We start from the raw sequence: 126,203 nt of genomic DNA on the forward strand, positions 1-126,203 counted from the left end.
ATACCCCAGTTGTCTTTCAAACTGTTGCTTCAATGCTGTATCTCAGCAGGGATGTTTGTTGTGCTGTCTCTTTAAGGATAGGGGCTCAGTTTCCTATAGACCTCTGGCTAAGCCTGCTGAATTTTAAAGTTCCAGATGTGAAGCTCCACTGATTATAAAAACTTGGGAAATTAAACCCTTGTGGTTTTCAAAACCAAATATTATGAGGATTTATCTTCCCTGTGTGGGTCCCCCATGCCTGGGGTGCCTACTGTAGGGCCTGCTTCTCTCCCTTCTCCTCACCCATGGTGTCCCTCCCTCCCATGGACAGTCTTGATGGTCAGTTTGGCTGCTGACCATGTCCCTGCCCTTTCCACCCTCTTCATTGTGGCCTCTTTTCTACATTTAAGCTGTGGAAAATCTCTTCACCCTTCAGGTTGTTTTCTGGGTTGTTCACCTTTATGTGGGTATTATCTAGGAGTTATCTATGTGACAAGGAGAACTTAGGATGCTCCTCCTCTACCATCTTCCCCAGAACTGACCTGGATGGAAAAATTCCTCTATGGACACGCATTTAGGACAGTTAGTATTTGATGGACAAGCTGGGAGACTATATAGGTTTATGTGTTTGAGTCTGTGTTTGAGCTTTATGAAGAAAGGAGCCATCAGGGATTTTTTTGTTGTTTTTCACAACTGTGCACCCAGCATCTTGCACAATGTCTGGCACACAGATTTTCAGAGAAGAGTCTGGAAAGAATGAATGATATGCAGCATGTGGAGTGGGACATTTATTAAAATAAAAACATTCTTAGCTGAAAAGTAAGAGCAAAAGTAAAATGCAGCAACACAGAGGCCTCCGCTACAGTGAGAATAAAAGTTGAGAGTGATGGAGGGACAGCAATGAGCTGAGCTAATACTGAGAAGGAGGAGCTTTCTGCTAAAGGTTCTTTTCTATCAGACAAGACTTAAGAAAATGAGCCTTCCTGCTGGCATTACTAATATTATTAGTAGTGTGTTGAAACTGAAAAGTCCTGGAATTGTGACAGATATTGTCATAGGTCTTGGAATTGTTATGAACCTTGGAAAGCACTTGGAAGTGCTGCACTGGCCTAACTCGTCTTCTCACTATGCCATCAGAGCTCTCCTGATGAGCTCCCACCTGAGGCATTTTAAATGTCAAGTTTAGGCAATAATCACTTCTCCCATGAAACAGGTTTGCTTGGGCAATTTTAGACAATCTGTCAAAATTGAGAAGACAGAGATTGTCCTATAATGAGAGATGCTATCCAAAATATCAAACAACTAGGGTGGCATGGATACCAACCAATTGGAAGGGACATAGCTCATAACAATCAGTACACCCAGTCAGGGTAGGCCAACTGAATTTCAACCTGCTGGGCTTGCTTCCCTAGGACACACATGCAGCCCATAACTATAACACATTCCTGTGAAGACATGGATATATTTTATGATTGGATCCTGTGAACCATCTTCACAATCTGCCTCACTTGAAGAGATCACAACCCGCTACTTGAAACAGATATTGTTTTTATATTTGAGTATGACCATGAATAGTCTTCATAAATTAGTTTTATTGTATTAATTTTCTACTGCTGCCTAGTAAATTACCACGAACCCAGAAACTTTAAACAACACAAGGTTGTTACCTCACAGTTTCCATGTGTCAGGAGTATAGCTACGGCTTATCTTTAGCTGGGTCTTCAGAACAGGGTCTCAAAAGGCAGCAGTCAATGCACCAGCTGAGTCTGGGATCTTCTCTGCAGCTTAGGGTCCTCTCCCAGGTTCTCGGAGTTGTTGGCAGATTCATTTCCTTCTAGCTGTAGAACTCATGATGGCTTGCTTGTTTAAGGTTAGCTGGGAAGCTTGTCTGATCTTAGGGAAGGCCTAAATCTTCTTTTAAAGATTAGGTCAGACCCACCCCTAAACAATCTCCTTTTGATGAGCTTATAGCAATTCTGATGAGGGATTTTAATTATATCTGCAAAATCTCTTCATCTTTGCCATAGAATGTAACCTAATCACAGGAGTGACATTCATCATATTCACAGTTGTGCCCACAATCAAGGGAAGGGGATTATACAGGGTATGTACACTAGTGGGGAGGAAATATGGAGGCTAATTTAGAATCTTTCTACTACACTTACCATCAGTACTTTTGTTATGCTCTGGTAATCACAAAGTACTATTTTCTGTGATTGCAGATACTTGTTGCAAATTTAGGGCTGACTCATGTGTTTCCTAAATTGACAGAACAAAGTATAGGGTAGGCAAGACACCAGATGAGATCAGTTTTTATTCTTGTATTATTTTAAATTAGCATTTTTGTTTTTCATAAATTATTTACATTACTATCTTATGTGTTAAGCAGACACTGGTGGCATTTTTATAGAAAATGCAAAATGAAGATAAAAATGAAAAGGTCCAAGAATTTCACAGCTCCAAGATGTGGCTACATTGCTTATATATGGAGAAAATGGACCTAACAGAGTGTTCTGCATATTCATACTTGTATTAATCTGCTAGGGCTGCCGTAACAGAATACTACAGATAGGGTGGCTTAAACAACAGAAATTCATTTTTTTTTCACAATTCTGGAGGCTAGAAGTCCAAGGTCAAGTTTCTAGCAAAGTTGGTTTCTGGTAAAGCCTCTCTTCCTGGCTAGTAGACAGACACCTCCTTGCTGTGTCCTAACATGGCCTTTCTTCTATGTGTGTATGGAGAGAAAGAGAATTCTGGTGTCTCTTCCTCTTGTTATAAAGACATCAGTCCTATCAGATTTGGACTCACACTTATGTCCTCATTTAGCCTTACTTACTTCCTTAAAGGTCCTATCTCCAAATATAGTCACATTGGGGTTAGGGCTTCAGCATATGAATTTAGGGGTACACAATTCAGTCCATAGCAATATTCAAAATGTCTGTGGACAATGAACAACCTGGGAGTTGCCTGCTTATGATTACCACAGAGAGTGTTTTGTTTTGTTTTGAAGATTTTGTTTTATTTATTCATTTGCTGAGGGGAGGGGCAGAGGGAGAGGGACAAGCAGACTCTGTACTGAGTGTGGAACCCAACATGGGGCTCAATCCGATGACCCTGAGATCAGGACTTGAGCCCAAATCAAGAGTTGGACACTTAACACACTGAGTCACCCAGGCACCCCAAACAGTGTTTTTAAAATAACTAATCACCATTCAAAAATTCATGCACATATTCCAAGAAATCTCTCCATCTATTTTCTATCTTTGCTGAAAATAATAGAGTATCTTAGACTGGTAGTCTGTCTGTTACCAAGGCAACAAAGATATATGTGTGCCCTGAGCAGGGCAGCAGAGCAACCTCTTGTCCCTTCGTTCTGACAGAATTACTGCAAATTGTGCCCAAACAAACCAGTTGTATCATTTTTTCCAGTAATGAGACAAGAAAGGTCCCAGTTCTTCATAAAGGGAATATAACAGGCCTATAGTTACGTAGCCAGGGGTATGTCTCCCTCTGATGGATCCTTGAACCTCTCTAATGAAAGGTGCCACCACACAAAATGTAGACACCTACATGAATGAAAGGGGTTAGGTATGAATGTAGGATCTGGTAGAGATTACAACCCAATATACTTTGTCTCCTTCTTTTGTTAGGAACTGAGTTCCTATCTTAGAAATCAGTGGCAATGTGTCCTGTGAAGAAGCTACATTTTCTATCTCCCCCTTATAGCTAGAAGTGATCAGTGCATCTAGATTATTGTCTGAGACTCATGAAAGGCTTTTATGGAGGAAGTACATCGCTATCATGTGTCCTTGTCTGCTCTTACCCACCTTTCTTTTTGTTTTGGCCTGAATTATGCATTTGATGTCTGGAAATACAGCAGCCATTTGGGTGACTGGAACTTCAGGAACCATCTTGGATAAGAGATAACATCAAGGAGGAGAAGCCACATGTTAAGGAAGATGAATCTAAAATGTGGAACAAGCCTAGGCCCATAATGATACCATAGAGCTTCCATACCAACCTTCGACTATTGGACTCTCATGTGAGGGAGAAATAAGTCTCTGTGACTAGTTGTGTAAAGCAAATGCCTAACTGATACAAAGTGTAGAATGAAAATCTCAGAATGTCAAAATTGCCTTAGAAAATCCTTTAAATCCTCCATAAAATACAGTAAAATAGCATGGCATAAGTCCTGAACGTGTTATAGGCATGAGGAGATGTTTAGCTTTTAATTTTTGGAGCCAATCAAGAAAACAGACTAAATTAATCTCTATCCTTGCATTGCTTCAAATTAGTATTTGCCCTTTAGAAACCGTCTACATTGATTTCAGAGACTGTGATTCAGAAATTAAAAATCACATTTGGTCTTAAAAGAAAAATATTAGGAAGTCCCAGGATATCTAATCCTGATAGTTGGAAGCAACATGTATGTAATGTGTATGTGTGTGTGTGTGTACATGCACATATATGGAATTGCTATGTATGATTCCACCTTCCCTTTTCACAGGAAATTTTATGACTTTTACTGTATTACCTAATGTCTTTTTATGGCTTTTAATTAACATTTCAATTTTTTTTCAAGGCTATTGAATACGCATCACCATGGACATCCTGACCACCGAGCAGGATGACTGGGTTATCTCTAAAATCATCCACACTCAGTGGTCATCCCATCAAGTGCCCCCCTCGGTGCCTGTCACCAAATCGAACTCCAATAAAAAAAATACATAAAATAAAATAAAATAAAATAAAATAAAATAAAATAAAATAAAATAAAATAAAATAAAATCATCCACACTTTCTTCCCATAGGCTTCGAGTGAGCTCAGTTTGATTACACTTGATTACATCTGCATGGTATGTGTTCTTCAAACAGAATTATGGGGAAAAGTATGAGTATGACTAAAATTGTTCTTTCTTTTCTCTTTCTCCTCTTTCTCTCACATTCGGTTCAACACTTTTATATGTCTGACACTGAGAGGAGTCACTGCTGCCATGAAGTTTTGTCAAGCTGGGAGTTAAGTGAAGTTCTGAGAAGAATGGCAGGTGGAGAGGTTCTGGAACTCAGATTTCCCTAAGGAATGTTACCACGTTGCTAAGCTATGTAGTGTAGCTTAACAACCAGGGAGCCCCGTGGGCTCCTTGGAGCAACAGTGGGAGAAATTAGAGGGAGGTAGTGATATTCTTTTGGAAGCATTAGACATTAGGCTGTCTCTGCCAATTGAAAATTCCCAGCTCCAGTGCAAAGAATTAAGGAAATCAATGACACATCAGTATAGCCCCAATATGAGGCTTGGAGGGTATCAGCAACTTTGAGTTCCTGTCAACCAGATTACCTTCTTTGAAAACTGTCCTCAGGTATAATTTTAAATGCATCAATAAAATAATTTTCAATAAGTTTAGATATGATTTAGTTAATGGACCACGGTTCATCTTCTTTTCAAGATGTGATTATGTGAAGGCCAAATAAATCTGTTTTGAGGTGATGGTGTATTATCTTTTATTTTATTTTTTTTGTATTATCTTTTAAAGTAAACTACCTATCTTTGAGGAGATCATACAAATAAAGTAAGCTAATTAGTGGAATAAAGACGTTTATTCTGTCAAAAACATTTAACTTCACGTAACAAATACTGAGCATACACTATGGGACAGGTACTGGGAATACAGAGGGAACCAGACCATTGTTTGCTTGATTATGATATCCTATGGAGAACACAAAATAAACACAGAAATGTAAAAAAAATGACGGGGAATGACACATGCTATGGAGACAGTGTACGGAGGGTAAGGGATAGAGAGTGATGGAGCCTGAGAGGATGGTTAGGAGCTACTTTCGAGAAGGGTAAGGAAGCCTTTTGGAGAAAGCCTCAATTAGGCAGAGCCATGAATGACAATCTGAGTGGGATGCATTTTAGGTTAGGTGATCTTCAAATGTAAAATGGTTCAGCATTCATCACCTAAGTGGTAATCTTTACATCTCTAGTAATTCATAGTAACTTTCAGCTGTTTGTTGATCAGATACTGTGTTCTCCTGTTTTAAACATTAAGTGTTGTTTTGGACTAAGATTATTAATATTTAATACAGATTTGCATATTTCAAAAGTAATAATGACCAGAGTCAGGACTAGATGATTAATAATGCTTCTAAAACACAGATTTTGAGGATTTTGTGTCATGCAGTCTAAATAGAATTTAGTGATTTGCTAATATATAGTTCAATTCAGTGGGCTGTAGGAAAGGAAATTCTGCTCTCAGAAGCACTTTCACAATTCTCTGGATGGCAATGGTAATTTTAATTAGATTTTCCCTCAGTTACCACTATACAGGCTTTTCTCTTCTTCATAGCGAAAGTAGAATGCTGGCATCACAAGCAAAATAGAATTATAAATAGAACCTGGCTACTTTCACTTGGCTACTTTCAGCAGATCTTTTGGGCATAACTTCTAAGTCAGGAGGGCTCCACCAAGATTTTTGAAACACAGGCAGTGAGGCAAGACCAAACATATTTACTAATAATAGCCAAAATATTCATGTTTGCAAGTTGTTTAGCTTTTAAAAGGAATTAAATATAAAGAATGGTAGGTTTTCTAATACTGTCTCTAGGCATTAGCTGCAATGCCATGTGCCTGCCTGGCATCTTTGGAAAGATTGGAGTTAAAACCTGTTTATAAAGCTCTTCTGAGCATCAGTTATTGACACACCATAGTTGCAGTGATTGAAAATGTATTTAGAACTTTGCTTCTCCACAAGTGTGGAATGCATTCTTTAAAATCTGAATGTGCATTGGGGACATGTCTTTTCTTGTGAACATCGCCTGTCATGTGCACCATGGTGGGGAAAATAGGTTGAGAACTACTGCTCCATATTATACTGCTCCAGCAAATACCTAGTAAGCTAAAATAGTGAAAACAAGTGTGTGTGTATTTTGTTTTCTTTCGTATCTTTTGTTTGTTTGGTTTTTTTTTTAAATATACATATTATTTTACAAAACTGTATCTGGGCTCTAGTAAATAACCACAGCACATTTGTAGAAGTTATTATAACTGATTTAGTTTACAGAATCCATCTGTGATATACATTGGCCAGTTTTGCATTGATGGGTTTCTCTAATATTGGTTTAAGAAAATCTTTAGTCATTTCATTATAAAGTAAATGAGATTTCTGATTATCTAATAAAGATAATATTTGTTTAAACAAATTCTTTTCTGGCCTCCTGTGAATTCTTTATTTAAATAATATGTTCTCTTCATATTTTTATTGTCTATGGGGAAACAAATCTTTCATAAGAATGATTCATTTCTTTTGAGTTTATAAGTCTTAAAAAGTCATAATCCAAAATCAATACTTATAATAAAGAGAAATCTTAATAGAAAAATATTATTCTAAGCTAATTCATGAACTGTGGAATGATATCCATTAAAATAAATGAGAAATGAATTATCAGTCAAAGAATGTTAAAATCAATATAGGCACTAGGTGTAAGAGAAAGATGTGGGCCATTATTAATAGTAACTAAAATAGTTTTACTTTTCTTTAGATTTGAGGTAGTTCCTTCTTTTTCAATTAATAGGCTTTATATTTTAGCATAGTTCTTAAGTTTACAGAGAAATTGAGCAGAAAGCATAGGGAGTTCCTTATATCCTACCTACCCAGTCTCCCATATTATTCACATCTTGCATTAGTGTGGTTACTTGTTATGATTGATACACCAATATCATACATTACTATCAACTGAAGTCCATAGTTTACATCAGCATCCACTGTGTGTTGTACAGTTCTGTATCAACAAATGCATAATGTCATGTATCTGCAATTAGTTTAGAGCAGTATACTATAGGCTAGAGTCACTGCCCTGAAAATCCCCTGTGCTCCACCTATCCATGACTCCCCTATTTCCCCTCTGGAACTCCTGGCAACCACTGATGTTTTTACTATCTTCATAGTTTTGCTTCTTCCAAAATGTCATATAGTTGGAATCATACAGGATGTAGGCTTTTCATATTGGCTACTTAGCAATATACACTTAATGTTCCTCCATGTTTTTTCATTACCAGTGGGAAATGGTGGCAAAACAGTACAGCCACTTTTGAATGCAGGTTGGAAGTTTCTTATAAAGCTACACTTTGTATACTTTTATCATATGATCCAGCAATTGCACTCCTAGGTGTTTACCCAAAGGAGTTGAAATCATGTCTGCACAGAAACCTACACATGAGTGTTTATTCATAATTGCTTACAAATGGAAGCAATCAAGGTGTTCCTAGTTATTCTGTACAACTTTGTCCTGAGTTATTCATTTATCTTATTTCCAAAAGCCTAAGTTTAAATCAGACTTTCAATATGTTTATGTATCATATCATAATATGAAAGGTGCATTAATGTAAATCATATTTGTGGGTATTATATTTTAAAGCTCTCATCTTCATTTACTGTATCAAAATTAATAACCATGTTATGTATTTTTTTTACCATGTTATGCATTTTTATGTTGGTAAGTTAAGAAAGTGACCTTAGATATTTTAATGTTTTGAACTTTCTGGGGAAAAATTCTTCTGTTCCACGTATGCCTGTATTTATTTCAATGGTTACAAAAATTTGGTCTGAAAGTAAAATAGCCTTATATTGCTTTGACAGGAGAAACAATTTAGAGCAAACAAAGAAGAAGAAATGTTTGACATATAAGGAAATGTCAAGAATGATTGTTGCTCTGTGATTTCAGGGTCTAAGCACCTCTGGAAGTGAGGTTAACAGGGTAGAACCTGAAGACCTTTTGCAGCAACAGTGGAGAGGGGCAAACCAGCACCCCAGGAACATGAGCCTCAAATCCCCCATGTCTGCTGTCCCATTTGAGAGCAAAGGCAGCCATATTATGGCTAGAAATGGAGGCTGTTTTCTAGTCCGGCACACCCCTCATCCCAGGAGGGTCTGCCACATAAAAGGTAAGGTGACTTAAGGTCCTAGAATGTCTCTCTTTCCCTACATTTGGGCTACTTGATAATTCTGGTGAGTAAAGACAGGGATGCTGTTCAAAATATGTAACTAATGGTGAAGCATAGGTATTGACCATTGAGACCTGATACCAGCCTTGGAATTAGAGCAGAGCCTGCAGGCATCCTCTATGCCAGGCATTAACCCTGAGATTTCTTGACTGTTAGAAAACGGGCCTGGAGAGGTGCCAGAGAGCTCACAGCAACTGACCAATTGGTATAAAAATATTTCAATATTTTAACAAATTGCATGGCCGCTAAATATTAGCCCTGGAGAAGCATGTATTTTACCCTCTAGCCTTTTTTCCCCTTCCCCCCCTTTCTTTCTCTTCTTTCTCCCTTTCCTTTTTCCTTCTTTCCCTTCCTCCCTCCCTCCATCTCTCCTTTCCTCCATGTTTCCCTCATGTCTTCCCTCCCTTTCATTCTTTCACATTTTAAAATTTAGTTTCTGTAGCATCATATACTCCTAATTCCCCCCCTCTTTCTCTGACTTCTTCCCAGACATTTTTTTTTCCTGAATACTCTGTAGTAAATGTTGGAGTCCCTCAAGCCCAGTCCTTGGCCATTTTCTCTTTAATTTATCCCATGACCCTAGTCCAATTGGCTCATTCACATGTTTCAAATACTGTCTATAGGCCAAGTACTTTCAAATGTGTATCTTAGACTCAGACTTCTCTTCTAAGATTGAGACCTCCATAATCAACTGCCTACTTGACCTATATGTGAGGTGCTGGATGCTTCATGGGCACCTTGAATGTTGCTCTTTGAAACTGAACTCTTGATCTCTCTTCAAAAGTGTGTTTCTCCAACTAGTCTACCTTAATTAGTAAATGGTAATTATACATTTTGGGCCCTTCTTGAGCTCCTTCCTTTCCTTGCTTTCCTCTTGCAATACTTCCCTTGATCTTGTCACCTTTTCTCCTAAATATTTTTCAAATTAAGTCACTTCTCTCCATGGCCACCATTACAGCTCCATTCTAGGCCATTATTATCTCTTGGTCTGACTACTACATTTGCAATTTGTAGCCTCCTAACTGCTCTATTTCCACCCCTGCCCTCATCCAATCCACTCTCCACAGAACAAGAAAGATTATATTAAAATGCAAATTAACTGCTTAAATGTCGTACTCAAAACCCTTCAAAACCTTCCCATGCACTTAGGATAACATCTATCTTGACCAGACTAAAATGCTCCCTATGATGTGGCCTCTGCTTCCTATGATTCATCTACTATCATTACCCACCCACCTACCCATCTTCATTATACATATGCCACACTGGACTTGCCTAAGTTCTTTGAACACATAATAAGACCTTTTCCAGCTCTGGATTTTCACTCATACTATTTCCTCTTGCTACAAAACTCTCTCATTATTTGCTGTTTCTCATTTTTCAGGTTTTGGTTAAGTGTAACTTAAAGGAGACATTCTAGGCTCCACATGCTCAATCTAAATTAAATTTCCTTATGGCATATTCTCATAGTACTTTATCAGAGGAATTGTCTTAGATCAGGTTCTCTGTAAATAGACTCTGGATTGGAGTTTTGTGTGAAAGATGTTTACTGGAGAATGCTCTTAGGAACAACATGTATAGGAAGCCAGGGAAGCAGGATTGGGCAGAGGTTAAACTGTGATACAGACAAAAGAGGTCTCAATCAGCTCTATAAAGGGCCATGGACAGCTCTGTAGAAGGGTCTCAGCTTGAAGCAAGGGGGTCAGGCCTTTATAATCCCCATCAATCACTCATTGGTCAAGTTTCCATCGTGTATGAGAGCTGTCTTCAGCTGAGAGCAGTTCCTAGAGAGAGAAGGACTCAGCATGAGCTGTCAGTAGCTGACACAGCTGTCAAGTGGGCAGATGGAACGTGTTGGGCCTGAAGGCATGGTTTGGGTAGATGCATCTCCACATCTACTACAGCAGTTATTGCAGTTTATGACCAAATATTTTTATTTGATTATTATCAAATATCTTCCACTAATTTGTGAACTCCTTGAAAACACATGTGAAAAAAAAAAGAAAGAAAGAAAACACATGTGTCTGTTTTGCTCACCACTTACTTCTGTTTCCTCGAGTGGCTGCCACATGGGAGGTACTAGATAATTCTTGTGGAAGGAAAGAAGGAAGCTTAAATTATATCCCGATAAAATTTAGATCTTCTGATAGATTTTAAAGAGAGTTCATATTCTACTTCAGCTATCTAGTTGTGAGTCCTTGAGTAAGTGATTTCATTTAAAAAAAATTCATTCTAGCTATATTGTAGAAAGTGGAAGAGAAACAGGGACCTAAGTAGAGCTTGGGAGATAAGTTAAAAGGCTGAATCAGTCATCCATGTGAGAGGGATGAAGGATGGGCCAGGGAAGACAGCAGAGCAGAGAAGTGAAGATTAAACTTTGGGGTTTAGAGCAAGAGAAAAGCCCAGATGAGCAGCACAGAGAAAGCCATCAGAGCGTTATGAGATAAAACAAGATTCAGTGAGAATGGCTGGGTGGCTATCAAAGACAAATTTCTAAAGAAGATCAGGAAAAAAAAAAAAGGCCAAGAGAAAGCAAATAGATATTACAACAAAGAAGTCATAGATGACTTAGAACCTATTGTCTTGGCAAAATCTGATGACGGGATTTTTCAAAATCCACATGAGAAAAACATTGCATTTAATTAGAACGTTTTTCTCTATGAAGGCAAATACTACCAAAATGAGTGTAATTTTTCTGACTTTCAAATACTTGGAAGTACTTGATATATAACTCTTGTATATGTTAATTCACATTCTGCCTTGAATTATCTTGTACCTATAATACAATAAAACTATTGGCAGGCAAGGGACTGTTATGTCTTCAAATCCCCTATAATGCCTACCACAAAGTCTTGCTTATAGTAATGTGTCCACATATAAATATATGTTCAATTAAATAGAAAATTTTCTTTAGAAATCTTTCAAGGTTATCCCTGCTAATTCTAGAAAGCCTAGTAACTGGAATTATAGGAGGAAGAGAAGAGCAGCAAACTGCTTTGAGTTAACAGCTATGTGCTTTGAACCCACACTCAGCACAAGGACACTACAACTAGTTTCCTTAGTTTTACCCCAGAGATAATTCTTACGGTCCATTTTACCAACATCAAATGTTTTAGTCTGTGAGACATAATGTTATTTTCATAGATAAATCCTTAAAAAATTAAGTCATCAGTAAGTTTATTCAGTCTAAGAAATGTCAAAAATCTGTTTGTGATACATATGTGCACTTTGCCAGCAATACAACATAAGCCAGTTTCTGCTCACAATGTAGTTGAAGGAGATAGTAATACCAGAAAAAAATTATGATGCACTGTGTTATGTGCAATGATAGAAGTATGCTGAAAGTTCAGATGCAATACAGAGCTAGGGAAGCCACTGGAGGAATGTCAAGAATGCATTTCACAGAGGTTTTGACAGAGAGATACATGATAAACATTAAGAAGAAACAATTAGCAGGACTTGAGGATTTCTTGGACTTAAGGATGGAATAAGAAGTCTAGAATCGCTACTAATTTTTTTGTTGGTTTGGTTCGTTGACTGGGTGGATAGTCGACCAACTATTAGTCTTGAGCATATTAGCAGAAGAGCATTTGTAGGAGGTAAGACTAAAACCTTCATTTCAGACAAACACATCAAACATTGATGTGCCAATGGAACATTCAGGAGTAACTGACCAAGTAGAGAAATGGCTATAAGGACTTGGAGCCTAAGGACTGATTGAGGCTGTAAAGTAGATTTGAAAAGTAAGAGCATATTCGTTAAAACAGTAATGTTATTGCCCAAGAAAGCAAAGAAATCCCAACAGAACTCTGAAAAACACAGGATTAACTCTGACACGGTCTGAAAAGAAAGAGTAGAGATGTTGGGATAGAAAACATCATCTCTGAAAATGGAGAAAGATGATTTTTTAAAAAGAAGGAATAGTGCATATATAGAAGATAAAAATTTTCCATTTAATTCTTTTTTTTAAGGATTTTATCTATTTATTCATGAGAGACAGAGAGAGAGAGAGAGACAGAGGCAGAGACACAAGCAGGCTCCATGCAGGGAGCCTGACATGGGACTTGATCCCCGGTCTCCAGGATCAGGCCCTGGGATGAAGGCGGTGCTAAACCGTTGAGCCCCCCAGGCTGCCCACCATTTAATTCACAAACTAGTGATCTCTACAACCTCTTCTATTACATAGAATAGGGAAAGTTTAAATTTATAGACATAAAATCTTACATTTGCTTGGCAGAAGTTTTTAGGCTGTATTCTGAGGGGTCCTAGAGATCTGGGCAAGAGGTAAAGATAGAGTAAAATGTGTTTGAACAAAGGGCACAGTAGCCAAAGAAAGTTGAATATCACTACTGCATGGCAAAAAGATTATATTTTGTCATGGGATTAACTAAGGCTTTTCAGAACTTTAGCTAAAGCCAAATTTTGAGATCATCTACACATGACTTGCTAAGAGGAAACTTAAAAACTAGTCTTGCAATGTTAGCCTATCTCTAGGCTCTTTTGCTTTAGAGAGGAGTAAAAAAGTTCATAGAAAGGAAACAGAGTGAAGATTTCTTTGAAGAGTCATTGGGGTGCTGTGTCCTTCCCTCTCCTCCATGAGGGGCAGTACAGCCTTCACCTGTACCTGCAGAGCTTTGCTGGGAATCCTTTGTGGAGAATGTCCTAGAGAGGAGACAGATCTCACTAAATAGCTAGCTCCGTGCCTGTGCTGTTCGTGGTCTGCCCCACACTCTTTCTGCAGTGGATTATGGGGAGACTATTCCTGGAGTGAACTTGTTCTATATTTTCTATGTTTATGGAGGACACAGAGAATGGTGTCTGATTGTCTTCTAAAATATCAAGACAGGGGATGCCTGGGTGGCTCAGGGCGTGATCCCGCAGTCCTGGGATCGAGTCCCATATTGGGCTCCCTACATGGAGCCTGCTTCTCCCTCTGCCTGTGTCTCTGCCTCTCATGAATAAATAAATAAAATCTTTTAAAAATGAAATGAAATAAAATCTCAGGACAAGAGCTGACTAGAGCTGGCTAAAGCTTGCTGGGTCAGCAGCACAGACCGGGATTGAGCTGCTCTCACATGGATGACCAGGCAAAGGATCTTGTTCCCTGGGGGTTAGAGTGGAAACTCAGGAGCAAGCAGGTTGAGAACTGTCTTGCAAGGACCCAGCCCAAGAGGACTAACTGCTATAATAGGACAACTCCAGGCAAAAGGCTGGGGACATTTTGCCTGGGGTGAAGGTGGGATGGAAGAGATGTTAGTAATTATCTGGTAGGTACCTTTTCCACGACAGTGAACAGTGTCAGAGTTCTCCTCAGCCAGGAGTCTCCAAAGAACCCACAAAAATACTTCATGAGAGAAAGAGCCAGCATTTCTTCTCTGCCTAACAGATCTGCTTTCACAGATCCCTCAATGGTTAATTAAAACCATTAACGCAAGTAAGATTGTATGTATCCCTTTCAGCATTTCTTTATCCTCCACCCCAAATCCAGAGGAGCTGAAAGCAGTGAATGGCGAAGGAAGAGTGGAAGAGCAAGGTAGTGGAAAAACAGACTACACCTCCACTCCCCTTTGGTCTGCAGAGGCTGGATCATCCTTGGCCTGTAGAGGAGAGTGTGAAATGGAATACTAATACTTTAATAACACTAGCTATCCTGACAGTAAAAATCCGGTATTCTTGATGGGAAGTTTTGTGCACAATCAAAATTATTGCAGTTACTTGTTATTTTTAAAGTCAATTTTAAAATAACCATCCCAAACGTTTTTGTTTTAACATTTAAAATTCAACTTATAAAAAAAAAAAAAATTAAAAAAAATTAAAAAAAAATAAAATAAAATAAAATAAAATTCAACTTATACATTTTATTATTTTACTTATAAATTAGAAAATTTTAACAATCACTTCAAGGAGGTCTTTGATTAATATTTAGTCCCATTTACACACTTATTAAAAAATACCTTTAAAAGTTTAAATGTAAATTACTCATTAAATAGACTTGGTTCTTTTATTTTTTTTATTTTTTTAAATTTTTATTTATGATAGTCACACACACACACAGAGAGAGAGAGAGGCAGAGACACAGGCAGAGGGAGAAGCAGGCTCCATGCACCGGGAGCCCGACGTGGGATTTGATCCCGGGTCTCCAGGATCGCGCCCTGGGCCAAAGGCAGCCGCTAAACCGCTGCGCCACCCAGGGATCCCTAGACTTGGTTCTTTTAAAATATTTCACATCCTTATCACGTGAATTCTCATCAAGGTACAAATAACTCCTGTAAATTAAATAAGTTAAACTTATAAATATAGAAAAATACATTATTTAAAACATTTCTTTACTGTTTACCAACTTAATTATATTCTTATATTTTCCTGCTTAAATATAATATACACATATGCAATGGTTTTTACTAAACTTAACTCATGAATAAGAATAGTGTGTATTTTTCTTCTTTTCTTTTTATTTTTTTAAAGATTTTATTTATTTATTCATGAGAGAGACACACACACACACACAGAGGCAGAGACACAGGCAGAGGGAGAAGCAGGTTCCACACGGGGAGCCCAATGTGGGACTCGATCCCGGGACTCCAGGATCACACCCTGGGCCAAAGGCAGGCACTAAACCACTGAGCCATCCAGGTGTCCCTTTTTATTATTTTGTCATGTCTATCTTTTATTTGGAACCTTCCCGATGTTAAAGCACACCATCAACAAAACAATCATCTCAGGAAAAAAGTCGTTACTTTCTCATTAAACTGGGTTTGTATATCAATCAGAATATTAGGCAGGAATGTGAGATTTGAACCTTCACCTGGCACTCTCTGAAAGGTGAGTCCTTCCAAATCATAACCTCAACAGATGGTCATGCCCCATAAGAGGAGCCAGTCCTTCCTGAGCCCAAGACACCATTACCTAATTTTCCTGTATATTCAAGGAAGTTGATGAAATTCCTACTGATATTGTCCTCAATCTCCTTCACTGCTGGGCTGGTTTTTACATTTCCCTGACTAGCTTTAAATCATTTAATATTGTCCCATTTGACTCTGAAGCCACTTTAATGCCATTGCACTTTATACATTTCTTATGGAGTTCTAGAATCTAAATTCTTTCATATTACTTATTACCATTTTTAATTAAAGAAGGTAGAGAAAATAGGAATTTCTCTATTGATTTGTTTCTATGTTAATATTTTATTTCATTTGGTAGGCAATTTTTCACTATGCACCTGGGTCATTCATTATCTCAAGTGTTTAAGATAAAATGGTAAGACGTGATGCTACCTTCAAAAATTTTATTCTCATTCTATTGGGAATCAGTTACTATCAGTAAAGTTCTAAGTATCAGACTAAATAAAAGCTTTATATTTGGCTGTGTCATTCATTCATTTGATAAATAATCGTAGAACATCTACTTTGTGTCTAGGCACTATTCTAGACTCTGGCGATAGACTGGCAAACAAAACAGATGAAATACATGCTTTCATGAAGATTACATTCTAGGGCAGCTCAGCCCAGCCATGTGCAAACAGATATAATAGGTGATAAATGCTACTGGAAGAATTAAAAAAACATAAAGGGACAGAGTGTGATGGGATACATTTCAGACAGGGTTTTAAGCAAAGACCTTTTTGGTATAATTTGAGCAGATAGATAAGAAGGGGTAGACTGATGGGCCTAGAAGGAAATTTAGAAGAATGGGCAAGCATGAAAAATGCTATTCGGAAGCTTCCTATGCAATTTCTTGGAAACAAAGCAACCACTTATTCCTCTCTCTCATAATTTATTGTTTAACATTGAGCAAAGCCCCTTACACCTTCATTTCCTAAGCTGTCCAATATGTCATGACATGGCATTGACACCAAAAAGAGGATCTAAAAAACAAACAAACAAAAAAACCAAAAACAAACAAACAAACAAAAAAAAGAGGATCTGCCTATAATTCAATATATGAGCCAAAAGCAAATAACCGTTACAGGAGAGTGAAGGACCTAGAAGGCTTGGACATGAGGAAGGTGGTTCCTTTGTACCGTATTTTCCTTCCTTTCCTTCCTCACATTCTACTTCATCCTGCCTCCCATTCCTAGCTCCTGTGGCTGTTTATAACTTCTGCCAGGACAAAAACAGAGCCAGGGTATGTCTTTTCAGAAGCCTTGTTGTACTGAGACACTTTGGATGTTTTCAAACACCTGAATGTGATATTCGTGGGGAGGGCTAACAATTCCTTGACCATCAAGACTTGGGAAATGAGAAGTCCATCTGGGATAGAGACAGATCTATTGCACTTGACTCTCACACCAAGATCAAAGATGTGAGCCTGGTTCTCAAGGCCAACCAGATGGCAGAACATTTTGAGGGAACATGTATTGCGGGGCCAAAAATAACTTGCTACACTGACCTTCAAAGAATATCCACCCAGCACTGGTCCATACAATTTGTAGTCTGACATCTTAGGGACACTTAATGATATCTGGTTGGGAACTGGCTGATCATTCAAAGAAAATCTGCCGAAAACCTAATGTGGTTGTTCTGTTATCCTTACCTAGGTTTGAATAACATTCCCATCTGTACCGTGAATGATGATGAGAATGCACTGGGAACATTGTGGGGTGTTGGCCAGTTCAACCACTTAGAGAAGGATGAGACACCATTTGCCAAATGCAGTAACCCACCCAGCACTGCAGCCCCGGAGAGCCCTGCCAGAGGAGTCTCAGCAGCCCTAAACAATGTCAAGGTGCCCCCACGGCCTCATTCTGGTGAGTCCCTTGCAACTAATGACATCTTTCCTGAGGCTTCCTGCGAACTATCAGGGGTGACGGGGGAGAGGAGGATAGTCTCTATGATTGTTAATACAGCTGCAGTGATTTTATTTAAAAATCAGGAAATGTTCTCACTATGAAACAGGTTATTCATGATAAAAATTTTTCACTCATTTAATCTCATTTCAGTAGTTCAATAATGTTACTGAACATTATTATTGTCTTTATTATGTCCAAGACATATTTGGTGTGTCAGTCTCTAATCCTGACAAAAGTATCTGAGAGGTACTAAAAATGAATGTTTAGTCAACATTGAGAGGGAAACTACTGCGACAAAATGTGAGTCAGGGAAATGCAGTAGGGATGGACTTGTATGCTTCCCCCTTCTCCCACTGGCCGGCCAGGTCCTGAAGGTCATGGCCCAGTGTTACTGCCTTCTGTGTCTCTGGTATTCTTGGTGTCTCCCCAGGTCCCAGCACAGTGTTTGGTCTTTAGTTAACTATTAACTAATGTTTATTGAATTGACTCAAAAAAGGATTATTCAGCAGCAAAGCATGATGACTATAGTTAACAGTATTGTATATTTGGAAGTTACTAAAGTAGATTTAAAATTTTTCATCACAAGAAAAAAATTGGTGATTTTGTTGAGGGGCTGGTTAACTACGCTTAACTGTGATAATCATTTTGTAATATATGCATATATCAAATCATTATGTTGTATATCTTACATTAATATATCTTAAAAAGCGTAGTATGGCCACATCTAAAGGGCTTGGTAAAATAGAAGGAATTCTGGATGGCGGAAACTGTATCTTGTTCTCTTTCTCTTGTCCCATCACTGAAATTTTCAGGGCACATGAAAATTGTTTTGGTACAGTGTGGTAAGATATATTCTCTTTCAAAAGATAACAAGAGGGATCATTAGTAGAGAGAACTTACTATGTGATTACATTCTAAGGTCCTCACGCTTGTTAACTCATTTCATCCATTCAAGACTTCTTCCTCCTTACCCAGTAGCAATAAAGAATCAAAGCCCACATTTTCCACCTTCTTTCTGGTGTTCCTTCTTACACCATAAACCCCAGAAACTTAATGATTATATTTGCAAGAGCCACCTGATGGGAGTTAGGTGCTGCCATCTAGTAAGGTTTATATTTCAGAAGGGGGGCTAAGGTCATCTTTTTGGTTGCTGTCTGATCTCAAGCATGACTGAAGACATGGGGTTTTCCTGCTACAATATCCCAGTGTTCTGCAGTTTTATGGGAGTCAGATGGCAAATTCAGCAGATATGCTGGCTTTCAGATTGCAGCAGTAACCCAGTGCCTCATGTTTAGCCTCACAGATGGTTATGACAGCAACTGAGGTGTCAGTAGCATCCTGCCTCTCCTCCCCCCTGATTGTGATAAAGTCTGTGCTCCCCTGGATAGGTGAGGTGCAAGGTGCTGTTCTTGAAGTGATTTGTGAGGGTCAGCACCAGAGCTCACTGCTCCGGCCCTTGGAGTGATACTGCAAACACTCACTTCCCTGTCTAATTTACAGTTTTGCTTAAAATCGAGTGGCTTCTGTTTCCCACAACTGAACACTAGCTTAAAAGACTCACCATCCATAATTTTGTTTTCCCTATTTCCTTCCTGCTCTCTTCTGGAGAGAGATAACTTTACAATATTTTTCTTTTTTCATCTAGAACTAATGAATTCAGTTACTATTGGGAAATGCACAAACTCTTTTTATCTTTTAAGAAATTGTGTTAACTGTGGCTTCAGTAAAAAAAAAAAAAAAGATTGCACTGCTTATAGAGAATATATCTTTAAATTAATGCAAAGGGGAATTAAGCAAATATTTAAATTGTTTTAGGGTGATTTTGTTAGATGAGTTTATGAAATATGTAGAGTTGAGAGACTGATGAAATAAATAAAATAAAAAATGTAATTATAACTCAACATGCATCTCTTTCTGGACACAGGGAAAACAGCACACATATAATCTCTTTAATTAGGGAAAGTGACAGTTATATGGACAGGAAACAGAGAAAAATATGTCTTATACTGAAAAATGTACTTTAAAAAATTAGTTTATTCAGATCAGGAAAGCTCTTCCAGTCTTTCTTTATATCATCTTCCTGGGCATTGAATTCGTTTTATAAATGTAAATATATTTTTATTATGTTATTGTAGTATAAATCTACCTGCAAAATTTCCAATATTTGTAAACAGATCCCTGAGTTGACTTTATTTGAAATACAGATATACTTTCATTTATTTTAGCAACTGACATATGTGTCATGTGGTAGAAATTTTTTCAGTTTGATCTAAATATATTTTTCTGCAATATCATTTCAGAGCCCTGTAGAAAAATCAAGGAGTGCTTCAAAACTTCCAGTGAGAATCCCTTAGCAATTCAAAAGGTAAAGAAACAACTATTTACAGTTACCTATTTAGTTCAACCTCTGTTGTTTCTTCTCCTTTTCTTCACATACCTTTCTGAAAAGGCACACTTCACAATATTTTTTACAGCTTTTAAATGAAATTTTAAATTTATATTCAATTTAGATAGTTAATATATAACATATTAATTCCAGGGGTAGATTTCAGTGATTCATCAGTTGCATGTCACACCCAGTGCTCATTATATCAAGTGCCCTCTTTTATGCCCATCACCCAGTTACCTGATCCCCCACCCACTTTCCCTCCAACAACACTCAGCTTGTTTCCTAGAGCCAAGAGTCTCTTATGGTTTGCCTCCCTCTCTTTCACCTTATTTTATTTTTCCTTCCCTTCCCCTATGTTCAACTGTTTTGTTTCTTAAATTCCACATATGAGTGAAATCATATGATATTTCTCTTTCTCTGACTTATTTTGCTTAGCTTATTACCCTCTACTTCCACCCACATTATTCCAAATGGCAAGATTTCATTCTTTTTGATAGCTGAGTACTATTCTGTGTATGTTTGTGTGCCCATACTACATCTTTATCCATTCATTTGTCAATGGACATCTGAGCTCTTTCCATATTTTGACTATTGTGAACATTACAGTTTAATTCAGGTAAAATTAACATGATATAGAAGGCACATATTGAGATTATGCAGTTTGATGAATTTTAACAAATACATAATCTAGATAAAAATTATTTTGTCACATGTACATTTTGCAAATATTTTCTTCCAGTTTGAGGCTTACCTTTTGTTTTTATAACAATGACTTTTGAGGAACCAAAATTTATAACTTTCATGAAGCCCAAATTTAAAATTTTTCTATAGTTTCAAATCCACACATCTACTGTGACTTATTATAAAGGCTAACCCTCAAGTACAATGGTTAATAGAAGTAATGAAAAGCAGACATTCCTGCTTAGGTGCTCTCATCACTTCTATTATATGATTATATGGTCTATAGAGATGCTCTGCTTCTCATTCCTGACAATGGGAATTTGTATCTTCTTTTTTTCCCCCCCGATGAATCTAGCTAGAGGTTTGTTAATTTTATTGATCTTCTTAAAGAATAAGCTTTTCATTTCATTGGTGATATCTATTTTTCTGATTTTCTCTTTCTACTTTATTGATTTTGGCTCATATTTTTATATAAGATGAAAGCTTGGGTCATTGATTTGAGACATTTTTCCTTTCTAATATGAACATATATTATTATAATATTTTTATAAACACTACTTTGGTTGCATGCCCCAAATTTTATAATGATGAGTTTCATTTTCATTCTGTTCAAAATACTTCCTAATTTACTCTTTAATTTCTTCTCCATGGGATACTTAAAATTATGTAATTTAATTCTCAAATATTTGGAGACTTTAAAGATACTTTATGAGGTTGATTTCCAATTTAATTCCATTGTGGTCAGAGAAGATACTTTGTATACTTTGAAACTTTGTAAATTTATTGAAACTTGTTATATGGCCCAGAATATGGTCAACCTTGATAAATCTTTGTGCTCACAAAAAGAATGCTCACTCTGCTATTGTTGGGTAGAATATAATATAAATACCATTTAAATTGGTTGCTACTGTCATTCAGGTCTTCTGTAGCCTTATTGATTTTGCTCTCTACTTATTCTATCCGTTATTAGGTGTTAAAATCCCTGACTATTGTTGTAGTTTTCTATATTTCTCTTTTAATTTGTATCAGTTTTTCAAGGACTCCAGTAGCACAGTTGGTTAGTACATGGTACTTTTGTCAATTTTTAATCATATATTTTGAAGCTCTCTTATTAGGAGTATAACTATTTAGGTTTGTTATGTCCTTTTGATGAAATTACTCTTTTATCATTATAACATTATTCTCTTCAATCCTGATAGCATTCTTTGATTTGAAATCTGTTTCATTATAGAACTCTTCAGGTTTTCTAATTCTTCTTGAAATTATTTTCAGTATGAAATTATTCATTTAATCTAAACATTCAAATGTATTGATAATGTTATATATAATAACATCATATTATTTCTTAAATATATGCAGTATCTGTAAGATGCACCTTTTTACCCATCAGTTTTGTTAATTTATGTCTTTGTCTTTCTTGATCAGTTTCCACAGAAGGTTATCGATTAGTATATCAAAAAACTAAATTTTGTGGGTTTTTTTTTTTAATTTTTATTTATTTATGATAGTCACAGAGAGAGAGAGAGAGGGGCACAGAGACATAGGCAGAGGGAGAAGCAGGCTCCATGCACCGGAAGCCTGATGTGGGATTCGATCCCGGGTCTCCAGGATCGCGCCCTGGGCCAAAGGCAGGCGCCAAACCGCTGCGCCACCCAGGGATCCCTTGTGGGGTTTTTTATTCTCTATGTTGTCTTTTCCCTCTTTTCATGCACAGACTTTATTGCTCTTTACTTGACTCCTTTTATATTTCTAATATATATATTTAGCTATAAATTTCTCTTTGAGGGTTGCCTTAGGTGCTTTCATAACTTTTATTATCAGCATTAAGTTAAAACTTTTTCTAATTTGCACTATAATTTCTTTTTGCCTCATGACTTAGTTGCTGGACATTGTGTATGAAAAGTTATTTGTAGAAATCTGAAACTCATGATAAAAGTACTTTTTTCCAAAGAGAACTTTGTGCTTGCTTCTGTAGGAACCCAGAGACCCTACCAGCTTAGACTGACTTAAACCAAGTTGAAACCTTGATCTCAAGGTACATTTCTTCAAGGATCATTGCACTTCTAGGTCACCTTCGTATTCAGAGAGTAGCCCTTTGTTGGCCCTTATTTGGGTCCTGTGCTGTGAGTCCTATCTTTTAGGACCTTTTAAACTGCCACAAGAAAAGTTGCACTCCGGTGGCACAGAATCTTACAATGACTTTAGGCAAAAATGGCTACTATATTCCCTACAAGTGAGGCTTCTCACTTCTCTTTTACTTTGCTCTATTTATTCCTACTTTAGTCACTCCTTGACAGTTTTAATTTTTTTTATTTTAATCTGCCTTTTCAGTTGTGTCCAGTGGAAGGGTTGAACCAAAAAATATATATTGCTATTCCCTAAAACAAGACATCTTATTATATAATAAACTTTAACAGAAGAATGCATCTATATATAATATAGCTTTTTTTTCACTAAATGTCAGTAGTTCCATATTGTTCCAATATGATTGTTCCAATCATCACAGTCCCCATTTGTTGACAAATTCAGTTGACATATTCAGGCTTCCGTGTGTCTTAAATATCACTCACTTCTGAAGGTTAAAATACTTTCTTGAAATAAGCACATAGATCTAAGGCTTCTATAACTCTTCTTGAACTGAAAGCTCTTATAACCTTTTTAAATTTTAAATTACAAAGAGTATATTCACCTCTTGGAACAAGAAAATAGCCTTTCTCTTTCCTCTTCTAGTTAATCAAGGCAAGTAATTTAGTGACCTTTCTAATTACCCAGCTCTTAGCTGCCATTCAGCAGAGCAAGGAAGCAGCAGTTCACACCATGTAGTGTCTTCACAGACATTGCATAAAATAACTTTTGACTGTCTTCTTCCTGTCATAAGTCTTCCTAACTTAACAGAAAATCTCATGTGTTATAAGTTGGTTGTTATCTGGAACAGAAAGATAAGTAAAGGTTACACAATAAATATTAAAAGATTATTATCTTGGTGTTTAACCAAGGGTTTAAATGGCTTCACAAAAAAGTAAATAATATCTCACTATGTGTTCTGTCTCCAAACACAAATATTTGATAATTAGATTTTAAGGGAACTTTAAAACTAACCTCTCTTCACTTTTATGTGTATCTCTTATTTAGCTACAATATTTCTCTTCATCTTATATTCAATTTTCAAAGAAGTTATAAGTGGATGCAAATGCATATTGATTATATTATATCTTTGATTTAGGAAGAAATTAAGATAAGAAAGTCACCATCACCTCCCAAAGCATGCTCTACTGCTGGCTTTTGTTCTTCAGAGGTGACAAGTACCAAGACTGACGTCAAAGACAACACTGTTTGCATACCAAACTATCTGGATCAGGAAATCAAAGTAAGAGGCAGGTTTACTAAATCCATAATTTGGGAACAACTGAACGTACAAAAATCACATTACTAACATCATTAAAACTCTTTATTGGTGCTGCTTTAACAAGTGAATTGATTTAAAACCACTTACCCTGAAATCCAAGGCCTACTTCTATTATTTCCAGTCTTCTCCTTGGAACCCTGTCCCTGCTGTGGAAACACAACCTTTGGTTTAGACATAGTGAAGAACGTGGCATTTGCCAAACAAACTCAGCCCTTTTCCCCCCATGTTTTTCTTTATCATCTTCCTAATGCTTGAGAGGCACTACTTCATGCTGCTACCTATGCATTTCCTTCACATATATTAAGGCAGAGATTCACCTTTCCCTCTTATCTGTGGAATACCATTTCTTCAAACCTACTCTGTCTGGGATTATAAACTTAGTTATATTTATAGTAATATGTAATATCAGGCTACTGGAAGGTCCTCTCCAGCCACAGTTATATCTGAGAATGACATACAATGAAGAATAAATCAATCAGCCAATGTTTGTTATCTCCCTTTGTTTTCCTTCTTTAGATCCTTTTGGTAACCTCCACATTGCCTCACTGTAAGACCCACTGCAATGAATTAAGGGTGAAAATATTGTAATGATGACTTTGATAGCAGTTTTAAATTATCTGTAGTAGCAATTACAAACAGCAGAGCATATTATAAGGATTGTTACTGAATAGTCCTGATAAGGAACTATTTTAAAGGTAAATAGGGGCAGCTGGTTAGCTCAGTGGTTGAGCATCTGCTTTCAGCTCAGGGTGTGATCCAGGGTCCTGGGATCAAGTCCTGCATCAGGTTCTCCACAGGGAGCCTGCTTCTCCTTCTGCCTATGTCTCTGCCTCTCTCTCTATGTCTCTCATGAATAGATAAAACCTTTAAAAAAAAAAAGGTAAAGCATTACAGTGGCAGTGGGTATAATTATGCTGATAATTAAAATTGGGAAGGAAAATGAAAGGAGAAGAAAGGACAATATCTGCAGACAAGAGTTGTGGTTATACATGATTTCCTTACGATTCTGGCAAAAGACTATCTATAGTACAAGAGTCTTCAGAATCACTGTCCATCTTACCTAATATACTCCGGCACCACCGTTTCTCTATAATTTGCTCATTACCCACCTTTAGAAACTTTCCAACTAAGAAATCTCTTTGATTCTCTCAGTGGTCACCTTCTTCCCATTAAGGTCTCAATTTAAATGTCACTCAGATATACTTTCCCTGAGCACCCAATCTAAAGTATGCAGCTTCACATCCCTATCTCATATGTTCATGTTTATTTGTTTCAATAGTCTCTGCCTCTTTCACCCCACTCACACTAAAATTTAAGTCTTATAGGATCTCACACTCTTCTGTCTTGGTTACTGCTTTCCCTCCCATGCCTAGACAAATGCTAGGCATCTAGTAATTATTAAATAAGTATTTACTGAATGTTGATTACAAAAATTTAAAAGTTTTACCAAGATTAAAGTGGAACTGTACAAAATCAGCTAACTATATAGGCCCTCAACTCAACCAAACCATAAAAGTGCAGTTTTAGTAAGGCTGTCTTACTTCCTTAAGCACATCAATAATAGACAAGAAACATAATCCTATAGAACTGGACCTTTGGGCATCTATTGAATGGCCCTCCTCTCAAAAGCATCTTCTACCTCACAGATAATTGACTTAACTGGACATTAATACAGAATTCACAAAAAAAGTAAATTTGTTTTTTTTAAGATTTTATTTATTTATTCATGAGAGACACAGAGGAGAGAGAGACAGAGACAGAGAGAGAGAGAGAGAGGCAGAGACGCAGGCAGAGGGAGAAGCAGGCTCCATGCAGAGAGCCCAATGCAGGACTTGATCCTGGGACTCCAGGATCATGCCCTGGGCCAAAGGCAGATGCTAAACTGCTGAACCACCTAGCGATCCCCCCCAAAATGTAAACTCTTTGAAGGAAAAGATCCTATTTATCTTGTTTACAACTCATTAGTCAGCACTCATCACTTTGCTTGAAAACTATTAACTGACACACATAGCATGGCATTTTATCAAATAGTTGGTGGCTATTTGTGAAATAAATGAAAACAGAGAGGGTAAAGTGAGAAAATAGGTCATACCAAAAATTTCTGGCTTATATAAATGAGTCCTAAAAATAGATCTCGTTTTAGTGGTATTCCAACCTTCCATGCCTTCTACAAAAAAAAATCTGAAATATCTTCCAGTTTCCTGCTATCCAGGCAGGTAACCCTGAATGGCTATGAAGTAAAAAAATATTTGTGCAGGGGTGTGTATAAAAGAGTATACAGCTTCACAAGTATTACTTTAGAGGAAAAGAAAAACAGAATTCTGTGTCTCTTAGTATCTTGTCTTTAGACTTCCTCCCCCAAATCTTGAATTTATAGAAATAATAGTCTCTTTACTCTTGACATGAGAAGTCTGCCAAACACTTTATTTTATAAATATCTAATATCAGTGACAACATTCTAGAGTTTGGGAATACAGTTCATTACTTCATTCACATAGTTTATGAGAGGGATTGTACAGGCATCACAAGAACATGTATGAGGAGATTTTGGAGCTGAGAGTCTTCAAGGGCAAAGAAGGTTTAAGATAAAATTAAAAGGTGAAGAGAAGCATGGAAGAGATCATTCCCAGACAAGAGACCTTCATATGTAAAGGCTAATTGGTGAGAGCACTGTTTATTCAAGTGTTTATTCGTATTCAAAAACAATACGACTGATGCAGAGAGTGCAGGGAGAAGGCTGCAAGGGATGAGGCTGGAGACTTACACAGAAACCAGAAATAAAGGACTTTATAAGCCATACTGAAGTGTTCAGCTTCATCTAAAGTGCTGTGGGAAGCTACTAAAGACTTTTAAACACCAAGTTATACTGAAATTATTTTGTAAGTATAAGAATTATATAGATTTGTACTTTGGAAATATCACTCTAGATACAATATGCAGAATTAATTTGGAAGGTGGAGGCAAAGTTGCAGGGAAGGTACTCTGCTTCCACATGTTAGATTAGGTCCAAGACTTAGCTTCCTGCCATAAACAGCTATGTAACTGGGGAAAACACATGAAAAGACTGTTTTAAGGCATTAGGCAACAGACAATATAGATTTATGACAGTTGAGAGAAGGCAAACAAGTTGGGATGATTTCCACATTCAACCTAGACTTCAGCCTGGGGCACAGTACTAATCATGGGTCAGAGAAGTGGAGCCCAAATAGAGATGCACAGCTTCACTCGGTAGAAAAAACGGAGTCTAGAGTTGGGGATTCTGAAGTCGCTGGGATTTACAAATAAGATACTGAAAGAGAGGAATCTGCAGAGAGAATGAAGTCCAGCCATCTGGAGAGGGTTCTGTGAGTCTTTAGTTCAGCATCAGTTGCACACGCACAGGATGAGATTCTGACACCTGGCAGAAGAGAACTAATGGGAGGTAGCACATTGCTTAGAGATGCTGGTGTTCTGATGTGCCAGACTGGAGAGGCCTTGCTGAATTCACCAGGAATTCTACTGAAACCCTAGAGAGAGAATAGGGGGTGCTCTACCTACCGTAGGGGCTACACTAGATCCATAATCTCAAATCCTAAAATCAAGTTTTAATAGATCAAATTCACTTGCCAATATACTAAGTACCTTCCAGAAAAAAACTCAATGAAAAGAGAGTAGAAGAGTTCCTTAAAGGGCATATTGTACTTCCTCTCACTAAAGGAATAATTATATTCTCTTAGAGTTGACCACTGAGTGATCTGTAAATTAGAAGAAGCTAGGAGCAAGGTATAATCACCATATTGATGAGAAAACCACTAGAGTCAGAAGGGGCCTAGGGAATACCATAAGACTCTTTTTCTATTTTTGCTATGGCTATTGATTTATTGTGAAATTAGGAGAAAATTCAATTTACTGTCTTCTAGGATATGGCATTATTGAGGACAGAAATCTCAATAATATAACAAAGCTCAATATAAGGCAGTAGATTTTTCTGTCCTTTAATTTCAATTCTATATCTCTAGCTTCTAGATCAATGACAAACACAAATATTTATTGAACTAATAATATTTTAAGGAAATATTTAAGTAGATAAACCTTTAGCCAGATTCATCAAGAAAACAGAGAGGGGATTCAAATAAATAAAATCGGAAATCGAAGAGGACAAATAACAACCAACACCACAGAAATACAAAGAATTATATGAAACTTTATATGGCAACAAATTGAATAGCATGGAAGAAATGGAGAAGTTCCTAGAAACATACAATCTTTCAAAACTGAGCCAGGAAGAAATAGAAAGTTTGAATAGACTAGTTACTAGTAACAAAATTAAATCAGTAATAAAAAAAATTCCCCATAAACAAAAGCCCAAGACCAGATGGCTTCACAAGTGAACTTGACCAAACATTTAAAAAAGAGTTAATACCTATTCTTCTTAAACTATTCTGAAAAATAAAACAGGAAAAAAGCTTTCCAAATTAATTTTACAAGGCCAGTATTACCCTGATTCCAAAACCAGACAAGGGCACTACAAAAAAAGAACAGTATAGGCCAATATCCTTAATGAGCAAAAATGTAAAATTCCTTAACAAAATACTAGCGAACCAAATTCAGCAATACATTAAAAGGACCATTCACTATGATCAAGTGGGATTTATTCTAGGGATGCAAATGTAGCTCAATATTTGCAAATCAAACAATGCGATATATCACATTAACAAGAGGAAGAGGGATCCCTGGGTGGCGCAGCGGTTTGGCGCCTGCCTTTGGCCCAGGGCGCGATCCTGGAGACCTGGGATCAAGTCCCACATCGGGCTCCCGGTGCATGGAGGCTGCTTCTCCCTCTGCCTGTGTCTCTACCTCTCTCTCTCTGTGACTATCATAAATTAAAAAAAAAAAAAAAAAAAAAAAAGAATAAAATCTTTCTTAAAAAAAAAAAAAACAAGAGGAAGGATGGGGTGCCTGAGTGGCTCAGTTGGTTGAGCGTACTCTTAATTTTGGCTCAGGTCATGATCTCAGGGTCATGAGACTGAGCCCTGCTTTGGCTTCCATGCTGGGCGTGGAGTCTGCTTGAGATTCTCTCTCTCCTTGTCTCTCTTTCTCTCTCTCTCACTCTCCCCCCACCTCTCTAAAAAACAAAACAAAACAAAATAAAACAAAACAAGAGAAAGGATAAAAACCATATGATCATCTCAATAGATTCAGAAAAAATTTTGACATACCCCAATGCATAACCAAGGCAATCTTGAGAAAGAACAACAAATCTGGAGGTATCACAATCCCAGATTTCAGGATGTACTACAAAGCTATAATAAAGCAGTATGGTACTGGCACAAAAAAGGACACATAGGTCAATGGTTCAGGATAGAGAGCCCAGAAATAAACCCATGCTTATGCGGCCAATTAATCTATGACAACACATGAAAATATGTTCGACATCACTCATCATCAGGGAAATGTAAATCAAAACCACAATGAGATATCACCTCATACCTGTCAGAATGGCTGGTATAAAAAAAGGCAGTAAAAAGTTGGTGAGGAGTGGAAAACAGGGAGCCTTTCTGCACTGTTGATGGGAATGCAAATTGGTACAGCCTCTGTGAAAACCAGTATGGAGTTTCCTCAAAAAATTAAAAATTAGAAATACCATATGATCTAGTAATCCCACTATCCAAAGGAAATGAAAACAGTAACTCAAAAAGATATATGGCACCCCCATGTTTATTGCAGCATTATTCACAATAGCCAAGATACGGAAGCATCTCAAGTGTCCGTTGATAGATAAATGGATGAAGAAGATATGATACACACACACATACACACATACACACTGGGCTATTACTTTATCATAAAAAAGGATGAGATTGTGCCATTTGGGACAACATGGGTGGACCTAGAAGGTATTATACTAAGTGAAATAAATCAGACAAAGATAAATACCATATGATTTCACTTACATGTGGAATATAAAACACAAAACAAACAGACTCTTAAATACAGAGAACTGATGGCTGCCAGAGGGTAGGTGGGTGAGGAGATGAGTAAAACAGATGAAAGAGATTAAGAAATACAAACTCCCCATTATAAAAAATAAGACATGGAGATAAAAAGTACAGCATAGGGAATATAGTCAATAATATTGTAATAATGCTGCATAGTAACTACACTTACTGCGTGGAGCGTCAAGTAAAGTATAGAATTGGCAAACCACTGTGCCGTACACCTGAAACTAATGTAACCTTGTATTTCAGCTAGACTTCAATAAGAATTTTTTTAAAAACAGAAAAAATTTCAGGCAGACTAGGGAAAAGGATTTTGCAGAGTAGCTCAAGCAAGAATTGCTGATAATTTAGACTGAGTCAAGGCTGTGGGGATAAAAAAAAATGAAGAGATTTGAGAAATACAAGAAAGAATTTACCAAACTTGTCTGGCAGCATATTGTAGATGCAAGGGAGTTGTCCAAGATGAATCTCAGGGTCTGGCTTGGACATCTATTCAGTGTATGCTAATGCTGTCCACCGAGTAAGGGGAATGAGGAGGAGCCAAGTTTGGAGCAGGCTCTAGGAAGAGAAAGATGGGTTTAGTTTTAGGTAATCTGGGTTCAGAGTACCTATAGTATATCTGAGTGGATACATTTGGTAGGCAGATGCATATATATGGCCGAATTTCAGAAACGTTTAAATTCTAAGATTAGATACAATTTACAGTCAAACTGGAAACATCATTACTTGTGCTTAATGTTTTGTACTTTAATATTTATTATGGTCCAATTGTTTTACAATTATTTTATATATTTATCTCCTTTATCATCCACACTTACATCCTTAGCTCCAAATAAAAAAAAAGCCAAGGAAGGATTCTGTTTGACAAAAGGGAATTATATTCCTAACCCATTGGGCCAACCACTGTGTTCAGGGAACTGAGCTAAAATTGACTCCAGCTAGATTTATCCACCATAGAGAGGAGCAGTGCAGACTGGGACAGTTCTGTGACTGGAAAAGCTCAGTTAGAACCCCATGGTACAGAGGGGGAAGGATTCATCCCCCAAAAGAAGAAAAGCTAATCTCTCTTCTGGAAAATGTGGGTACTGAGCAGACAAAACAAGAAAAGCCCTATAATGCCTAACCCAAACTGTTACTTGTATTAGCCACGTTTTGCTTTGTTTTGAAGATTCCACTCTATACTATTTGAAATCCTGTTCCCAGGCTGAAATCCCAATTAACTTAACTGAGCTTCATGTACAGGGTGACATTAGGGAAGGTGAGATAGTGGAGAAAGTAAAGGAAATCTCATAATACTTGAACCATTTATTTGCTCACTATGTAACTCTAATATTCTCTGTCAGATTCTGGCAAAGCTCTGTAACATTTTACGGACAGATTCCCTGGCAGAAGTTCTCCAGTGGCTGCTTCATGCAAGCTCAAAAGGTGAGATTAAAATAAGCATTTGCAAACACTGAGCTTGGGTTATTGTCGGAAAGTAGGAATGCGCCAATATCTGAAGTTTTCTACCTTAGATTTGCAAAGATACTACTGCACTATTCCCTCCTTGGTGTGTCAGTATCCAGGTCTCTGCAGTCCTCTAGAACTGCCTGCGTGTACCCAGTCACTCGATGACCCGAAGTTTGGTATGCCCCAAATTAAACTTCTTCACGTGATGGGAAGCACTTGTGTCCAGGGCTGGTTTGTGCTTCTTCTGCAGGTGTGGCATATCTTCTGGCCTGCTCTGAACCTGAGCACAGAGCCCATTTCCTTTCTCTGGTACAGACAGCAGAGCACAGCCATCCAAGTTCTGGATTCTAATAGCTCTGCTCGTGCCCCATCAAGACCATCAGCTTCAGTCATCTCCCAGCCTCCTTTGGGGCCTTTGTGTTCTGTTCCATGAAAACATGCCAGTCTCAGGTGGGACAGCCATAAACAGCAGAGAGTAGCTGTGCTGAAACCCAGCTGGGCATCAGACTGCAGCAAAACTTCTGAGGGTTTGTAGTTCTAACAAGCTCCCAGATGATGCTCATAATGCTGATCTGGGTCTTTGAGAATCTGCACTAGTAAAGGTTAGGAAATACTAGTGTGTTAGGGATAGACTAACATTTTTAAATAGGGAACATTTTGGAAATAGTACTTTACCCAGGAATTCAAGACTACTTGGCAAGCAATCAAGAAGTATTTGGGGGTGGGGATCCCTGGGTGGCTCAGCAGGTTAGAGCCTGCCTTTGGCCCAGGGTGTGATCCTGAAGTCCCAGGATCGAGTCCTGCGTTGGGCTCCCTGCGTGGAGCCTGCTTCTCCCTCTGCCTGTGTATCTGCCTCTCTCTCTCTCTCTGTCTATTGTGAATAAATAAATATTTTTTTTTTTTTAAAAAAGAAGTATTTGGGGTTAAGGAGCCTTTAGTTCTTTTTTTTTTTTTTTCCTTTTTGAGGACGTAGCTTTTATTTTATTTTTATTTATTTATAAAGTGTTTCTTTAAAGATTTATTTATTTATTCATGATAAACAGAGAGAGAGAGAGAGAGGCAGAGACTTAGGCAGAGGGAGAAGCAGGCTCCATGCAGAGAGCCTGACGCGGGACCCGATCCCGGAACTCCAGGATCGCGCCTTGGGCCAAAGGCAGGCGCTAAACCGCTGAGCCACGCAGGGATCCCCGAGGATGTAGCTTTTAGAAATATACACAAGGGATCCCTGGGTGGCGCAGCGGTTTGGCGCCTGCCTTTGGCCCGGGGCGCGATCCTGGAGACCCGGGATCGAATCCCACGTTGGGCTCCTGGCATGGAGCCTGCTTCTCCCTCTGCCTGTGTCTCTGCCTCTCTCTCTCTCTCTCTCTGTGACTATCATAAAAAAAAAAAAAAAAAATATATATATATATATATATATATATATATATATATATACACACAAATAATAAATGCTTATTGTTGAGGGGGGAATCCTAGGTGAACCAGAAAAAAATACAAGAAAAATCAATAATCAAAACATTGCAGAAATCATTTCAGTGACTTCAGTATATATCTTTACAGATATGCTTCTATTATTAGTCTGTATTTTAATGAGATCATATGGTACTTCTTATTTTGTTCAGGTATACTTTCTTTTCTTATTTGGCAGCAGCCTGAAAGGCTGAGTTTTGTTCTCAATATTTAAAAATTATTTCCACGGTCATTCAGGGACAAGTCCCTCAACGAGTTAAGAACACGGGGCACTTTACAGTTACAGGCCAACAGAAATCAGGGTTATGTGAACCAACTTTTCTGCAGAAACTTTGACTCACAAATAAACGCCTACTCACTCAGAAAATAGGTTACCAGCCTTTCACACTAAACTGATGGATAAAAGAACTAATCCCATGTTTCTAGCCAACATGATAATGATAACCTTCATGCCCCCCCCAACCCCCCCCCCCCCTTGTTTTAAATCAGAAAAAGAGTGGATCTCAGCTTTGATTCATGCTGAACTGGCTGAAATAAACTTGTTGGCTCAACGAAGAAGCATCTCAGCAGAACTAGCAGCAGAGGCTAATAAGCCACCCAAAGTTAAATCTCCCCCATATTCACCTGCAAAATTGAAAGTGCTGACCAAATCGAGGGAAGGACATCAGCCAACCAGGTAATTAGATATAATGGCCACCTTGAGGGCATATGGTAGGGAAAGACTTTCAAGTTTCTTTTTGTTAGCTTACAAAACACTAAACATGCTGATGTTTTCAGTCTCTTCTTTATTCAGTAAATGACCAGAGTGTGTATTTGTTTTCTTTCATTTTCATAAATGTAATATGAGAATCATTCTAAATCCTATTGTAGCCACCCAGACATCTAAGAAAATGAAGTTTTTTTTATTTGACCTAAAAATGGAAGCAATAAAGGAAACCAAAATTGTATTATTATTGTATATTTTGTCAAATGCATATCACACAAGTATCACCTTTTTTTGTGAGTAGAACAATGCTAGATTAAAATAAATGGCTTCACTTAATTTTCACTGGCATGCTCCTGGAGGCTGCTAGAGGAAAAAAATAACTATTACAGGAATTGGAAATTATTTTAGTAGAAATTTTTCTTAAACCTTATCATTTCAGTGACAGAAGAATATATACATATATTTGTATGTATGTATGTATAATATGGTGAAAGAATGTGATGTTATTTATGTCAGGGGAGAAAATCTTGTTGCTTTAAAATTAAAAGTTGGGTAAAGCTTAAGTTGAGAGAAAAATGGCTATTCAAAACCCAAGTCACTTTAAAAATCAGTGAGACAGAGATTTTAGATTGCAATTTGTCTCCATCTTAAAGTTTCCATAAAATTGGACACTGGGAAATAGGGTCAGTCTTTCTATGTTAGTGAATAATATATGAGGCACTGTTCAGCTATTTACTCAAAGAAGAATTTTTCGTTGGAAAGTACACTTAATACTATCTGCATTGAAAAACAAAGAATTGGGATAGAATATTTAGGATACATATATACTTAGCTTGTTGATGATAGTGCAGTCTATAGAAAATACTTGTTTGTATCTGTGAATTTCATTTTCTCTTTCTCCAATTATTTAGAGTGTCAAGTCAAGGATCTGAAGGAAATAAGGAAGTACCAAAAGGTTAAGTACAGTTTGTGATCATTACTGAGTTGGTATAGGGAAACTGACAAATATTTAACTTTTTAGGGATACAGACTGTGGTTTTAAAGGCAGTAAAATACAATAATGATTTCTATTTATTCTTTTTTTTTTTCTCATTAAATATTTTATTTTGTGATATCAGACACATTGCTTATTTGCTGGAATGATTTCTATTTATTCTTAAGGGACAGTGTCTCCTGAATTTACCATTGAGATAAGTTTGACATAAACTTAACTTTGTTTTGAAAGGCAAAGTGCCTCATCAGAGACAGATACTCTTTAAGAAGTAAGATAGATAGCAGGATAGTAGGAATTGTAGGTTTGGTCATGCCAGTCCAGCAACAGGAGAAGCCCTGCACTGACCTAATAAAAGGACGATGACCTCAGAGTTTGGTTCTTCATAGCTTAACTGTCAAGCTAAATTATTTTAACTAGAAACTAAGTCAACCATAGAAAATATTAAAATGGCCAGCAGCCATAAGCAGACGCTCTTTGAGACAGGTGGAACACAAGAAAGAGGAGCAGTTTTGTGTCCCTACCAGAAGCCCAGCCACATCCTACAGTTTAGACCAAGAAGAATCAAGAACTATAGAATGTCCTACTTTGGTCCAGAATGGATCAACTGAAACATCCCTGTGGGTTTGGCAGCTCCTAATTTTAAAACAAGTGTAGCAACAATGACTACAGAGCAGCAGTTATGAAGTACATCCATAAGCCTCAAACAAAAGTCTATTCTCTTATTTCTACAAGTGTCTCTTATACCAGGAATAATATGGTAATCAGAATTCTTTGAGGCCACTCTGAACTCCAGCAGTTTTTGTTGGTATTAACTAAACCCAAAACAGGCTATATGCGCTAACAGGCAGTAAGAAGTATAGTTTAGAAGTTAGAAAATACTCCCTTACTCTGACACACCCAGGATAGTCTATCGTACCTGACTTCTACCAAACTCCTCACCCTAGGACTACAAAATAATGACAGTGATGGTTTCTATTACTCAACTTTATGTCTTACCTGTTGGCTCCTGAAGAAGTTTTGTTTAAGAACCCCCAGTCATACTTCTTCGTCTCCAGTGGTAATATTTGGCGCCTCTCCAAATCCTTATTCCTGCTTGGATCTGACCAAATAGGTCTTAGGAAGCTCTTATGAGTACAATTAACTTGTTTTAATCTGCTTGTCTATTTTCTTTTTGTCTATCAGGACCATAGATCCTTTTCCTTTTTCTCACTGGTCCCATCCTTCTCTATCACCTTTAGAGATCACCAGTTCTAATTCATTCCTTCCAAAATAATGTTTGACTTTAAAAGAATATGACATATCCTGCATGCCATAGAACAAATAACTCATTAAAAATGAGCAGGTGGGGAAAAAAAAGAAAAAAATGAGCAGGTGGTAAGAAAGATAAGAATAGATTCTTTTATGAATTTGGGGTATATTTGATTCACCTAAACTTCGTATAGTTGTTTTGCTTTGTATGTCATTTGCTACTACAACATGGCAGAAACTATATTTGATGTCTCAGTTTTGGTCTTATTTAGGTTTTTTCTATTTCAGAGGCTGAGAACAGGCCTCCATTGTTTATCAGAAGAAATAAGATGAAAATACCCGTTGCAGACTATTTCAGCAAACCAAAGTCTCCTCTCAGGCCTAAAACTCAGGAAAGCATATCAACAAAACCAATGTCAGCAAGGAGTATGCAACAAGGATACAATCCCTCTCCCCAGAGAGCATTTTATCCTTAAACATTCCAAAGGTAGAAATTATAGACTGAGCTATTTCTTTCACAAACATGAGCTTCACTCCATAAGAGTATCAAATTATTTTTTAAAAAATATTTTGGTATCAGAGAATCAATAGCTCCTCTTTATGGTGGCACATGTAAATCTCAAAGCACCTGTATATGCTACTAAATAAATATTAATGGAGATAGTATTTCTATTTGTAGTTAATTTTAGCACCATGTATAAAAGGAGTATGTTTATTTGTATGCTACATTTCTAGTCTTGCACTGACTGTATATGTATATAAGCATAGGGTCCTGATACCAGGGAAGTCATCCATAACAGAAAAAGGCAGCTGCAATTTGACACATCCCCCAAACTCTAGATAGAGAAAAAACAAAAACAAACACAGAATTTTAACATCTGAGCTATTTTTCCACAATCTATAGTGTTTCAGTGCTGTGGGAACACTGAATGGATTCCATAGTGATTATGGAAAAATACTAGCCTCCTCCCAAAAAAGATATAAAAATTATCACTAATTTATGAGCCAGAAAGGGACTAGTCTCTACTCATTGCTAATTGTGGATGATATCAACAAATTTCTTAATATTTAACTTTTTTGTATTTTAAAATAAACCACTCTTAGGCCATGGCTATTATTCTTTCAGTGTATTGCTGGATTCTATCTACCAACTAGCCAATCTTTTAGAATGTTTGAGACAATATTCAAGAGATACTATAAATTTTGTGTATGTGTGCATGCGTGTGTACAATTCTTTCTAGATAGGGAGTGGGGGGAAGGGCAGAGGAGAAGAGAGAGAATCTTTTTTTTTTTTTTTTAAGATTTTATTCATTTATTCATGAGAAACACACACAGAGAGGCAGAGACACAAGTAGAAGGAGAAGCAGGCTCCATACAGGGAGCCTGATGTGGGACTCAATTCCCAGACTCCAGGATCACGCCCTGAGCCAAAGGGAGATGCTCAACCGCTGAGCCACCTGGGCATCCCAAGAGAGAAAATATTTAAGTAGACTCTCTGCTGAGCATGGAGCCACAGGGTTCAACCTCACCACCCTGCAGGTCATGACCTGAGGCAAAATCAAGAGTTGGATGCTTAACCAACTGTGCCCCCCAGGGCACCCTGTATCTGTGCAGTTTTAATGACAACATTAGTATCATATTTATTGTGTGTCAGTAATAATTCTAAACACTTTAAATATAGTAACATTTAATTTTTACAATAACTATTCGAGATAGCTACTATTGCTATTCTCTTTTTGATAAGCAAGCTGAGGTGCCGAATGTTGTACTCATTGGGATAATATAAACAGTTGTAATAAATGTCATCTTTCAAACACAGTAGAGGATTATTTCTCATATATAAGTTCAAAATGTGTGTTTTTAGTCAGCAGGTGACTTTGCTTTACTTCGTGATTCAGGAGCCCAGGATCCTTCCATCTTGTGGCTTAACCATCACCCAGGGTTTCACTGTCAACTAGATCCTGCTGGCAGAAGAGGGAAAGGAAAGTGGAGGAAAGTCTTAATTTCATTTGGCTGCTGTAATAAATTACCATAAACTTAGTGGCTTTAATCAACACAAATTTAATCTCTTACAAATCTGGGGTCAGGGGATCAGGGGTCTGAAATGGGTCTCACTGGGCTAAAATCAAGGTGTTGGCGGGGCTATATTCCTTTTGGAGACTTTAATTGAGAATCTGTTTCTTTGCTTTTTCCAACTTTTAGGAGTTGCCCACACTCCTTGACTCATGGCTCTCTTCTGTCTTTGGAACCGGCAATGGCCAGTTGAGTCTTTCTCACAACACATCCCTCTGACATTGACTCGTCTGCTCTCTTCTTCTACTGTTAAGGACCCTATGATTACACTGGGCCTGCCTAGTATCCAGCTTATTCAAGATAATCTTAAGGTCACATGATTATCAATTTAATTTCCCCTTACTGTGAAACAGGTTCCAGTGACTAGGATGTTGATGGGACATTACTCTGCCCTCCACAAGGGGGCACATCTGCTTAAACTCTTGGCCTTGAAATGACAAGCATCACTCCTAATCACATTCCATGGTTGAAAAATGGTCTAGCTGAAAGGAGGCTGATAAAATTCTTAAATAGAAACCATATTCCAGTTATAATTGTATTCTATGGAAAGAAAAATTGAGTTTTGGTGGACAGTTAGCTCTCTCTGACACAAAGGTTTAGTGACTGACTCAAAGTGTGGCTGAAACCTATGTGCTTAACCACTAAGCACCACTGATATGTATCAAAACCATGCTGACTTCATAAAATTAATGTCAAAGCTTTTTCTCTTTTCCTCTTTTTTCTGTTACAGAGAGGTTACAATAACACTGCATATTCCTTTTCCTTGAAAACTTAGTAAAATTCACCTATTAAACCATGTAGTTTTGGTGTTTTGGGGGGTGGTGGTAGTCCTTTGACAGTTTTATTCCTTCTATGATAGCTGGCCTGTTTATATTTTCTGTATTTTGGAGGACTGATTTCGGAAAATTTAGTTTTCTTAGAAAATTAAGCATTTCATCCATGTTTCTAAACATAAAATTGAGACAGGTTTGTCATAATTCTAAATTCCTTGCTATCTTTATTCTGCAGTCTCATTTTTATGTATTTGTAATTTTTTTGATTCAGGTAACTAATGGCTTTTGACATTTTATTTTCACTTTCAAAAAAGTCATATGGATTTAATGCTATGTTCCACAATGTTCCTATACTGTATTTCACTAATATCTCCTTTCATTATTTATTTATTTTAGTTTTTTAGGTTCATTAGTATTCGAATGTCTTAAGTTAGATGTATTAATACAGTTATATTCATTCATTCTCATATATTAGCATAAGTTTTTAAGATGACAAAAATTCAAAATCCTTCATGATTAAAATACTCAACAAATACTCAACATAATAAAAGCTATATATATAAAAACTCACAGCTAACACTGTATTTGAAAGGGGAACCACTGAAAGATTTTTCTCCATGATCAGGAACAAGGCAAGGATGCCCACTCTCACCATGTTTCTAGTGAATACAGTACTGGAACTTCTAGCCAGAGCAATCAGACAAGAACAAGAAATAAAAGGCAAAAAAATTTTTTTAAAAAGAAGAAAATCAAAATTATGTCTGTTTGCATATGACATGCTATTATTTATAGAAAACTCAAATATATACATACATATCCCACACACAAACCTGTTAGAATTAATAAAATTCAACAAAGTTGATGATACAAAAATCAATTGCATTCCTATACACTAACAATGGCCAATTCAAAAAGGAAATTAAGAAAAAAATCCCATTTACTATATATATACTGTATCATAAAGGATAAGATACTTAGGAATACACTTACCCAAGGAGGTAAAAGACTTTTACACTAAAAACTACAAAACACTGCTAACTGAAATCAAAGAAGAAACAAAGAAATGGAAAGATATCCTATATGGATTGAAAAACAATATTGCTAAAATATCCACACTATCCAAGAAGATCTACAGATTCAATGCAATCTCTATCAAAATCTCAGTGACAATTTTTGCAGAAATAGAAAAAAAAAATCCTAAAATTCATATGGAATCTCAAGGGACCCCATATAACCAAAAAAAAAAAAAAAAAAAAATCTTGAAAAAGAACAAAGTTGGAAGCCTTACACTCCCTGATTTCAAAACATACTACAAAGCAACAGTAATTAAGATAGTGTGGTACTGGTGTAAAGACAGAAATCTAGGCCAAGGAAACAGAATAGAGAGCTCAGAAATAAACCCCTGCATTATGGTCAAGTGATTTCGAATACAGGTGTCAAGACTACACAGTGGGGAAACGACTATCTTCAACAAATGGTGTTAGGAAAACTGGATTCCACATGCAAAAGAATGAAGTTACCATATGCCATATACAAAATTAAATTTGATTAAAGACATAAATATAAGACATAAAACTTGGATATGACACCAAAAAAAAAAACAAGCAAAAAAAATTAATGGGACTCCATTAAATCGTTAAATTTTGTGTCAAAAGAAACAATCAATATAGTGAAAAGACAACCTATGGAATGGGGAAAATATTTATAAATCATATACTTGGTAAGGGCTTAATAGCTAGACTATATAAGGAACTTCTATAACACAATGACAGAAGACATCACTATTTAAAAATGGGCAAAGGACTTGAATAGATATCTCTCTAAAAAAAGATATGCCAATTGCCAAGAAGCACATGAAAACACACTAAACATCATTAATCATTAGGGAATGCAATCAAATCCATAATGAGATGTCACCTCACAGTCATCAGGATGGCCACTATCAAGAGAACAGATAATAAACGTTGTCAAGGATGTGAAGAAGTTGGACTCTTATGCATTGTTAGTGGGAATGTAAAATAGTACAGCCATTATGGAAAACACTAGAGACTACTCAAAAAATTAGAAATAGAATTACCATATGACTCAGCAATCCCACATCGGTTTATATATGGAAAAGAATTGAAAGCAGGATCTCAAAGAGGTATTTTCATACCACATTCATAGCATTATTCAAAATAGCCAAGATGTGGAAGCAGATGAATGGATAAAGAAAATATGGTACATACACACAGTGGAATATTATGCAGCCTTAAAGAGGAAATCCTGTCACATATTACAGCATAGATGAACCTGAGGACATTATGCTAAGAAAAAAGGACTTTAGTCACAAAAGGACAAAATACTGTATGATTCTACCATACGAAGTATCTAAAGTAGTCAAAATCACAAAGACGAAAGGTGGTTACCAAGGGTTGGTGGGAGGAGGCAGGTGGAACTGGTGTTTAGTGGATATAGAATTTCAGTGCTTCATGATGAATTTTCTACAGATCTGTTGCACAGCAATGTGAATATACTTTACTAAACTGTACACTTAAAAATTGTTGAGATGGTAAATTTAATGTGTTTTCCCACGATTAAAAAGTATATAAATAGGAAAATATGTAAGACTTGAAGAGCACAGTTAATAAGCTTCATAAAATGAGTGTTCCCTCATTCTCAATTATCTACAAAGAATCTGTGTAAGATGACATTTACTTTTATTATGTCTCACAGATATGCCCATAAAACATAATTAAACAGATATTAAAACACTATACCAGTTTACCCAAGTTAAAAAAGTCTTTGGGTTTTTAAATTTTCTTCTTTGGTAATTTTAATTTATAAATTAGTTATTTCATATAAATTTTCAAATGAACTGTTTATAGTATCCATGTTTCCAATATCTCCATTATTAATTTCTATATTTATGTGTCTTCACTCTCACTCTTAAATTTTTTAAATTTTGCCAGAGGTTAATCTATTTGTATTTTCAAAGAGTCAGAGGAATGGTCTCAGAACTATTTGTGTCAATTGGCCATTTAAGTTTAATAGTAAAAGACTGGTTAATGATAACAATGCATCATAAAATCTTCAGAAGGAAAGGAGAATGTTTTGTGGACCATTTTTTTTTTTTTTGTGCGTGTGTGGCACTTTTAAGTTATTGATTTTTAAAATCAGTACTTTTTAATGGAAACAACTTGACCAAAAATCTGTCACAGAATTCTGAGACCCACTAAAACAAGTTTAATGAGAAAAAAAAAAAAAAAGTCGGTGTTTGCCTTGAGCCTCTTTACTATGTTCAGTTATTACTGCTATCATTATTATTTCCCTCTTTCAACTTTGAATTTATTCTGCAGTCTTTCTTTTAATTTGTTAAATGCATAGCTCAATAATGATAGTCTTTCTCTAACTGAAGCAATTTAGGCTATAAATTTTTCCTTTAAATGTTGCATTAGCTATATTCCACAAGTTTTAATCCATGGTTTAATTAAATTTACTTTCAAATATTTTCTAATTTTCACTTTCTTCTGTGACCAAGTTATTTCGAATTTTTTTTTAAATTCCCAAACACAGTGTTTTTCAAACTTTAATTTTTAAACGATTTAATTGCATTATGGTCAGATAATGTGATCTGTAAAAATGACCAATCATTTAATTTTCTTGAGGGTAGTTTTGATGTTTTGTATATGGTTAATTTTATAAATGTCCCATAGACTTGAAAAGATTGAGAATTTTAAAATTGTTGGACACAAAGTTGCAGATCTATCCATTAGAACAAATGTGTTATTTGTGCTGTTCAATTTCATATATCCTATTTTTTCTTTGTGCTTGATTTATCAATTACAAAGACGTATAATAAAATTTTCCAACTATTAGGGTATCTGTTGTAGTTCTGTGGTTTTTGTAATTTTGCCCATTTTCATACATTTTGAAGTGATGTGTAAACACAGTTTAGAATTGTTTAATGAAGTCATGACCAACTTTATCTCTTACACTAGTTTTTACATCTAACGCTAAAGAAGGGTAAAGTATTCCTCCCTTCACAACTTTATTTCCTATGTTAACATATCATTAAAGAAGTTGTCTATTTATGATGTTTGAAACATTTTTTGTGGCCTAATATACAGATACTTTTATGAACATTGCATGGACACTGGAAAACTGCTTTCAGCTGATAGAACTTGGCATATATCAATTATTAATTATAGCATTTACATCTTCTATATATTTATCTTTTGTCCATTTGAACTATCATGGGTTAGGAAACATGAGTTAAAGTTTCCTTATACTAATGCATTTCTTAGTATTTCATGTAATTCCCAAAGTTTTTTCTCAATGAATTCAAATACTATGCTATTTGATATTTAGATATTTACAACTGTCAAATCTTCACTATCGATTGCATTTTTGAACGTTACAACATGACCTTCTGTTCCTTGTTTAAGTAATGTGTTGATCTTTACCCAATGTTAAAATTGTGACTTTTTTATTTTTAGCCCAATATGCTTTCACTATTCCTTTATTTTCAACACTGCTGAATAACATCATTTAAATAGAACATATATTTAGGTTCTGGGGTTTTTAAAATCCAATTTGGGTGATTTTAGACATTTATAGGAGAGATTTGGTTTTGTGTTTTATATTAGCATTCTGTTTTCGTTGCCTTTTAAAATATTTCATGAAATGATCTGTGATATCCATATTTTGTTTAATGACTGTTCATTTTGGTAATCTACAAAGGTCACATTTAAAAAATCTTATCTAGTCTGGATTCCTCAGAAAGCAGAGTCTGAAACAAAGGCTTATATATTTTGGGGGAGGGGGCAGACATAGTCAAAAAAGAATGAGAAACAAGGGAAACAAGAAGTGAAGAAATGTCAAGTGCTGTGAAATTAGCTGCTGATTGGTTTCAAATAGATTGATTGCTCAGCCCTAAGCGAGAGGATAAATGGGCTAACATTCCTATTTCACAAGTGAGACATGAAGACTGACAGAGGTTCATAAGTTCCCCAAAGTCCTAACAGCAGGTGGCAGTGCCAATATTAGCCTTCCTACTAACTTTATTGTCTCTTCATTCTGACACTGCTTTTCTCCTTCACATTTTTGAGATTCCTACTCTATGTGTCTGGCTAGGAGCTAGAAAAACACATTAAACATCTCTATGCCAATTGAGATCAAAGTTTAATGAGCACCATAGGCCACTACTGTCATTAATTCTGATCTCTGCCAGTCTCTTTTCTCTTTTTTTCTTTTTACTACTGTAGTCTGTACATGTTCTCGGTACTCTATGGACAATTCTTACCTTTTACCTATATCGTCTGTGAGCCTCTCTATCTATAAAGTGAAATGACCTATCACTTTACTTTGTAATGACAATAATTGATGGCTTTCATAATTGTTCATTCACCTTGACATCCTTCAGAATAGCTTCCCTTTTTTCTTTTTTGCTTTTCCAATCTCAATTATTTTCAAATGCTCCAAGATGACAACACATTGATTTCTGGAGAATCAATCCAAAGAATGCTCCTTCCTTTATGAATGAGCTTGATTTGTTAGGATATAGGTTTTTGAAGAAATGAACCGAGAAAATTTTATTTCAGGAGGCATATCGCCTTTTGATGCATTTATTTAAATACGAGCGGAATTCCCTACCTTTGTTATGTTCCAATACAGTGTTTTTTGTTTTTTGTTTTTTTAAGATTTTATTTATTTGTTCATGAGAGACACAGAGAGAAAAAGAGGCAGAGACACAGGCAGAGGGAGAAGCAGGCTCCATGCAGGGCGCCCGACACGGAACTCGATCCCGGAACCCCAGGACCACACCCTGGGCTGAAGGCAACACTAACCGCTGAGCCACCCAGGCTGCCCAATACAGTAGTTTTTAAAATAAGGCATCTCACTCAGTAAGCCAAAACAATGATGAGAGGAAATAATACATTAAAATATTACAAAAGATTACTATTATTTTTTAAGGATTTTATTCATGAGAGACAGAGAGAGAGAGAGGGAGAAGCAGAGACACAGGCAGAGGGAGAAGCAGGCTCCATGCAGGGAGCCCGACGTGGGACTTGATCCTGGGTCTCCAGGATTACTATTATTTAAAAAATATTTTTAAATACCTCAGCAATACTTACAATTGTGATTTTGCCCTTTCTGAGAGGGTTGTGAGGTTGTGACTCCTTCTTGTCAGCAACAGCCTAAGATACAGACTTGTAATGGATGGAATTGTGCCTACTCAAAAGATATGTTCAAGTCCTAATCTCATACCTTTAGATGTGACCTTATTTAGAAATAGGATCTTTGCAAAGGTAATCAGGTTAAGATGAGGTCATGCTGGATTATGATGGACACTAATCCAAAGATCTGTATGCTTATAAGAGGGACACAAACATAGGCAAGGAAGACTGAGGGCAGAAGCCATGTGATTACAAAGCAGATACTGGAGTGATGCAGCTGAATGCCAAGGAAGAGCAAGGATTGCTGGGAACCACCAAAAGCCAAGAGGCTACAAAGGATTCTTCTCTGTAGCCTTCAGAGTGAATATGATCCACTTTGATTTTAAGCTTTTCACCTCCAGAACTATAAGAGAAATAATGTCTATTGTTTTCAGCCACCTGGCTTGTGGTAATTAGTTATGACAGCCTTAGGAAACTAATACAGGGCTTTCAAAATTAGTGACAATTAAACTACACAGTGCCTGTAATGACTTTTCCCCCACATTTCAAAATTAACTTGTGCCTCATTCCATATCAAATAATTTAAGTAAAAGGCATAATATAGTTGACCTCTGAAAAAGAAAGGTTTGAAATGCAGAGTCCACTTACATGGGAAATTTTTTCAACATAGTGCAGTACTGTAAATTTATTTTCTTACAATTTTCTTAACATTTCCTCTAGTTTATTTTAAAAATATAGTATATAGTACATATAACATACAAATATGTGTTAATACACTGTTTATATTATCAGTAAGATTTCTGGTCAATAGTAGGCTATTAAGTTTGGGGACAAAGTTTCACATGTATTTTCAACTATGTGGGGGGTCGGTACCCCTAACCCCCACACTTTTCAAGGGTCAACTGGATTTCATACTACTGAACCATATTTACTCAGGAAAACCTGAACCTTTGAAAAATACAACTTAATACATAAACTTTGATCTTCTAGAATTGTAGGGGCTTTTCTTTATTTATATACCATGCTCTAAGACCTTATTTTAAATGAATAGCTATAATAGATTACTAAGAATAAAGCAACCAAAAGTAAGAGACAGTGAACATCAATACTAAATCTAATGAACTTTCTACCAAATGTGTACATTATCTGAGATGCCAATGAATGAAAAGAACAAAAACTTTATACAAACTCAGTGAAGGCTTCTGAAATCCTACTTTAGCTGTGACAAAGAACAATCACTACTTTAAATGTAAACTGCTCTACATTTACCAGTAGAAAATGAAAACATCTCCTTTTAGCCCCATCTTCCTTTGCCAATGTCCTCATACGAATGCTTAGTTATGGATTTTCGCACTTTCTGAAAATCAAATTCTTAGGGTTGTTCGACACAACCATTTATGCAGATAACACAGATATTTGGCAACTCAGTCCTGTTATTGATAACTGAGAATCATACATGATTGTGGACAGATACAGATATATAGATATATATATACACACACGCAATTATATATATTTTTTCATACATGCTTATTTACAGAAAGTTATATTAGCTTGCATATTATATGCTAGTAGACAGATGCACATATAATGAAGTTAACTTTATTCACTTTAAGAACAAATATTTTTTAATAAAAGTACATATAGAAGAAAATGATAGCTAAGAGCTATTTCCTTTTAAATTTAAGACAAAATTGGTTCTCAACAGCCTTTTAAAATAATCTATCCTGAAAAATTAAATTCTGTAATTTAAATAATTTACCATCATTACTGAAATTAAAATACATTAAGGAGATTCTTTACTCTCCAGTGACTGCTTTAGAACCATGAAAGGCATCATAGAGGAGGAACAGAGATGGGCTCCATAGTCCAAAAGAAATAATTTGTTGAGTTTATCAATCTAATACTTTCTAAAATTAACTATATTCCTTTGAAGTAACTGAGTTGAATTAAAAAAAAAAAAGCTGCAAATAGGAGGTAACCTCCCATACAGAACATTTTGGTAGACTTACAGGAGATTTATGAACATCTATCTCCACAACTAAGTAGGCAATAAATCAGAAAGATATTTGATATAAACATAAAAAAAAAAACCCTGAAAGGTCAGAAGGCACATTCTAAAGAATATAATCAAGTAAATAAAAGAGAATGAAAGTTTACCAATAAAGTAAAATTCTCAAGAAACCACTGAGACTTAGAAAGCTACTTTAAAAATTAAACATTTAAATTTTATGCAAAAACAAAAAATACTTCTTATAAGGGCTTTTTATCACTTAGCTGTAAAAAAAGTTTTAAAAATTCACTAACAGAAATGAGAGGAAATAAAATTTTCTTCCAATTAGAATATTCTATGAAGCACCTCATTTTCTCCTAAGTTTTCCTTAAACTAAAAAAACAAAAACTAAAATACAAAACAAAAAACAACAGATGACATTAGTGTGGTATTGAGTTCACTGTAGATTCACTGCTATTTTCTTTATCCTGCTTTTCTTCTTCGTGGGGTGACTCTAGTTCATTTCTGCTATTGTCCTCCTCACTGGAATCACTGTCCAACCCATCTTCAATCCTGGCAGATTTCAGATCATGCGAAGAACTTTCACAGGCTCTGTCTGTGGGTACAGCTCCTTTCCGTTGGGGTAAGATAGTAAAAAATGCTTCTTGCCAGTCTCTGGTTTCCAGATATTCCAGAATAATCTCAAACACTGCAACAAAGACAAATTCCATGCATTTCGTAGCCATGGTTCATTACCATGCTGCATTCTGTATTTTAAAATACATTGCTTTTGCATTTAAAGTGCTAATATGTCCTAATAACTACTCTGTTCATGTCACTTCCTTCTCCTGTGCCATTGTCAGAGTCAATCTGCCCCAAGGCCTTCTAGGCCTGCTATCCCTTCTCTAGCTTTTCCTCAATTCAGTTCAAGAGCACTCAAAGATTTACCATTATCTTTTGTCAATTAGAATCAACAGGCAGGGAGGGATGACCTTTTTCATGTTCTTCCTATTCTTCTTTATCCCTTTCACTTCTTTATCCTTTACATGCTAACATAAACTAGAAACAAACAGGGATCCCTGGGTGGCTCAGTGGTTGAGCATCTGCCTTTGGCTCAGGGCATGATCCCAGGATCCTGGATCAAGTCCAGCATTGGGCTCCCTGAAGGGAGCCTGCTTCTCCTTCTGCCTATGTTTCTACCTCTCTCTCTCTCGTGAATAAATAGACAAAATCTTAAAAAAAAAAAAAAAAAAAGAAAAAAGAAACAAACCAAAAAAGTTAGCATTTATCTCTATTTCTTCTATCTTTCCTACAAAGAGGCACTCACTTTGGGGAGCACACCTTGCCTGCTTTTTTTTTTTCTTACATTAGAGGTAAAGAATATAAATGCTGTCTTCAAGGTATTCTCAGTTTAATATATTGCTCAAGGGCCTAATTTGTATTACTTTATGGGAAAGTAATTTCTATTATCTATCAAAAGTCTTCGAAGAAGTTCATTCCTTGAATGAATAAGTTGATTTATATAATTCCCTAGAGCCTGCTGTAAAGAAAGTGGTTAGCACATAAAAAAAGCCCAATAAATAGTTGTATACTAACAAAAATCTCTACTAAAAAAAAATCTTAAAAAGCAAAACTCCAGGCAAAGACTCAGGTCCAAGAATATCTACTACAATGTTATCTAAAGTAGTAAAAAAGGAAAAAATTCAATGACAGAAGAATGGTTACATTATTGTATATTCAGATGATGGAGTATTATGTAGTCATTAATAATGATTCAATGATAGAAAAATATAATTATAAATGGGGAGGAAACACCCACATTTATAACATTTTATGCAACAGAGTAAAAATCCAATTATATAACAAATAATATTATATAGGCATAAGAAAAGAACTGGAAGGAAACATGTCAAAAAGTTTCTACCAAGTATCTCTAAGTAGTAAAATTATAGCTTATTTTTCTTTATATTTTTCTACATTTCCAATATTTCTAAAATATGCATGTATTATTTCTATATTCAAACAAATGATAAATGATTACATTTTATAATTTTGTCTCCAGCAAGATGCATATTTTCTACTTATCCAAAAGTAATGTTATTTTTCACATTGTTCACTCCAGTATATTTTCATAATCCCCTTATAGCTTACCATGATTAATTGCCAAAACTTTTCTACTATTCATCTTCACAAAATTTCCAAGGGGGAGCTGTGCATGATCAATTCCATGATCTGATGCTTGTTTATATGTGAGTCCCTAAAACAAAGATACTATAACTTGGACTAGAACATTGGTTTATTTTAACTTAAAGTCTATAACAGAATAATTACTTTGTAGAAACGACTTAATTCAGAGAACATTGTCTGACAAAGTGAAGTATGTGTGTATTTACCTGCTAATTTGGAAGCGTTCTTTTGACAATAAGTATCATCAGAATGTTTAGGGCATTTGCTTTAACAAGTTTACAAAGGAGGAAACAAAAGACATGTTTCCTGTCCCATCACAAAGCTCCTCAGTGGAAGAACCATCGGAAAAATCCAACTCATGCCTTTTGAGTCAGATAACTTTTCACCATACCACACTGCCTTTCTCTCAGTTTAAAATACTCAAACTGAATTCCTAGAGAAGCAACATTACCCTTCCCATGAATGTAAAAGACATAAAGATAAAACTATGTTTAATCACATAACATTAAGAGGCACAAATGACAAAGACAAATAAATGAAAACCTGAATTGAAAAAAATTTTAAATTGCTGACAAATTTTATTTTTCCTATCAATTAAAATACTGAATATAAATTTTCTCCTCAAAATTAAAATCCTTAAAGCCTATTCTAAACAGAACTAAAGTAGCCAAAAGACAAAGTACAGGAGAAAGAAGAGCTAGATTTCTTAACCAATAGTTTGCATATTTTAGGGACAAATAATAGACTGAGACAGGTGCTTTTGAAAACAAAATTAATGTAGTTCAGAAAAACATACATCAGAGAAAAAAATCTGATTCCATGCAAATAACAAAATAGAATTGTTCCACTAAGAAAAAAAATTTAAAAAGCTACAGATCATTCTGATAAAAACTCCCTATGATGCTACAGAGCTGCACTGACCAGTTATGGCCACAGGTGTGACTACTTAAGTTTGAACTGCCCAGCAGCCACATGACTACTATAATGGACAAGATGAATATAATGAATATAAATTATTCCACCGTTACAGACAATCTAATTTAGAGTGATGTTATTTAAGAATAATGGATTACTTGATATTCTGCTGACAGTATTTCCTCAGACAATTGGTAAACATGTTTTTACTTGAATTGGGTTGAATTTAGCAGGCTCCAAAGTAGCTGCAAAGTACGAAATAACATTTTCTTTTAGAAAGTTTATTTCTGCAATTTTTCATTCAAATGAGAGTAAGGAGGTGGTGGGAAGAGACAAAAATACATAATATAAGAGAAAAGAAAACACACCCCATGAAAATTGCATATTTAAAATCTTGTATAAATTTATCATTTTGGTATCAGTTTTGGTATAAATTTTACCAATGACCTAGAAATTGATCAGCAGCAGCATCTACCCTCAATATATCATTTAGGCATGTAGGCTCTGGAACAATCTGCTAGTTTCAAATATCTGCTTTCTCACCTACTATTTATTTTAGACTTAGTTTCTCTGTGCCTCCAGTTCATCTGTAAAACATAGAAAATAACAGCACTGACCTCACTGTGTTGTAGGGAGGACAAGCAAATTAGTAATATATGTGAAATGCTTCCTTAGCCAGAAAGCTGGACTGAAATACAGTAGGCACTCGATAAAGATCGACTATCGTTAATACTATTATTACTGTCAAGAAAATTGGCAAGTCCATTTTAAGATTGAGCAAAAGCAAAAATAAAAACTTAAGAGTACCTTGTGATGGTTGTGATCCACTAATCCTCCGATCACATAGGCCTTTGATTCATCTAATTCCTTCAGTACATTAGGTGAGTCTGATGTTAGATAAATCAGGTCTTCTTTCTTTATGAATTCACTATAATGCTCTGGTTTGATGTGGATATCCTTAAAGACACAAGGAGAAAGATGTTATTAATAGGATTTTGTGAAAATTGGCTAAACATGATTATTTTCTTTTCCATAGACAAAGCCACCCAACGCGTATGAAAGGAAGTATGGGGGAATATTTTACAATGTATTATTGAGAACCTACTACTTCAACTCCTCATCAGCTCACACCCCAATTACTTAAGTGGCCTCCTACTGTTATTTCCGTCTCAAGGCTCAGATCCCTCCAATTTGCCTCTAGACACCGATGGCAGACTCACTTTCTAAAAACTTTCAATGTTTTATCTTTACCTGTAGGATAAAACTTAAACCCCTTTACTTAGCAACTCTTTCCTGAATATGGCACTAACCTAGTTTTCTAACTTTATCTTTGTTCCAACAAAACAGATACATTTTTTGTCCACATATCTGCTCATACTATTCTCCGACTAAAGAATGCCTTTTCCAATTACTTCCTCTCCATTTGCATGAATCATCAAAAGGAAAAGACTTATAGATTTAATAAATTCCATGCATCTGTTTCTACAAAGATACACATTTGAAATCTACTCCACCAAAATTATCAGGTCAGAGGTACAAGACTGAATAACAGTTGGCAGTCAAAATTTTGCAAACTACATTGACAGAATAAAGGATGATGCATCGCCAGACTCAGAATGCATTTGCCTAATAATTTGTAAAGAATAAAAAATGAAGGAGACACCTCACCTAAAACGCATAACTTACTAGGTAATAAATAGCCACTTTCCTGGAAAATAGTATTAATGGTATTAATTTGATCAATACTTAATCAGAGCCCTAACAGGGACCTGGGTAGAGACTAGTGAACTCATGATTCTCTGGAAAACTGGTGGTATAAATAACAAATTCAACCAGACACAAAATAACTCAAAGTATGCCTATACTAACTAATTACATTCATTTCTTAGGAAAACAGGCATGAATATAAAACTTGGTAAATATATTGTACTTTAAAACTTAGGAAAGCTTTTGAAAATGTTTCACACTATAGGCTATTATTAAAAGAAAAGCAGGGGCGCCTGGGTGGCTCAGTCAGTTAGGCGTCTGACTCTTGATTTCAAATCAGTCATGATCTCAGGGTCATGAGATCAAGGCCCGCATCAGACTCCATGCTGGGCATGGAGCCACTTAGGATCCTCTCTCTCCCTCTGCCTCTCTAAAACAAATAAAAACAAAACAAAAAAATAGATGCAGTTATTATGGGATTAGTGAATGTAAGAGGGTAAGTTTGTCACAGTAAGAATCGGCTTTGAGAAAGGAAAAAAAAATAGGACTAACCCAGTACATCTCTGAATAGGGTAAGGTTCTTCAGGGATTAGTTCTAAAGCCAATCTATTAGTCATCTTTCCAAATGAGAATAGTTTAAGTCCAACAGAAAAAAAAATGTGAGCCACGTATGTAATTTTAAATCCTCCAGTAGACACATTAAAAAGTGAAAATAGGTGAAATTGATTTTAATACATTGTACCCAACACAATATACCTTACTGGGGTTTATGTTATTATTATAACATATAATTAATTTTTAAAAAAAATTTCAAGCAGGCATTTTACATTTACATTCTCTCTCTTTGAAATCCAATGTATATTTCACATTTATAGCAGATCTCAATTCAGACCAGTCACATTTCAAGAGTTCAATATTCACATGTGGATAGTGGACACCATATGGGATGGCACAGATTTAGAAAAAATAGAATTTCCAAATTTTAAAGTGATTTCACTCTTATAAATAATGTATCATCAGTTTGCTAGATAAAGATGATATACAGACCTTTAAAATTTTTCCTGTTTTAAAAAATTGTTTTAAAGTTGGTGGTAAAGAACAAACTAAGAGTTGCTGGAGAGGAGGTGGGTAGGGGATGGGCTAGATGGGTGATGGGCATTAAGAAGAGTACTTGTGGTGATGAGCACTAGGTGCTATATTTAGTGATGAATCAATAAAAATTACTGAATTCTACACCTGAAACCAATTTTACCATGTTATCTAACTAGAATTTAAATGAAAAATTTAAATAAAAAGATAAAGTTGGTGAAAAATAAGTGAGATTTAATGAGAGCAGCTATGAACAGGCATTTCACTTTATTTGGCTTCTTCTGCTAGTAACATTAGACTCAGTACAGTGATATACAGGGTTTAAAGGCTGTTGACTCTTATATTTATTGGCAGTATGTAGAACTTAGGTAAAAAATTTAAGCATAAAAATATTTGGAATTATGTGAGAATTAATCTATTTTAATTACCTTCCAGTTGACCCATCCTTTGTCATTTTCATCCATGTTCTTTTTCAACTGGCCTCCATGACTTGTCAAGTAAAACTGATAAAGAGATTGGTGGACATGGAAAGAGAGAGCAAATGACTATTAAAAATCCAACATTTTATTTCTCTTCTATACTCATCTGATCATCAATGAAACATAAAATATATTCATTCTAGAAAAAAAATTTGAGACATGCTTTAAACATACAAAAATAAATGTGTGGTAGAAGTGACATGTTTGGTGTATCTCATAATACAATACCTCAAGTATTCCATCATTTTTTTCCCAGTTTACAAGCAGCTACAATTTGACTTTCCCTTAATACCACTTTTCTACAAACTCCCTACTTTTGCCATCACTGTTTTTTATAAGTCCAAAGTCCTCTTCTTCTTTTTTTTTTTTTTTTTAAAGATTTTATTTATTTATTCATGAGAGAGAGAGAGAGAGAGGCAGAGACACAGGCAGAGGGAGAAGCAGGCTCCATGCAGGGAGCCTGACGTGGAACTCGATCCCGGGACTCCAGAATCACGCCCTGGGCCAAAGGCAGGCACTAAACCACTACAGGGATCCCCGTAGTCCAAAGTCTTCATAATTTTCCTTTCATTCTAAACCCTGACACCTATTTCAAGCCTAATCGAGGTTGAGAAGAATATAAAATGTAAAAATATAAAAATACTACCACTTAAAAAAAAAATACTACCACTTGATATAATGAATATAAATATCTACCCAGAATATATTAAGAGTTTCTGGTTTTTGTTTTTTTTTTTTAAAGATTTTATTTATTCATGAGAGACACACACAGAGAGAGAGGGAGGCAGAGACACAGGCAGAGGGAGAAGCAGACCCCAGGCTGGGAGCCCGACGTGGGACTCGATCCCGGGTCTCCAGGATCACACCCTGAGCTGAAGGCGGTGCTAAACCGCTGAGCCACCTGGGCTGCCCGAGTTTCTGGTTTTTAACATCAGGGAGCCAGTGTTAATTTTTAGGTCACTTAGAATTCAAACAAATTCAATAAGAAAAAAGACCCTATCTACTCTTAACAGCAGCCAATCAGTCTAAAGAAGTACCTTTCAAAATGATCACAGACTCAAAATCCTTTAGGTAGAAGTAACTAACCAACAGGTACAATGGCATGCATCAAGCTGGGGGCAGTTCCCTCATTTCCTGGGAGGGAAGGAATTGACAGCTGCGAAACTGGTATAAAAATACATATATATCCTTAAATGAAGATGTTCAACTACACAGGAATGAGGTCAGTGTGTAACAAAACACAATGAGTGTGCAGCATGTGACTAAGAATGACTTGGGAAAAAATGTTGAAAATATTTTTTTTTTGTAGCAAATTAAAATACTTTTCAATTAGGCATTTTGTTCTCTAAGGAAAAGCATCTGTAAAATTCTGGTATAGACAACTGGAATTATCTGTGCATTTTCCCCAGGACGTTTTAAAAGGAAACTGGAAACTGTTTTAAATTCCCCAAACATACCTGCACAGGATGCAGTGCCCGTCGATTTTCTGCATAACATCGCTGAATCTGCTTATGAAGTTTCTTAATGTCCTATAAAAGAGTGTAATTTTTAAAGCAGCATTTTGAAAATCATCTATGGCCATGTCATAGTCTTAGTAGAATAGAATAAGCAGAAGAGAGGGACTAGACAGGTACATTTTTTTTTTCCTCTGGCAATAACAGGTTCTTTCTGATATTTTCCATTCAATTTCTGTAAGTACTAACAATAATTACTTTAAGTAAAGTCAATACTCTGTAACTGATCAATAATTTCAATTTTGTATCCACTGAAAAGGCTAATTCATGAAAATACTCTCTTAAGAGAAAAAAGAAGAAAAACTCTTAGAGCCATACTATTGCTATTTTCATAATTTACTAATGGTTTGTAAAGTAAGTGAAGCATACTCCTTTCACTAAAATTGTTCAGACAACCAGTTTTCTCAAACTACTAAAATAAGAAATAATTCTATTAAACTAATTACATTTCTTACTTTCTTCTTCTGGTTAGGACAAATAGCAAAAACACTCCTGGATCTTTATGATTAATATGCTGTTACTGAGTCATATAATCTAATTATGGTATCTGTCTCTCTCTTCTATACATAAAAATAGAGCAATTTATTAGCTAGTTTAACTTAGGGAGCATGATCTTGAAAAATTTTAAGATGCATTTTAGTATATAAATTTACATCAAAGTGATATTACCTCTTAAAGCAAGAATTAGTCACCCTACTTTGCCTACAGGATTTTCCTGACAATGATTCATGATACCTTTAATACCATTAGGCTGTCAAAACTGCAGTCAATGATAAGGCGGAGTGTGCTGTGAACAACATCTCTTCGTATACGTTTTCTGTCATTTCCATCTAAGTTTGATTCCAGTTGACACTGTCGCTCTAATTGTTTTCTTTTGCGTTTTTCCTTTCGCTTTTGTCTAAAATCAGGAATTGAAACTTTTTGTTGTTATTTACATATTCAGATATTTACAACTCTTCTAAATAGACAAAAAATATATATTTTTTTAAATTAGCAGGCTGAACCACATCAAACTACCACTTTTGTGGGTCAAATATCAGTAATTTTATATGGTCCATCTAAAAGCTTTAGGTAGAAAGAAAATGATTTTGCAAAAACATAGTATTTTCTACACAAACCCTTATGACTATTAATTTCATTTATTATTGCTATTACCCTATACTAAGACTTTATGAAATACTGAATTTTAGACTTAAAGAATTATTTTTATCATTCTTCTCCTATATGATTTTCAAATCACATTAGAAAATAAAAAAAGCAAAGTAAAAGTGTTTTTTAAAAAAAACATACATTTTCTATAATCTACATCAACTATAGTTTATTTCTCTTCAATATGTTGGCATTATACAATAACACCTTCAGTTTAACTGCTCTCACCAAAACAATGGTTTTTCTAGCAAAATCAATGTTAGGCTCGAATTTGATCTGAGGTGGTTATTTTTGTTCTATATCTAGGACATGGATGCTAACTATATCCCTTATCTAAGTCAGTTATTTCAGAAACTGTGCTGCTACTCACAATAGGTTCTGGGTGAGAAAAAGTGTAGTGTAAATCCACCTAGACTGAATAAATACAGTTTTAACATCCAATTGACAGTGCTAGCTAACAACATACATAGCCCAAATTTTAATTAACACAATTACTTCTGATGTGGCTATACAAAGTTCAACACTCCTGAATGGGGTAGCATATACGTGTTTTGAAACATACTTGCGGAGTTCTCGTTGTTCTTCCCACTGTTTCTGTTTAATTAGCTTCTTCATCTGTCGTTTAGATATTGGTTCTAACTGTTCACCTAATCTTGGCTTCTGGCTCTTCTCTTGATCTTCACTTAAACTTTGCTTTCTTTCAACATTAGAAGACTCAATAAATGCTGGCAACATTTCAGAGGACATTATTTGATGCCTCTGAAAAAATTGAAAAGCAACTTTTAACATGAACAGGTAAGTTACACACACACACACACATACACATACACACGCATGCAAAAAGTAAAAAAAAAAAAGACCAATAGATGTGATTAAGATTAAAATTAAATCCTATCAATAACAAATAAAAATATAAATTTAGATAATTTAATGTCATTTACTGGAAAAAAAATCATTTGACTAAATAGGGTGTTTTTGCATATACTATTAGCAGTCATGGCACAATTTTTCCAGGTTACACAGAGCTTTAAAATGTCATGATACCCTTTGACCCAATAACTTATTTCCTCACAATAAATCCCTGTAAATGAATCAGAAATATATACAAAATTAATGCGAAAAGATATATGTACTGCAGTATAATTTTTAACAATGAAAAATTAGACTACTTGAATGTCAGCAGAAGGTAGGTGTAAATAAATTACACTTCATCTGTAACATGGGCTGGGAATACTAAGCATCCAGTAAAAATCATATTTCCTAAAATTATTTAGTGATAAAGGGAAATGGTTATGCTAACTAAAAAAAATAAAAACAGAAAACAATATATATTATGTCCAACTTTGTTTTAAAAAGAATATGTATGCATAAGCATATGTAATTCTTACTCATGACTCTTCTTGAACTTTCTGTATTTTATATAATTAAAATATATTGTTTTGTAAAAGAAAAAATACTTTTAAAAAAGTGATAGGAAGCATCTTTTTTTTTTGGAAGCATCTTTTTTTTTAAGCTGTCATTAATGCTACAGTACAAGAGAAATGTTACTTTTATTATCTGAGTGTATACTCAGAAATGATTTTTGACAAAAGATATGCTACAGATTTATATATTTTGGACAATGAAAAAAACAACAAATTTGGTTTCCTCTCAGTATATTTCACTGTAATATGTAATTATAAATATCTACATTATGATGGCTAGAAAATAAAATACATAAGCTGATCTTAAAATTAGTCATGAAATGTGTAGGACCATCTCAAACATATTTAATTGGATTAACTACCCACAACTTTATTGTCTAGAACTAAACTTACCTTTGGATTAGGAAAGGGCTAAAAATACTGATTTCTTTTGTCTTGAATAGATTAATAACACTACAACTTAAAAATTTACGGATTTATCCCTAGCAAAGTCTAAGCATGAAGCTTGCCAATATTCTATTGGTTTTAAAGAAAATTCTATGATTCTCCTTTCTTAAAGAGATAGCTAACAAGTCTGTGCAGAGAAGCTAACATCTAAGAGAAAAAAATCTCAACAATTCAGATAATGGAAAGGACAAAACCTTGCAGAACATAATTTAAGCAGTAGTTTTATTATATGATTCTTGCTTTCTTTAAAAGTGTAATGTAACAGGCAGGATACAGAAGGATAACTAAGCAAACACAAAGTTTACCAAATTTAACTGAAAGATGAATCTTACGGTGTGTATTTTGGTAGCTACACAAAAGTCCTGGCATTTTGCTAGGTCACATATTACTGAGGGGGAAAGAACCATCCAGCAATCTAAGAGTTCACAAGTTTTCCTTATATCATTAACCAAACAGTATTCTTAGTTTGGGGAAAATATCTCCTAGAAATGACAATTTGATTTTACACTGGAAACTGCCTATGGGCACAGATGATGTCTGCTTTTGCCTAACATTATATTGCCACATTACATTACTAACATAGTACCTGGCGCTTAGTAGATGCTTATTATATATTTGTGGAATAAATGAGTGATTACAACAGATTTTAGAAAGTAATGAAAGTGGTTATAGCAAACTTTTATTAATTCTTACTGGGCTAAAAAGTATTATCTAATTAAATCCTTAAAATAATCCTATGAGGTAGACAGCATCATGTCTACTTTACAAAGAAAGAAGGCACTGTGAGATAAAAGAACTTGCCCCAAATTACAAAAGTACTAATTAATCCCTAAAAACAGGCACCTAGAACAAATCTCGGACAAAGGAGGTCCTCAAAATACTTGCTGCGTGAAAAGACAAATGAAGTGATGGAGCTAAGATTCAAACCCAGATTCAACTCTACTCTCCCCTAGACATCCAAAATCTTATTTAGAATATGAGGGTTTCCAAAGAATGTAAAAGAGCTGTGTTGCTTTACCCCTGATGTTGGAGGATTCAGAGAACACTGTGTCACTCAAAGAGAAGAAAAAATAGCTCCGGTTCTATTCCTATGCTACTGAATACAAAAATGGGACAGACTTCCTAGAGATAGTTGCCAAAAGTTCATGTGTTGAGGCATCCTCTCAATTGTAAAATACATGACAACAGTAGATAAAATACAAAAGGCAACAAAAAAGGTATAGCCTCTCTCAAAACCAAAAACAAGAACTAAAATAGGTACTATTCCTGCTGAGTCGGCCATGTAAAGGCAGCGGGGTGGGGGTGGGGGTGGGGGGGTAGTTTCCTCCTAGCTTTAAAGAGGATGGAAGAGGGCTGTAGCCCAGGTGGCTCAGTGGTTTAGCGCCGCATTCGGCCTGGGGCCTGGAGACCCGGGATCGAGTCCCATGTTGGGCTCCCTGCATGGAGCCTGCTTCACCCTCTGCCTGTGTCTCTGCCTCTCTCTCTCTGTATCTCTCATGAATAAATAAATAAAAGCTTAAAAAAAAAAAAAAAGAGGATGGAAGATAGCAGACAGGTTAAAAAATATATTTCTTTATTTTATTATTTTTTTAAAATATATTTCTTTAAAGGTTTATTTGAGAGAGAGGGAGAGAGAGAAGCTACATGGGGGACAGGGTGGGGGGTGGGGGGGCAGGGCAGGGAGAGGGACAGAGGGAAAGGGAGAGAAGTAAGTTCCTGGCTAAGCGTGGAGCTTTATGCACAGCTCAATCTCACAACCTTGAGATCATGACCTGAGCCAAAATCAAGCGTCGGATACTGAACAGACTGAGCCCCTCCCATTCCAGGTGCCCTTAGCAGAGGGTTTAAGGTGAACCCTTAAACTAATGTTGGGGGGGAGGCTCCCCTTTCCATGAAGAAAGTCTGAAAACAGGTGAAATTGAGACTAGTGGCTTATACCACACTGGTCACCTGGGGAAACCTGAAGGAAGCAGACACAGCTTCTCAGTTACAAGGGCCAAACCAGAAGATGACATATGAACTTAGAACACTACAGGATTAGAATTCTGAATCATCTATGTAAGCTGTGTTGTGGAATGAAGCATGTAACAGGGCCATGGGTAGGAGCATTTACAAAATCAGCAGCAGATAGAGAGATGGTTTGGAGAGAAGAAGTGATAATTCCATCAGAGGACCATGCAAAGTTACAAAAAAGACAGAAATGAGAAAAACCCAACAAAATCAACAATCAGGAGATAAGTTCACTCTACACAAACTGAAAACAATAGGGACACTTGGATGGCTTAGCGGTTTTGCGCCTGCCTTCAGCCCAGGGTGTGATCCTGGAGTCCCGGGATCGAGTCCCACATCGGGCTCCCTGCATGGAGCCTACTTCTCCCTCTGCCTCTGTCTCTGCCTCTCTGTCTCTCCCGAATAAAATCTTAAAAAAAAAAAAAAATCACTTTTATTTTACTTCCTTTACATACATAGAACATTAAATAGAAGTCAGCAATGCATATATGCAAAACAGTACATGGGAGAGAAAACAAGTTAAGCCTATTTACCACGCTAAGTGTGTAAACTTAAAAGCACAATTAAAATTCACAGGAAACAAAAAACTGATGTCTTCATAAAACAATGCCTAATATTCCAAAAGGGAACACTTCCGTTCATCAGTGGCATCGTATTTTGCTAGTTCTTTATTCTGTTAAAAAAAACTTCCAGTGTTGATTGGCTCTATAATGCGAAAATTAAAAAAAAAAAAAAAAAAAAAAGCAATATAGAAATGTTTTACAACTCGTGTACACCAGGGGGAGCTTTGGCCTTTCCTATCTAAAAAGTCTAAGTCAAATTTAACTTGGCTTATCACTGCATAATGTTTTTAAACAGCCTATCAAATACAAGGAAAGGTCATGGGCTAGCTGACATTTTCATTATTTTAAAAGCTATTTCCAATTAAGAAAATGCCCTGCAGCAAGTGAATTTTTTAAGCTCTGATAAGCTAGATACTAGCTTGAGAGCCAATATATTACTGCTTACATCGCACTTTACATACAAAAGATATGTACCAACTCCCACTTGCTATACCATTCGACAAGCATTTCACTAGCTTGTTCAGACTACCTGAAGCAAAACGTGGCATTCTCTTTTACTAGGTATACCTTGCTTTTTAAAGTTTTTGCCACGGTGTAAACTCCGCTACGGTTTTGTGTTCCTCCCTCACATGCAGTGACACGGTCCATTCTCACTTATTCAACCATGTTCAACAAATACTTAAGAACAATATTTTGTAGCAATTATAGAAATATTTGTTATGAAATTTAACACAGAATTTTTTGCAAGGTTGGTCAATTTAGTCACAGAAACAGGCTATCAGGTGGCCTGATAAAACCAATACTGGATAAAGGCGACTAAGGTCATTTGGTGTGAGACAAAAAAAAAAAAAAAAAAGAGGCATCTCAATCTTCCCTGTATTTGCAGTTCTCAGCACAGCTTCCAGCAGGGAACACACACAAACATCAGTGAATAGCCAAAACAAAACAAGACAAAACAAAACAAAAAAACTCAACTTTTATGATTTGGGTTGGGCTAAACAAACAGTCTTCATAATTTATGACAGAGCCTCCCTTCCTGAAAGATGCAAACGAATGTTGGAATAACTGCAAAATGGCATTAAGTGACCTGACTTAATTAAGGGAAAGAAAGAAAACAACAACAACAAAAAAAAAACAAAAACAAAAAACAAAAACCTTTTTGAAAGGCGCCGGCCCCGTCCCCGCAGTATCGGAAGCGCCTGATTCAGCCGTCAGGCCCCGTGGGAGGATCAGGCTGGGACCCGGGGAGATGGGGAAGAATGAAAAACAACCAAAACGAAAAGGGAGAAAGTCGTCTGCTGCTATCCTCTGTATAGCTCCAGAAAAACTGCCGAATTTTAACACTTTAAACATTTCACTGAAATCAACGCCTCGGTCCTCCTTAAAAACTATCCTGGGCTCACCACCATGGGGCCTACAGCACCTGCAGCACCTTTCGGCGGGCCTCTAGGGCACACGGCGCCCAGCCAGCCCCTCCCTCGTCGGAGAAAGGAGAGGAGGCCGATGGCAAAACCTAAAGCGGCTGCTCACGGTCTCTCGCCACCAAGTGGCAGAACCACAGCTCGTCCTCCAGCCTCTCAGAGTCTAGATTTCCCTCTCCCTTCATTATTTGGAAACTCACACTCTTCATACACTAGGGACCGGATCCCGACCCCCAAACAAACGTCGACCGGAGGCGCCCCCACAGCGCGTGGGTAGGGCCTCGCCTCCTCTCGCCTCCAGGCACCCGCCTACGGACGCACTGGAGGAGGGATTAAACCGCAGCCAGCCAATCAGGGAGCTGCTTGGCGCCGGGGACGCGCTCTATCTGACATCACTTCCTCTGCGAACTGGGTCGCGCCGCTGTCCCCCGGAAGCCGTGTGGCTAGTGGAGGCTGGCACTTGCAAGAGCCTCTTTTGCGCCCAGAGAAGACCAGAGAGTAGGCAAACGCCATCGGCAGTGCCAGGTGACTTACCGAGCTGAGGAGTTGTCAGGGAACCGAGAGCACCAACACAGAGCCTTCTCCTAGTGGTCTTGCTACGGCTCACGAATCTTCCCGAGGAAACTTCAACTCCCAGAGGCAGGGACGGTTGCTACGCGTAGGAGACGGCGACGCTTACGCCTTTACGTCATCGAACTGCGCCACGTTTGGACCCGCAGTGGAAGAAAGGGGAGGGAGTTCATGTTGGGCGGAGTTGGAGTTTTTGGAGTGGGGGTGAGGGGTAGTTACGGTGATGTCTGTTTTTCCACCTCCAAGCAAGTGTGTATTTGCAGGCACGTGTTCATTTATATCTTCCTTTGGGGACGAGGGCGGTGTTAAGACACACTTACTCTTAAAAATGTTTAATTCGAGTCCACGGTGGAGGGCTCTTTAATTCTCTATGATGATGAGATGAAAGGAAAGCATAGCTGTGCCTAAACTATAATGTGTGCAGAAGAAAGTTGTCGGTATCACACGGTTGCACGCGACTCAAATGAAAAATCGAATTTTAAGAAGGAGTCAAACTCGCAGTAAGATGCACTTAAATCTAGACTGCTTAAACGTTTTTATTAAAACTATAGTCCTAAATCTTATTCGCCATTCATTCCTTGAACTGTTTTTCCTATGCTGTTTTGCAAAACATCATGTGACATTTCATTGTTCCTAATACATGACCTTATATGATCTTTTTTGCTATATATAGAGCAAGTCAACTGAGGGACAACTGAAACATAATCTAGTAGACTGTCGTTTTCTATTTAGCTTTTGTTTTGGCCTACTTCTAATAGGTAATTACTACGGAATTTGAAGATAAGAATGAGATTTGAGTGGATGAATTAGAAGACTGCCACATTGGTACGGGAAGAATTGTGAAGTAAATTACTCTTGATATTTGAAAACATATTTGAGCCTGTTTAAAGGTTTTAATAAACAGAAAATTAAATGCAGGATTTGAGTTCTCTAGTCAGAAAACTGAAATCATTTTTGCTTTAAACCCTCAAATTTTACTTGAAAAGCTGTGTCAGCTATAACATTGTTGTGGGTCACTCCCTATTTCTTCCTCGTCTTAAATCTAAAAGATCTCCTGGCTGAACATTGACAACAAAGTCTGGATCCATTTCTGATGTTAGTAGGGCATCTTTTTTTTCAGCTGCCTCTATATCAGGCTAAAGAGTAGCTGAGGGAGGATTAGTAATTGGATATGTAGCCCTTCACATGTAGGTCATTAAACTCAAGCTGGCATAGTGACATGCCATATTTTTCAGCAGCTGTTCAGTGCCTCTCAGGATTCTGATTATGAGTAATTACATATTTTTCAGTGTTAATATTTGGCATCCTTATATATTTAAAGCAGAATTTTTGAAGTTACCTTAAAAATTCATATTGTCATCGTGGAGCCAATAAGTTTTCTTTTGATACAGCCACTTTAACTTTACAGTCTAACTTTTACAGGTACAAATATTTAAGTGGTTCTACTATCAGTACAAAGCAAGCACCAAGAAAAGTGCCAGCAAGAAGAGGGGGGAGATTTAATCAGAAATTGAAGTATAATATAGACTGTACTTGAAAGTAAATTCATGATAGGAAATAATCTTATTTTCATTGAATTGTATAACTTCATGTATTTGTTCATGAGACACATTCATTGAGTTCATGTTTTTGTCTTAGTACTGTTGATGCAAAGATAACTAAATCATAATCTCTGTCCTTGTAAGAATCCATCAACTGGTGAGAGAGCCAGCTGTAAATAAATACCCTTACAATGTACAGTGTGCTTGAGATGCCTATACATGGAAAGGAGACACTAACTGCTCTTGGAGACAGGAGATTTAGTTTTAGAAATTAATTTTGCTTCATCTTGGAAAGCAAGTGGTTTTCGAGATATCAAGAAGAGAAAGGTATTCAAAATATTGAGAGCTGTAAAAGCAAAGACATGTCATAATTTGACACATGATTGAAAAGCTGTGGGTAGGATGAGAAAAAAAGGAAGAAAGAAGAACCCTAAGGGTATTTAAAAATTTGGACAACTGTAGGAATGTAATTATGTTAAACTGGGTCATTTAAAGAATAGTGGAAGAAAATTAGGTTTATTAAAAAATAATAATTTGATACTGAATACATGGGTCCTAGGGAGTATGCAGGATATTTAAGTAGAAATAGAGATTTAGAAATCATCAGCACTTATATGGTGGTTTAAGCCAAAATAAGAGTTTGAAATCAAAGACATACTAGTTCTAGGGTTGCAAACCTATAAGCCTATGAGGACTAGGAGGTAAGAAATGTGAGAAACTATCTGGGAGAAAAGTGCCACAAACCTGAGAGAGAGTATTCTCTGTTTAGTCAAGCACAAATACCAAGTAGGAATATGAGTTTCATTATACTAGATCTCAATTTTTAAAGAGCAGCCAGAAAAAAAAAAAAGAGCAGCCAGGAAACTGGATTTTTATGAAATCTTGTTTTTAAGTGTTGACAACTATTTTGTTTGTTTTTAAAGTAGTGAGCAGGCTAAACAAAACACATGGACCACAATTAGATAATTGGCAGCCAGTTTGTTAAGTTGGACTGTCATTTGTAGAGTGAGAAAGGGGCTCAGATAGAAGCAGAATTTTGCAGCAACAACAAAATAGTAATACAGTTATGAGATCCTCCAAATGTTTGGCTTGAAAACATTGGGTAGTCATCACAAATACCATTATTTTAAGCCTAGTTCTGTTATTTCATTAAGTCTAAAAGTATCCTTCAGCAACTTGGGAGTGGGAGGGTGTGGGAATGGAGTAACACTGTGTGTACGTTAATTTCAGGCTAAGAAAGCAAACAAATTAATTTTTATTTTAAATTACTTTAAAGTTATCTACAAGGCAAAATCAACCTATTATGACTATTTCAACTTGCATTTTGATTGATTTAAAAAATATAGGAAACATTTAAAACTTGAAAAACCATAACTTACCCCTGGCCCCTAAGTAAGACATGAATATTGAAGCTCTATGAAGATGACTATGGAGGCATTGTAGTCTGAATCTCCTCATAAAAACAGGTAGAACATCTTGGATAGCAAAGCAATAATAATAACAACAACAAATACAGATCATGACTATAACATAACTAAGCGAAAAAGAATCCACATAAAGCTCAAAATACAAGCAGATGAGAACAAACTCAACTTAGTATCAGTATCTGTGTAGGAGGAAATAGCAAGAAGACGAGAGAGCATCTGAAGGCCATGAGAATGAGAGGACCCCAAACTGCCAACAGGTGTTCCCTGAAAAGCAAGACCAATATGAGATCAGGAGCAAAACTGGATGATTGTAATTTCAGGGTAAGTACAAAGGGAATTGCAAGAAGGTCTGAAAGTGCTGGAGAGATATGGAGATTATGAACTCATAAAATTTAATAATTCTGAGCTCCCTTCTTGGACAAAGCCCATCATTAAGGAGAAATTTCTGGAAGTAGAATCCAAATTGAACAGGACAGGAACAAGAGAGGCAAAGAAAATGAAGGTCAAATAAAAGTGGGAGAGAAGACAGAGCTCAGAAATGATAAGGATACATAGGTGTCATTTTAAGAAAATATGAGAAAAGGAAGCTCTAGAACTATGAGGCTAAAAAGCTATTGTACCCACCCTTCCCTCTTGGAAGTTAACAATGACTTATTTAGCTTAAAACTTTACCACAAAAAGGATTATTGTTGAATATTTCTTAAGTTGTTATAAGAAAATATGAAATAGAAAAAAGCGTATAAAAACTATAATCCGGTATTTTAAACCAAGAGAAAATTTTTAATGATAGAAGACAGAACAACATAAAATAAGCAAAAACCCCTCAGGAATAAAGATTGGCAAAAAGAAAATTTGAAGAAGAGCAACAGAACTCAGAAAAGAATGCAAAATATAAAAAGTACACATATATATTTGATTATCTTACTGGGAGTCTTAGCTAGTGCAATAAGACAGGAAAAGGAAATAGTTTTCTTAGAGACTACTAGAACAATATATGCCATCAAGTTGAAAGACCTAGATTAAATTGATAAATTCATAGAAACAGCCTTCTAAGACTGAATCATGAAAATAGAAAATCTGAATAGACCAATTACAAGTAATGAAATTGAATCAGTAATTTTAAAAGCTCTTCAAAAAACAAAAGTCCAGGACCAGACAACTTCACAGGTGAATTCCATCAAACATTTAAAGAAGAGTTAGTACCTAACCTAAATTATTCCAAAAATATTGAAGAGGAAGGAACACTTACAAACTCATCCTATGAGGTCAGCATTGCTTTGGTACCAAAACCAAAGACCCATCAATATTCCTCATGAGTGCAGATGCAAAAATTCTCAACAAATTATTAGTAAAATGAATTCAACAATACATTTAAAGGATCATAAGTCAGGATCAAGTGGGATATATTCTAGGGATGCAAGGATAATTCAACATCTACAAATAAATTAATGTGATACACCACATTAACAAAACAAAAGATAAAATCATATAATCATCATAATAGATGCAGAGATTGACAAAATTCAACATTAATTTACGATAAAAACTACCAAAGCAGGAATAGAAGGAAATGCCTCAATATAAAAATGGCCACATATGACAAACTCACAGCTAACATCATACTTAATGTAAAAAAAACCCAAACAACTGAAAATTTTCCCTCTATGATCAGGAACAAGATAAGGATGACCACTCTCAAGACTTTTACTCAACATTGTACTGGAAGTCCTAGCCATGGCAATCAGACAAAAAGAAATAAAAGGCATCTTGAAAAAATAAAACTGTCACGACTTGCAGATATCATGATACTTTGTATAGAAACCCTAAAGGCTTTATTTACTGAAAAATCTATTAGAACTAATAAGTGACTTCAGTAATTTGCAGGATAATTTATAGAAACCTGTTGCATTTTGTACACCAATAACTATCTGAGAATTTAAGACAATCCCATGCATTATTGCATCAAAAAATAAGATATCTAGGAATAAATTTAACCAAGGAGGTGAAAGACCTGTATTCTGAGCCCTGTAAGACATTGATGAAAGGAATTGAAGTGATGCAGATAAATATATGTACCATGCTTATGGATTGGAAGAATTAATATCCTGAAAATTCCCTTGCTACCCAAAGCAACTTACAGATTCATTGTAATCCCAACAGGCATTTTGCATAGAACTAGAACAAATAATCCTTACATTTGTATGGAACCGCAAAAGATTCTGAATAGCTAAAGCAATCTTGAGAAGGAGAACAAAGCCAGAGGTATCACACTACCTGATACTTACTACGAACCTACAGTATTCAAAACAGTATGGTAGTGGCATGAAAACAGACACATAAATCAGTGGAACTGAATATATAGTCCAGAGATAAACTCATGCATTTAGAGTCAATTTATTTTATTTTTGTTTTATAGTCAATTAATTTATAACAAATATTTGATGGGGGAAAAGACAGTCTCTTGCATAAATGGTGTTGGGAAAACTGGACAGCTATATGCAAAAGAATGAAACTGGACACTGTCTTACACCATATACAAAATAAATTCAAAGTAGGTTAAAGTGTTGAATATAAGCCCCGGAACCATAAAACTCCTAAAAGAATACATAGGCAGTAAGCTTTTGTACATCAGTCTTAGCAATGTTTTTTTGGAATCAGTGTCCTGGTCCAAGGGCAACAAAAGAAAAAAAATAATTAAAAAATAAATCCCAAGGGGATCCCTGGGTGGCGCAGCAGTTTAGCGCCTGCCTTTGGCCCAGGGCGCGATCCTGGAGACCCGGGATCGAATCCCACGTCGGGCTCCCGGTGCATGGAGCCTGCTTCTCCCTCCGCCTATGTCTCTGCCTCTCTCTCTCTCTCTCTGTGTGACTATCATAAATAAATAAATTAATTAATTAAAAAAAAATCTCAAATGGGATTATAGTGAACTAAAAATCTTTTGCACAGTGAAGGAAACCATCAACAAAATAAAACAACAACAACAAAAAAACAACCATCCCAACCTACTGAATGGGAGAAGGTATTTGCAAGTCATATATCCAATAAGGGGTAAATATCCAAAATATGTAAAGTACATAGACAAATTCATATTTAAAAAAAACAACCTGATTAAAAAATGAGCAGAGATGTATACCTGGGTGGCTCAGTGTTTGAGCATCTGCCTTCAGCTCAGGGTGTTATTCCGGAGTCCTGGAATGGAGTCCCACATTGGACTTCTCGAGGGGAGCCTGCTTCTCCTTCTGCCTATGTCTTCTGCCTCTCTGTGTGTCTCTCATGAATAAATAAGTAAAATCTTTTAATAAATGGGCAGAGGACATGTGTAGACATTTTTTCCCAAGAAAACATTCAGATGGCCAGCAGACACATGAGAAGATGCTCAACATCACTAATCAGGAAAAGGAAAATCCAAACAAATGGATTGTTACTTTACACCTTATACGCAAAAGTGCTGTTTGATAGCATTTTTACCTTAGCTAGTACTTCTTTCAAAATTGGACTCAATCCTCTCAAACCCTGCTGTTGCTGCTGCTGCTGTTGCTGCTTCACCAGCTAAGCTTATGTAATATTATAAATCCTTTGTTGTCATTTCAACAATCTTCACAGAATCTTCACCAGTATTAGATTCCATCTCAAGAAACCACTTTCTTTGGTCATCCACAAGATGCAGCTTTTCACCTGTTAAAGTTTTTTCATGAGATTGCAACAATCCAGTCTCATCTTTAGGCTCCTCTTCTAATTCTAGTTTTCTTTCTATTTCCATCATATCTCTAGTTGCTTCCTCCACTGAAGTCTTAAGCCCCTTAGAGTACTTCATAAGGGTTGGAATTGACTTCTTCTGAACTCCTGTTAAAGTTGATGTATTGATCTTTTCCGATGAATCACAAATGTTCTTGTTGGCATCTAGATTGGTGAATTCTTTCCAGAAGGTTTTTTTTTTTCCAGAAGGTTTTTAATTGACTTTCCTCAGATTTATCATAGGAGGTGATTATCTATGGCAGCTATAGCCTTATGAAATGTATTTCTTAAATAATAAGACTTTAAAGTCAAAATTACTCCTTGATCCGTAGGCTGCAGAATGGATATTGTGTTAATGGGCATGAAAACAACATAAATCTCATTGCACACACCCATGAAAGCTCTTGGGTGATCAGGTGCACTGTCTGTAAGCAATAATATTTTGAAAGGAAGTCTTTTCTGAGCAGTAGGTCTCAGCAGTAGGCTTACAGTATTAGTAAACTGTTTATAAATAGATGTGTTATCATCCAGGCTTTATTGTTTCATTGATAGGACACAGGCAGAGTAGATTGAGTGTGATTCTTAGGGCCCTAGAATTTTCTGAATGGCAAATGAGCATTGGTTTCAACCTAAAGTCACAAGTCGGCTTGGCTCTGATGATTTGAAGCCAGGCATTGACTTCTCTCTAGCTATAAAAGTCCTAAGTGGCATCTTTTTCTGTTTCTTCTATATCGAAAATCTATTATTTAGTGTAGCCACCTTCATGAATCTTAGCTAGATCTTTGGGATAACTTGCTTCATCTTCTACATCAGCACATGCTGCTTCACCTTGCACTTTTATGTTATGGAGATGACTCCTTTCTTTAAACCTCATGAACCAACCCCTGATAGCTTCAAAATTTTCTGTTAGCCTCAAACTCTACAGCTTCCTCACCTCTCTCACCCTTCAGAGAATTGAGAGTTAGGGCATTGCCAGGGATTAAGCTTTAGCTTGAGGGAACGTTGTGGCTGGTTTGATCTTCTTTCCAGACCACTCAAACTTTCTTCATATATGCAAGAAGGCTGTTTCATCTTACCATTCATGTGTTCAGTGAACTAACATTTCCTTTAAGAACTTTGCATTCACAAGTTGGCTAATTGTTTAGTACCAAAGGCCTAGCTTTTGGCCTATCATGGCTTTTGATATGCCTTTCTCACTAAATTTAATCATTTCTAGCTTTTTATTTAAAGTAAGAGACATGTGATTATTCCTTCCACTTAAACATATAGATGCCATTGTAGGGTTATCAGTTAGCCTAATTTCAATATTGTGTCTCAGGGGATAGGAGACCTATGGCGATGGAGAGAGATGGGGGAACAGCTGGCTAGTGGAGCACTCAGAACACACACATTTATTTATTAAATTCTCCATCTTATATGGATGTGGTTTGTGGTGCCCTAAAACAATTACAATAGTAACATCAAAGGTCATTGATCACAGATCAATATAACAAATATAATAATGAGAAAAAATTTTGAAATATTGTAAGAATTACCAAAATGTGACAGTCATAAAATGGGCAAATGTTGTTGAAAAAATGGCACAATTTGATCTGCAAAGCACAATAAAGTACAAAAAAATAACATATGCTTGTATCTTAGTTAATAATAATGTACCAATATTGGTTTGTTAATTTAAAAAAACAAAAATAAATCTCACAAATAATGTAAGATACTAAGAGGAATAACTAGATGCAGGCTATATAGGAAATCTCTAGGCTATCTTAGTAATTAAAATCAATCTGATCTAAATCTAAATTTTATTTTCTTTACAGTAGTTTACTGAAAGACAGTCATCATTTCTCTCCTTTAAATGCTGAAAAATCAGTTATTTTGTGGTCAAAGATAATGTAAAGTTGGACTCCTCTTAGGGAGCTGTTGGGTTATTATTGAACCATAAGGGTTTTTTGTTGTTGTTGTCAAATATGTGTCTGTGGAAATGGGGGTGAAGATACAGTTTGTTTATTAACTTCATTTTGGAAAAACTACTATCCTTTTTGGAGAGCCTTAGATTTCAAATGTTTCAAACCTAAGTCTCAAGTTTATTCTTGTTAAGGAAAGGCATTTAGTGTTAGGCACTTAGATTTTTATTTTTTCAAAGAGAATTCTTAAAATATACTTTCTAAAATAGTTTATATATTCTCCTATAATTTTGCCTTGGTGTAAAAGAGATCATTACATCATAAGAATATTCTCAACCTAACAGAATGATTTTTGCAAGACCTCTTGAAAATTCTAACTCCTTCATTCAATTGAAAATGCTATTAGACTTTATTATGACCACTTAAGGGTAACTTGAAGTGCCTTTCTAATTTTTTCCCCTATTAATGTCATTTCCCCCCCTAAGAACACAGTAAAGTGTTCCTATGATATAAAGACTTTTTTTTCTCAATCATATAGTCTGACTTACTATATCGATATCTGGTAAGGTAATGCATTTCCTTCCAGCTCCTCATGGGTGAAGTTCATTTGTCTTCCAATCTTGGAAAATGAGCTAACTTCTAATAACCTCTGATACTTAACAGAAACACACCTGCACTTTGGAATTAGTCACTCATCTTTATGTCATAGTTTTCTTATTTATCACTGCCAAATAATTGTATAGCAGATACTCCACAGTGTCATGTACTACCAATAGAATTTCATTTCAATAGAATTGTTTTAAAATCTATTATTTGATTTTGACCTGGTTAGCACGGATCAATTTTCCCCCCTGTATGTTCAGCCTGTATGAACATCTAAACACAACAGTAAGTGCTCTGTTAGCTTCTGTACAAATTGTGAAAGACTTATTAAAGTTAGTGACAGTCCCAGTTAATATTCCTCTGTCATCATTAATAAATCAATTTTTCCACTTTCTATCTCTAATATTTTTCAAGTAAAGGAGAAGAGTGATTAGATTTTAAGGTTTGCTTTTCTATATTTCGTAGTCATTTTTACTAAATTAATCCAAGCTTCATTTTTCTAATATGTAAATTGTTAGAATATATTATAAAAAATCTAAAGTGCTTATTAGCATAGTGTATTATACATAGTAATCACTTCATAGATGATAGCTCTTGTTATTTTTATACTGTGCTGTGCTTCTGTTCTGTTTCACATGCCATGTGAAATAGGTTATGAATTTGGGGAGATATCTTCCAAATATGTTATACCACATTTGCTCTAGTTGATCAGCTGAGCAACAGAGGAGAATGCCTCTTCTATGGTACACAGAATTCACTGAATATGGAAAGAATTTGGCATTCTTATTTCATTTCTGATGAAACAATCTTAAGTCTTTCAAATATCCTTGTACGAAGTAAAAGTTATAAGCAAAATATAAAAGGATGATGTTATTTATTACTAACAGAAACAGGCTTCTTTAAACATCCCAGGCTGAAATGACTGTTTAATACTGTGATTCACAGAAGCTTTCTAGTCCAAAGCAAATGCTCAATGAAAGAACTTATTTTATTAGGCAATACTGATGTGGTTTTTATTGGTTGGACTCTGGTAGACACTTGACAACAAATGGTACTTTACCCAAAGAGACACGTATCATGAATCGCATAATCTAACCACAAACATTAAAGGTCTATGTGACTATGAGCCTCAAATGGAAATACAAAAGACAGTTTTCATAGAATCACATATGACTCAAACCAGTCTTTAATTTAAATAAATAAGCACGTAAAGTTTAGGTGCCTCTAATGGCTTCATATCACAATGTGTGTAATGCAGATATCATGAAACATGTAGAAATCCATTCAAATGTAAAGCAGCAAAGCACTTTCACATTACCTTGTATTTGTAATTCCTGTTATTCATAAAAAGTTACATTTCCTCAACAAACATTTTTTTAAGAATGGCCTTTTCTGTTTACCCCAGAAAAGCGTATTATTTATACTTTTACAGTGGTACTCACAGCCAGACATTTTATTTTTGTATAGGTACTTCAACCATGATTGTATATGAAACTTAGGATAGCAAATAAAGTTCTAATCTCAGTAGATGATAAAGACAAACAATTTTCATCTTTCAGTTCTTTATACAAAAACATATTTCAAGAGGTAATAGGCTTAACTCTAGAGATTTTAAAATTTTATACTTCACTTCGTGACCCTATTGGCTTTCTTTTACTTGGGTTGTCTAAAAGATATAAGCTTAAGGTTAGGATTCTAGAAAAGGTTTTGAGAAAGAGGAAGGAAGATTTAAGAACTCATTTTATACTTGAACATGGCTGTATTTTCAAGTTCATTCAAATAGCCCTTTACCAGTACTTTATTCCCTGCGAAAACATCCCCACCTTCTCCCCAAACCATCTCATTTTAGTAGGTTTTGTTCAGAGCAGGTTTCCCTTGCAGGAGTTTTCTTTTTTTTTTTTTTTTTTCCTTGCAGGAGTTTTCAAGGACAAGTGTTGTTTCGGTTAGCATAGTCTTAGCTATACTAGTATATTAACTTTAATTCTAGAGAATTTCCTGATTAATTTTCTGTAGCAAAAGTGCTAAGGGCTATAATTCTACCTCTGAATCTTTTCCTAGAAATGGGATTCAGAAAGCATAGGGGACTCCAACTAGCCAGCCCGAGGACTCAGACAAGTGTTTCCTGTCATAGAAAGAGCTAGAGGTCTACTATAATATCCTCAATTGGCCTGCTAGCATATTAATGATAGATAATGCTGATTTGCTACAACCCTATTAGTTTCACACATAAAGAGAACCATCTAATTTTCAAAGTGAAAACCTCTATCTGCTATAACATTATTTTGAAGTAGTTGGTGGTAGTACAATCTAAAAATTTAAAAATAAATCCTAAAATTCAGAGTGATTCTTAAATAATAGCACCCACACAGTATTAAAAAAAATTCCAAGTTGGCCAAAAAGACATAATAAAATTCAATTAAGATTTAGCTTAGTTGAGAATCCTCACCACCCTCCCACATAAAGTGGCAAAATATACGAATAAGCACCTAATATAGGACAATGATACTGTGTATTGAATAGAGAAGTATTGCCACCAGTTTTTCTCAAATGTCCTTCAGCACTTCTGAATTTATAGGAAGGCAGACTGGTTTAGATCTCAAAAGTGAAATTTTTCTTGATTTTCCTTCTTGAGTTAAAAAAAATTAAATGGAATGAGACACCAAGACCTACAGCCCACCTAAGTTTAATCATTAATAGTGAGTTCTTTGGTGAACTTAGGTCCTCATTTTGGAGTTTGGAATCTGACCTTTCCCCAAAGATAAACATGCTTGTTGCGGGTTCTGAGGAGGGTCACTTCCTGGCTGCCATCAGAAGAGTCCACTTCTCAGTGACTCCTGGCTGGGAACTGGATGCATTAGAGGGTAGCTAGTCAATATGATTCTCCTCGCTGTGCTTTTTCTCTGCTTCATTTCTTCATATTCAGCATCTGTTAAAGGTAAGTTTGTGTTGCCTTTTGCTAAACTTTAATTTTAATCAGTGTGTGCATGAAAGAGAGAGAGAGAAATAGTGAAAGAGTTCCTAACTAAACCCTCTTCAAAACTACATAACTTTGGAATACTCGTGAAGGCATGCCTGGGTTGGAATGAAAAACAAATGCAAATTCTTACATACATTAAGAAAACAGAGGTTCCTTTTAGTTTCAGTTCCATAGACTAATGTGCCCCTTGCTTCAATTTCTCATTCATGGTCTATTTTTAAAAGTGAGAAAAGAAATGCCAACTATTGTTACCTGCTGCTGTTGGTCACTCAGTGAATGCAGCTCCTTCATTTGAATTGTAAAAGAGGATTTTGAAAATCCAGTTTTAAATTTCCTTGTAGTTGCTTAGCAATGTGACATCAAGAAGAATTAGACCCAATGAAAAAGGCGTTTGATTTGCCAAAGAATTATGAATGAAATGGTAAAGCATGCATTTAATTACATTACCTTTCAAAAGTGAGAATTATACTTAGTGAATTAAAGAAAATAAAGCTACATGGTGTAGATTTAAGAAATAAGACTTATTATCTTTGGATTAATAGTGTTACTAGTTATAGTTTCTACTTTAAAATAAAGTTGGTTTTAAAAAACACATATGAATTGATACTTTTTAGAACAAACATATTTTATAAGGGATGGTTTCTGCAAGCTGAAGGAAATGTATTAATATGGAATCTTGTTTTAAATCAGCTAGAACATAAACAAACTCCTTGGATTTCTAAGTGTGGCCCCTGATGTAAACTAATCACTTTTAGAGTCTCTTAAGAGGACACACTGTAAAAACCAGTTAATCTAACACATAACTTAGCATGATAGGATCCAGTTTTAATAACTGTGTACTCTAAGTGACATAAAACAATTCACTTGCAAACTTCTAAAACACTTTTGGGATAACTAGTTCTTGATCATAAAGTGAAATTTGTCCCAAGATTTCTCTTGAGAGACAATCTTTGTTATTGAAGAAATAAAGGCAGGGCTAAATTTAAATTATTTCAGCTAAGCAAATCATACTTTAGGCTCTGGAACTAAAGACAATATTTTTCATCAGTTTCTAAAGTGTTTATTATTTAAAAATATAGTCCTTATTTGGTATTATCTGCTAAGTAAATTTTTGAGCATTTGAAATATGAAAGATTTATATACCATAATAGCAAATCTTATACCCTTATTATTTTGAGAAAAATAATTGAACTATAGTAGTTATTGTACACTTCTATCTTTTCCCACTCTATAAAGGAGAAAATTGGATAACTTGATGTTTTCCAACACATGCACATATAGAGACTCTAAGACACACGCACACACATCCAGGCACATACATGACAATGACATACAGGAAATACAGTTTAGAAGATGACAGATAGCTAGTTTGTTGTGTACAAGCTCAATGGTAACTCCGGAGTTTTATAACCTGAAGCTTATGCAATTTAGGGGCCATCTTCGAGAAAAGATTGCAAAAATATCTTACTTTTGCAAATGTTACTGCAAAAAAAAGATACGGCAAGAGTTCTCTTCCAAGATCTTGGAAGGAGCTTGGCCAAGTGAAGGCCCCAAAGTTTAAGCACCATTGGCTTCATTGCTACAAGCTACTTATGTCAAATATTATAAATAAAAAGTACAGGACTTGACAGCTCTCTCTACCTGGATGTAATAACTTTTTGTATTATGTTACCATGACTTCATTATAGATTCCTTACCCTTTGTAATGATTGACACTTAAGAAACAAACTACTTGTAATCGTCCATTTTTAAATCAGGCCATTGTAAGTTTTGGGATTTCATGTATCACCTCACAATCCATCTCAAACTTTAAAAAAAGATTATTCATTTTTACTTTTTAATTGTTCCATCTCAAACTTAATTATAAATGCAACTGTTTAGCAAATCCCCAGGTCTGGGTGAATGTTGAGTGCAGGTTGTACTGAAAAGAAGGAGGGGTGGGATTAGTAGGGACTAGTGTTCCTTTAGAAGAGGATAGGCTGAGTTCGTGAATGTCCTAAAGACTCAAGGTTTCCTTACTTTTTTTTTCAATCATATTTTGTCATGGTGGATCTATTTTCAGTGCTTTCCTTGTGTTTCCTTTATAGTACTTTTACTTTTGCTAACCCAGGCATGAGCTTTCTATTCAATCTTCTTACCTCTAAACCGGAACTGTCCCTTCACTTACTGTCTTTCTCTCAGTCCCTAGCCTGACCTTCACTTTTCAGTTCATTCTCATTAATCATCTTCCAATCTTTTCCCCCTTATCCTTCATCCTACTCTTACTTTTTGCCTTATAGTTTTCTGTTGGAATCCTAAATCCCATTACCTATCCTTATCACTATTGCATATGTCTTATATCTCACCTTGAATTTACCTAGTTTTGATAAATGCATATTTTAAGATATTTCTTAACAGACTAAAACTGAGAGTTTTGTTGCTTTTAAGTCATTTAAATTTTAAAATGGATTTGAAGGGGCACGTTGAAGAGGTTTTATCTAATCTCAGTTACAGAAGTGCCATTTTGCATACTCTGTAGAGCAACATCCTAAGAAAGAAATAAATGAACAGAATAAATAAAATATGCTCCTGTTGTCCAGTGTTGCCAGATCTCTGAATAACATAAACAGAGAAATACTTATTAAAGAGGAAAGGATAACAGGGACAATATTACAGCACAGTCCACTTATTTTAATCCTTTTAGGCTTTATCTACAGTTAAAAGAGAAAGGAAAGGGACACCACTGTGGCTCAGTCAGTTAAGCATCTCTTTGTTTTAGCTCAGGTTATGATCTCAGGGTCATGAGATCGAGCTCCATGTTGGGCTCTGCGCGGAATGTGGAGCCTGCTTAAGATTCTGTCTCTCCCTCTGCCCTAACCCACACACTTTCTCTCTCTCTAAAAATAAATAAATAAATAAATAAATAAATAAATAAATAAATACATAAATAAATAAATAAAACAAAATAAAAATAAAAATAAAAAACAAAGTAGAAAAAAGATTTAAAATGAGGCCTATTTTTTTGATCACTTACAAATCAGAGTCAAGAACTGATCTATAATATATTGTCTGTTTTCACATTCATTGGACTGGTAAAGTAAAAGGGAAAAAAGATCAACATGATACTTTGGAAATCTTTGGAATTTAAGAGGGGCTATCTTCTTACAAACTTTTTGTAGTTATTTTAACAAACAGACATCTTTGTGTAGTCCACAAAACTTGGATCTCAGTAATTTAAACATCAGATTCTGAATTTTATCTGCTATGTTGGATTGAAAGCAGAGTCAGCTTTTCTCAGCTTGTGATATAATGCTTACCTTTCAGAACTGCTGAGAGGATTAGATAAGACATATATTTCCTTTATGCCCTCTCTGGAATTTGATAGGCATCATAAAAAGAAGGCCTCTCTGGTCAAAATGTCTTTCCTGGCCAAAAAGCTAACATTTGAACTTGTAGCAGTATCACCAGTTAAAATGTAGAAGAGTTGGAGGTAGAGGAGGCAAGAGGTAGTCATAGACTTTGTCTCCTTCAAGGTTTTTCCTGACTTTTTTGGTCTTCTGTATCTTATATCTGTGGTTCTGAGTGATTTGATGCTTGGACACAGTCTGATTTTGTATGTATACTCTTAGATACCTGCCTCCCATGCTTCCTTCTCCTGGCCTTTTTAGATTCCTGTTTCTTGTCTCCTTATCTCCTTTCTTTGAAGGTTTGTCAGAACACAATTTCACCACCCAAAACTTTCCAGGGGCTTTCCATCTCACTCAGAATCCAATTCTAACTCATGTCCCTGCAAATCTCCCTGTCACCCATAGGCATCTATTTGACCTCATCTCTTGTAGTGTCTTTCACTTAATCCCAATCTCTTTGGCCTTCCTGCTACTCCTCCATTACACCTGCACTGAGCTCTTCTCAGGGCCTTTAAACTTGCTATTACCTCTATGTGTGTGTGAGGGAGGTGGGAAAGGGGTGGTGGAGGAGTAGGTAAAAGAGTGGGGATAGTGGGGAGGAGGCTCTTCCTTCCACAGATATCCCTTGGCTAGCCTAAAAGCCTTTGCCCAGAATATTACCTTCTCAGGATGGTCTTTCCCTCAGCATTCCCATTCTCTTTCCTCTTTCATTTCCCTTTATTAGAATTTCTAACACTTTATAATTTCCTCATAATCTTTTTCATTGCCCATCTCCTCCTCATTCAATGTAAACTCCACAAAGGCAGACATTTTGTCTGCTTATTAACTGGTATAACTCCAGAACCTAGGAAAGTGCCTACCACCCAGTAGGTGTTAAATACGTCTTGTTGAATATATGAGCAAATTCCTAACTCACTCCCTAGGAATGAAAGAGTTCAACCTAAAGGTTTAGATGTGTGTAGTAAAGGAAGAGCATTGTCTCTAGAGCCAAACAGCCTGGGTTCAAATCCTGACTCTATCACTAACTGACTGGGTAACCTTGGGTAAAATGCATAATCTCTGCCTTTCCATTTTTCTTATCTATAAAAGGAGACTAATAATGGTATCTACCCCATCAGATTCGAAATATTTGATCCTACTCCTTCACATTTCTTTGGGTTAAATTAAGCTGAATTAGAGAATGTGTGAACTGCTCCATATATCAATTATTTTGGCTCACTATACTATTTGACATTTAACTGCCTCTGCCATATTAAAACCTGTACTAAGATTTTATGTAGTAAAACATTACTTTATTCAGGAGCAGCTAATTTAAATTTACATAGTGTAGCCTTGAAATGTACCTTTGTACTAAAAGTTTACTATAGTTAAATAAACTGTAATATATTTATTATAATTAGTAGAGCAAATTACATTTCAGGGGATAGTCTTTAAATACCCAATAAGGAACTGCCTTCTAACCCTTAAAATTACCTCAACATTGATCTGTTGCACTGAAATGATATGTTAATTACAAATTTTTTTTATTAATTTTGTAAAGCGATTCCTGGCTAAATCTTTACTTGGAATCATATCCAATATACCTCAATAAAGCTAGGGGGAGAAGAGAAATCATATCCATATAATTAAAAGCAATACGATATCTCCTTTAAAAAAGGAAATATCAAAAAAAAAAAAAAAAAAAAAGAAAAAAAAAAAAGGAAATATCAGCCAGGGCAATATTTAGGTTATCTAATTATCAATTAGGAATACAAACTAAAGTTTTCTAAAATGGAAGCTTATTTGTTTATTAGTTCTTTTTGTTGTTGTTCAAGTCTATATTTCAGCAGTTGGAGAATAGAACCATCTTTCATTTAGCAAATATTACCAAGCTCCTAATAGGCACCGCTTTGCTAAATGAGGAATGCATTGATAGCAAGAAAGTATAGTCCCTTGTCTGACAGGTACCTTACAACTGAGCCTTGACTGTGTCACGATCTTTATGCAGGTCACACAACTGGTCTCTCATTAAATAATGACCGGCTGTACAAACTCACATATTCCACTGAAGTTTTTCTTGATCGGGGCAAAGGAAAACAACAAGACAGTGTAGGCTACCGAATTTCGTCTAATGTGGACGTCGTCTTACTGTGGAGGAATCCTGATGGAGATGATGACCAACTGATCCAAATCACTGTAGGTATTTTCTATCAGAGATGCAAAGATTACATGTCTTTGTGAAGTGTATCATTGGACAGCACTTGTTTTGTGCTCTTGGTTATATATCCATTTAGTTTATTATCTATCACTGAAATAAATAGATCTACAGTTTAGAAGTTCTTGCTAATCAAAAGTGATCTGGTCTTTCCAAGTTGTTGAATAAGCAAAAGAAGGCATATGTTGGTGAGTAACTATAGCATGATATCCAGTTCTATATTTCACATTAATATTTGCATTAAATTAGAATCCATTTGAGAAGTTCTAGGAGTGAGAAGAAGTCTAGAATCCAGATCATGTGAAACACAATTAAGATCACTCTAACCGAAAGAAGAGATAAATTGGGAGCTCTCAATTTTGCTGAGTTCTTTCATATAACAGATAGAATTACCAATGAGGAAGTGAACCTATTCTATATTCTTCCTGAGGTAAGAACCAGGTGCTGTCTGGCATGGCAGTATTTGGTCAGTTATGATAGTTTAGATTTATGTGTTGAGAAAGGAGTTTAAATTAGATGGCCACTGAGGCCTTGAACTTTCAGTTTTAATATATAAATGATTCCATATTTGTTTTCAAGGGTCTAAAGGCAATAGATTTCTCTAGTAAAGTCAGTTATTCTTCCACATGTTAGTGTGAAACAGGTACACAGGACCAAGATTTGTTCCTTTGTAACTGATAAGTAGTTGTTGATAAACTTCCTAATGAGGTGTCATTGTAATACATATATCAAGTGATCTTTGCTTCTTTGGATGACTCTAATAGCTGTTGTGGCTTCCAAGTTGGATCAAAACTTCATCATCCACTTCGGTAAGCCATTTCTCAATAGAATGGTAAAGTACTTTGCAGACCCAAGTGCATAATGCACTTCCTTGTTCAGTAATCAGACTGTTTATCTTTAATTTTGCATATATAAGTGAAGTATAATGGGTTATAATCCCTTTCAAAAAATGGTAAAGAAAGTGAAGAGACTCGGAAGACAGCAACAGTCAACATGATTGAGAGTGATAGTGACCAAAAAAAAAAAAAAAAAGAGCCACTTTCCAGTTATAATTATTGTAAACCTGAATTCACAGATTTCTTTAAGTATCAGTATTTTTACCTAACTCAAAAACCTAATTTTTGGATGCCTTCTCCATTCTTTTAAAGTTAATGGCTAAGTCCTATAAATCATGAATTGAAAAACAACAGAATACATTATGGCCAATGCTATTTATTGCTTTACCCCATTTTATTTTCTAAGAGACTGTGATGGAAATAGACATAGCAAATTTTTCTAACAGGTTTATTTCCATGATTCCAGATGAAAGATGTAAATGTTGAAAATGTGAATGAGCAGAGAGGAGCGAAGAGCATTTTCAAAGGAAAAAACCCACCCAAAATCATAAGAAAGAAAAATCTGGAAGCTTTACAAAGACCTGTACTCCTTCATCTAATCCATGGAAAGGTAAAAGTGATTTTGGGGGTGTTCCATCTTTTTTCTTCTACTTTAAATTTTTCTTCCTTTCAGTAGTAATTATTTTGAGGTAATCATAATATCATTACTTTCATAGTAAATGGAAATTTTTCAAGAACAAATAAGCAGAGATTGCAAATTAAATGCTTCAGAAGTAAATCAAGGCATTGAATTCACTTATGTTTTTAGCCACTTGTTTCCTATTTTTATGAAAATCTTTATAGTAGAATCAAGTATTTGTTTATTGAGATGCATTATTAAAAGGTATATTACTTATTAAATTAGGAAGGATTAGAAAGGTATTAAAACACTAGGTCATCACAGGTGATTGTGTACATCATTTAGGAAAGTAGACAAATTATGAGATTGAAATGATCTAACTTGAATTAGTGATGAGAATATCAGTATCTGGCTATTAGCTCATGAGAATATCAGTATCTGGCTAATATACAAAATTGAAAGGGCATAGCATTTTAAAGGGCATGGCATTCCTAAGGTAGAGTTGATTTTTCAAAGAAGCACTTAGAGCTTATTTTAAAACTATGACTTTGAAAAGCATTTTATATATTAAAGTACTTAATGAACACTATAATATCCATTTGAAAGTTTGCTCAGAGAATTCTGTAGAATGTGCATAACTTATGATTTGATTGTAGTCTATTAAACTGGTCATTAAATGTTTGAAATTGAGACAAAATTGTGATCAGTGAATTACTAGGCATTACATATGTGGGCTTTTGAAAAGTATAGATATTATATTGATATACATAAAAATGTATCTTTAAAGATAAAAGCTCAATTTTAGGTGCCAAAGGAGAAAAACAGTAAGGGATCTTCAGAGCTAAAGTGCTACTACATGTCTCTAAAATGTCTCTAGATTCACATTTTATAGATTTAAATAAAGGTGAAAACAAATACATTAAATTATAAATTTCAGACATGTGATATATTGCTAATCATGATGTACATTTTTATATAAGTCACCGAAAAGGGATTCTTGCATTGTTACTTCTACAACCAAATATGAATCCCCATCTCAAGGCTGCTTCTTTTCTCCTTGTCAAAATACTTACCATGCCTAACAGTTTGCTCACAGGACTTTTCTTTTATAAAGTTTATGTCCTTCTAACCAGTTGGAAATAACCACCCCTCTTTAGAACCCTCTTGACACCTTGTAGCTCGCTTGTGGCCCTATCACTGTTCTTTTGGTCATTTGTGTTCATTGCTAGATTATGAGTTTCAGTAGAGAAAATTCCCATTCCTATGTATATTCCAGCTCCCCCCTCTCTCCTTCATGACCTTCTACTCTCTTCCTCCCCAAAGCACCCAGAACCGTGCCTTGCACCAACTTAGTGTTCCAGGAGACTTTCCCAATATTCTCCCAAACTCCATACTTTCCTAGACTTATTTCTATTCAAGTGTTTATCACAGCATGTTGAAATCCTCTCTTTATTTGTCTGCAGTCAGCATTGGGCAGCAATTGTGTCTTTAACTGTATATTCAGTGCCTGCTCATAGTGGGGACTCAATGAATGTAAACTAAAGGAATGAATCTATAAGGGTATATGGGGCTAAAATGAGTTGAACTTTGAGAAAGACTTTGGTTATTGCTTGCTTAATAATAACTAAATTGTACTGAGCACTTACTGTGCACCAGAGGCCAAAGACATTGCATGAATTATCTTTTTTATCTTCATGAACACCTCTGGGAGGCAGGTGCTGCTTTATTATCCTCTTGTAATAGATGAGGAAACCAAAGTTAAGAGCAGTAAAGAAATTTGCCTAGGGTCACACAACTGGCAAGTAGTGCAGATGGGATTGAAACAGAAGGTCTAATTTCAGGGGCTAGACTGGAAACCTCCACATTATATTGTCTTCAGCTATAAGGATTTGGGAAGCACCACCTCTTTGGTTGACCTGTTTTATCCTCCAATGTATCTATTAACTCACCTGATTTTCATATGACACAACAAACATGAAATACCATTTTTTTCCTCTCTTGCCTTCCAGTGTGGAAAGACACTTGAACCCATAAAATATTAGTTTCATTTATAATCTTAATAACAACCTACCATTTTATAGCCTCTTGGGTAGCAGTTGAGTACAAAGTCTTTTGTTACACACACAAAAGGACTCAGTGCCCTCACTGTTCAAAGGCTGGGATGAAGCTGCCACATCATTATTTCAGTGACTCCAACATGCCAATTCTACATGAGCTGTGATTGCAATGATTTACGATAGCCTCAGGTTAAAGTGCACTGTGGTATCTATCAATGATATGATAAAGTACTCATTGGAAAAAAAAAAAAATGACCCTGAAGACTAAGAAGCCATGTGGAATTTTCAGCCACATCACTGTCAGAAAGATCATTATTTAAAGGATCACTTCAGCCTACTATGAGAGGATTATGAAAGGAAAGGCTGAGCTGCTGATTGGCAGTTTTATTAAAAAATATGTTCTACCTCAGGCTCAAATTAAGTTTTACCTCCTGAAATTTCTATGACTTCAAGGATGCTCAGCAGCATGTATTTTTTTGTCCTGCCGGAGCCCCCGTTTTAAGCTCTTATATTTACATTATAAACGAGAACTCATTAAAACATTCAGATGCATTATTTGTTGTACATCATCTTTTTTCCATGTCCACTCACCTTCCCCACATACGTGTTTGGGCATGGCTTTAGTTTTGTCTACAAATCATAAGTGAAGTTGGAAACATGACATTTACCTGGTTATGTTGATTAACACTGACAAGCAAAAGATGCCTCCAGTTACAGCATGGATTCTTTTTTGGGCCTAAAATGCTAATCCAATTAACTGGATAATTACCAGATTTCCATTTTTGGTTTTCACTGTCAGCATTGATTAAAATAACCTCATGGCTGCTTAGTTGGCCCTTTATTTTGTGTTGTTTCTAGGTATTGATTTGCTCTCTGAATCTGGCAGTATGGCTCCTTTATACACATTGAACCTCCATAAGAAATGTGACACCCTGAAATCCTTCGGTTGTTCAGATATATCTTTACTTGTCTGCTTTCCAATGTGTCATTCCCTCGCTATACAGTTAGATATATATCAAAGATATATTTAGAGACATAGCTCCAGCTAAGTAGATTAAATAAAATGATTAGTCTGTTTGCTAGGATTCTTTTTGCTTCTTTTGGCTGTTTCTCTTATTCTTAAAGAATATATTAATTAAGGGGATATATAGAAACATTTTTTTTCCTAAGGAAAAAATACAATGAATCCCGACTGATTCCAAGTTAAAATTGGCCCTCAAAATTTGATAAAAAGAGGCACTGCATCTCCTTCTCCTCAGCTCACCCATCTTCCTCTGTTTTTGGTTTCCTTGGTTTAAAGACTTAGTTTGTATAACTAAATGGTGTCACTGTTGCTTTCCGGAAGCTGTGGGCACTGTGAATTCAGATAAGAGTCCTGTGCTTTCAGATATTCAGAGCTCATTTCAGAACTGAATGAAGTAAATCAGTTTTATGGCCTGAATAATAAAACTTATTTGATTCCTGTTACAAAATAATGAATTTAAGATTATTGCTGTGACAGCCACATGGATTGAACTGCAAAGTTCTGACTTTTTTTTTTTTTTTAATTATGAGAGCCTGCTTAATTCTAAGCATTTTGACATTTAGCTAATATGGATACCAGAGCTGTTTTCACTTTGGATCTCATTGGTCTACACTAAAAGAACAGAATTTAGGCCCCAAAGATAGCAGTCATACAAGTGAGGAAAACATATTTGTCCACTTTTCTAGTTTTAGGGAGCCAATAAAAACTAATAGAAGAATGAAAAAAAAAATCTCTTTTTGTCTTCCAGTTTACATTGTTCCATCTGTTAAAGAAATAAAGTTACTAATACCATTTTCTTAGAGACCTAGCAGTCAAGAGCAAAACTTGATCCATAGGCATGGGCTACTGATAAAAGAGTGTTTAATCTTTTGTATAGTCCAAAAATTAAATCAAAGAACTAGGTTTCCTGAAATTTCAAGTAAAACTTTATATAAATATTCCAGGCATCATTTTATAGCCTGGAAGGAAAGTGAGGATACTGATGATTGTACAAGTATTTTCACCACTTAAAAACTCCTTTTTTGCCTCTGAAGTACTTAAAACTCAGGTCACAAAAGTCACAGGCCATAGGCATATGCGTATTGCCAGTAAGAGAGTCCTTCTGGCTGCACCTGGGTTTAAGCAATCCACCTATGAACCTTTAGTAGTCCTGATATCTGGAGATACACTCCCAGAAATTTGAAAAGGAAGTTACACTGTAATTCTGAGAGGGAAAGAAGACCCAGTTTACAAAATAGAACATCAGAAACAGCCTTGGGTCTGAGAAATTGCCAGTGATTTCTTTGAGAACATGATACCATGGATTTTCAGACACTGAGGTCACCATTCCAGTTCCTTTTTAACCTGGACAAACACAATTCCAACATTTATAGGTTTGCTCAGTATAATGACTAAAATTGATTGCTGGATAAAGTACCTAGTAAGTTTGTCACTAGGCAGAGTATATGTAGAAAATAAAAATAGAGATTCGAGGTACTGGTTTGGCTAATTCAGGCAAAATATTCTCTTCTAAGGTGTGAGAGGGTTTTCATATAGGTTGAATTGTTGAGCTTGGTATTAACTGAATTCATTGCATAATTTCTGAACTTTCTATTTTACTTGAAAAATCATAGTTGGTTTTAGAGAGAATAGGAAGGCATTCAGGATATTTCCAGTAGGAATGCTCAGCTATAATTACCAGAGACCTTGGGGATTTTTACAAGGAAGTTATATCCATTCTCTATTTCTAAATTATGTGATGTGTTTGGAGTTAATACAGGGTGAAGAGTGGCAGAACTTCCAGAAAATTATCTTTGTATTTTTATTCTTGTTTCTTAAACATGACCTAAATTATCAAATTGGTATGAGAAATTGTTATCACCCCTGGGCCTACAGATAGATATCAAGGGTAAAACAAAGCTAAGCTATTGACTATTACAGACAAATCACAGTCATCCTCTTCATTTCAACCTCATTTCCTGCCTTCTGAAGGGAGTCAAAGCAGTGCCTGTGACAGGCCATGCAATGATAGCAATTTCAACCTCAAATCCTCCAACCTTCTCTATCTCCTTATACTCAGGGTCAACATGAATCCTCTGGAAGGCCAGCAAAAGTCACCTCTGTGGAAGTTTGTCCACGGGCACAATGGCCATGTCTTGGTGCTCATCATAATCCTTAGAGACTGTGCTAGCTTATGAGTGTCAAGTGTGATAATTGCCATTCTCTTCCAAGAACTAACTGATTTCTTTGTTATTTTAAACACTGGTTCATTTTTGTTTCAAACAGAGTGACAGGAAGGGAACATATTGATATGTTCAAAGAAAATATTCCTGATTTGTCTTCCTTCAGCAATCCTTCTTGCTTTCATAGAAATCCCAGTCTAAATTGGTTTACCCTTTCTTTCCCTAGGCTATGCCCATTATGTTCAGAGACTTAATTATCCATTTCCCAAAATTTCATATTCTCGGAGATTAGCTTCTTAGAAATTTAAATAGTTTCTTTTCACAAAAAAAGAAATCCTAGCTTTGAAGTAACAGGTCTCTATCTCCCAGACTGATAGATACTGCTATTGATACATAATGCCTTTTTGCTTCATTTATGTTTGTCTTTTTTTCCCCCACTAGGTCAAAGAGTTCTACTCATATCCAAATGAGCCAGTGGCCATAGAAAATCTCAAGAGAGGCCTGGCTAGTCTGTTTCAGATGCAGTTAAGCTCTGGAACCACCAATGAGGTACTTACTAAGATTAAGGATCCAGAATATTATTTGCAATACTTACCAAAATTGCTCATATGGATTTCTATTTGTAGAAATTGAGTGAAAAAGTTACTACTGTGGTAATGCTCAGAAAAAGTGAGTAGGGTGGTTAAGTCTCATTTACATTTGAAACTAATTACCATTTATCCCAATTTGTACTCAAATACAGAGTGAAAGAAATTAGAATCCATTATACTAAGGATACTTATAGAATGAATGACAAGAAAGATACAGAAAACATTGGGGAGCCTCTCAGTGGCATCACTGTGCGTCACTATCCTATGGGGACCTTATTTATGATATGGATTCCCTAGATTCACCACAGAGATTCTGTCAGTAGATCAGGACCTGAGCATCTGTATTATAACAATTTTCTCAGATAGTTTGGATACATTGTCAGTTTGGGGAACCAGTGGTCTATACCAGCCTCCTTCATCTTACAGACAAAGAAACTGAGAAGTTAAGTGGCTTCTCCAGTATCACACTTTGAGTCAAAGGCAGAATTGAGTCTGAGTTTCCTCTTCTGAATTCAGCCAACCTACGAGTGGGTGAGAAAATCTAACGGCAGGGCTGAGCTAAGGGAATATTGGTAGTTTGCTAGAATAAAGGCTAGATGTGGTGCTGGCCGAGACATGAGGGAAGGCTCAGAGAAGCTAAACAGTCCATACTGGCATACATTTGCCCACACTCATATTGTTAATGTGACTTATAATGAGTTGAATTAATCCCACAGGTTTTTGAGGTTTCTAATTATATTCAGCTAGTCAAAGAGCATGTGTACACATGTTCATGCGCACACATATTCACATCTAGATACAGAATTAAAAGTCAAATTGTCTTCCCACATAATTACCCATTTACCAGAGGTTTTGATTATGACCAGGCCATTTGTCCAATTCTTACTAGATGTTAGAGAGAAGTAGGAAATCCTTTATTATTACTGGGGCAATAAAAGGATGGTGGGAAGACTCAAAAAAGAGGATGGAAAAGAATCCATATGCTTCAGGAAACACTGAATTCTACTTGTCTTTCTGTCTCGTCAGCCTGGGCAAAATGAGTCAAAAGTCAGCCCCCCATGGCAATATCAGGAAACTCAATTTTCAGGCCACTTCCCACTGGAATTTAAATGGTCCATGTGAGAATCCTAAACATTGTATTTTTACTTTTCTTTTTAGGTAGATATCTCTGGGGATTGTAAGGTGACATACCAGGCTCATCAAGACAAAGTGACCAAAATTAAGGCCTTGGATTCATGCAAAATAGAGAGGCCTGGATTTACAACCTCAAATCAGGTATGGTTGATATTACTCTCTTTAAGGCATCCAAATAATTACATTTTGTAGAGTTAATTTAAAATAATAGAACAATAAGGTAACAGTATAATTTGGGAACGTTTATAATTTTTAGTTTAGGTTATTGTTTCACACAATATCAAATGAAAAGGTTTCTTTTCGTATATTGTAAGTTTGGGCAGTGAAGGGAAGGTATTAAGGGGAAGTTCGTTTGAAGATTTAAAAAAGAGTTTGCTATTTGACTTGATTTAAAGATAAAAAGCTGATTGTTACAACTACAAATATGTATTTATGTATGTATGTATTTATTTAGGTCTTGGGTGTCACTTCAAAAGGCACAGCTGTTACTACCTATAAGATAGAAGACAGCTTTGTTATAGCTGTGTTTGCTGAAGAGATACATGCTTTTCGGATGAATTTCCTACCAACCATTGCAGGCAATATAGTATCAAAGTAAGATAATGATGAAATTTAAATTTTCTTTCCTATTCTTTGTTATATTGTTATGTTTGGTTTCTAAATATACATGTTACAAATGTTAAATGTAGGTATGTTATATATATATAATATATATCATTATATATAATATATATAGATAGATAGATATAGATATATAGTGCTTCCTCATTTTGACTATTAGCTTCTTGAAAACTGTGATTATATCTTGTTCACCTTTATTTTTAACATCATCTACAATACTATATGGCATTTTTTAAAGATTTTATTTATTTATTCATGAGAGACAGAGAGAAAGAGGCAGAGACAAAGGCAGAGGGAAAAGCAGGCTCCATGCAGGGAGCCCGTTGTGGGACTTGGTCCTGGGACTCCGGGATCATGCCCTGGGCTGAAGGCAAGGCGCTCAACCGTTGAGCCACCCAGGGATCCCACTGTCTGGCATATATTAAGCACTCACTGTTTTTTAATAGAATTTCATTTAAAATTGTACCAGTCATTTATTGAATAAAATTTACATTTAAAAAAGACTAACTACCTGATTTATTCTAGTTTATTTTCTAATTTCTCTGTTAGATGTTTCCAATGGTAAGGTTAAAAAGTGGTGGCATTTGTATGTTCTCTCCTTGAAATTTTTGTTGTTATTGTTGTTAAGAAATACATAAAAAGTTCCATAGTAAAGTCATATGACAGAATTTTTGTATTTTTGATTTGTAGTACTTAACCATATTCAAGCCTGTTGTTTCAATGTGAGAAAATTTCTCCACTAAGAAGTCCTCATGGGCTTAAGAACTAGAATTTTCAAATCTAAGAGTATATGTTGTTTTTGTATTTTAATATAGAAGTGTCCTAGCATTAAATATATTCTATCATATGCCATTTCTGTCAAATACTTTCTCTGAAGTAGCTCTAATATCAGAGGAGAGTGGATGCAAAGTCTTTGGAGATGTGCCTCAAGCCATAAATGCTTGAAATTTCTTGAAGTCTCATCTGGATAGAATTTTTCATTTTACTTTGCACCATATTGTTTTCATATATATTCATATAAAATAAATATTTTAAATTACTTACCAGGTCTGTCAGGTTCCATTGTCCTACAGCAAAACACTCCCAATTTAGTGGTGCAAAAAGCAGCAGTCATTTTATTATTCTCTCTCAGAATTCTGTATCTTGCCTTGGCTCAGCAAGGCATGCCTTGTCAGGTCTGTTCTGTAGTTGTAGTCACCGACCAGAGCTGGTTCAAAGGTTATTTCCTCATCTATTTATTATCTGGGCTGGAAAAACTCAAACTACTGAGGCTCACAAACATGAGCCTTTTTATCAACATGTGGCCTCTCAAAATGGCGGCTTTAGGAGCCAGACTTTGTACATAGCAGCTCAAGGCTCTGAAGGGACATGCACTTCTGGCATTCCAGATGAAGGCTGAATTTCCTTTTAAGATTTGGCCTTAGAAGTCATGTAGTGTCACTTCCACTGTCCCTCTCTTAGTTGGGGAAGTCACAGAGTCCTGCCCAGGATCAAGGATAGGGATGCAGACTCTACCTCTTGATGGGAAAGAGACAAGATTCTGAAAGAGCACAACAGGCAAAAATATCATTGAAGCAATATTTAGTAAATAAGATTTCTTAATTGTCTTAGTTAATAAGTGATGTGTGGTTGTATTGATGACATCATTTTCAGAAAGCAGGGCTAAATTCAGAAGTACCATCACATATCTTGTTCAGCATCTGGGCAAGTTTTCTTCACTGTATTCTGTTAAATCCAGACTCAATTTTTCAAACCTTTGAGTAAATTTGTTGCTCCAGAAAGATTTAATAATTATCTTGAGGTTTCTGTTACTGAGATTTGCAGTTTGAAAGACACGGACTTATGTAGGATGAATAAATTAGTATCTGGTTTGCCAGAAGAATGACAATCAGTAGCTTGTTCATTCAAAAGAAAGCTGTTAATGTGATATTTCTTTTCCTCGGTTGTACAGGCAGAAATTAGAGCTGAAGACCACTGAAGCAGGCCCAAGACTGATGCCTGGAAAGCAGGTTGCAGCTATAATTAAAGCAGTTAATTCAGAGTACAGAGCCCTTCCCATTATGGGACAGAACTTCCAGAGCGAGTGTAAAGGATGCCCTTCTGTAAGTGTGAATAACTGGTCCGATAGGGGAATAATCATGGCTTAAAATTCTATTTTCCTTTTATCTCCAATGGAAGCTTCAGTCAATTCTTTCAAAAAAAGTTTATAAAGAGCTACCAACCACCACTGAATTATAATGGCACCAGCACTTAACAATATGCACCCGAGATGATGTGTAATCCAACAATGATTAACAAATAATTACCATCCACTCATCCCAAATTTAAAATGTTATGACTTAAGGGCAGCTTCTGAATAGTATGCAGGAGGGGATAGAGGGCTTAATGAAATTAGAGGAAAGCATATAGTGTCAAGAGCATGGACAGGGATCTGAATCCTGAAAGTTCTGCTGCTGAGTAGCAGTGAGTCCTCAGGTTAATATTTTACTGAGCTCTGAGCTCAGTGTTCCAAGTATTGCTGTGAGAACAAAAAAAGGATACCAAGATCTCTACTAAATTAGGAAACACTTCTTTACCACACCCCAAACTCCCCTACAATTGTGGCCAGAAATGAGATTGCACATCTCCAAGGCAAAGTATTGATCATCATTAACATTTTCAATCCAACAAAGAGAAATTTCATTTATTGCATAAGTCACCTGTGACGATGCCCACAGATAGAAATTTTCTAACATTTCCTAATACTTAACCTCTTGTCAGGAGAGCAAACCCGTGGCTTCATGCTCTGTTGGTAGCTACCGGAAGATGCCATTCCCTTGGATATGATTGGTGTTCAGAGAAGTAGAATTATCAAGTACTAATATATAGTTTGCTTAAAGTATAAGACATTAGTTCCTTGCTAATTTCTCAAATTTATCAAAATTGAACTAAGGGAAAAACAAAAAGAAAGAAGAATTATCATTCTTAAATCTTATTTTTTATTTGTTTTTCTTCCATATATCAGTTTATATTTCAGTGTAATTTTTCTAATGTGTGCTATGAAGGTGGAAATTATTTAGGAAAGTGGCTGATGAAACCAGTCATCTTTTATAATACTGTGAGCTACTTATTTCTCTCCCCATGGTTATTAAATATTGTAAGCCATTTTAGATTTTTGATAATTACTTCTTCCTTATTGTAGGAAGGATTGATGTCTTTGAGGAATTGCTTTTCCAATTTCAGTACATTGTCATCATTGCAACCCTTTAAAGAAAAGAAAATCTGAATTCACACTGGTGTGCTCTCTGTCCTCAGAAATGACCCAGTAGATATTTATCTAAAGATAGCTGGAGTTTTGCTTTGGAATATCCTCTTAAGTTTAGATAACCAAGATAGATTTAAAAAAGAGAAAATATATGTCTATTGCTTATTAGAAGGAGTAATTTAAATATTGGTAGCATGCTGATTATTCCAGAATAAGAAAGCTGGAGGTCACTAATGGGATTAAACACATTATTTGCAACTAGGGGAAAAGTGGTAAACTATGAAAAATCAGTTACTTAGCTTATTTCAAAGCCAGAATGTCACCAATTAGAATTATTTACTATTGTTAAAACCACAAGAGAATAACAATAGTATGAGAATTACCTTTATCTAGATACTACTCAACATATAAGTAATGAACAGTTCAGACCTCAGCATAATTAGACATTGAACTTTATAAAAACAATACGATAAAGAGATAGACTTGGGAGTTCAGTTATTACAGAGACTGATTTTCAGTGAGGTCCTAGTACACAAGAAAACTGGCACAATAATTTAGCAGTTTTACTTTTTTCCCCCTCCAACATATCCTGCTGTTAAGGAAAATTCTGCATAGTTGCAAGATGGTAGTCAAAGCCTGGCCTTAGATATAATTCCCTTGGTGTAACTATGTAATGACCTTATTGGCCCAGGAGCCTGAGTTCTTTGGAGCTAAGTACTAATAGACAAAAGTGGTCCTCCCGCAGAGGACTTGCACACAGGGTCAGCAGGCCTCTATATTTGTCTCTGAGAGTCACAGAAATGTGAGAGGAGCAAGCGACAATCAGGTATATTGAGGTAAGATACAAAAAAGCTTCTGCTTGTCAGTTACAAGGAAACATTTATTTCTGGGGATAACATCCCTTTTCAATGTGGATGTCCAGAGTCACAAATGGCATGTGAGCCTGCAGCAGTGTTTCTTTGCAGCTTGCGGAGCACTGGCAGTCCATCAGAAAACACCTGCAGCCTGACAACCTCTCCAAGGCTGAGGCTGCCAGAAACTTCCTGGCCTTCATTCAGCACCTCAGGACTGCAAAAAGAGAAGAGATCCTCCAAATCCTAAAGGCTGAAAACAAGGAAGTATTGTAAGTTCCCAAATCTTGTGTGGGGTTGTCTGTAGACAAGCATTTCCAGGTTATTGGTTTCTTTTTAAACAAGAAAGATCCTTTTTAATCAACTGGCCAACTTCCAAATTAATTGTTCTGTGTTGTTTTGCATTTTCATCAAACAGCTATGCCACAATACAGTAATTTAACCATTACTTGCCCAGAAATGTGCCAACACAAGGTTTTAGCAGTGACTCAGAATGAACATTTTTTGAGTGTTTATGAGTTTAAATCAGGTCCACATTGGCATGTAGATAAGGAGGGCGTAGGACTTCATCCTGACATGGATGCACGTCCTGCCCCCTGTGTTTGGACCTATTAATTTACATTTGAAAAGATTCCGAAGTTGATTATAAAAACAAAAAAAAAGGGGTATGACTTCTTTTTTTATTTTAAATTTAATTACCAATATATAGTACATCTTTTGTTTCAGCCGTAATATTCAATAATTTATCAGTTGCATATAATGCCCAATGCTCCTCATATCATGTGCCCTCCTTAATGCCCATTACCCAATTAATCCAACTATGATTTTATTAAGGATCCAGTGACCATACCCATTGAAGCTATTTTTTTTAATTCAGAAAATTGAGAACTAAGGTAAATAGTCAAAGAGAATCTAGAAAAAAAGAAATCTGAACATTATTTGAATGTTTGGTGGAAGTGTGATTCATTGACATACATAGTAAAGATAGTTGACTTAATTCTCAAATTTACTTTGTAAATACAAGTGTTTTTTTGTCTATAATAAAGATTTGTAAATATAAATTCACCTGTATGATACTAATTACCCCAATGATACAGAAGACGGTTCAATTAATTTAACAGCTAAAACTAGCCATTACCATAGTAAAAAATGGAAATTGGCCAACTTATACACACACACACAGTAGCAGTAGCAGTAGTCACTGAGTTCAAAGGACTCAATTCTACAAAGAAAAGAATTTAGCTTTTTTTCAAAAAGTCTGTTTATTCTTTATTCTATTTGTTATTTACTTGCTTTGAGAACATTTTAAAAAATTGATAGGAATTCCATATGACTAACCAGAGTTGGTTGGCCTCTTCAAAAATAAATATTTGAACTAGAAGTTGAAAGATACACAAGTCAGAAATTCTCAGACTCCTGTTTTAATCATAAAACTTTGAAATATATTTGTAGAGAGATTTGTCTTTATAGAAAAGGCAAGGGTACCGACAAGAAAAGTTTAAAAATTGGCCATTAGTTTAGAATGGAGATTGCATTAAACTTTAACCTTATTTGTGTCCTAAAAGCCTTAAGATAGTAATTATTTGGATTATTTCATGATGTATTTCCTAAATCAGATTACAGGTTTCTCCTGCTACCCAAAAGTAGAACCTCCCTATGAAACCTTTTATAACCTAAAATAGTTTAAAGCAAAGAATTGTCATTAATTTACGTGGAGAATTTTTGAGCATTTTCAAACCAAAATAATAATAATAATAATAATAACCTCTCAGGTTTTTCTGATACCTTAGGACACATCTTGCAAATGCATACACAGAATACATTGAGATAAAGCCCAGATGCTCATAGACACAGTTCTAAGCTATGGTGGCCTGATGCTGAGATCCTGAGTATAGTTCCTTGGGAAGAGGCTTGGTGGAGCCACTCTTCCTGCTCAAGGTGCATGGCTGCCTCTATAACAGGCTTGCTGCAAAACACATTGAATACTATTTTACTTTTAACTACCCCTCCTTTTTTTTGTAAAAGTGAAAATCTTCTTCAGATCTCTTTTAGTTAGCAAAAACAGGTACTAATGTAGGTCTTTTGTAAAAGCAAAGTAGCCTAACATAAACTTTGGAAAAGCAGGGGATACTTGCATTTATGTAATATTGTACCATATAATATGCAACCCACATGTAGTATAATGTAATAGAAAGGATACTGGGATGAACTAAAATCAGAAGACTTGGGTTTTTTTTTTTTTTTTTAAGATTTATTTATTTGAGAGAGAGCAGGGGGAGGGGCAGAGGGAGAGAATCTCAAGCACATTCCCCACTGGGCAGGGAGCCCTAAACAGGGCTCATTCCCAGGACTCTGAGATCATGACCTGAGCTGAAATCAAGAGTTAATACCTAACCACCTGGAAGGCCTGGTTTTTAATTTTGACCTCCAACAGCGTTCATCCTTTGGGCAAATTATTTACATTTAGCCTCTGCAAGCCTCAGTTTCAACATCTGTAAAATACAGAGAATAATTCCTTCTAATTATTATAGCATAGTGAAAGGCAGGATGGTGGAATGTAATATTTCCCAAAGTGTCCATTGTGTGTATCCTGTAATTTGAAGAATTTTAACAGTATGCCAAGAGGAAAGAAATCTGTGAGCAACTGAGTTGGAAAAATGCTGGGTGAAACCAAATCAAATAGTTTTCTTGGCTGCAGAAATTTTCAACATCTTTAGTCGTAAATTATTATGTACAAGTTTCCTTAAACATTTGCTAGGCTTAAATAACCTTGAAGAGCCCTTTCCTTACAGCATTTCATAGAGCTAGAATCACACGGAAAAAAAGCACTTTGGGAAACACCAATATATTTAAAAGATCATGGATACCAGAGTCAGAAAAACCTGAGTTCCAACCCCAGCTATACACTTAACAGCTATGGGGCCTTGAACATCTGAGTCTGTTTCCTCATAAATAAGGGGAAATATTAGTATTAAACTGACAGAGATGTTTTGTGGATTAAATGAAGTAATTGTATTAATAACTATATTTATTGAGTGTTTACCACGTGTCCAGCACTGTTCTAAGTGCTCTACATAGATTATGTAATCTATTCCTCCCAACAATACTAAGGTAACCACTATTTTTAGCCCTGTCTTATAGACAAAGAAATGAAGGTAAAAGAGAAGTTGCATACCTAAAATTTCTGGTGCAGTACTTGCATAATAGGTACCTAGTAAGTATTCTCTCTCAGTTTCTTCATTCACTAGGTTTTTGCTAGGAACAAAATGATATAGTGCAAGCATATCCCTTTTTTTAAGTATAAAGCACTAACCACATGTATAGTGTGTTTATACAATGCGGAATAAACTTACATACATAATATAATCATTAGTACGACAACTAGTTTCAGAAATTTTACCATCCCAGACCCAACTAGATTCCTAATGACTGGTATATATAATTAGAAATGAACTTGCCTATAGGAGCGCTACTCTGTCCACACACAGTCATTATGGTTGAACATTGAACTATATACCATGGTACTTTTTATTTTTAGAAGAAAAATGAACAAAATCTTCTCTCTTGGATATAAATTAAAGTTAAAAGGATTTCCCATCTTTTCTTTAAGTAATACCGCCTGAGTTAAATTAGGCATTTGAGAAATGTGTACATTTGCAAAGCTAATTAGAGAAAGAGAATCAACATTTGAGACCATAAATCTGATGTATTACTCATACAGAAAAGAATTTGAACCTAATTTATAATTTTATGTGTATAATTTTGGCATATAAATTTCCATGTTATGTTTGGCTTAGGCTATAACAGGAAAATTAGTTTGTATATTCTAAGTATATGTTGAGTTACAGAGAGAAGCATTAAAGGAGAGGTTTAAAATAAAGTAGGGGGGTCTTTTTGAGGAAGTTATTCATTTTTCTTTTGTTTATATAAAAAAATTTCACTTCTTTAGGAAACTCAAATCAATGGAGAGTCTGTGAATGGTAGAGATTTAAATAATTCCTAAGTGCACAAAACATTGATATCCATGACTCCCTTTTTCTTAGACCTCAACTGGTAGATGCCGTCACCTCTGCTCAGACTTCAGACTCATTAGATGCCATTTTGGACTTTTTGGATTTCAAAAGTGACAGTAGCATTGTCCTCCAGGAAAGGTTTCTCTATGCCTGTGGATTTGCCTCCCATCCTGATGAAGAACTCCTGAGAGCCCTCATTGTAAGTCAAATGAACACTGGGAAAAATAAAGGCTCTCAGCTGCTAAAAAGTTCATTAAGAGTCTAAGCAGTAATTAGATTATTATCTATTCATTAATCTTAACTGTAGTAAACTATTTCATAGTGTCTTCTTTGCAATTCCTTTAAAATAACATAAACTGTATTGTAAGGAAATTAAGAAGATTATATTCACCTATCATACAATATAACATAGAACAAAATTTCAGAGGAAGTGAATCTTGATTATTCTCAACAATTGATTTGTTTTGATTTCAAAAGTCTTTATGGCATTGAATATACAATACATTGAAGAGATACAATCTTCCAATATAAAAAAATTTATATTGGAAATAAAAGCTAGACTTCTCTTGGGTTCAAGATTTAAAAAACAAAATGTGCACTTATCCCCTTATGAACTAATGGAATAACTCATAATATTTTTGGAAAATGAAACCATTTGAGGACCTGATAAAAGCAATGAAGCTTCTCTTCACCCAGATGCAAAATTTTACGGATTTTTTTTTTTTTTTTGGTTCACTGACACAGTGAGCCCAATCCATAAACGTCTCAGAAGTTCATAGACTTATGTTAAGGAGATCTGGAAAGGAGAGATTCTAATAGCTCTTTAATTCAAAGTTAGAAAGTGAATTTTTAAGTGTCCCCAAATCAAAATTTTGAATTTGCTATCTAGGAACATAAAAACATTTTTCTTAGACATTGGTTATTTTGTTTCTTAAAAAAACATTTCTTAAAATGTCCATTGGAAATGTTTAAATGTTTTGATAATCTATTTTATCTTTGTTTGGCTAATAGAGTAAGTTCAAAGGTTCCTTTGGGAGCAATGACATCAGAGAAACTGTTATGATCATCATTGGGGCCCTCGTCAGGAAGCTGTGTCAGAATGAAGGTTGCAAACTCAAAGTAAGTGCAAATCCAATCTCATGTATTATATAGTTCCAGATCATTTTATGTCATACACACTGAGCTGCCTATCATTGGCACTCCTAATCTCTCTTACCCTACTCCACTTTCCCTATTTCCTAGCAATTATTGTCATCTAACATACTTTATAATTCAGTTATTCATTTTTCCTTCTATTTCATTTTTTTAAAAAAAATATTAGACTCTAGGACTATCTCCTAGAGGAGAAGATTTTTTTAAGGTTTATTTATTTATTTTAGAGAGAAAGAGAGCATGAGCAGGAGGTGCAAAGGGAGGAGAGAGAATCCCAAGCGACTCTTCACCGAGCTCAGTTTCCTATGCAAGGCTAGATCTCCCAACCCTGAGATCATGAACTGAGCAGACCAAGAGTCAGGTATTTAACCAACTGAGGCGCCCTGAGAAGAACTTTATAAGAAGTGTGGTTTGCAGTTTTGAGTTTTGATGGAGGGAATTTAGTTACTTCTGATTACCCAGAACTTTACATTTTGTTTTTAATTTCATTTGCTCGAAGCTTCTCCATTTGCTTGAGTGGACTATCAATTTTAACATTTTTTCTCATAAAAAACCAAAAACTCACTTTGTAAGCTTACCTAGATATAGGAAACCCAAATGGATTAATATCCAACAAAGCCTATCTTTCTATAATGCAAATAAATTAAAGATACTAAATATATAAAAAGTCTTTTTTTTTCTGGCCCACATTTATTACACAGCCAGCTTCTAGTCAGCATTTTTCTTCTCTCTCAAAAAGGACACCACTATATTATTTTTCCTGCTGAGTGCTTGCCCTTAAAAATAACAGGGAGAACATTCTTGAAATAGTGCTGAAAGAGGCAACCCATAACTAGAATGTAAACTAAGTATGAAAAAGAATACTAAAAAAAGAAATGGCAATGAAAATGTTTGAATATCATCCTAGTGAGTTCTGGCAGAGATCAAATTTGTACTATTTCTATGACATCAAAGTCATATGACTTCTCATATTTTTCAATTTCCATAATTATTTGAGTAGCCAATTTATTTCAGTAATCATATGTCAAATATTTTGGCTAAAGACAAAACTCATATATGAAAATATCCATTCAGCAATATTTAATGAGCATCTACTTTGTGCTAGGTATGATATTAATCCTTTAATATAAAGATGCATAAAATGCATAAGATAAAGATGCATTAAAAAACCATCCTCAAAGAACTCCCAGTCCATGTATCAAATACAAGCAAAAATCATATTGAAATATAAGCAAAGTGCTCTGAGAATACAGGACATATAGCAAACTATTCTGTTTGGAGGTACTGGGGAAGGTTTCACCAAAATAGGGATATTTGAGCTTAGTCTTGAAGAATTTTTTAGGTAAAGAGATGATAGTATGGAATGAAGGACATTGTAGGAGAAATACAACAATGCATGAAAAGGTCCAAAGTCAAAATAGGTCTGGTATGCTGAAAGCAGTGAGAAATTCTGTGGAGCTGGAGCACAATGTATTCATATTTGTGAGTCAGATAGGTGAGAGTATAGCTGCAAGAAAGAAGGGAAGAGAGAAAAGAGAAAAGAAGTTGGATCTTTATTAATGAGAAGCTCACAAGTCTGGCCTTCATTCCGTAGAAGGAGGGGAAAACAGTTAGTTTTTAGGCAGATGAATGAGATGCTCAGATATTTTTTTATTTGTAAAGAAACAGAGTGTATGGACTGGCAGTTGACCAGATTAGAGCCAGTGAGAACTGATTGGAAACATTTGCAACAACTGGGCAAGAATTAGTAAAGGTCTGAATTAACAGAGAAGCAGTAGGGTTGAGAGAATGAGACAGATTCAAGCGTCATTAAGGAGGTAGAGTTAATACTACACAGTGACTGATGGGCTAGGGAGTGGGGGAGTATGAAAGAGGCTAAGAAGTTGGGTGACTAATATGCTTCCAGGGTAGGATACTAGGTGTGGTGATGTTATCCACTTAAACAGTTTATAGAACTTAGTTTGGGGGTGGGAGGAAGGTGGAACTATGGATTTGGCCATGTTAAGTTTGAAATCCTCTGGGCTGCCAAGTTGAGATGTCCAAAAGACAGATGGCCATAGCGCCCTGCAGCCCAGAAGAGGAGTTAGGGCCAGGAACAGAGTGGCTGCAACCTTGGGAGAGAATAGAATGTAGCATGAGAAGGAAACCAAACAAAGGATTAAAGGTAAAGTTTTGCTGAAAATGGGATAGCCAAATTCTCATCAAATCGTAAAAGTTATCTTATAGGTAGCTTAAAACTATCCACTACCACTGTCATTCAATTTGTTAATGTTTTGGGGCAACTTTTTAAAAAATGTATCTTTGAAGATAATTAGCCACGTGATGGACTGTTGTAAATGTTGACGTTTGCTTTTCAACTTTCTGTGATGGAATATCTATCTACCTCTAGCCTCTCAGGAAAAATTTAGGGTATCTACAGGACATACAATACTTTTACTGCCCTGAAGTTATCTGCTATCCTGTCGATTGCTGAAGTTTTTCAGCATTTACTAATATGAAAACTCTCACCTGCCCTGTGACAGCCAGACAAGTTTACTCACTGAATACAAAGCCTCCTATTTCTTTTTCTTATTAGTTTTTTTGCCTACATTTTGACCTCCTTCCACCTTAATTTCATTTCTCCTCAAATTTGTATTTGAAAAAATTCAAACCTACAGAAAAGTGGTGAGAATAGCATAATTCCTTGAAACTCTATGTATCCTTCACCTAGGTTTGCCAATTTTTAACATCTTGCATATTTCTAGTATCTCATTCTGATTTATCTCATTTTATTTGTATTTTGACTGAACCAGGTGAGAGTGGGTTGGAGACATCTGGCATTTTATCCCTTAATCCCTTTTACTTCACATTACTTGAGTGCTATTACATCTAGGCCCTTATGGTGGACAAAATATATATATCTATATTTATTATGTGGCGAGCTCATACTGCTATCTTTAATTCCAACCCAATGCGACAAGCTTCTTTCCTCCCATTCCATGTGTTTGTCTTCCTTCTACAGCGAGAATCTTGATGTTCAAGAACATCAATATATTGATTCATTTGCTCATTCCTATAACACACATGAAATAGTTTGGGAATTGCTATACCAGTATTGCTACAAAAGTCAGACTAAATAAAGTTTAAGACCATCACAGTTCTTTTTGTTCTTAGAATATAATCCACTAAATGGGTACAGCCAGAGCTCTATATTCAGAAGTCTCTTGCATCAAGTCTTTGTTATTCTCTTCTGTTTAATGATGTTAGCAGTTTGATATACACTTATGTTTGTTTCTGTTTGAATTCAATTTTGGCGATCTTCCATCCTTGTTGATTTAATTTTATTTCTTGAATATGTGAAATAATAACATGGTTCAAAAGTCAAAACTACCTTTTAAAAGCATTCTCAAAGGGATCCTATTTCCTTTCCTAGCCCTTCTACCCATTCTCACCTGCCTCCTCCACATACTTGATGTCCTTAGTTGTTGGTTTCTCTTCCTGTGTTTCTTCTTGTGACAGTAAGCAGATGTACACACATATTTTTTTTCTTTCATAAAAATACAGCATTCTATATACACTATATATATACTGGTACTATATACCATGTATTCAAGCATCTCTTGCATATGGTCACGAGGTGATTTCTGCCATTTTACAATTACAAATAATGCTGAGATGAATAATCTTAGGCATATTTTTTCTTATTGTTGGAGATGGAGCCTCAGGGCTAGGGTTGCTGGAACAAAATGCAGATATGTTAGCTTTTGCCAAATTATCTTCTTTAGGAATTGTACCATTTTATGTTTTCACCAATAATGCACGAGAATACCTATTTCCCCATAGCCTCAGTGGGAAAGTATATTATCAAACTTCTGTATCTTTTAATCAGTCTGATAGTTGTAAAATGGCATTTCTCTGGTTACACATGAAATTTAGTATCTTTCCTTCTATTGGAGACCTTTATATCTTCCCCCACCCCTATCTTTCTCCCTCTCTCTCTCTCTCTCTCCCCTCTACTATGTGTATATGTGTGTGTGTGTGTGTGTGTGTGTATACCTGCTGCCTAATTTCAGAATTTGCAAATCCTATAAATGAATCAGATCTTAGGAATCTTTAAAGATGAAACTGAAGCCCCTAAAAAAATGTAGTAGCAAAGACCAGAAACCAGGTGTCCCTATTTTATAATTTGCTTTTCCATTAAACTGTTAACTTATACTCAATTCTTTTTTTATTCTAGGCCAGAAAAGGGGGCCTTTTTGATTAAAGAGCATATTTGAAAAGTACCTATCAAAATATCTGTCACATAGAAGGCATTTAAGAAATATTTCCTGAACTGTATGGCAGCATTAATCAAATTTGGATTTAAGCGGAAACAAGCACTTGATTCCAAATTTAAACATTTAGAACAAGACCGTATGGTCAAGGTCTAAGTACTTTCATCAAATTGTTACTTAAGAAAAAGTGTGTGGTGTCACAAAGGTGCCATCTAATTTTTGCTTTAGAAATTCAATGAGTGGGCAGTTCAATGAGTAATCAATTACAAGAGAATTTTAAAAATAATTTTATACATTCAGAATGTGTTCAAAAGAAAATGTATCTTATTAATTGCACTCATTGTTCCTTAAGAATATGTTTATATATGGATTTTTGAAAAAACACACCTTTATCAAGTATACTTGTTCATTTTCATTGTGTATCTCAGTCAACCACTGCAAAACTTTCTAACAATTTAGGTTGTTTTCTTGGCCCCAACAGTGAAGCCAGTATTGTCCAAGACTTATTTAATGTATTATTATATGTATGTCTGAGGTAGTGTGTGATTCTTTTAGGCAGTGATAGAAGCCAAGAAGTTAATCCTGGGAGGACTTGAAAGAACAGAGAAAAAAGAGGACACCATGATGTACCTGCTGGCACTGAAGAATGCTCTGCTTCCGGAAGGCATCCCACTCCTTCTGAAATATGCAGAGGCAGAAGGGCCTGTCAGCCACCTCGCTACCACCACTCTCCAGAGATACGATGTGCATTTCATAACTGATGAGGTAAGTGCCCCAAGAGTATTTGCAACATTCACAAAAGGAAAAGAAGGATGTCTAAACTTGAGTCAAATGCAAAGTTCTCTGAAGTCACCCTATTTTCTTCCCCAAATGAACCATCTCTTTCCTGTTTAGAAATAACTATTAAATTGAATTTAAGGCTATTCTGAAGCAGCCTTACATTTGAATAGATAATGTCCTATATCCCGAAGCAAAATATTGAAGCACATCCTCTTATTTTAAGAAACAAATTCTTTCCAGAAATACCTTTACTTCCGTAAGCTTTAAGATGCTCTTAAATTTAACACTGAAATATCCTGGCTTAAGTATTATGTGTGTTGTTTCCTATAGCTACATTTTCAGGAAGCCATCTAAGTTAAACTTCTGTTAGAGCAGAAAAGTTTATAAATCTCAAGATAAGCTGCCTGCTGAGAATATTTCCAGTTTGCAGCTGAGCACCTTCCCACTACTTTTGTGTCAAAGTTGGTGGGCTGCAAAGCATCATGGCGAGGGTCAGGGCTTTTGAGACAGACAGACCTACATATAAATTCTGTCTATTTTTTTCCCAGTTGTTTGTGCTCAGGTGAGTTATTTAACTTCTATATACTTGAGAACAAGGCCAACATTTGGGGGAGATAGGAAAGAGAAGAGGGAAGTGGAATTGAAATGACTGCTTATAAATGCCTAGGTCAGAACCCCCCATACCACATATTGTTAGGCGAGGCTAGTAGACAACAAAATTCCAGTCCTTCCAGTCCCCAGAAATTATTTTGGCAGATTTTCTTTGGTGTCAATATTTTGTTAAAAGCATTCCCCAATGTAGCCTGTGGACTTTGGGTGACAATGGTGTGTCAGTATAGGTTTATCAAATGTAACAAATGTACCACTGTGCTGCAGGATGTTGCTAGAGGGGGAGGTTGCATGTGTGTTGGGCAGGGGGGAGTCTGGAAGCAAGGGACATATAGGAACTCTCTGTACTTTCAGCTCAGTTTTGCTGTGAGCCTAAAAGTGCTCTAAAAAAATCAGGTTTATTAATTAAAAAAAAAAGGGTAAAGGAAGACCATGAAGGACTTCATGGAAGGAAATATCACTTAATATAGCCTACTCTCCCCAGAGCCCCATTGACATGTGGCAGTATTCTCTTTAAAAATCATTATTAGTTAGGTAACATCATGATACGCTGCAATAACAAGTGAGCTTAAAAAAAATCTCAGCTTATTAGAAATTTGTTTCCCATTCATGCCATGCCTCATGTAGGTAATGGGAAATGTGGCTCTAAGTTTACTACCGTTGCAGTAAAAAGAGAGGGAGAAGCAGCTCTTAAGTGTCTTGGTCCCACAAGAAGTTACCCACAGCAATTCTGTTCATGGCCCATTGGCCAGAATTTTGGCCCCAAACTAATTGTAAAGAACCTTGGAAAATATAAGAACACACACATATTTTTTTAGAGCACAAATTAGTCCTCACAATACCAATTTAAAACATCTAGATGTGCACTATTTTTGGACATCTTTTGAACAGGTAAAGAAGACTTTGAACAGGATATACCACCAGAATCGTAAAGTTCATGAAAAGACTGTACGCACGACTGCAGCCACTATCATTTTAAATAACAATCCGTCCTACATGGAAGTCAAAAACATTCTGCTCTCTATTGGGGAGCTTCCCAAAGAAATGAATAAATACATGCTCGCTGTTGTTCAGGACATCCTACGTTTTGAAACTCCTGCAAGGTAAGATAGAGTGCACCTGCCTCTCTGTTTATTTAAGCAAACTTTTTTATTTTATTTGCTCAAGCTTGTTTGTATATTGGTGTAGCACACATGTAGCTAATAATAATGATGTGGTCATTATGCTAGGTTATGTTACATAAAACCAGAGTTTGCCAAATCTCCCATGAGAACTATTTAGCAGGCCAGATACTTCATTTTGGCACTATGATTTGAAACCCAGGGTATGATTTTTACTTTAGGTCTCCTATTTAGTCTTATAAATATATATTGCCAATGTATATTTAGTTTGTAGTGTCCCAGAACCCAACTACATTTTTAATAGGATGATTTTTATCAATAGCACAACAAAGTGATATAAATTCTCACCAAATGGTCTTCACTGTTAGCTTTTCAAATGTTAGTGATCTAACATTGAAGCCTTGTCTATCACAGATCAAATGAATCTACCATTTAAGTTAAAAACCTCAGGCATGGCTCACATTTTGGGACTATGCAAGGTATGAAGAGCGGGATCAGCAGACTTCATCGCTCTCAGAACTCTTACTGGATTCATCTTCCTTCCAGTCCCCAGGTTTCTTCTTCTGAATTCACTGATGTCTCCCTTCAAAGGGAGGTTTCCCCAGAGCTCTCTGTACTTTCTCACCTAAATGAGAGGGCTGGAAAAGAAATTTCTACCCACCCACCCCCTCTGAGTTATCAGTCAAGTTACTGATCCTTGCACAGCAGGATCCCCAGGAAAGGTCCAATTTGAGTGTTTCTAGTTGAAAAGGAAAACAGACATGGGGGAGGTTGGAAAATAGATGAAGAGAAAGGGGAAAAAAATTAAAGGCAGTAGAAGAAGAGGGTGTGGGAAGACTGAGACAGGTAGAAAAGAGCAGGACAGATAAGGAAGAAGGAACAGATGAGTGAGGGAGGAAGAAGCAAAGTCTGCCAGTAGATGTGTATTCCAAGTAGAATGGATTTGACTTCTATCTTTTTGTTTGTCACAAACACTGCAAGTCAGAGTCTCAGGGCCAGAATGGTTAGAGTTGGAAAGGACATTACAGGCCACTTTGCTTGGTATCTCTCTTCAGTGTCGGGGGGGGGGGGGGGGGTCTAGTCTTCTGGCAGGTGGAGTCTAATTTTTGCTTCCACCTGTCCAGGGGTGGGGGGTTCACCTCTTCTGAGGGAACTTGTATCATTATTCAGAGACTATCACTTAGTTCTTCTTTGTGTAACTGAAAACTTCCTTTTGGCCCTATTTGCCCCAATCTCTGGAGCAGACTGAGCAGGTCTAATCATTCATCATATGCAGGCCCTTTGAATATTTGAAGATAGCGATCATGACCTCCTTATCCTTTTTTCTTCAGGCTAATATAACTTAGTCATATTGTGTTGGGGGGTACCAATAGGGTAACCATTCCCTCCCCTCAATAATTTTCTACCTCAGATTTAGATCCAGATTTCTTTAGTTGATTATTTTGATATGTTTTGTGGTATTATCATAATGTTATTATTACTGATATGACTAGTGTTAAATAGTTAAGATTGGAAAGATCACAACACTCCTTAGATGGTAGGCAAGACAGAGGCATGGGGTAAGGTTGAGGACTTACTTTAGAGGAGATAATCTTTCATATATGCGTTTTACTGAGATATCTCTTTAATTAAAAACTCCATAAGTAGAAAAAATTCCTGGAAATGAACTGTAACATATCATCAGCCAATGATAACATCAGAAGGCATAGGAAAATGTTTAAAGAAACATTGGGCAACTCCTCCCCCCCAGTTTGGTACAGTTTTCCTTGAAAGTATATACTATTTAACAATAGAACCATGATGATTCATAGAACATGTGTTTTCCACTCCTGAGGTGTGTCATCAGTTGGTTTAAGCCATTCATAGCTGGGTGTCCTCGCCTTGCTGTCATTTTGATACCAACCCGAATTTCAAATATCTGAGGAATGAAAGGGAAAGCCCTAATCCTAATGCTGGTACTCCAGCTGGCACCTCCCCGGTCTTGGAGCGGCATGAGGAAAATTTGGCCCCCTCTTTTTTCCAGTGAGGATTTGTTTTTTTTCCAAATCTGATATGGGAAGCAGCCATTACAATGAATGTGCAGCTTTTTCCTTTTCTGTGTTACAGCAAAATGGTCCGTCGAGTTCTGAAGGATATGCTTGCTCATAATTATGACCGTTTCTCCAAGAGTGGATCCTCTTCTGCCTATACTGGCTACATAACACGTATGTCACCCAGAAAGGGGTTCTCCCTGGACTCTGCCCTTCCCCAAGTTGGTATTGCTAGAACTGTTACTAAATCACAGGGGGGTTTGTTTTATTTTGTTTTGCTTTGTCATTAGGTGCTCCCCATTTGGCATCTACTTACAGCCTTGACATTCTTTACTCTGGTTCTGGCATTCTAAGGAGAAGTAACCTGAACATCTTTCAGTACATTGGGAAGTCTCATCTTCACAGTAGCCAGGTAACTCATTTTCCATTAGTTTTGCCTAATGAAGTATATAAAAAATTAGTCCAAAGAGAATAAAATACATACTGATGGTAACACTATAGAATGTGTAAGCTAATGGTGGCTTCTATTTTAAGTTGCTCATGATTCCATCATCTGCAGGGTGCTATATATGGTTTATAACCCCAGAGAGTTTCAAGTATGTACTTGAAACCTAAGTGACTTGATTTAGTGGACTTGCCAAATATCCATTTGTCATTTCAAAGGCAAACCTATTCACAAAATTGAAATTGTGCTAATATATTTTACTTATGCTTTAAAAAATATTTTATTTTTATTCATAGATATATTCCTTCAGGCTCCACTTACCTAACCCTGGAATATATTTTCCTTCTCTAGATGTTTCTAGGAAAGGGGGGTTGATTCCTCATAATAAAAACTTTGACTCTCTAAAGAGTCCATCTACATTTTTAAGTACCACTAGGAGAGAAAAGAATAAAGTGGAGGCATTTGACAACTGGCTGAATTCCATCTCTTTATTTTTATCCAAAATTTCATTACAGTCTATAAAGACTTCCTAATTACAAAACATACTTTATTTTTAGTTTTTATGCATTTCAAATTATAACCTTCTCATTAAGCTCATTTAGCTTTAAAAATGATCCAATACTACACAAACTTGAGTTCTTATCAATATCATATTACTATTCCCTATGATGAGACTCCAGTCAGAATACTATGTCCTTCTGCCTGAGGAATCACCATCTGTTTGCTGATATGCACTCGGAAATGTCAAACACCCAGTGGTTACAGGGCTGGGTATGGAGGACAGAGAATATATAGGATTCCTATTTATGGGAGAGATCTTGATATGAGCCCCCATCATCTCTTCTTTCAGCTTGAGAGAAAAGTTTGACAGGAAAGGTGTTGAGTCATGGCTTAGCATGTTCCACGCCTTCTTGTAGCAGCCGCCTTATGGCCACTATCCCAATATTTCTCCATCTCCTTTTAGGGGCTCTGAAGGACAGCTGATTCATTATGTGTGACAGTCCTAGAGGGATTAAGGGTCTCGAGAGTGACATCATACAATGGAAAGCTCTTGGCCATGGTAGTCAGACAGAAGGGGCTTGAGTTCTGCCTCGGCCATTTGAGTTTTTCGGTTTTTGGTTTTGCCTCACCTACAAAATGGATAAAAGGTTTTAAGGATTAAATGAAGAAAATAAATTCACCTTCTGTTCAGGCATAGAGTTGGTTTCCTATTTTTGTTTTGTTTTTGTTTGCCTAGCTGCTGCAGATATCTGACTTTTTGACCCTGAGGAAAGTTCTAGCAATAGTTCAGAAGCCTCACCATCACTGACAGAACAGGCAGGGAGCTTCTGTCATGACTGTCATCTCCATTTTTTCACAGGTGGTCATTGAAGCACAAGGTCTGGAGGGCTTGATTGCAGCTACTCCTGATGAGGGGGAGGAGAACCTTGACTCCTATGCTGGCATGTCAGCCATCCTCTTTGATGTTCAGCTCAGACCTGTCACTTTTTTCAACGGATACAGTGATTTGATGTCCAAAATGCTGTCAGCCTCTGGTGACCCTGTTAGTGTGGTGAAGGGACTCATTCTGCTGACAGATCATTCTCAGGTAATCTATTCATTCTGCAGGTATTTATTGAATCCCTAACGTGTTCCAGGCACATTTGAAATGTGCTCAATGCTTGGAGGATACAGGACAAGGTTCCACCCATCTACAGGTCACATTCTAAGCACTCGCCCAGTTGGTATTGCTGGCCTTTCTCCTTCTCTCCTTTGTTATAGGCAAGCAGAGTTTTCTTTCATCTTTGTTAGCTGGTGAAGTCACCTCCTCACATTGAGGCAAAAGAGAAAATAGTCAATATAATATGAGTAATAAGATTATATGTATTTCAATAAAACTGAGAGAAGAGAGAGAAGAGAAGAGAAGAGAAGAGAAGAGAAGAGAAGAGAAGAGAAGAGAAGAGGACTAATGCTAACAGAAACAAGAAATTATGGAGACAATAACCTAAGCCCTTTTGTTGTTCATCAAAACTGTGTCATATGGATATCTCTAGGTGCAAGGAAAACTGGTAAACGTAGTTTTTCAATGGGTGCCGTGTCACCCTGAATAAGCCTGTGTTTCAGTTAGTATGAATGAAGACAAGGACAACCAGTTGTACGTGTCGTATCCCTTAATCCTCAAAGTCACATATGAAAAAATAGTAAATTATATAAGAATTTTGCATTGCATATATCCATTGCAGTATTAACTTTAAGGAGATGAATTTTTTTTTTTTGAGAGAGAGAGAGAGTCCATGCGTGCATGTGGTGTGGGGTTGGCGCAGAGGGAGAGGGAGAAAGAAGCCTAAGCAGGCTCCATGCCCAGCACAGAAGCTGATGTGGGCTCAATCCCACAACCCTGAGATCATGACCTGAGCTGAAATCAAGAGTTGGGCTCTTAATAGACTGAGCCCACTCTGGCACCCCTAAGGGGAGATGAATTCTTAATGAAAAACATCTCTGAAGAAGCCATAGAGTGCTGAGGAAGTGATCTACATTTTAAGACATGGGAATAATGATGGTTCAACTCCACCTGTGTGTGCTCAGCTACCTATGAGCAATCTCTGATGGTCAGAATTGGGCTGTAAAACTTCATGAAAACACAGTAATCTAGATCAGGCTCTTCAGACTTTTTACGTAAAGGGCAGAAAGCAAATATTTTAGGTTTTGTGGGACATATGGTCTCTATTGCAACTACTCAACTCTGCCACTATAGAGTGAAAACAGCTCTCAGCAGTATATTAGCAAATGAATGTGGCCGTTCTCCAACATTTTATTCTTAGGGCTCTCTCCTACTCTGTCCAGCAAGCAGGTTAGATTAGCCTGAAGGCTCATAGTTTGCCAACCCCTGATCTAGATTATCTTGTAAAGTTCTTCTTTTCATTAAGAGAGGGCATCTAAGATGTATTCTAAGGCAAAGATCACCCCATGGCTATTAAAATTTAACCCGAAGTTTGTGTGTTTCCTATTGGAACATTTGGCAGATCAGGGGTTACTATACAAATAAGCTGTTTGAGGCTCCCTGGTTCTGCAGAGCAACCCAGTAATGCCATCCCAGCTTCAGAGGCACATACCACTCTAGGTCAAGTGCTGACATTGAAGGAAATTTTGGCAGTGGATAGCCTGTCACAGCCACCAAGGCAGATGGAATTACTTGGTGCCTACTCTCGCTCTCTCTTTTCGGCTAATTGGATTACTCTTCAGAGAAGGATGTTTGATAAAGTCAGCTTAAAAGGGAGATCCTCTTTAGCCAGCAAAGAACATATTCTCCTGAATGGAAGCAATGGGATAATTTGTCAAAATATCCGTGTTTGAACTATAAGAGACACCTTTGGGATCAAAGGTACAAGATCAAGAGGTCACACTAGCTACAAATGTAAAGCTTTAGTATCTTGTTCCTGTAGGTCATAGGTAATAGTTTAAATAAATATGCATCTGGGTCAAACAAGGACATAAGCCTATGATCTTTTTTATGATATTTCTCAGAACATGCTTTCTTGCACACCAGGAGACAAAAGACAGTTCTGATTTGTGATAGTCATGTGTGGTAATAGAAAAGTATCCTCCCTAGAGACAGCTGGGTATTCATTCTGTCTCCATGTGTGGCTACCAGGCCTGATTTCCTTTTCAATCTTCAGATATAATGTTTACCATGGAAGATTTAGTATGGGAATTGAAAGAGATACCAAATGTCAAGCTTTGGAGACACAGTAGGTACTCAAACTCTTAGTTCCACTTATTTTATACCCTTAAAAATTAGAACCACTGCACTATGTGGCTTAGTCCCTTTCTTGTTTTTTTTTTTTTTTATTTAAGATTTTATTTATTTGTTCATGAGGGACACACAGAGAGAGGGTGAAGCAGGCTCCTAGAGGGGAGCCCAATGTGGGACTTGTACCTGGAACCCAAGGATCACGCGCTCTGTGCTGAAGGCAGATGGTCAACTGCTGAGCCACCCAAGCATCCCTTGCTTAGTCCCTTTCACAAGGAAGAGTGGTCTGTCCTCTTACAAGGGTCAGTGTTCTGTCCTTCTATGGGAGCTCAAGAAAATTCCTCTGTGATTATACATAAGAGTTCTTCCATGGTCCCTTTGCATGACAGAAATGGAATCTTCCCAGAAAACCAAGGCACTCCTTAAAACCCAGACTGCGATGAAAATGCTCTCTCCCCACAAAAGGCATTATCTAAAAACTGTGAAATAACTTTTTTTCATGGCACCTGGTGTGTTTTGACTTCTACCTAGTACGGCCAGTGGGAAAGCCAAAGTTTACATCAAAGACCTTTTTTTGGTTGGGTAGACTAATGGGGTTATAGTTTTCAAATTGAGAAGAGAGGAGAAATTCCAAAGAAAGGAATACTTCATTTTTTTTTTTTTTAGAGAGGGAGGGAGAGAGAGAGATACAAGTGTACACATGCACATGTGAGTGAGAATGTGTGAGGTTGAGGGGGCAGAGGGGGAGAGGGAGAGAGAGGATCTTAAGCAGGCTCCACACGCAGTGCAGAGCTCAAGCTCATGACACTGAGATCATGAGCTGAAATCCAGAGTTGGATGCTTGACTGACTGGGCCACCCAGGTGCCCCAGAAGGAAATACCTCTGCGATAAGGTACACAGTAGGATTCATTTAGGAAAAATCACAATTATGGTACAAAATTGACTGAAAGTAGCTTTATGCCACAGTGAGACTTTTTTGGTATACTTGGTGATAAACCAAGGCCTTTGACTGAGATTTCTTGCCACATATTTTGGAAAGTGGAGAGAATTCAGGGAGATCAATATGATCCTTTCTAGAAAGCAAAATCATGGCATTTATAGTTGGTGAAAGCATGGCTTGTTTGGTCTGAGTAGGGCAGTTATATAAGGGATTTAGTCATGCTGCCACTTATCATGAACCTAAGATCTTTGGAGGGATATCAAAATTAAGGATAGAAAGCCTTTTTTTTTTTTTTTTTTTCCCAGAGCCATTATCATTTCCAACACTGTCCCCAGGTAATCTGATTGCAATCCAACTGAAGAACTTTTCAGCCAACATCACCCCAGCTAATGCACTCAGAAAATGCAAGACTTAAAGGCTAACTGCTGACAGACAACACAAAACAATGGGTTTTGGATAATTGCAAAATGGCTCAGGATAGACTATGTTTGTAAATGAGTCCCTCTGGAAAATACTGTTGAGTTCATGTTGGACTTGTTTGTTTATTTGATGTCATTCCAAATGTCAAACAGCAAGGTGTAAAGGCTGAGTTAAATTGTTGTACCTTCCTTTCCTAGTTTTATCTAGGCAATCCCTAGAACTTGTACAGTGCACCGGCAGTTTTTATTCTGCCTTTCATTTGCCAGCAGGATGCAGTTGTCTATATTTGACACAGCACATAACCAGAGAAGTGCTGAAGGACACGAGAGATCATCCAGCCCAACTCCTCCCCCCCATCCCAGAGCCACAGCTGGATTTCTGGTGAAGATGCCTTCACTTTCCCCAGTCAGGTGGTTCTCAAATTTAGGTACATCGGAATCACATGAGGGCTTGTTAAAACACAGATTGCTGGGCCCCATTCTCTGAGTTTGTAATGCAGTAGGTAGGAGACTTGAATTTCTAACAAGTTCCTAGTATGTTGATGTTGTTCCAAAGGGGACTATACTCTGAAAACCTTTGCCTCTCTCAAAGAGAGGCAATGATTGGAAAAAAAATCTCACCCATCTCAACTGGCACTTCGCTTTTCTCGTATTTTAATTGACTAAATACTTGAGCGAATCAACAGTTTACTTCCAGTAATCAAGGTTAGAACAATGTGTTTCCAAGCCTAGAGGAAGACTCCAACATTAGCACAACTCAAATGGTATTATCTATAGCAGGAGATTGAATGTGCCTTTGGAAAGGAGTTGGCTAAATTTATTTATTTTTATTATTACTACTGTTATGTATTTTTGCTTCTAGGAGCTTCAGTTGCAATCTGGACTAAAGGCCAATATGGATGTCCAGGGTGGTCTAGCTATTGACATTTCAGGTGCAATGGAGTTTAGCCTCTGGTATCGTGAGTCTAAAACCCGGGTGAAAAATCGGTAAGCATGTGTATAATATTCTATGCAATGAACTGCAGAGATGCTTCTGGAATTGTTTAGCTCTCTGACTTTTCAAAACCTATGTTTTCTATTTGTAATCATTAAATCACAGAGTAGGAAGAAACCATGGGAAGTCATTCTTTCCATAGCTTCTCTTGAGCGGGCCAGTTATCTGATCAACTCAGCTAAGAATTATCACGCTTTTAAAGACATCCACAGCCAGCATGCCCTGTGGAAGAGAAATTCATCCTTTCTTGGTATTCCACTTCAGTAGTTGACAATACTGTCAGAAAATATGACTCCAAAGTAAACTTTTTAGTTTATCACTCTTGTTGAGATTTTAAATCTTTCCTCCTTTGCTGTCTTCAGTGGAGAAAAATAAAAAAGTGGTCACTTTTGTGAAGAATCGTAGTCTTAAACATTAGGAGTCCTTAAGTTTTTTCATTAGCGTTCATTTTTCTAAACAAAATTTTCTCCTTTAGTTTTTGTAATGTTCATGTCCAATCAAATGGAGTGTTTTATTTTGAGCATAAGACAATGTTTCTGAACCAGTGTGATAATCAAAAGAATTATTCTTCTGTTTGTCATGGAATCGAAGAAAAGGAAATGGAAGTGCAATGAATTTTTACCTTTTGATATTTAAAACTATGGTGGGACAGAAGTGAGATTGGAGTGATAAAATTAAAGTTTTGATTTCTATTAACCTGTGGCAAAGGAATTGAGAAATCAGAATTTAAACACATCATTTTAATGTGAAAGGTGACTCACAGTGTTACTAAAAGGAACCAAAGAATGAGAAATAGGATAGGCCATCAGAGAGATCAGGAGTATAATTTAGGGTTTCCCGGTGAACTGGTCTTCTTTTTCCTTTTTCTGAAGTATTTTCTAGATAGACATTTCCTCAAATTAAATGGAAATGAATTCTTTTCAGAAAGAAATCATTTAGAGCCGCATCAAAAATTATCTGGATTTTTAAAAAGGACACAGTATCCCTAAGAATCTACTGGTATCCACATTGTAGCCAATCTATCTTCAATTTTTCATTTGTTCATTTAAAAAATATCTCTTAAGCCTTTGTTGAGTGTAAGATATTAGAAGGTATGTAAGGGATTCAAGGATCTACATGATATCACCTCTGACCTACTTTTATACTGACAACAACAGCAGGGACTTTAATTTGCACAGCAAACTTTGATAGTATCCTTTTATCAGAAAAGCCTGGGCATAGAACTCGGGCTTAATTGGGGGAGTAATTTCCCACAGTTTCATTTAAAGTCTACAATTAAATTAGAGTGATCCTAGAGGTAAGCCTTCTACTGGGATTGTTTATGCTCCTCATAATCATCCAAGCCATGTTCCCTAGTCAACCCAATCTGCCTAATTTCTCTAGGCGACTGTTGGAGAACCCACCATATTTGTCCCTTCTGGGCATGCATGGTACGTGCCCCACTGTAGGAATAGCTTTTGGTGGGCACAGTATTTTTTCAAATATCTTGGCAACCATAGACTTATGTCTCTGGAGACCTTTTGGAGAAAGTAATGAAATGGAATTAAAATAGCAATGCAGAAGCCCACGGAGAGATATTTACCAAGAAAATTGTTATGAATATCAGCTAGCTGTCTTTGTGAGTTTAGACATTGTTTTAAGCTAGCTCATGTATTTCCAGCTCCCTGAAAGGATTGGGTTCTAGGCACATTTTCCCCTCAGCTCTTGGTATGCCCCTATCAAACAGTAGTACCTGATAGACTCTACATTCCCTCATCTAGATTGAAGGCTATGGGAGGGCCCGGGACAAGGGCAGACCTTCACTATCTCATCCCTGGGACTAACCAACCCCTGGTGACCAACAGAACTCCATGTGCATTTAGGTCATATAGTAGTCTTTTACACATTTCTTTCCATTCATGAATTCAGACCCTGTGAAATTATAGCTATTGATCCAGATTAGTTAAATGTGATATTAACCGTTTTTTTTGTTTGTTTGTTTGTTTTTTGTTTTTTGTTTTTTTTGCCTAAATCTTTAGGGTGGCTCTGGCAATAATTGGCAGCATGACTGTGGACTCCTCTTTTGTGAAAGCTGGCCTGGAAATCAGTGCAGAAACAGAAACAGGTCTGGAGTTTATCTCCACGGTACAGTTTTCGCAGTACCCCTTCTTGGTTTGCATGCAGATGGACAAGGATGGAGTTCCATTCAGGTAAGAAGCAGTCCTCATGACCTGTTCCTGGGTAGTCCCCAGTTCTCCAGGAGCTTACACTCAGTTTTGAGCATTTAGTTTCAGAAATTTAAAAAGAAATGGTAAGAATAGAGTGAAACGTAAATTTCCTTTAAATAAGAGAATAATTGATAAGGCTAAAAAAAAAGTCAGTTTTTAGGATACCAAGAAAATATGAGGACTAGTTCATTTGATTCTGGGGATAATATTATATTCTAGTCCAGAAAGAATTTATCAAAGTAACAAAGGGATTTGATTTGCTGTTAGAGTTGCCATGTAGTTTCAGCAAAAATAGTGGGTGTGTGCTTGCTATCAGTTAGCTTCACAACTGTCTCCTGGACAGAACATTCAAAACAAAACACCCGACAATCATTTACCATGGTTTAAGAGCTCCAATTAATTCACAATTTTTAGGTAATCCTACAACGGCAACTTGTTCATGTTTAAGTTTTGGCTCAAGCTTGAGAGTTTGGGATTTAGAATTAAAAAAAAAAAAAAAAACGCTTTCAGTAGAATTCTTAGTGTCTCAAATGCCAAATATATGTTCAAGTAAGCATCCTAGCACCTCTTCTACCTTACAGCTTCTCATTTACCCTGTGTCCTTTGAATCTTATAATGGTGATTTATAACAATACTACCACATGGAAGTAGAATGCTAACTAGCACTGATTTTTCTATTAGTTGTAGGGGGTCTCCCTGACACACATTATTAACCATGAAGGTGATTTATATATTTAAAATGGCAAGCATATCTTACATTATCTCCTTTGATAAGTAGACCAAAGTTGAGCACTTTCTTTATTGTACTGACATTTCATGATCCATATAAGAAATGTATAAATGATGATATAAGTACAAATATGAGTATGTTATATTTTTAAAGAATAAAAGTGGATTATAATCAGTATATTAAGCCATTCTCAATTTATATTAACTTAGTTTAGAATTAAACCTCGATTAATGAATTTTAAAAAAATCAACTTTCCAATGGTCAAAATGCAGTGACCACCAAGCCAGGCTCGCCAGGCTCACCAGGCTAACTGGAATGGTTCCACATTCCATTTGGCCCAGAGCTCTAGGAATGTTTGCCTGTCAGCATTCTCAGCCTAAATCCAGTTGGACCTACTACTTACTCAAGAGGGGAGTGCTCCCAAGGTGGGGCTCCTGGAATGAGGGGTGGGAGACATAGCAAAGCCTGGAAAGCTTAACAGCATCTCCAAAAAGCTGAGAGGAATTTGGTCCTTCATTCTAGAAAAATGTATGGCAGGACTCCTATATTCCAGGCATTCGAAGTATATCTGTTGGTGTAGAAAGAAATGGGAAGAAAACAATCAGCCCATTCATGGGAATGGAAACCGGTAGTATTTGGCACTCTCATCCTTTCTCAAATTGCTTTGAAACAGAAGCTTCAAGTGTACTACATTCAGTAGCTTGGCTCTAAGGGGTGTGGGGTAACTTTAATTATGTGTGTAATTTTGTTATTGTTGCTGTTGTTATGTAGGCAATTTGAGACCAAGTATGAAAGGCTGTCCACAGGCAGAGGTTACATCTCTCGGAGAAGAAAAGAAAGTCTCATAGCAGGATCTGAATTCCCGCTCCACCAAGAGAACTCTGAGATGTGCAACGTGGTGTTTGCCCCTGAACCAGAGAGTGCTTCTAGTGGTTGGTTTTGAAACTTATTGGTGGGGTTTCACTTGAATCTGTCTTCCCAGAAGGGATATGATGTGACATGCCTATGTACTTGCTCTCTGAGAGCACAGTGTTTACATATTTACCCGTATTTAAGATTTTTGTAAAAAGCTCTGAAAAAAACCTCAAATGATTAAATTTGGGCCTATTCAGTATACTACCTTTAGTGTCATTTTGAGCCAACATATGTGACACTTCCAGAAACATTCCTGGTGTTCTGGTACCTCTATCAAATCCCATTTGGTACAGTGAGAAGAGTATTGTTCTTAGAAGAGACAATTGTTTATAAAATACAATACAAAATACATGTACACTCAGGAGAACCCAATTTTGTTTCAACGATTTTCAATCAGTATGTTTGAAGACTTTCTGCATGGCTTGTTTCTACCAAATATATTGCCCAATCAGGAAAAAAAACCCAGACTGTTTTATTTTGAGAGGATGTGGGGGGAGGGAATAAGACTTTTTAAAGACTTTTGTCACAGCTTCAAGAGGGAATATTTATCTCTTTTTTCATTTGTTTTACTAAGCATTGAGGTAGAAGGCATGAAGAATTAAAACAGCATCATCTTTCTGTTGACCATGTGGTCAGATTGCTAGAAGAAAGCCATTTTGCCCTCTGCCTTCTGCTCTGCAAGAATATTGTACTTAGCATGTAAGAGTTAGAAATATGAACTTCAGAAACTCCATTTGATTTTACTTGTGCTGTGTCTCTTTGAGACTATAATGTGGAACACTGTCCTTTATAAGGGACATCTTCATATATTCATTATTTTTTCTTTCATTCAAGTGTTTTGTGGTGGGGGATCTAGTCTGTTTGACTACAGTCTGTACAAAAACCAGAATGGCCAAGAGAATTTCATACTGATGGATTTGGACTTCTAAAATAAGAAATCAAGAAAAGATGGTCTTTATTTGTACAAAGTAAAAGAGCTATGTTAAACATTTTAAAATATTCATTAATAAACCAGATGTATGTGTTGACAGTGATAAACTCAAAACAGATAATAGGTACTCTTTTGTCCATTGAACACACACACGCACATGTGCACGGGTGAACAATGGAAGTTCAGCTAGCCCACCACTGGTTGTAAATTTTAAATAATGTGTGATGGAATAAATATATGGACATCCTATTGAGTTGCCTTTGTCTTCTATTACTTCAAACACCATATTTCTCTGTTTCTGCCACTTTCGGAGCCCAGATACATATACAACTAATCCTCTATCTGAATAGAATAGAATAAGCCAGATTCTCTAATAAGAGGTCAGAGCCCTTGGAAATATGAGCCACAGAATACCAGCAGTCAGAACCTCTTCAGGACCTGTAAACTTGAAAATGAGTTCTAATTCCAGTTTTCATAAGGCTTTGGACTGGCGCCTTTATTGTTATGTTACCAGGAAGAGAGACGGGAATCAAAAACTAGAAGGGGGTGGTGTGTCATGGGTGGTAGCATTGACCTTGGAAGAAGCACTCTGTAAAGTTACTCATGCTACAGCGAAAGTAAGTTGATGTAGGGCCTAAGCCAAATATGTCATGGGCCAAGGAAGCTCAGCCATGTGATGCTTAACAAATCACAACTGCTTCTGGAAAGTACAAAATAATTTACTCAGGAGTGATGACTGTGGTGTCCTGGACATGAGTGTTATGCTACTTCCCAACTGCGTGTCTGCCTGGCCAAGTCAAACACTGCCACCCATTTGGAGAATAGATCGTACTTAGCAACTCTCACTTCCTCCAAAGAAACAAGAAACCTGAAACATAGGACAAGCACGGACTTCTCTCTGGATGAACAAGGTAGAAATGTAAGAGGGCTGGAGTGATAGTCCATGTTTTGAAGCACTATTTCTGACGTGTTGGAGCCAGAAATACAACTATATATATATATATATAGTACATATAGTATATGTACTAGTATATATATATATATATATAGTACTAGTATATAGTTGTATATATATATATACAACTATATATATATATATATATATATATATATATATATATATATATATAAAATCTTTCAATCTCTAATTCTCACCACTTCACTGTTTCAAACATCAAACATCAGTGTTCAGACAGCTTTGTCCTCTGAAAACATGTCTGCTGGAGAAGTGCTCAGCCCTCAGACATGAGTCCTCTGCCCTTCCTGCAAACCTTGAAGATTTAGCCTGGCTGCTTTTCTTCTGTGAAGTGCTCCTGGCATTTCCTGTATCTCATTAGATTTCTGCCCATGACAAGTTGCTCCCTGCCTCACTGAACCTGACCACCTTCAAAAATACCTTATTCAGTACTTGTTATATAGCAGGCATTTTAAGCATTGTATACGTATCAAATTATTTAATTCTCACAATAACTACATCTAAAAGATAGCATCAATATTTACATGTTAAAGATCAGCACTGTCCAATAAGAACTGTAATGTGAGCCACATAAGTAATTTTAAATTTATAGTAGTGACTTTAAAAAAATAAGCAGAAACAAGTGAAATGAATTTTAATAGTATATTTTTAATCCAATATGTGCAAAGTATTATATCAACATGTAATATATATAAAAAGTATTAAATAGTTTGGGGGGGAGGCTTAGATCTTTGAAACGTGATATATAATTTGTATATGCTGTATAGCACATCTCAATTTGGATTAGCCACGTTTCAAGTAGTCAATAACCATATGTGGTTAGTGGTTACTGAATTGGACAGGACAATTATAGATGGAGAAACTGGGGCATAGAAGACATTTAATTTACCCCACAGAAGACATTTTCTCAGTTAGACAATGGTGAAACTAGGATTCAAATATAAGTGGCCTTTCCCAGAACCTGCTCTCTGAATTCACTATACTATATTTTCCGGAGTCTTTTGGTTTAAAAAAATTTGCTGCTAGAAGAATCCAGACAGTAGTTAGGAAAATGGCAAACATGGGACAGCATCTATCAGGCTTTAAGCCTTATTACAAAGTTCCAGAGCCAGTGTCCTTTCTCTGGGGCTCTTATGTCTCTTTCTCTGATAGTAGCAGAAGTCCTTACCCACTCAGAGACCTTTATTTCTATTCTATGCCAAGTAATGCTCCCTCCAAGTTTTAGCTTTAAATTTAGGTATTTGATCAGTTTTGAGTTAATTTGTGTTTATTGTGTGTAGTAGGGGGTCCAAATTTATTCCTTTGTATATGGATATCCAATTGTCCCAGCAGCATTTATTGGAAGATGATTCTTTCCCATTGGATTGTTTTAACACCCTTGCTTAAAATCAACTAACTATAAACAATCATTTCCGGATGTCAGTTTTAGTCCATTGATCTATATGTCTATCTTTATGCCAATACATCACTGTCTTAATTACTGTTACTTCGTAGTAAGTTTTGAATTTGAAAAGTGTGCGTTCACCTACTTCGTTCTTTTTCAAGATTGTTTTGGGTATTGTGAGTCCTTTGAGTTTCCATATGGATTTTAGGATCAGCTTGTCAATTTCTACAAAGCTAGCGAGGAATCTGATAGGGATTGTGTTGAACCTATGTATCAGTTTTAGGAATATTGCTGTTTTAATCTTAAATCATGAACATGGGTCATCTTTCTACTTACTTAAATCTTCTTTAATTTCTTTCAACAGGGTACAAATTTTACACCTCCTTTGTTAACCTTATTCCATGTGTTTTATTCTTTTTGATGCTATTGTAAATGAAACTATTTTATTACTTTCAAATTTGAATTGTTCATTGCAAGTGTACATAAATGCAGTTGATTTTTATATATTGGTCATGAATCCTGCTGAACTTATTAGTTTTGGTAGATACTTAGGACTTCCTGGGGATCCCTGGGTGGCGCAGCGGTTTGGCGCCTGCCTTTGACCCAGGGTGCGATCCTGGAGACCCAGGATCGAATCCCACATCGGGCTCCCGGTGCATGGAGCCTGCTTCTCCCTCTGCCTGTGTCTCTGCCTCTCTCTCTCTCTCTCTGTGACTATCATAAATAAATAAATAAATAAATAATTTTAAAAAAAAGGACTTCCTGTGTAAAAGATCATGCCATCTGTAAACAGAGATTATTTTACTTCTACCTTTCCAACCTGAATTTCTTTAATTTCATTTTATTGGTAGGCTGTCCTGGCTAGAATCTCTAGGATACTGCTGAGTAGGAGTGGTGAGAAAAGTCATAGCCAAGATGACAGTGCTGGTGAAGATGGTGATGGGGAGTAATAACAGTGACACAGTCATGGTCACAGAACATAAAAGCAAGGCTCAAATTATATGGGAATGGCTCAAGTTCTATTTTCACTAAGTGATATGCTTGAAAATTAATAAAATCTTATTTGAAAGCTTAAAACATTTAAGTAGTTTAAATACCCTCCGTAAATACAGGGAGGGGGAAAGCAGAACTTGAGGTATCTATCTTGGCATAAAGAATCTTCCAGATTCAGATCAATTGAAGCTTCACTACTCTTTATCAGTTTAGCTGTTAACTAAAAAGCAGTGGGGGTTGCAGGGAGAGAGAGAGAGAGAGGGAGGCCTGGTTTGGAATTCTAGTTCCACTACCTACTGGTTGAATGATCTTGGGCATATGACTCAATTGTCATCTCTAACATGGGTATGATTATTTCTGCTTCACTGGGTTATTTTAAGTTGAGACAATGCATGTAAAGTATAGTGCCACGCATACAGGAACATTTGATAAATGTTTTCTACTAATGGGATGTCTGGGTGGCTCAGTGGTTGAGTGTCTGCCTTTGGCTCAGGTTGTGATCCTGGGGTCCTTGGTCCTGAGTCCCTCATCAGGCTCCTTGCAGGGAGTCTGCTTCTCCCTCTGCCTGTGTCTCTGCCTCTGACTCTGTGTTTCTCATGAATAAATAAATAAAATCTTTTAAAAAATCAGCTTTAATCTTATTATTAGCAAGGGGGTTTGTTTGCACTTTATTTTACCTTTACCTTGCAACTAGTTAGAGCACAGTAGTCCTTTAACTCTCGGGGCTTAGTGCAGTATGGCTTGGATATCTAAACCTCTTGTATGCAGCATGCAGAAAGGTAAGAAGCAGGACAGTACAGCAGTGAGGGTGATTTGGACTAAGATACTCCTGCATCTCACCTTTTCCACACACTCCTGCTATATAAACCTCCCAGCCTCTCAGCTTCTTTTTGTGTAAAATGAGCAGCCCCTCATATAGGTTGTTGTAAGAATGAAGTAAGGTAATGCGCTAGTGTCTGAGACATAGAATGCACTTAGTAAATATTCCCTGATATTAACTTTTAATATGTAGTCCTATAGAACTCCTGAATAACATTTTATATTCTGACTCCATAAAGCGAATCTAGTTTCTGTATTTTCACCCCTGAGCATCATGGATTTTAGGAAGATTATCATGAAAACACTAGTTTCACATTATAAAAATCATTTTCACATTTTGTAACAACGTGACTTTTCAGCATGCCCAAGTTGACTTCAGATTTCATTGATTCTTTCTTTACCAAATTACTTCACTTTTGTTCTCTGTGACTGTGATAATTACCAAGAGGAAAGAGTATTTTTATGAGAAAGCATAGAATGAATCTAAAATTTAGCCATAAAAAAGCAAGTTCCAGTACAGTTCTTAGAGAAAATAGTAAGAGGAATCCACATCATAAATGAAATGGATAGCATTTTGAGAGGGAAGAAGACACTGGAAGAAGACTGCATCTCAGCCCAGACTTTATCCTTCAGAACTTGAACAGAATGACCTGTATTTAAACTTCCACCTATTCTTACTCACCAACCCCCCTCACTGGCAGGTTCTCTTTCTCTGTCAGGGACCCTGCAGGCCCAGAGTTGCTGTGTGAAATGGACGGCACATCCAAACTGGGTAATTTGGGAAGAGCTCAATAAATATCATAAAGATATGAGAAGGGTAAAGGGAAGCCACAACAGATGGTGCAGTACTGAGACTCATAACAACAGGGAGCCTGAAAGGTCAAGGGAGAGAGTAATCACTGGAACCCAGAGAACATAAACTGAATGGAGCTATGGCTTTTGACACAAACATCCCTCACCACATCCCCTCAGAGGAAACCGGGGAAACCAACACTATGACCTCATTTTCTTTCCTCCCCCCGATCTCTGGGATACCCACTGGCTGAAACCAACCAGAAGCCAGAAGCAAGAGTGCCTATTGATCCAAACTATCTTTAAAGGTGGAAAGAGTAAATAGGGGTTTGGAAGGGAAAATGGAAACAATCCAGCCCAAGTTTGTATGATAAGTCCTTCCATATAATTTACTAATCGATTTAATTTGTCATCTTATACAACATGGTGGGTCTATTAGAATCAGAGAATGTACTAGGTTAAAAAAAGTAAAATAGGTTGCCTCACCTCAAGAAAACCAGTGAGGTGAGGGAATTAATACAGTTACAAATAATTTTAGCACAATAGTACAAATGATGTGAAAAAAATATGTTCAAAATCCTAAGAGAGCATAAAGAAGAAAAAGGAGGTAAAGAAAGATCAAGGAGGTAAAATTTGAGCTAGGGCCTCCCAGCAACTAGTCAACCTGAATTGGCCTCTTCCTTTGGTTGTGTATCAGATTCCTTTACTATCCAAGATATCTGAAGCTCCAAAGTGAAGTGTGTTCCGTGTACCTTCAGCTTGAATGTGCAGATAAACAATTCTCACTCTCGGAGAGTCTATTGTGCAATTACATAATCTATTTGGTGAGATTATAGAAGAATATAAAAATTTAGATCAATAAAAGTCCATAATTGGTGTACATTAATTTGTCATTTACCTCCTATCACAGGATTACAGTTAATCTAGAATAAATTTGTAATCACTTGCTATCCTCCTATTAATAAAAGTTTAATTTATTCACAGTTGACTTGGAACATCACATAAACCTGTAAGCTATTTTCATCCTTCTATTTTTACTAGAAAGATTCCTGCCATAATCTTCTAGGATTACATGTAAAAGTGTGTTCTCTATTGGCCATGTGTTTGTCTTCATTGGAAAAATCTCTATTTAGGTCATCTCCCCATTTTTAAATTGGATTACTTGGGGTTTTTTGGTGTTGAGTTGTATAAGTTATTTCTATATTTTGGATATTAACTCCTTATTAGATATGTCATTTGCAAATATCTTCTCCAATTCAGCAAGTTACCTTATCATTCTGTTGATAGTTTCCTTCACTGTGCAAATGAAAAGATACTTAACATCACTAATCATCAGGGAAATGCAAATCAAAACCACATTGAGATATCACTTAATACCTGTCAGAACGGCTTGAATAGAAGTTAGAAGTATTGGTGAGGATGTGAAGAAAAAGGAACCCTCCAGCACTGTTGGTGTGAATGCAAATTGGCACAGCTACCGTGGAAAACAGAATAGAACTTCTTCAAACAACTAAAAATAGAACTACCACACAATCCAGTAATTCCACTACTGGGTATCTACCCAAAGAAAATGAAAGCATACATTTAAAAAGATACATGCACCTCTGTGTTTACTGTAGCTTTATTTACAATAGCCAAGTTATGAAAGATGGATAGATGAATGGATAAAGGAGATGTGAGACATAAAATGGAATATTACTTGGCCATAAAAAAGAATCTTGCCATTTGCAACAACATGGGTGGACCAAGAGAGTATAATGCTAAGTGAAATAAGTCAGAGAAAGACAAGTACCATGTGATTTCACCCATATATGGAATTTAAGAGACAAAACAAATGAACAAGGGAAAAAAGAGACAACCAAAAAAAGAGACTTTTAAATACAGAGAATAAACTGGTCCTTATCATAAGGGTGCTGGATGAGGGGATGAGTGAAATAGCTGAAGGCGATTGAGAGTTCACCTGTGTGATGAGCACTGAGTGACGTATAGAATTGTTGAATCACTATATTGTACACCTGAAATTGATATGACACTGTATGTTAACTATACGTCAATAAAAAAAAATCTGGATGTGTTCTCTCCAGAATAGATTTTAGGTTGAAATTACCTGATTCCTGATAGTAACTTCTTTGACATCAGCCATAGCAACTTCTTTCTAGATATGTCTCCTGAGGCAAGGGAAACAAAAAACAAAAGCAAAAATAAATATTAGGACTACCTCAAAGTAAAAAAGCTTCTTCTCAATGAAGGGAACAATCAACAAAACTTAAGGGCGACCTATGGAATGAGAGAAAATATTTGCAAATGATGTATCTGATAAAGGATTAGTATCCAAAATACACTAAAAAATTAATAAAACCCAACACCCCAAAAATGAATAATCCAATTAAAAATAGGCAAAAGACATACATAGACATTTTCCCAAAGAAGACGTACAGATGACCAACAGACACATGGAAAGATGCTCAACGTAACTTATCATCAAGGAAATGCAAATCAAAATTAC

The 126,203-nt window shown here is 36.2% G+C and overlaps 3 protein-coding genes across 13 annotated transcripts; 2 read left to right on the top strand and 1 right to left on the bottom strand.

The window, feature by feature from the left end:
• Positions 1-5,067: 5,067 nt before the first annotated feature.
• Positions 5,068-53,553, top strand: C32H4orf17 (chromosome 32 C4orf17 homolog). 4 transcript variants are annotated; one of them, XM_025423507.3, is made up of 10 exons: positions 5,068-5,336; positions 8,701-8,920; positions 17,517-17,726; positions 20,069-20,133; positions 24,062-24,205; positions 31,566-31,647; positions 33,631-33,817; positions 34,759-34,802; positions 36,378-36,576; positions 53,420-53,553. In XM_025423507.3, the coding sequence occupies exons 2-9, from the start codon at positions 8,794-8,796 to the stop codon at positions 36,563-36,565; spliced, it is 1,047 nt and encodes a 348-aa protein (XP_025279292.3). In that variant the 5' UTR covers positions 5,068-5,336; positions 8,701-8,793; the 3' UTR covers positions 36,566-36,576; positions 53,420-53,553. The 4 variants fall into 4 exon arrangements, with proteins under 4 accessions (XP_025279292.3, XP_025279277.3, XP_025279285.3 ...); XM_025423492.3 differs by lacking the exon at positions 53,420-53,553 and adding an exon at positions 37,954-38,099; XM_025423500.3 differs by lacking the exon at positions 53,420-53,553 and adding an exon at positions 37,988-38,099.
• TRMT10A (tRNA methyltransferase 10A) lies at positions 45,748-62,667 on the bottom strand. Of its 6 annotated transcripts, none has more exons than XM_025423548.3 (9): positions 62,192-62,332; positions 61,546-61,606; positions 56,689-56,885; positions 55,713-55,875; positions 54,921-54,992; positions 53,413-53,487; positions 50,996-51,145; positions 49,238-49,343; positions 45,748-47,795 (listed from the first exon to the last, which is right to left on the bottom strand). In XM_025423548.3, exons 3-9 carry the CDS (start codon positions 56,871-56,873, stop codon positions 47,527-47,529), a joined length of 1,020 nt encoding a protein of 339 aa, XP_025279333.1. In that variant the 5' UTR covers positions 56,874-56,885; positions 61,546-61,606; positions 62,192-62,332; the 3' UTR covers positions 45,748-47,526. The 6 variants fall into 6 exon arrangements, with proteins under 6 accessions (XP_025279333.1, XP_025279347.1, XP_025279327.1 ...); XM_025423562.3 differs by lacking the exon at positions 61,546-61,606 and adding an exon at positions 61,726-61,804 and having other exon boundaries at positions 62,192-62,312; XM_025423542.3 differs by lacking the exons at positions 61,546-61,606; positions 62,192-62,332 and adding an exon at positions 62,526-62,667.
• LOC112644796 (microsomal triglyceride transfer protein) lies at positions 62,416-118,982 on the top strand. Of its 3 annotated transcripts, none has more exons than XM_049104977.1 (18): positions 62,416-62,516; positions 80,119-80,306; positions 81,628-81,771; positions 87,465-87,572; positions 88,772-88,888; positions 89,202-89,341; positions 91,320-91,470; positions 93,578-93,735; positions 97,507-97,675; positions 98,488-98,595; positions 103,437-103,646; positions 105,162-105,373; positions 107,498-107,595; positions 107,712-107,833; positions 109,227-109,454; positions 113,819-113,943; positions 115,969-116,139; positions 117,659-118,982. In XM_049104977.1, exons 3-18 carry the CDS (start codon positions 81,628-81,630, stop codon positions 117,828-117,830), a joined length of 2,433 nt encoding a protein of 810 aa, XP_048960934.1. In that variant the 5' UTR covers positions 62,416-62,516; positions 80,119-80,306; the 3' UTR covers positions 117,831-118,982. The 3 variants fall into 3 exon arrangements, with proteins under 3 accessions (XP_048960934.1, XP_048960933.1, XP_025279260.1); XM_049104976.1 differs by lacking the exon at positions 62,416-62,516 and adding an exon at positions 63,010-63,061; XM_025423475.3 differs by lacking the exon at positions 62,416-62,516 and adding an exon at positions 74,543-74,703.
• Positions 118,983-126,203: the final 7,221 nt, after the last annotated feature.

The sequence above is a fragment of the Canis lupus genome, chromosome 32 (assembly GCF_003254725.2).
Source record: "Canis lupus dingo isolate Sandy chromosome 32, ASM325472v2, whole genome shotgun sequence".
In the NCBI taxonomy this organism is placed as follows: domain Eukaryota; kingdom Metazoa; phylum Chordata; class Mammalia; order Carnivora; family Canidae; genus Canis; species Canis lupus.

Bases quoted from the DNA above. Each gene is read 5' to 3' on its own strand.
- TRMT10A (XM_025423530.3), bottom strand. The intron at 55,876-56,688 runs GTATGTTTCAAA...TCCTGATTTTAG, and splicing joins GAACAACGAGAACTCCGCAA to ACAAAAGCGAAAGGAAAAAC. The intron at 47,796-49,237 runs GTAAGCTATAAG...TCTTTGTTGCAG, and splicing joins AGTTTTGGCAATTAATCATG to TGTTTGAGATTATTCTGGAA.
- C32H4orf17 (XM_025423507.3), top strand. From the start codon at position 8,794: ATGAGCCTCAAATCCCCCATGTCTGCTGTCCCATTTGAGAGCAAAGGC. The intron at 8,921-17,516 runs GTAAGGTGACTT...ATCCTTACCTAG, and splicing joins GAGGGTCTGCCACATAAAAG to GTTTGAATAACATTCCCATC. The intron at 17,727-20,068 runs GTGAGTCCCTTG...ATATCATTTCAG, and splicing joins GCCCCCACGGCCTCATTCTG to AGCCCTGTAGAAAAATCAAG.
- LOC112644796 (XM_025423475.3), top strand. From the start codon at position 74,643: ATGATTCTCCTCGCTGTGCTTTTTCTCTGCTTCATTTCTTCATATTCA. The intron at 105,374-107,497 runs GTAAGATAGAGT...TCTGTGTTACAG, and splicing joins CGTTTTGAAACTCCTGCAAG to CAAAATGGTCCGTCGAGTTC. The intron at 116,140-117,658 runs GTAAGAAGCAGT...GTTGTTATGTAG, and splicing joins AAGGATGGAGTTCCATTCAG to GCAATTTGAGACCAAGTATG.